A 143,387-nucleotide genomic window follows, 5' to 3' on the forward strand; every position below is an offset into this window, starting at 1 on the left:
ACGTTCTTTTTTGTTTAAAGCTATTTAGACATGGGTAAATATGAAGGACAAAGCAGTTTTAACTTGGTTTGAGTGAAGGAATTCATCTTATATCAAAATCCGAAATTGTGTAGAATTGGTGACAAGAAGCTTATTCTCGGATTCCTAAAGGTTTAGTGTTGTTCTTTGGTATACTGCAAAGTAATACTTTCTTTTTTGTTGAAACCTATTCAGACATGGATAAATATGAAGGACAAAGCAGTTTTAACTTGGTTTGAGTGAAGGAATTCAATTGTATATCAAAATCCGAAATTGTGTAGAACTCGTCAATCGACGCTTATTCTCGGATTCCTGAAAAGGTTTAGAGTTGTTCTTTCCTATCCTGCAAAGTACAACGTTCTTTTTTTGTTTAAAGCTATTTAGACATGGGTAAATATGAAGGACAAAGCAGTTTTAACTTGGTTTGAGTGAAGGAATTCATCTTATATCAAAATCCGAAATTGTGTAGAATTGGTGACAAGAAGCTTATTCTCGGATTCCTAAAGGTTTAGTGTTGTTCTTTGGTATACTGCAAAGTAATACTTTCTTTTTTGTTGAAACCTATTCATACATGGATAAATATTAAGGACAAAGCAGTTTTAACTTGGTTTGAGTGAAGGAATTCATTTTATATCAAAATCCGAAATTGTGTAGAACTCGTGAAAAGAAGCTTATTCTCGGATTCCTGAAAAAAACTAGTGTTGTTCTTTCCTATCCTGCAAAGTACTACGTTCTTTTTTGTTTAAAGCTATTTAGACATGGGTAAATATGAAGGACAAAGCAGTTTTAACTTGGTTTGAGTGAAGGAATTCATTTTATATCAAAATCCGGAATTGTGTAGAACTCGTCAATCGACGCTTATTCTCGGATTTCTGCAAAGGTTTATAGTTGTTCTTTCCTATCCTGCAAAGTACAACGTTCATTTTTTGTTTAAAGCTATTTAGAAATGGATAAATATGAAGGACAAAGCAGTTCCTTCTGTGGGTACAGTAGCTCCCTGAATATGGTGACTGCAGGCCCTGAGCCTGGTGGACATAAGGCCCTCCTGCCCTGTGTTGGGTCCCAGGTTGCGGGGATGCCTATTGCTCCCGCATTTGATGGTGTAGAGTCGGGCATTCTCACCATTTCTCATCAGGTTTTTGCAAATTATGATCTCACATTCACACCTGCTTTTGATGTTGTATGGTTGGGCATTCGCACCTTTTTTTATCCATTTTTCAGGAATTATATTATTATATATATTACACCTTCTTGCAGCTGAACAGCTCCTCTCCCGCAAATGATCATGTGCGGTTTGATATTCGAAAATTTTCTTTCATGTTTTCTAGCAATTATTGATGGACATTGAGACCTTCTTGCAGCTGAACACCTCTGCTCCCGCTTTTGATGGTGTATAGTCGGGCTTTCGAGCCTTTTCTTCCCCGGTTTTTACAAATTATGGTTGGAAATTCAGACCTTCTTGCAGCCGAAAACCTCCGCTCCCTCTTTTGATCATACATTGTCGGGCATTCGCACCTTTTCTTAACCGCGTTTTACAAACCATGGTCGGACTTTCACACCTTCTTGTAGCCGAACAACTCCGCTCCCACTATTGATTGTGTACAGTCGGGTATTTTAACCTTTTCTTACCCGCTTTTTACCAATTATGGTCGGACATTCACACCGTCTTACAGCGGAACACCTCCGCTCCCTCTTTTGATGGTGTATGTTCGGGCATTCGAACCTTTTCTTACCCGCTTTTTACCAACTATGGTCGGACATTCACACCTTCTTACAGCGGAACACCTCCGCTCCCTCTTTTGATGGTGTATGTTCTGGCATTCAAACCTTTTCTTACCCACTTTTTACCAACTATGGTCGGACATTCACACCGTCTTACAGCGGAACACCTCCGCTCCCTCTTTTGATGGTGTATGTTCGGGCATTCGAACTTTTTCTTACCCACTTTTTACAAAGTATGGTCGGACATTCAAACCTTCTTGTAGCAGAACACATCCACTTCTTCTTTTGATGATGTATGGTTGGGCATTCGCACCTTTTCTTACCCATTTTTCAGGAATTATGGGTGGACATTCACACCTACTTGCAGTCGAACAGCTCTGCTCCCACTTTTGATTATGTTTGGTTGGATATTCGAACCTTTTCTTAACTGCTTTTTAGAAACTTTGGTCGGACGTTCACACCTTCTTGCAGCCGAACACCTCCGCTTCCGCTTTTGATGGTATATATTCGGGCATTCGAACCTTTTCTTACCCGCTTTTTACCAACTATGGTCGGACATTCGCACCATCTTACAGCGGAACACTTCCGCTCCCTCTTTTGATGGTGTATGTTCGGGCATTCGCACCTTTCCTTACCCACTTTTTACAAACTATGCTCGGACATTCAAACCTTCTTGTAGCCAAACACATCCACTCTTGCTTTTGTTGATGTATGGTTGGGCATTCGAACCTACTTGTTGCCCGCTTTTCATTGATTATGGGTGGACATTCACACCTTGTCGCAGCCAAACACCTCCACTCCCTGTTTTGATCATGTATGGTTGGACATTCGCACCTTTTCTCACCCGCTTTTTGCAAACTATGGTCGGCCATTCACAGCTTCCTCTCCACCATACTTGTATGGTGGGATATTCACACCCACTTGCATCCGAAGACACTTTTGTTGATATTTAGTCGGTCATTCGCACTTATCCTTTTTCAACTCCTATTGATAAAAATCCATTTAATATGTAGTCCTCGCATAGAGGACATATCAGACATTAAACTGATAAGAACAGACTATGCTCGGACATTCAAACCTTCTTGTAGCCGAACACATCCACTTCTTCTTTTGATGATGTATGGTTGGGCATTCGCACCTTTTCTTACCCATTTTTCAGGAATTATGGGTGGACATTCACACCTACTTGCAGTCGAACAGCTCTGCTCCCACTTTTGATTATGTTTGGTTGGATATTCGAACCTTTTCTTAACTGCTTTTTAGAAACTTTGGTCGGACGTTCACACCTTCTTGCAGCCGAACACCTCCGCTTCCGCTTTTGATGGTATATATTCGGGCATTCGAACCTTTTCTTACCCGCTTTTTACCAACTATGGTCGGACATTCGCACCATCTTACAGCGGAACACTTCCGCTCCCTCTTTTGATGGTGTATGTTCGGGCATTCGCACCTTTCCTTACCCACTTTTTACAAACTATGCTCGGACATTCAAACCTTCTTGTAGCCAAACACATCCACTCTTGCTTTTGTTGATGTATGGTTGGGCATTCGAACCTACTTGTTGCCCGCTTTTAATTGATTATGGGTGGACATTCACACCTTGTCGCAGCCAAACACCTCCACTCCCTGTTTTGATCATGTATGGTTGGACATTCGCACCTTTTCTCACCCGCTTTTTGCAAACTATGGTCGGCCATTCACAGCTTCCTCTCCACCATACTTGTATGGTGGGATATTCACACCCACTTGCATCCAAAGACACTTTTGTTGATATTTAGTCGGTCATTCGCACTTATCCTTTTTCAACTCCTATTGATAAAAATCCATTTAATATGTAGTCCTCGCATAGAGGACATATCAGACATCAAACTGATAAGAACAGACTATGCTCGGACATTCAAACCTTCTTGTAGCCGAACACATCGAGTCCTGCTTTTGATGATGTATGGTTGGGCATTTGCACCTTTTTTTTTACCCATTTTTGAGGAATTTAGGGTGGACATTCACACCTTCTTGCAGCTGAACACCTCCGCTCCCACTTATGATCATGTGCGGTTTGATATTCGAAAATTTTCTTTCATGTTTTCTAGCAATTATTGATGGACATTCAGACCTTCTTGCAGCTGAACCCCTCTGCTCCCGCTTTTGATGGTGTATAGTCGGACTTTCGAGCCTTTTCTTCCCCGGTTTTTACAAATTATGGTTGGACATTCAGACCTTCTTTTAGCCGAAAACCTCCGCTCCCTCTTTTGATCATACATTGTCGGGCATTCGCACCTTTTCTTACCCGCTATTTACAAAACATGGTCGGACTTTCACACCTTCTTGTAGCCGAACACATTCGCTCCCGCTATTGATTGTGCACAGTCGGGTATTTTAACCTTTTCTTACCCACTTTTTACCAACTACGGTCGGACATTCACACCTTCTTATGGCGGAACACCTCCGCTCCCTCTTTTGATGGTGTATGTTCGGGCATTCGAACCTTTTCTTACCCGCTTTTTACAAACTATGCTCGGACATTCAAAACTTCTTGTAGCCGAACACATCCAGTCCTGCTTTTGATGATGTATGGTTGGGCATTCGCACCTTTTTTTTTACCCATTTTTGAGGAATTTTGGTCGGACTTTCACACCTTTTAGTAGCCAAACAACTCCGCTCCCGCTATTGATTGTGTACAGTCGCATATTTTAACCTTTTCTTACCCGCTTTTTACCAATTATGGTCGGACATTCACACCTTCTTACACCATCTTTTGATGGTGTATGTTCGGGCATTCGCACTTTTTCTTACCCGCTTTTTACAAACTATGGTCGGACATTCAAACCTTCTTGTAGCCGAAAACCTCCACTCCCTCTTTTGATCATACATTGTCGGGCATTCGCACCTTTTCTTACCCGCTTTTTACAAACTATGGTCGGACATTCAAACCTTCTTGTGGCCGAACACATCCACTTCTGCTTTTGATGATGTATAGTTGGGCATTCACACCTTTTCTTACCCATTTTTGAGTAATTATTGGTGGACATTCAGACATTCTTGCAGCTGAACACCTCCGCTCCCGCTTTTGATTGTGTATAGTCGGGCTTTCGAGGCTTTTCTTCCCTGGTTTTTACAAATTATGGTTGGAAATTCAGACCTTGCAGCCGAACAACTCCGCTCCCTCTTTTGATCATACATTGTCGGGCATTCGCAACTTGACTTACCCGCGTTTTACAAACCACGGTCGGACTTTCACACCTTCTTGTAGCCGAACAACTCCGCTCCCGCTATTGATTGTGTACAGTCGGGTATTTTAACCTTTTCTTACCCGCTTTTTACCAACTATGGTCGGACATTCACACCGTCTTACAGCGGATCACCTCCGCTCCCTCTTTTGATGGTGTATGTTCGGGCATTCAAACTTTTTCTTACCCACTTTTTACAAACTATGGTCAGCTATTCAAACCTTGTAGCAGAACACATCCACTTCTTCTTTTGATGATGTATGGTTGGGCATTCGCACCTTTTCTTACCCATTTTTCAGGAATTATGGGTGGACATTCACACCTACTTGCAGTCGAACAGCTCTGCTCCCACTTTTGATTATGTTTGGTTGGATATTCTAACCTTTTCTTAACTGCTTTTTACAGACTTTGGTCGGACGTTCACACCTTCTTGCAGCCGAACACCTCCGCTTCCGCTTTTGATGGTATATATTCGGGCATTCGAACCTTTTCTTACCCGCTTTTTACAAACTATGGTCGGACATTCACACCGTCTTTCAGCGGAACACCTCCGCTCCCTCTTTTGATGGTGTATGTTCGGGCATTCGCACCTTTTCTTACCCACTTTTTACAAACTATGGTCGGACATTCAAACCTTCTTGTAGCCGAAAACCTCCACTCCCTCTTTTGATCATACATTGTCGGGCATTCGCACCTTTTCTTACCCGCTTTTTACAAACTATGCTCGGACATTCAAACCTTCTTGTAGCCAAACACATCCACTCCTGCTTTTGTTGATGTATGGTTGGGCTTTCGAACCTACTTGTTGCCCGCTTTTCATTAATTATGGGTGGACATTCACACCTTGTCGCAGCCAAACACCTCCGCTCCCTGTTTTGATCATGTATGTTTGGACATTCGCACCTTTTCTCACCCGCTTTTTGCAAACTATGGTCGGCCATTCAAAGCTTCCTCTCCACCATACTTGTATGGTGGGATATTCAGACCCACTTGCATCCGAAGACCTCCGCCCCCACTTTTGTTTATATTTAGTCGGTCATTCACACCTTACCCGTTTTCTTGCAGCCAAACACCTCTGATCTCGCTTTTGATGATGTAAGATTGGGCATTCAGACCTTGCTTTTCCTGCTTTTCACCAACTATAGACGGACATTCACACCTTCTTGCAGCCGAACACTTCCGCTCCACCTTTTAGGTTTCTATCACACCTTTTTTTTCACCGCATTTTATAGATTATGGTTGGAAATTCTCAACCACTCATCCGAAGACCTCTCCTCCCGCTTTTGTTAATATATTTGAACTTTAGTCAGACATTCACACCTACTTGCAGCCGAACACCACCTCTCTAGCTTTTGATGATGTATGGTCCGGCATTCTTACCGTTTCTAACACATTTTCCAGCAATTATGGTAGGACATTCACACCTTCTTGCAACTGAACACCTCCTCTCCCACTTATGATCATGTGCGGATTGATTTTCGAAAATTTTCTTTCATGTTTTCTAGCAATTAATGATGGACATTTAGACCTTCTTGCAGCTGACCACCTCCGCTCCCGCTTTTGATCATACATTGTCAGGCATTCGCACCTTGTCTTACCCGCTTTTTACAAACTTTAGTCAAACATTCACACCTTTTTGCAGCCGAACACAGTTTTTTGCAGCCGAATTTGGGCATTCGAACCTTTTCATACCCACTTTTTACCAACTATGGTCGGACATTCACACCGTCTTACAGCGGAACACCTCCGCTCCCTCTCTTGATGGTGTATGTTCGGGCATTCGAACCTTTTCTTACCCGCTTTTTACAAACTATGCTCGGACATTCAAAACTTCTTGTAGCCGAACACATCCATTCCTGCTTTTGATGATGTATGGTTGGGCATTCGCACCTTTTTTTTTACCCATTTTTGAGGAATTTTGGTCGGACTTTCACACCTTTTAGTAGCCAAACAACTCCGCTCCCGCTATTGATTGTGTACAGTCGCATATTTTAACCTTTTCTTACCCGCTTTTTACCAATTATGGTCGGACATTCACACCTTCTTACAGCGGAACCCCTCCGCTCCCTGTTTTGATCATTTATGGTCTGGCAATACTACCTTTTCTTACCCGTTTTTGAGTAATTATGGCTGGACATTCACAGCTTCTTACAGCCGAACACCTCTTCTCCCGCTTTTGATGATGAATGGTCCGGCATTCTTACCTTTTCTAACACATTTTTCAGCAATTATTGTCGGTCATTCACACCTTTCTCATCAGCTTTTTGCAAATTATGATCTGACATTCACACTTACTTGCAGCCGAACACCTCGGCTTCCGCTTTTGATGGTGTATATTTTGGCATTCGAACCTTTTCTTACCCGTTTTTTACAAACCATGGTCGGACTTTCACACCTTCTTTTAGCCGAACAACTCCGCTCCCGCTATTGATTGTGTAGAGTTGGGTATTTTAACCTTTTCTTACCCGCTTTTTACCAACTATGGTCGGACATTCACACCTTCTTACAGCGGAACACCTCCGCTCCCTCTTTTGATGGTGTATGTTCTGGCATTCGAACCTTTTCTTACTCACTTTTTACAAACTATGCTCGGACATTCACACCTTCTTGCAGCGAAACACCTCCGCTCCCTCTTTTGATTGTGTATGTTCGGGCATTCAAACCTTTTCTTACCCGCCTTTTACAAACTATGGTCGGACATTCAAACCTTCTTGTGGCAGAACACATCCACTTCTGCTTTTGATGATGTATAGTTGGGCATTCACACCTTTTCTTACCCATTTTTCAGTAATTATTGGTGGACCTTCAGACCTTCTTGCAGCTGAACACCTCCGCTCCCGCTTTTGATGGTGTATTTTCGGGCATTCGAATTTTTTCTTACCCACTTTTTACAAATTATGGTCAGACATTCAAACCTTCTTGTAGCAGAACACATCTACTTCTTCTTTTGATGATGTATGGTTGGGCATTCGAACCTTTTCTTACCCATTTTTCAGGAATTATGGGTGGACATTCACACCTACTTGCAGTCGAACAGCTCTGCTCCCACTTTTGATTATGTTTGGTTGGATATTCGAACCTTTTCTTAACTGCTTTTTACAAACTTTGGTTGGACGTTTACACCTTCTTGCAGCCGAACACCTCCACTTCCGCTTTTGATGGTATATATTCGGGCATTCGAACCTTTTCTTACCCGCTTTTTACCAACTATGGTCGGACATTCACACCGTCTTTCAGCGGAACACCTCCGCTCCCTCTTTTGATGGTGTATGTTCGGGCATTCGCACTTTTTCTTACCCGCTTTTTACAAACTATGGTCGGACATTCAAACCTTCTTGTAGCCGAAAACCTCCACTCCCTCTTTTGATCATACATTGTCGGGCATTCGCACCTTTTCTTACCCGCTTTTTACAAACTATGGTCGGACATTCAAACCTTCTTGTGGCCGAACACATCCACTTCTGCTTTTGATGATGTATAGTTGGGCATTCACACCTTTTCTTACCCATTTTTGAGTAATTATTGGTGGACATTCAGACATTCTTGCAGCTGAACACCTCCGCTCCCGCTTTTGATTGTGTATAGTCGGGCTTTCGAGGCTTTTCTTCCCTGGTTTTTACAAATTATGGTTGGAAATTCAGACCTTGCAGCCGAACAACTCCGCTCCCTCTTTTGATCATACATTGTCAGGCATTCGCAACTTGACTTACCCGCGTTTTACAAACCACGGTCGGACTTTCACACCTTCTTGTAGCCGAACAACTCCGCTCCCGCTATTGATTGTGTACAGTCGGGTATTTTAACCTTTTCTTACCCGCTTTTTACCAACTATGGTCGGACATTCACACCGTCTTACAGCGGATCACCTCCGCTCCCTCTTTTGATGGTGTATGTTCGGGCATTCAAACTTTTTCTTACCCACTTTTTACAAACTATGGTCGGCTATTCAAACCTTGTAGCAGAACACATCCACTTCTTCTTTTGATGATGTATGGTTGGGCATTCGCACCTTTTCTTACCCATTTTTCAGGAATTATGGGTGGACATTCACACCTATTTGCAGTCGAACAGCTCTGCTCCCACTTTTGATTATGTTTGGTTGGATATTCTAACCTTTTCTTAACTGCTTTTTACAGACTTTGGTCGGACGTTCACACCTTCTTGCAGCCGAACACCTCCGCTTCCGCTTTTGATGGTATATATTCGGGCATTCGAACCTTTTCTTACCCGCTTTTTACAAACTATGGTCGGACATTCACACCGTCTTTCAGCGGAACACCTCCGCTCCCTCTTTTGATGGTGTATGTTCGGGCATTCGCACCTTTTCTTACCCACTTTCTACAAACTATGGTCGGACATTCAAACCTTCTTGTAGCCGAAAACCTCCACTCCCTCTTTTGATCATACATTGTCGGGCATTCGCACCTTTTCTTACCCGCTTTTTACAAACTATGCTCGGACATTCAAACCTTCTTGTAGCCAAACACATCCACTCCTGCTTTTGTTGATGTATGGTTGGGCTTTCGAACCTACTTGTTGCCCGCTTTTCATTAATTATGGGTGGACATTCACACCTTGTCGCAGCCAAACACCTCCGCTCCCTGTTTTGATCATGTATGTTTGGACATTCGCACCTTTTCTCACCCGCTTTTTGCAAACTATGGTCGGCCATTCACAACTTCCTCTCCACCATACTTGTATGGTGGGATATTCAGACCCACTTGCATCCGAAGACCTCCGCCCCCACTTTTGTTTATATTTAGTCGGTCATTCACACCTTACCCGTTTTCTTGCAGCCAAACACCTCTGATCTCGCTTTTGATGATGTAAGATTGGGCATTCAGACCTTGCTTTTCCTGCTTTTCACCAACTATAGACGGACATTCACACCTTCTTGCAGCCGAACACTTCCGCTCCACCTTTTAGGTTTCTATCACACCTTTTTTTTCACCGCATTTTATAGATTATGGTTGGAAATTCTCAACCACTCATCCGAAGACCTCTCCTCCCGCTTTTGTTAATATATTTGAACTTTAGTCAGACATTCACACCTACTTGCAGCCGAACACCACCTCTCTAGCTTTTGATGATGTATGGTCCGGCATTCTTACCGTTTCTAACACATTTTCCAGCAATTATGGTAGGACATTCACACCTTCTTGCAACTGAACACCTCCTCTCCCACTTATGATCATGTGCGGATTGATTTTCGAAAATTTTCTTTCATGTTTTCTAGCAATTAATGATGGACATTTAGACCTTCTTGCAGCTGACCACCTCCGCTCCCGCTTTTGATCATACATTGTCAGGCATTCGCACCTTGTCTTACCCGCTTTTTACAAACTTTAGTCAAACATTCACACCTTTTTGCAGCCGAACACAGTTTTTTGCAGCCGAATTTGGGCATTCGAACCTTTTCATACCCACTTTTTACCAACTATGGTCGGACATTCACACCGTCTTACAGCGGAACACCTCCGCTCCCTCTCTTGATGGTGTATGTTCGGGCATTCGAACCTTTTCTTACCCGCTTTTTACAAACTATGCTCGGACATTCAAAACTTCTTGTAGCCGAACACATCCAGTCCTGCTTTTGATGATGTATGGTTGGGCATTCGCACCTTTTTTTTTACCCATTTTTGAGGAATTTTGGTCGGACTTTCACACCTTTTAGTAGCCAAACAACTCCGCTCCCGCTATTGATTGTGTACAGTCGCATATTTTAACCTTTTCTTACCCGCTTTTTACCAATTATGGTCGGACATTCACACCTTCTTACAGCGGAACCCCTCCGCTCCCTGTTTTGATCATTTATGGTCTGGCAATACTACCTTTTCTTACCCGTTTTTGAGTAATTATGGCTGGACATTCACAGCTTCTTACAGCCGAACACCTCTTCTCCCGCTTTTGATGATGAATGGTCCGGCATTCTTACCTTTTCTAACACATTTTTCAGCAATTATTGTCGGTCATTCACACCTTTCTCATCAGCTTTTTGCAAATTATGATCTGACATTCACACTTACTTGCAGCCGAACACCTCGGCTTCCGCTTTTGATGGTGTATATTTTGGCATTCGAACCTTTTCTTACCCGTTTTTTACAAACCATGGTCGGACTTTCACACCTTCTTTTAGCCGAACAACTCCGCTCCCGCTATTGATTGTGTAGAGTTGGGTATTTTAACCTTTTCTTACCCGCTTTTTACCAACTATGGTCGGACATTCACACCTTCTTACAGCGGAACACCTCCGCTCCCTCTTTTGATGGTGTATGTTCTGGCATTCGAACCTTTTCTTACTCACTTTTTACAAACTATGCTCGGACATTCACACCTTCTTGCAGCGAAACACCTCCGCTCCCTCTTTTGATTGTGTATGTTCGGGCATTCAAACCTTTTCTTACCCGCCTTTTACAAACTATGGTCGGACATTCAAACCTTCTTGTGGCAGAACACATCCACTTCTGCTTTTGATGATGTATAGTTGGGCATTCACACCTTTTCTTACCCATTTTTCAGTAATTATTGGTGGACCTTCAGACCTTCTTGCAGCTGAACACCTCCGCTCCCGCTTTTGATGGTGTATTTTCGGGCATTCGAATTTTTTCTTACCCACTTTTTACAAATTATGGTCAGACATTCAAACCTTCTTGTAGCAGAACACATCTACTTCTTCTTTTGATGATGTATGGTTGGGCATTCGCACCTTTTCTTACCCATTTTTCAGGAATTATGGGTGGACATTCACACCTACTTGCAGTCGAACAGCTCTGCTCCCACTTTTGATTATGTTTGGTTGGATATTCGAACCTTTTCTTAACTGCTTTTTACAAACTTTGGTTGGACGTTTACACCTTCTTGCAGCCGAACACCTCCACTTCCGCTTTTGATGGTATATATTCGGGCATTCGAACCTTTTCTTACCCGCTTTTTACCAACTATGGTCGGACATTCACACCGTCTTTCAGCGGAACACCTCCGCTCCCTCTTTTGATGGTGTATGTTCGGGCATTCGCACTTTTTCTTACCCGCTTTTTACAAACTATGGTCGGACATTCAAACCTTCTTGTAGCCGAAAACCTCCACTCCCTCTTTTGATCATACATTGTCGGGCATTCGCACCTTTTCTTACCCGCTTTTTACAAACTATGGTCGGACATTCAAACCTTCTTGTGGCCGAACACATCCACTTCTGCTTTTGATGATGTATAGTTGGGCATTCACACCTTTTCTTACCCATTTTTGAGTAATTATTGGTGGACATTCAGACATTCTTGCAGCTGAACACCTCCGCTCCCGCTTTTGATTGTGTATAGTCGGGCTTTCGAGGCTTTTCTTCCCTGGTTTTTACAAATTATGGTTGGAAATTCAGACCTTGCAGCCGAACAACTCCGCTCCCTCTTTTGATCATACATTGTCAGGCATTCGCAACTTGACTTACCCGCGTTTTACAAACCACGGTCGGACTTTCACACCTTCTTGTAGCCGAACAACTCCGCTCCCGCTATTGATTGTGTACAGTCGGGTATTTTAACCTTTTCTTACCCGCTTTTTACCAACTATGGTCGGACATTCACACCGTCTTACAGCGGATCACCTCCGCTCCCTCTTTTGATGGTGTATGTTCGGGCATTCAAACTTTTTCTTACCCACTTTTTACAAACTATGGTCGGCTATTCAAACCTTGTAGCAGAACACATCCACTTCTTCTTTTGATGATGTATGGTTGGGCATTCGCACCTTTTCTTACCCATTTTTCAGGAATTATGGGTGGACATTCACACCTATTTGCAGTCGAACAGCTCTGCTCCCACTTTTGATTATGTTTGGTTGGATATTCTAACCTTTTCTTAACTGCTTTTTACAGACTTTGGTCGGACGTTCACACCTTCTTGCAGCCGAACACCTCCGCTTCCGCTTTTGATGGTATATATTCGGGCATTCGAACCTTTTCTTACCCGCTTTTTACAAACTATGGTCGGACATTCACACCGTCTTTCAGCGGAACACCTCCGCTCCCTCTTTTGATGGTGTATGTTCGGGCATTCGCACCTTTTCTTACCCACTTTCTACAAACTATGGTCGGACATTCAAACCTTCTTGTAGCCGAAAACCTCCACTCCCTCTTTTGATCATACATTGTCGGGCATTCGCACCTTTTCTTACCCGCTTTTTACAAACTATGCTCGGACATTCAAACCTTCTTGTAGCCAAACACATCCACTCCTGCTTTTGTTGATGTATGGTTGGGCTTTCGAACCTACTTGTTGCCCGCTTTTCATTAATTATGGGTGGACATTCACACCTTGTCGCAGCCAAACACCTCCGCTCCCTGTTTTGATCATGTATGTTTGGACATTCGCACCTTTTCTCACCCGCTTTTTGCAAACTATGGTCGGCCATTCACAACTTCCTCTCCACCATACTTGTATGGTGGGATATTCAGACCCACTTGCATCCGAAGACCTCCGCCCCCACTTTTGTTTATATTTAGTCGGTCATTCACACCTTACCCGTTTTCTTGCAGCCAAACACCTCTGATCTCGCTTTTGATGATGTAAGATTGGGCATTCAGACCTTGCTTTTCCTGCTTTTCACCAACTATAGACGGACATTCACACCTTCTTGCAGCCGAACACTTCCGCTCCACCTTTTAGGTTTCTATCACACCTTTTTTTTCACCGCATTTTATAGATTATGGTTGGAAATTCTCAACCACTCATCCGAAGACCTCTCCTCCCGCTTTTGTTAATATATTTGAACTTTAGTCAGACATTCACACCTACTTGCAGCCGAACACCACCTCTCTAGCTTTTGATGATGTATGGTCCGGCATTCTTACCGTTTCTAACACATTTTCCAGCAATTATGGTAGGACATTCACACCTTCTTGCAACTGAACACCTCCTCTCCCACTTATGATCATGTGCGGATTGATTTTCGAAAATTTTCTTTCATGTTTTCTAGCAATTAATGATGGACATTTAGACCTTCTTGCAGCTGACCACCTCCGCTCCCGCTTTTGATCATACATTGTCAGGCATTCGCACCTTGTCTTACCCGCTTTTTACAAACTTTAGTCAAACATTCACACCTTTTTGCAGCCGAACACAGTTTTTTGCAGCCGAATTTGGGCATTCGAACCTTTTCATACCCACTTTTTACCAACTATGGTCGGACATTCACACCGTCTTACAGCGGAACACCTCCGCTCCCTCTCTTGATGGTGTATGTTCGGGCATTCGAACCTTTTCTTACCCGCTTTTTACAAACTATGCTCGGACATTCAAACCTTCTTGTAGCCGAACACATCCACTCCTGCTTTTGATGATGTATGGTTGGGCATTCGAACCTACTTGTTGCCCGCTTTTCATTAATTATGGGTGGACATTCACACCTTGTCGCAGCCAAACACCTCCGCTCCCTGTTTTGATCATGTATGGTTGGACATTCGCACCTTTTCTCACCCGCTTTTTGCAAACTATGGTCGGCCATTCACAGCTTCCTCTCCACCATACTTGTATGGTGGGATATTCACACCTACTTGCATCCGAAGACCTCCGCCCCCACTTTTGTTGATATTTAGTCGGTCATTCGTACCTTACCCGCTTTTGGCAAACTATGGTCTTCTTGCAGCCAAAAACCTCTGATCTCGCTTTTGATGATGTAAGGTTGGGCATTCAGACCTTGCTTCACCTGCTTTTCACCAAATATAGTCGGACATTCACACCTTCTTGCAGCCGAACACTTCCGCTCCACCTTTAAGTTTTCTATGGGGCATTCGCACCTTTTTTTTCACCGCATTTTATAAAAACACCACAGGAACACCGAGGCTTTGTTCTGAGCGCTCATTCGGTGTCGCGTTTCTTTCAAGCAATTCTCCCGGTTAGCCCGCACTCGGCTCGCTCCCAGAGCCGTGTTAAAGTCTACTTCGCATTCACTCTCTTTTCTCAGCAGACTAAAAGAAAGTTTCATCTTGGGCTTCCTGAAACTTCCATCCTGCACCACTGTTTGCTTTTTCACAAGAGCAGAGGAGAGCGCACCGTTCCCAGCGGCACTACAGTACCGGGTCGATGCTTGGAGTGAACGGAGCAAGCTCCTTTTTCAACTCCTACACTTGATCTTAGCCAAAAGGCAGAGAAGCGATAACTGTCCACTGGTTCACGTCCGAGGGCCCTTCCTGGCACAATGTGCATCTGCTTATGCACGTGGAAATATTTCAGACCGTTTGGTAAAAACCTCTGTTGTCACTGAGCAGAATCGTTTCCCTTAACATTAATTTAGTTCAATGAAATCTACACAATAATGAAATAATGAAATTCAAACAAATATGTTGAAAAAGATACACTGGCTTAGGGAATTATCTTCGTTTTGGTCTTAGATTGCCCTGTGGAATGTATTTTGTACATATTTGACCTGCTAGACAAAACTTTATTCATTTATTTATTCTAAAAAAAAATTTCAATAATTAGTAAAACCATATGCTGTAAAAACCTTGTTCATTATTGCTTCCATCACTCCTGTTGAGACATGACATGGTCCGTGGCTCAATACTGCAGCATATTTATACAAATTCTTTGGCAGTATGGTTTTCCTTCCGGTCATTCATACGAGTCTATTGTAGATGGCAATTGAATAACATCTCATAATGCTAAAATATTTGTAGTTTATACATTTAGCTGTGGATGTCAACATACCTGTTTTTCCAATGCTGTGTTAACACATGTACAGTTGAGAAGGCATACTGACTGTCAGTGTAAACGTTAACAACCTTTTTGTTATTTAATTTACAAGCTTCAGTTAAAGCTACCAATTCGACTGCTTGAATAGAGTAATTTTTTGGTAGTGGTTGTTTTAAGAAAACTTCAGTTTCTGTTACTACTGCAAATCCTGTAGCATTTGTGCCATCAGGGTTTTTTTCCTTGATCTGTTGAATAAATATAGTTATTTCTGCATTTTCATAACGTATATCAGTTAAGTCTGGCCTGGGTAAAACACTGATGGTTATTTCTGACATGCAATCATGAGGCTTTCCATCTGTGGGGTAGGTAGCAGTGTGGATGGATTAAGTGTAGCACATCTCTCGACAACAAGGTGTGGCTGTGAAAGAAGAACTGTTATGTAGGAGAGATGTCTGGTAAAGATATTTTGTTAAGTAACCATATCACAGCCACTGCATGAGGTACCTTAAGTGTTAATGGGTGAAATAACACCATTATTGTTGATGCCTGCACTGCCAATGGCTTCTGGCCATTGATTCAAAAGTACGATCTCGTCCCTTTTTCCCCCTTTCAGTGGACACTGGCCCCTAATTACCGCAATTCAGCAGGGGGTCTTTCATTAGGAGTACTGGACTCCCCCGTGCACGGTTTCAGCTCCGACCCTGGACAGCGGAAAAAACGTTGAGATCTGGTTTGAGGACCCAATTGTTGAGAAAAGTCTCTCAATGAGACTCAGAGTTGCTGGAGTCAGTTAATGCAAAGGTTTAATCTTGCAGCAAGTTCAAGAATGTGTGTGTGTATGGGTGTATGTGTGCGAACGTGTGTGAGTTTGTGTGAGTTTAAAGAACCTGTTATCCACTGGCAGGTCTTAACTAGTATGGCACGAGTCCAGCCTGTCTCATCTTTTTTGGAAGGTCCAGCGCTCGGCCGTAACCCTTCTGTCTCTTTGGACTCTCACATACATTCGGTTAATCATAGAAAAACGAGAACAAAACTTTTTAGCCCCTTAAATTCATAAAACAGACATGGTGCAGTTATTTCCATTCTAGAAAATAAGAGTAATCACCACCATTCCTATAAATTCTGGATATTCTAACAATCTGAATCTTTTTTAAATGTTCGATGAAGCCCTTTGCTGTTCTGTTTAGAGACTCAGCTGATCATAAACCAAGTTTTGCTCTTGAACCAAGCTTCTAAACTCTTCACCTTTTTCATTTCTCAGTTAGTATTCACTTTAAAACTGATTAAAAGAAAAATTAAATGAATACCTATCAACAAATGTGGGATCTAAACTCTAGTGCTTCCTCTAAAATAATTTCCTTTCTCAATTCAGAAATGTGTGTGTGTAAGTCAAAACACCCGTGACACCAAAACGGCTTTCTTTTCTCTCTTTTCTCTACACTCTGCACTGTGAGCACACACACCAAATCAGAAAGGCTTTTTTCTCTCTTTTCTACATTATGGACTGTGGGGACACAAAACCGCTCTCTCTTTTTTTTTTTGATTGTGTGCCAGGGCGTTGTTAGATTATGCTTAAGATACGAATGGGTTTATCAGTCACATCAGAATCCATACATACTGATCCTCCTGTAATAAAATGGTCGGATCTTATCAAACACACTTTGTTTCTTGTGACAAGTCAGCGAAACAGCGTATACACGTCAAGACACTGAATCAAGTTTGCCACAAGAACTCATAAGTTTGGCAGTATTGCTCTGCCGTCAGCAATCATACACCCATTTTATTTTCATGAGACATGTGCAGGCACCTGTTCATCTACTGTTCTATCACTATGAATTAGTTTATCTATTATCAATAAGGATACTTCTACAACTACTATCAAAGTATGTCCGGACTTCTTATGTTGTCAGTTGCTATATATGAATAAGTGGGTTGCTACTGAAAAGCATTAAGCATGTCACACAGCCCAAACATATAACATTTCAGGACACACCACACAGTTAACAACCACAGTGAAGCGTGTCAAAGCCCAAACATGTAACATTCAACAGGACACTTACACAACACATTCAAATCAAACAGTCAGACAACATACAAGAACCTATACCCCAGCCGGCATTGCTCCCTGCCTATTTTCCTACAACTCACTATGTGTGCGCACACCTTTATTCACAAACTCTTCAACTTATACTCTTTTACCAAAGCTGCTACAGCTCGATTGGCCAAATACCCTTAGATCCTATTTCGGTGAATTTGACATCTGCCTTGCATGTAACAGATTCGCGGTTTAGCAGTTTTAATTTAGTTTGAGTGAAGGAATTCATTTTATAGCAAAATCCGAAATCGTGAAGAACTCATGGAAGTAAGCTTATTCTCGGATTCCTGAATCTTTAGATTTGCTCTTTCTTTTACTGCAAAGTACAATGTTGAGCAGCACTAATGAGTTGTTTCTATTTTTGGCAGGCTTTACCTTTGCGGATGAAGCCCTTTCTGTCAGTGCAAAAGAAATCTTGTTACTGTGCAGAGTGACTTCTCTGAGTAGAGTCGCCTTACTTGTTGCGACTGTGCCGATGTTCGAAGCTGGGAGTGCAAAGTTGTTGCTTGAATGGTGCTCGCTGGAGCGTGCGGTAGTGTAAAGTTATACCATTTAAAAGGGCTGAAGAGTGCTCAGTGCAGCGGGTGGGCGGAGGTGCAAAGTGACACTATGGCCATAAAAAGAACACCGCTACAAGTGCGCATGGTGCCAGGAAGGGCCCTCGGACGTGAACCAGTGGACAGTTATCGCTTCTCGGCCTTTTGGCTAAGATCAAGTGTAGTATCTGTTCTTATCAGTTTAATGTCTGATGTGTCCTCTATGCGAGGACTACATATTAAATGGATTTTTATCAATAGGAGTTAAAAAAGGAGCTTGCTCCGTTCACTCCAAGCATCGACCCGGTACTGCAGTGCCGCTGGGAATGGTGCGCTCTCCTCTGCTCTTGTGAAAAAGCAAACAGCGGTGCAGGATGGAAGTTTCAGGGAGCCCAAGATGAAACTTTCTTTTTGTCTGCTGAGAAAAGAGAGTGAATGCGAAGTAGACTTTAACACGGCTCTGGGAGCGAGCCGAGTGCGGGCTAACCAGGAGAATTGCTTGAAAGAAACGCGACACCGAATGAGCGGTCAGAACAAAGCCTCAATACGGTGTTCCCGTGTTGTTTGTGGCTGCCTTGTCTTTTGCACAGAGTAAAAGACAAGGCAGCCATCGAACAGGGCCCGATTGTTCCTACTTGGTCAGCTGAGGAGCAAGGGGGGGGATCAAGCGTCTCAACCAAGCAAAGCTCACCATGGGGAAGGTGGCTATGCCAACTAGCCTGATGCCCTGCTCCCGCAGTGATGGATAATCGTACTCTGGTTTCTCTTCATAATGTACAAGTCTTTCGCCTTTTACTAAAGACTTCCGTGGAGAGCAGCACTAATGAATTGTTTCTATTTTTGGCAGGCTTTACCTTTGCGGGTGAAGCCCTTTCTGTCTGTGCAAAAGAAATCTTGTTACTGTGCAGAGTGACTTCTCTGAGTAGAGTCGCCTTACTTGTTGCGACTGTGCCGATGTTCGAAGCTGGAGTGCAAAGTTGTTGCTTGAATGGTGCTCGCTGGAGCGTGCGGTAGTGCAAAGTTATACCATTTAAAAGGGCTGAAGAGTGCTCAGTGCAGCGGGTGGGCGGAGGTGCGGAATGCGAAGTAGACTTTAACACGGCTCTGGAAGCGAGCCGAGTGCGGGCTAACCAGGAGAATTGCTTGAAAGAAACGCGACACCGAATGAGCGGTCAGAACAAAGCCTCAATACGGTGTTCCTGTGGTGTTTTTATAAAATGCGATGCAAAAAAAGGTGTGAATGCCCCATAGAAAACTAAAAGGTGGAGCGGAAGTGTTCGGCTGCAAGAAGGTGTGAATGTCCGACTATATTTGGTGAAAAGCAGGTGAAGCAAGGTCTGAATATCAAACCTTACATCATCAAATGCGAGATCAGAGGTTTTTGGCTGCAAGAAGGCCATAGTTTGCCAAAAGTGGGTAAGGTGCGAATGACCGACTAAATATCAACAAAAGTGGGGGCGAAGGTCTTCGGATGCAAGTGGGTGTGAATATCCCACCATACAAGTATGGTGGAGAGGAAGCTGTGAATGGCCGACCATAGTTTGCAAAAAGCGGGTGAGAAAAGGTGCGAATGTCCAACCATACTTGATCAAAACAGGGAGCGGAGGTGTTTGGCTGCGACAAGGTGTGAATGTCCACCCATAATTAATGAAAAGCGGGCAACAAGTAGGTTCGAATGCCCAACCATACATCATCAAAAGCAGGAGTGGATGTGTTCGGCTACAAGAAGGTTTGTATGTCCGAGCATAGTTTGTAAAAAGCGGGTAAGAAAAGGTTCGAATGCCCGAACATACACCATCAAAAGAGGGAGCGGAGGTGTTCCGCTGTAAGACGGTGTGAATGTCCGACCATAGTTGGTAAAAAGTGGGTATGAAAAGGTTCGAATGCCCAAATTCGGCTGCAAAAAACTGTGTTCGGCTGCAAAAAGGTTTGAATGTTTGACTAAAGTTTGTAAAAAGCGGGTAAGACAAGGTTCGAATGCCTGACAATGTATGATCAAAAGCGGGAGCGGAGGTGTTCAGCTGCAAGGTCTAAATGTCCATCATTAATTGCTAGAAAACATGAAAGAAAATTTTCGAAAATCAATCCGCACATGATCATAAGTGGGAGAGGAGGTGTTCAGCTGCAAGAAGGTGTGAATGTCCTACCATAATTGCTGAAAAATGTGTTATAAACGGTAAGAATGCCGGACCATACATCATCAAAAGCTAGAGAGGTGGTGTTCGGCTGCAAGTAGGTGTGAATGTCTGACTAAAGTTCAAATATATTAACAAAAGCGGGAGGAGAGGTCTTCGGATGAGTGGTTGAGAATTTCCAACCATAATCTATAAAATGCGGTGAAAAAAAAGGTGTGATAGAAACCTAAAAGGTGGAGCGGAAGTGTTCGGCTGCAAGAAGGTGTGAATGTCCGTCTATAGTTGGTGAAAAGCAGGAAAAGCAAGGTCTGAATGCCCAATCTTACATCATCAAAAGCGAGATCAGAGGTGTTTGGCTGCAAGAAAACGGGTAAGGTGTGAATGACCGACTAAATATCAACAAAAGTGGGGGCGGAGGTCTTCGGATGCAAGTGGGTGTGAATATCCCACCATACAAGTATGGTGGAGAGGAAGCTGTGAATGTCCGACCATGGTTTGTAAAACGCGGGTAAGACAAGGTGCGAATGCCCGACAATGTATGATCAAAAGAGGGAGCGGAGGTGTTTGGCTGCAAGGTCTGAATTTCCAACCATAATTTGTAAACACCGTTGAAGAAAAGCCTCGAAAGCCCGACTATACACCATCAAAAGCGGGAGCAGAGGTGTTCAGCTTCAAGAAGGTCTGAATGTCCACCAATAATTACTGAAAAATGGGTAAGAAAAGGTGTGAATGCCCAACTATACATCATCAAAAGCAGAAGTGGATGTGTTCGGCCACAAGAAGGTTTGAATGTCCGACCATAGTTTGTAAAAGGCGGGTAAGAAAAGGTTCGAATGCCCGAACATACACAATCAAAAGAGGGAGCGGAGGTGTTTCGCTGCAAGAAGGTGTGAATGTCCGAGCATAGTTTGTAAAAAGTGGGTAAGAAAAGGTTCGAATGCCAGAACATACACCATCAAAAGAGGGAGCGGAGGTGTTCCGCTGTAAGAAGGTGTGAATGTCCGACCATAGTTGGTAAAAAGCGGGTAAGAAAAGGTTAAAATACCCGACTCTACACAATCAATAGCGGGAGCGGAGTTGTTCGGCTAAAAGAAGGTGTGAAAGTCCGATCATGGTTTGTAAAAAGCGGGTAAGAAAAGGTTCGAATGCAAAAATATACACCATCAAAAGTGGAAGCCGAGGTGTTCGGCTGCAAGTAGGTGTGAATGTCCACCCATAATTAATGAAAAGCGGGCAACAAGTAGGTTCGAATGCCCAACCATACATCAACAAAAGCAGGAGTGGATATGTTTGGCTACAAGAAGGTTTGAATGTCCGACCATAGTTTGTAAAAAGCGGGTAAGAAAAGGTGCGAATGCCAGAACATACACCATCAAAAGAGGGAGCGGAGGTGTTCCGCTGTAAGATGGTGCGAATGTCCGACCATAGTTGGTAAAAAGCGGGTAAGACAAGGTTCGAATGCCCGAATATATACCATCAAAAGCGGAAGCGGAGGTGTTCGGCTGCAAGAAGGTGTGAACGTCCGACCAAAGTTTGTAAAAAGCAGTTAAGAAAAGGTTCGAATATCCAACCAAACATAATCAAAAGTGGGAGCAGAGCTGTTCGACTGCAAGTAGGTGTGAATGTCCACCCATAATACCTGAAAAATGGGTAAAAAAAAGGTGCGAATGCCCAACCATACATCATGAAAAGCAGGAGTGCATGTGTTCGGCTACAAGAAGGTGTGAACGTCCAACCAAAGTTTGTAAAAAGCAGTTAAGAAAAGGTTCGAATATCCAACCATACATAATCAAAAGCGGGAGCAGAGCTGTTCGACTGCAAGTAGGTGTGAATGTCAGATCATAATTTGCAAAAAGCTGATGAGAAAGGGTGAGAATGCCCGACTATACACCATCAAATGCGGTAGCGGAGTTGTTCGGCTGTGAGTAGGTGTGAATCTCCAACCATAATTGCTGAAAAATGTGTTAGAAAAGGTAAAAATGCCGGTCCATACATAATCAAAATCGGGAGAGGTGGTGTTCAGCTGCAAGAAGGTCTAAATGTCCATCAATAATTGCTAGAAAACATGAAAGAAAATTTTCGAAAATCAAACCACACATGATCATAAGTGGGAGAGGAGGTGTTCAGCTGCAAGAAGGTGTGAATGTCCACCCATAATACCTGAAAAATGGGTAAAAAAAAGGTGCGAATGCCCAACCATACATCATCAAAAGCAGGAGTGCATGTGTTCGGCTACAAGAAGGTGTGAACGTCCAACCAAAGTTTGTAAAAAGCAGTTAAGAAAAGGTTCGAATATCCAACCATACATAATCAAAAGCGGGAGCAGAGCTGTTCGACTGCAAGTAGGTGTGAATGTCAGATCATAATTTGCAAAAAGCTGATGAGAAAGGGTGAGAATGGCCGACTATACACCATCAAATGCGGGAGCGGAGTTGTTCGGCTGTGAGTAGGTGTGAATCTCCAACCATAAGTGCTGAAAAATGTGTTAGAAAAGGTAAGAATGCCGGTCCATACATCATCAAAAGCGAGAGAGGTTGTGTTCGGCTGCAAGTAGGTGTGAATGTCCAGCCATAATTACTCACAAACGGGTAAGAAAAGGTACTATTGCCAGACCATATATGATCAAAGCAGGGAGCGGAGGTGGTTCAGCTGCAAGAAGGTTTGAATGTCCGACTAAAGTTCAAATATATTAACAAAAGCGGGAGGAGAGGTCTTCGGATGAGAGTGGTTGAAAATTTCCAACCATAATGTATAAAATGCGGTGAAAAAAAGGTGTGATAGAACACTAAAAGGTGGAGCGGAAGTGTTCGGCTGCAAGAAGGTGTGAATGTCCGACTATATTTGGTGAAAAGCAGGTGAAGCAAGGTCTGAATGCCCAACCTTACATCATCAAAAGCGAGATCAGAGGTGTTTGGCTGCAAGAAGGCCATAGTTTGCCAAAAGCGGGTAAGGTGCGAATGTCCGACTAAATATCAACAAAATTTGGGGCGGAGGTCTTCGGATGCAAGTGGGTGTGAATGTCCGACTATATTTGGTGAAAAGCAGGTGAAGCAAGGTCTGAATGCCCAACCTTACATCATCAAAAGCGAGATCAGAGGTGTTTGGCTGCAAGAAGGCCATAGTTTGCCAAAAGCGGGTAAGGTGCGAATGACCGACTAAATATCAACAAAAGTGGGGGCGGAGGTCTTCGGATGCAAGTTGGTGTGAATATCCCACCATACAAGTATGGTGGAGAGGAAGCTGTGAATGGCCGACCATAGTAAAAGGCGGGTGAGAGAAGGTGCGAATGTCAAACCATACATAATCAAAACAGGGAGCGGAGGTGTTCTGCTGTAAGAAGGTGTGAATGTCCAACCATAGTTGGTAAAAAGCGGATAAGAAAAGGTTAAAATACCCGACTGTACACAATCAATAGCGGGAGCGGAGTTGTTCGGCTACTAAAAGGTGTGAAAGTCCAACCCTGGTTTGTAAAAAGCGGGTAAGAAAAGGTTCGAATGCCCGAACATACACCATCAAAAGAGGGAGCGGAGGTGTTCCGCTGTAAGACGGTGTGAATGTCCGATCATAGTTTGTAAAAAGCGGGTAAGAAAAGGTTAAAATACCCGACTGTACACAATCAAAAGAGGGAGCGGAGTTGTTCAGCTAAGAGAAGGTGTGAAAGTCCGACCATGGTTTGTAAAAAGCGGGTAAGAAAAGGTTCGTATGCCCGAATATACACTATCAAAACCGGAAGCGTAGGTGTTCGGCTGCAAGAAGGTGTGAACGTCGGACCAAAGTTTGTAAAAAAGCAGTTAAGAAAAGGTTCGAATATCTAACCAAACATAATCAAAAGCGGGAGCAGAGCTGTTCGACTGCAAGTAGGTGTGAATGTCAGAGAATAATTTGCAAAAAGCTGATGAGAAAGGGTGAGAAATCCCGACTATACACCATCAAATGCGGTAGCGGAGTTGTTCGGCTGTGAGTAGGTGTGATTCTCCAACCATAATTGCTGAAAAATGTGTTAGAAAAGGTAAGAATTCCGGTCCATACATCATCAAAAGCGGGAGAGGTGGTGTTCGGCTGCAAGTAGGTGTGAATGTCCATTAATAATTGCTTTAAAACATGAAAGAAAATTTTCGAATATCAAACCTTACATGATCATTAGCGGGAGAGGAGGTGTTCAGCTGCAAGAAGATGTGAATATCCACCCATAATTACTGAAAAATGGGTAGGAAAAGATGCGAATGTCCAACCATAAATCATCAAAAGCAGGAGTAGAGTTGTTCAGCTACAAGAAGGTATGAAAGTCCAACCATGGTTTGTAAAAAGCGGGTAAGAGAAGGTTCGAATACCCGAATATATACCATCAAAAGCGGAAGCGGGGGTGTTCGGCTGCAAGAAGGTGTGAACGTCCGACCAAAGTTTGTAAAAAGCAGTTAAGAAAAGGTTTGAATATCCAACCGAACATAATCAAAAGCGGGAGCAGAGCTGTTTGACTGCAAGTAGGTGTGAATGTCAGATCATAATTGCTGAAAAATGTGATAGAAAAGACTAGAATGCCGGACAATACATCATCAAAAGCGGGAGAGGTGGTTTTTCGGCTGCAAGTAGGTGTGAATGTCCAGCCATAATTACTCACAAACGGGGGAAGAAAAGGTAGTATTTCCAGACCACACATGATCAAAACAGGGAATGGAGGTGGTTCAGCTGCAAGGTGTGAATGTCTGACTAAAGTTTGTAAAAACCGTTTAAGACAAGGGGCGAATGCCCGACAATGTATGATCAAAAGAGGGAGCGGAGGTTTTCGGCTGCAAGGTCTGAATGTCCAACCATAATTTGTAAAAATCGGGGAAGAAAAGGCTCGAAAGCCCGACTATACACCATCAAAAGTGGGAGCAGAGGTGTTCAGGTGCAAGAAGGTGTGAATGTCCGACCAAAAATTACTGAAAAATGGGTAAGAAAAGGTGCGAATGCCAAATCATACATCATCAAAAGCAGGAGCGGATGTGTTCGGCTACAAGAAGGTTTGAATGTCCGACTAAAGTTTGTAAAAAGCGGGTAAGACAAGGTGTGAATGCCCGACAATGTATGATCAAAAGAGGAGCGGAGGTTTTCGGCTGCAAGAAGGTCTGAATGTCCACCCATAATTACTGAAAAATGGGTAAGAAAAGGTGCGAAAGCCCAACCGCACATGATCATAAGTGGATGAGAAGGTGTTCGACTGCAAGTAGGTGTGAATGTAAGATCATAATTTGTAAAAAGCGGGTAAGAAAAGGTAAGAATGCCCAACCATAAATTATCAAAAGCGGCAGCAGAGTTTCGGCTGGTATTTATCAATGTCTAGATAGATTTCAACAGAAAACAACGTTGTACTTTGCAGTAGAAGAAAGTGCAAATCAAAAGTTTTAGGAATCCGAGAATAAGCTTATTTTCATGAGTTCTGCACGATTTCGGATTTTATGTATAAAATGAATTTCTTCACGCAAACTAAGTTAACACTGCTTTGTCCTTTATATGTACCCATTTCTACATATATTTCAAGCATAAACTTCCTCATACTACCCTGAATGAGAAAGAGCCACACTTGTGATTAAGCCATACGCCCCCTGAGGAGTTCTGCATGGTTTGGGATTTTATCTATAAAATTAATTCCTTCACTCAAACTATGTTAAAACAGCTTTTACCTTCATATTTATCAATGTCTCGATAGATTTAAACAAAAAAACAACGTTGTACTTTGCAATAAAAGAAAGAGCAAATCAAAAGTTTTAGGAATCCGAGAATAAGCTTATTTTCATGAGTTCTGCACGATTTCGGATTTTATGTATAAAATGAATTCATTCACTCAAACCAAGTTAAAACTGCTTTTTCCTTCATATTTATCAATGTCTAGATCGACTTCAACAAAAAACAACATTGTATTTTGCAGTAGAAGAAAGAGCAAAACTGAAGGATCAGGAATCCGAGAATAAGCTTCTTTTCATACGTTCTGCATGATTTGGGATTTTATGTATAAAATGAATTCCTTCACTCAAACTAAGTTAACACTGCTTTGTCCTTCATATGTACCCATTTCTACATATATTTTAAGCATAAACTTCCTCATACTACCCTGAATGAGAAAGAACCACACTTGTGATTAAGCCATACGCCCCTTTTGAGGAGTTCTGCATGATTTGGGATTTTATCTATAAAATCAATTCCTTCACTCAAACTATGTTAAAACGTCTTTTACCTTCATATTTATCAATGTCTCGATAGATTTAAACAAAAAAACAACGTTGTACTTTGCAGTAAAAGAAAGAGCAAATCAAAAGTTTTAGGAATCCGAGAATAAGCTTATTTTCATGAGTTCTGCACGATTTCGGATTTTATGTATAAAATGAATTCATTCACTCAAACCAAGTTAAAACTGCTTTTTCCTTCATATTTATCAATGTCTAGATCGACTTCAACAAAAAACAACATTGTATTTTGCAGTAGAAGAAAGAGCAAAACTGAAGGATCAGGAATCCGAGAATAAGCTTCTTTTCATACGTTCTGCATGATTTGGGATTTTATGTATAAAATGAATTCCTTCACTCAAACTAAGTTAACACTGCTTTGTCCTTCATATGTACCCATTTCTACATATATTTTAAGCATAAACTTCCTCATACTACCCTGAATGAGAAAGAACCACACTTGTGATTAAGCCATACGCCCCTTTTGAGGAGTTCTGCATGATTTGGGATTTTATCTATAAAATCAATTCCTTCACTCAAACTATGTTAAAACGTCTTTTACCTTCATATTTATCAATGTCTCGATAGATTTAAACAAAAAAACAACGTTGTACTTTGCAGTAAAAGAAAGAGCCAATCAAAAGTTTTAGGAATCCGAGAATAAGCTTATTTTCATGAGTTCTGCACGATTTCGGATTTTATGTATAAAATGAATTCATTCACTCAAACCAAGTTAAAACTGCTTTTTCCTTCATATTTATCAATGTCTAGATCGACTTCAACAAAGAACAACATTGTATTTTGCAGTAGAAGAAAGAGCAACACTGAAGGATCAGGAATCCGAAAATAAGCTTATTTTCTTATGGGCAAGTGGGAACTGCTTTGTCCTTCATATTTATCAATGTGTAGATGGATTTCAACTTCTTCTACTGCAAAGTCCAATGTTTTTCTTTGTTGAAGTCGATCTAGACATTGATGAATATGGAAGGACAAATCAGTTTTAACTTGGTTTGAGCAAAGCAATTCATTTTATAGCAAAATCCGAAATCGTGCAGAACTCATGAAAGCAGGCTTATACTCGGATTCCTGAAACTTTAGATTTGCGCTTTCTTTTACTGCAAAGTACAACGTTGTTTTTTTGTTTAAATATTTCTAGACGTAATGCATTTTATAAGCAAAATCCCAAATCATGCAGAACTCACGAAATGCTTTTTCTCGCTTTTCACTGCTTTTTACAAACTTTGGTCGGACGTTCACACCTTCTTGCATCCGAACACCTCCGCTTCCGCTTTTGATGATGTAATTTCGGGCATTCGAACCTTTTTTTACCCGCTTTTTACAAACCATTGTCAGACTTTCACACCTTCTTGCAGCCGAACACCACCTCTCCCGCTTTTGATGATGTATGGTCCAGTATTCTTACCTTTTCTAACACATTTTTCAGCAATTATGGTCGGACATTCATACCTACTCACAGCTGGACACCTCCGCTCCCGCTTTTGATCATACAATGTCGGGACATCGCTCCTTGTCTAACCAGCTTTTTACAAACTTTAGTCGAACATTCACACCTTCTTGCAGCTGAACACCTCCGCTCCCGCTTTTGATGATGTATAGTCGGGCTTTCGAGCCTTTTCTTACCCGCTTTTTACAAACTATAGTCAGACATTCACACCTTGCAGCTGAACCTCCGCTCCCTGTTTTGATCATGTATGGTCTGGCAATACGACCTTTTCTTCCCCCGTTTGTGAGTAATTATGGCTGGACATTCACACCTACTTGCAGTCGAACAGCTCTGCTCCCGCTTTTGATTATGTTTGGTTGGATATTCGAACCTTTTCTTAACTGCTTTTTACAAACCATGGTCGGACTTTCACACCTTCTTGTAGCCGAACAACTCCGCTCCCGCTATTGATTGTGTACAGTCGGGTATTTTAACCTTTTCTTACCCGCTTTTTACCAACTATGGTCGGACATTCACACCGTCTTACAGCGGAACACCTCCGCTCCCGCTTTTTATGGTGTATAGTCGGGCATTCGAACCTTTTCTTACCCGCTATTTACAAACTATGGTAGGACATTCAAACCTTCGTGTATCCGAAAACCTCCGCTCTCTCTTTTGATCATACATTGTCGGACATTCGCACCTTTTCTTACCCGCTTTTTACAAACCATGGTCGGACTGTCACACTTTCTTGTAGCCGAACACATCCGCTCCCGCTATTGATTGTGTACAGTCGGGTATTTTAACCTTTTCTTACCCGCTTTTTACCAAGTATGGTCGGACATTCACACCTTCGTACAGCGGAACACCTCCGCTCCCTCTTTTGATGGTGTATGTTCGGGCATTCAAACCTTTTCTTACCCGCTTTTTCCAAACTATGGTCGGCTATTCACAGCTTCCTCTCCACCATACTTGTATGGTGGGATATTCACACCCACTTGCATCCGAAGACCTCCGCCCCAAATTTTGTTGATATTTAGTCGGACATTCGCACCTTACCCGCTTACTATGGCCTTCTTGCAGCCAAACACCTCTGATCTCGCTTTTGATGATGTAAGGTTGGGCATTCAGACCTTGCTTCACCTGCTTTTCACCAAATATAGTCGGACATTCACACCTTCTTGCAGCCGAACACTTCCGCTCCACCTTTTAGTGTTCTATCACACCTTTTTTTTCACCGCATTTTATACATTATGGTTGGAAATTTTCAACCACTTTCATCCGAAGACCTCTCCTCCCGCTTTTGTTAATATATTTGAACTTTAGTTTGACATTCAAACCTTCTTGCAGCTGAACCACCTCCGCTCCCTGTTTTGATCATATATGGTCTGGCAATACTACCTTTTCTTACCCGTTTGTGAGTAATTATGGCTGGACATTCACACCTACTTGCAGCCGAACACAACCTCTCTCGCTTTTGATGATGTATGGACCGGCATTTTTACCTTTTCTAACACATTTTTCAGCAATTATGGTCGGAGATTCACACCTACTCACAGCCGAACAACTGCGCTCCCGCATTTGATGATGTATAGTCGGGCATTCTCACCCTTTCTCATCAGCTTTTTGCAAATTATGATCTGACATTCACACCTACTTGCAGTCGAACAGCTCTGCTCCAGCTTTTGATTATGTTTGGTTGGATATTCGAACCTTTTCTTAACTTCTTTTTACATATTTTGGTTGGACGTTCACACCTTCTTGTAGCCGAACACTTCCACTCCTGCTTTTGATGATGTATGGTTGGGCATTCACACCTTTTTCTTGCCCATTTTTCAGGAATTATGGGTGGACATTCACACCTTGCAGCTGAACACCTCCTATCCCACTTATGATCATGTGCGGTTTGATTTTCGAAAATTTTCTTTCATGTTTTCTAGCAATTATTGATGGACATGTAGACCTTCTTGCAGCTGAACACCTCCGCTCCCGCTTTTGATCATACATTGTCAGGCATTCGCACCTTGTCTTACCCACTTTTTACAAACTTTAGTCGAACAGTCACACCTTTTTGCAGCCGAACACCACCTCTCCCGCTTTTGATGATGTATGGTCCAGAGTTCTTACCTTTTCTAACACATTCTTCAGCAATTATGGTCGGACATTCACACCTACTCAGAGCCGAACACCTCCGCTCCCGCATTTGATGGTGTATAGTCGGGCATTCTCACCCTTTCTCATCAGCTTTTTACAAATTATGATCTGACATTCACACCTGCTTTTGATAATGTATTGTTAGGCATTCGCACCTTTTTTTTTACCCATTTTTCATGAATTATGGGTGGACATTCAAACCTTCTTGCAGCCGAACACCTACGCTTCCGGTTTTGATAGTGTATATTCGGGCATACAAACCTTTTCTTACCCGCTTTTTACAAACCATGGTCGGACTTTCACACCTTCTCTTAGCTGAACAACTCCGCTCCCTCTTTTGATTGTGTACAGTCGGGTATTTTAACCTTTTCTTACCCGCTTTTTACCAACTATGGTCGGACATTCACACCTTCTTACAGCGGAACACCTCCGCTCCCTTTTTTGATGGTGTATGTTTGGGCATTAGAACCTTTTCTTACCCGCTTTTTACAAACTATGGTCGGACATTCAAACCTTCTTGTAGCCGAACACATCCACTCATGCATTTGATGATGTATGGTTAGGAATTCGCACCTTTTCTTACCCATTTTTCAGTAATTATGGGTGGACATTCACACCTTGCAGCTGAACACCTCCTCTCCCGCTTATTATCATGTGCGGTTTGATATTCGAAAATTCTCTTTCATGTTTTCTAGCAATTATTGATGGACATTCAGACCTTCTTGCAGCTGAACACCTCCGCTCCAGCTTTTGATGGTGTATAGTCGGGCTTTCGAGCCTTTTCTTCCCCGGTTTTTACAAATTATGGTTGGACATTCAGACCTTCTTTCAGCCGAAAACCTCCGCTCCCTCTTTTGATCATACATTGTCGGGCATTCGCACCTTTTCTTACCCGCTTTTTACAAACTTTAGTCGGACATTAACACCTTCTTGCAGCTTAACCACCTCCGCTCCCTGTTTTGATCATGTATGGTCTGGCAATACTACCTTTTCTTACCCATTTGTGAGTAATTATGGCTGGACATTCACACCTACTTGCAGCCGAACACCACCTCTCCTTCTTTTGATGATGTATGGACCGGCATTCTTACCTTTTCTAACACATTTTTCAGCAATTATGGTTGGAGATTCACACCTACTCACAGCCGAACACCTCCGCTCCCGCATTTGATGGTGTATATTCGGGCATACGAACCTGTTCTTACCCGCTTTTTACAAACCATGGTCGGACTTTCACACCTTCTTGTAGCTGAACAACTCCGCTCCCTCTTTTGATTGTGTACAGTCGGGCATACAAACCTGTTCTTACCCGCTTTTTACAAACTATGGTCGGACATTCAAACCTTCTTGTAGCCGAACACATCCACTCCTGCTTTTTATGATGTATGGTTGGGCATTCGCACCTTTTCTTACCCATTTTTCAGTAATTATGGGTGGATATTCACACCTACTTGCAGCGGAACACCTCCTCTCCCGCTTATGATTATGTGCGGTTTGATATTCGAAAATTTTCTTTCATGTTTTATAGCAATTATTGATGGACATTCATACCTTCTTGAAGCCGAACACATCCACTCCTGCTTTTGATGATGTATGGTTGGGCATTCGAACCTACTTGTTGCCCGTTTTTCATTAATTATGGGTGGACATTCACACCTTGTCGCAGCCAAACACCTCCGCTCCCTGTTTTGATCATGTATGTTTTGACATTCGCACCTTTTTTCACCTGCTTTTTACTATTGTCGGCCAATCACAGCTTCCTCTCCACCATACTTGTATGGTAGGAAATTCTCACCCACTCTCATCCGAAGACCTCTCCTCCCGCTTTTGTTAATATTTAGTCGGGCATTCGAACCTTTTCTTACCCACTTTTTACAAATTATGGTCGAACATTCACACCTACTTGCAGCTGAATACTTCCGCTCCACCTTTTAGTGATGTATGGTTGGCATTTGCACCTTTTGTTACCCTCTTTTTATACTGATTGCTGAAGATTAAGTTGTTCTTTCTCAAACTACAATTTTTTTTTAATTGTTGAAACTTGATTTGAAGTGGATAAATAAGGAGGACAAACAGTTTTAAGTCACGCTGATAGAAGAAATTAATTTTATAGCAAAATCTGTATTTCGTCATATGTCGAGAGATGCTTATTGCTGAAGAAGTTCTTTCTCATTCTACAATTCTACTATCACTATGAATTAGTTTATCTATATCAATAAGGATACTTCTACAACTACTATCAAAGTATGTCCAGACTTCTTATGTTGTCAGTTGCTATATATGAATAAGTGGGTAGCTACTGACAAGCATTAAGCATGTCACACAGCCCAAACATATAACATTTCAGGACACACCACACAGTTAACAACCACAGTGAAGTGTCAAAGCCCAAACATTCAACAGGACACTTACACAACACATTCAAATCAAACAGTCAGACAACATACAAGAACATATACCCCAGCCGGCATTGCTCCCTGCCTATTTTCCTACAGCTCACTATGTGTGCGCACACCTTTATTCACAAACTCTTCAACTTATACTCTTTTACCGAAGCTGCTACAGCTCGATTGGCCGAATACCCTTAGATCCTATTTCGGTGAATTTGACATCTGCCTTACATGTAACAGATTAGCGGTTTAGCAGTTTTAATTTAGTTTGAGTGAAGGAATTCATTTTATAGCAAAATCCGAAATCGTGAAGCACTCATGAAAGTAAGCTTATTCTCGGATTCCTGAAACTTTAGATTTGCTCTTTCTTTTACTGCAAAGTACAACGTTGTTTTTTTTGTTTAAATCTTTCTAGACATGGTAAATATGAACGACAAAGCAGTTTTAACATAGTTTGAGTGAAGGAATTAATTTTATAGATAAAATCCCCAGAGTCTGCAGAGAAAAGAGAGTGAATGCGAAGTAGACTTTAACACGGCTATGGGAGCGAGCCGAGTGTCGGCTAACCGGGAGAATTGCTTGAAAGAAACGCGACACCGAATGAGCGGTCAGAACAAAGCCTCAATACGGGATTCTCGTGGTGTTTTTGTTGCTGCCTTGTCTTTTGCATAGAGTAAAAGACAAGGCAGCCATCGAATAGGGCCCGATTGTTCCTACTTGGTCAGCCGAGGAGCAAGGGGGGGGGGGGGGGCAAGCGTCTCAACCAAGCAAAGCTCACCATGGGGAAGGTGGCTATACCGACTAGCCTGATGCCCTGCTCCCGCAGTGACGGATAATCGTACTCTGGTTTCTCGGTTTCTCTTCATAACATACAAGTCTTTCGCCTTTTACTAAAGACTTCCGTGGAGAGCAGCACTAATGAGTTGTTTCTATTATTGGCAGGCTTTACCTTTGCGGGTGAAGCCCTTTCTGTCTGTGCAAAAGAAATCTTGCTACTTTGCAGAGTGACTTGTCTGAGTAGAGTCGCCTTACTTGTTGGCGATGTTCGATGCCGATGTTCGAAGCTGGAGTGCAAAGTTGTTGCTTGAATGGTGCTTGCTGGAGCATGCGGGAGTGCAAAGTTATACCATTTAAAAGGGCTGAAGAGTGCTCAGTGCAGCGGGTGGGCGGAGGTGCAACGTGACACTCTGGCCACCTATGGCCATAAAAAGAACACTGCTACAAGTACGCATTGTGCCAGCAAGGGCCCTCGGACCTGAAACAGTGGACAGTTATCGCTTCTCGGCCTTTTGGCTAAGATCAAGTGTAGTATCTGCTCTTATCAGTTTAATATGTCCTCTATACGAGGACAACATATTAAATGGATTTTTAAGAATAGGAGTTGAAAAAGAAGCTTTCTCCGTTCACTCCAAGCCTCGACCCGGTACTGCAGTGCCGCTGGGAACGGTGCGCTCTCCTCTGCTCTTGTGAAAAAGCAAACAGCGGTGCAGGATGGAAGTTTCAGGGAGCCCAAGATGAAACTTTCTTTTAATCTGCTGAGAAAAGAGAGTGAATGCGAAGCAGACTTTAACACGGCTCTGGGAGCGAGCCGAGTGCGGGCTAACCGGGAGAATTGCTTGAAAGAAACGCGACACCGAATGAGTGGTCAGAACAAAGCCTCAATACGGTGTTCCCGTGGTGTTTGTGGCTGCCTTGTCTTTTGCACAGAGTAAAAGACAAGGCAGCCATCGAATAGATTGTTTCTACTTGGTCAGCCGAGGAGCAGGGGGGGGGGGGGGGGGGGGGGGGGGGGGGGGGGGGGCAAGCGTCTCAACCAAGCAAAGCTCACCAAGTAGGAACAATCGGGCCCTTTTCGATGGCTGCAACACCTGAAAGAGATATTGATGCGAGACCCGATCAAATGCTTTTTCAAAGTCTAAATTTAAGATGACAAGCCGGGTGTTTCTGTCTCTAGCGTAATCAATGATGTCTCGAATCAGTACGAGGCTGTCGGTGAGTTGTCTCCCTGAGATGGCACAAGCTTGGTCTGGGTGAATTACCTCCTCTAAAACAGAGGACATCCGCGTCGCTAAAACCTTGCTAAAAAGTTTACAGTCAAAGTTTAAAAGTGTGATGGGCCTCCAATTCTTTAGGTCAGTCTTATCATTTTTTTTATAAAGTAGAGTCACTATTTCCACTCTAAAACTGTCAGGCAGTCGGTCGAGTTTTTCAAAATCTTTAAAAACATCTAAAATGTCTGATGATAAAAGGTCCCAATAGGTCAGATAGAATTCTGCAGGAAGCCCGTCTAAACCCGGAGCTCGACTTCTCTTAAAACCTGTTAGGCATTTTTTAACTCTAAAGCAGTAAAATTCTGTGTCAAGTGTGCATTCTCTTTTACGGTTTTGTCAACGAATTTTAAGATTTCTGCCGATGTTTCCAAGTGCACTGGTTTCTCTTTGTACATGTTACTATAAAAGGTATGTACAGTTTCAATCATCTCTTGTGTGGATTTTGTTAAAAACCCATCTTCTCTTTTTAGATTTTGAATACACTCCTTTTTATTTATAACTTTCTTTCTTTTTCACCTTCCTCAATTTCCTGCTCCCTGCTTCTTACAAAAATTCCTTTACTCTTTATTTCTGCTAAAACTGACATTTCCTTTTTGACATCTTTGATTTCTTCTTTAAAGTCTATGCCACACTGATTTAGTTTAAAGTAGCGCTGTAAGCGTTTATGTAGTCCCATCATACATCTATTCTCTTTCCTTTTTTTACGTTTACCTTGCTGTTTAAAAAAAGTCTGGGTCGTTTCCTTCACCATTTCCCACCATTGTGCATGTGTTTCGTAGAGGTCTTGAAGGGTCTGCCACTCTTTATAACATTCCCTGTACTGACTGACTATGATTTCATCCTCCAACAGGGAACAGTTGAGTTTCCACAGACCACTTCCTACCGTCACACCAGAAGGGGGTGAAAGGGTGCAGGAGAGCATAAGGTGGTCTGAAAAGAAAACAGGGGTTAATCTAACATCAGTGGGTGGGCAATCTCTAGTAAAGAAATAATCAATGCGAGAGGCTCTGGTGCCATCATGACTAAACCAGGTGAAGCCCTCCTCTCTGGGATGCATGGTTTTAAAACAGTCAGTAAGCTTAAAATCCCTGCATATGCCCTGAAGTAAAATCGAAGTCTTATCCACTTTAAAATCTACCCCTGCTCTTTTTCTATCTTTCCTGCTCAAGATACAGTTAAAATCCCCTCCTACAACTAAAGGTACTTGCCCTAGCATGTAAAGCTGTATATCTTCTAAAAGGTCATACCTTTCATTTTTTCCATTGAAACCATAAATATTTAAGAGGTTAAAGTCTTGCCCCATAAAATTCAAGTGTGCTAAAAGTGCACGTCCGTCTCTCACCACTGTGCTACCTTTCACCAGAACATGCGGATTTTTAATTAGAATGGCCACACCATCATTTTTATTTTGATTTGAGCCACTCCATATCGATAAATGGGGCCACATTTCCTCCCATTGTCTATGGTTTTTTAAAAAAGGTAGTCCACATTCTTGTATTAAAAACACATCTGATTTTATGGAGTCTAAGAAGGATAAAATACTCTGGGCTCTTGTCTTTGATTTCACACTTCTCACATTTAGTGTTGAGAAGGTGAGAACCATTAAAAGCATAAAGGAAAGTAGGTATGTCATTTTCGTTTTTCTAAGTTATCAAAACAAATTACACACAGGTTATTTCTTGGGAAACTAGCTCTTCCTTCATTTCTTTAGGTGAAAAGTGAGTAGGGTGATCTATATTTCCTTTTCGGACTCTCTGTGTTGGCCTCTGACGCAATGTTGCATTTAACTTTGAGTCCCTGGGGGTTGATTGCAGAGCTGAAGTTAAAAAGGAGACCTCATTTGGTGAGTCGGAGGGGAAGACTCTAGGTTCTTCCACTGAAGAACTTCTTTGTCAGGCATTCGCACCTTGTCTTACCCACTTTTTACAAACTTTAGTGCAAAGTCTGCAAGGTTGCTAAAAGACTAGAATGCCGGACAATACATCATCAAAAGCGGGAGAAGTGGTTTTTCAGCTGCAAGTAGGTGTGAATGTCCAGCCATAATTACTCACAAACGGGTAAGAAAAGGTACTATCGCCAGACCATATATGATCAAAACAGGGAGCGGAGGTGGTTCAGCTGCAAGAAGGTTTGAATGTCCGACTAAAGTTCAAATATATTAACAAAAGCGGGAGGAGAGGTCTTCGGATGAGAGTGGTTGAAAATTTCCAACCATAATGTATAAAATGCGGTGAAAAAAAGGTGTGATAGAACACTAAAAGGTGGAGCGGAAGTGTTCGGCTGCAAGAAGGTGTGAATGTCCGACTATATTTGGTGAAAAGCAGGTGAAGCAAGGTCTGAATGCCCAACCTTACATCATCAAAAGCGAGATCAGAGGTGTTTGGCTGCAAGAAGGCCATAGTTTGCCAAAAGCGGGTAAGGTGCGAATGTCCGACTAAATATCAACAAAAGTGGGGGCGGAGGTCTTCGGATGCAAGTGGGTGTGAATATCCCACCATACAAGTATGGTGGAGAGGAAGCTGTGAATGGCCGACCATAGTAAAAGGCGGGTGAGAGAAGGTGCGAATGTCAAACCATACATAATCAAAACAGGGAGCGGAGGTGTTCTGCTGTAAGAAGGTGTGAATGTCCAACCATAGTTGGTAAAAAGCGGGTAAGAAAAGGTTAAAATACCCGACTGTACACAATCAATAGCGGGAGCGGAGTTGTTCGGCTACTAAAAGGTGTGAAAGTCCGACCATGGTTTGTAAAAAGCGGGTAAGAAAAGGTGCGAATGCCCGACAATGTTTGATCAAAAGAGGGAGTGGAGGTTTTCGGCTGCAAGAACGTCTGAATGTCCAACCATAATTTGTAAAAACCGGGGAAGAAAAGGCTCGAAAGCCCGACTATACACCATCAAAAGTGGGAGCGGAGGTGTTCAGCTGCAAGACGGTCTGAATGTCCATCAATAATTGCTAGAAAACATGAAAGAAAATTTTCGAATATCAAACTGCACATGATCATAAGCGGGAGAGGAGGTGTTCAGCTGCAAGAAGGTGTGAATGTCTACCCATAATTACTGAAAAATGGGTAAGAAAAGGTGCGAATGCCTAACCATACATCATCAAAAGAGGGAGCGGAGGTGTTCCGCTGTAACACGGTGTGAATGTCCGACCATAGATGGTAAAAAGCGGGTAAGAAAAGGTTAAATTACCCGACTGTACACAATCAAAAGAGGGAGCGGAGTTGTTCAGCTAAGAGAAGGTGTGAAAGTCCGACCTTGGTTTGTAAAAAGCGGGTAAGAAAAGGTTCGTATGCCCGAATATACACCATCAAAAGCGGAAGCGGAGGTGTTCGGCTGCAAGATATTGTGAACGTCCGACCAAAGTTTGTAAAAAGCAGTTAAGAAAAGGTTCGAATATCTAACCAAACATAATCAAAAGCGGGAGCAGAGCTGTTCGACTGGAAGTAGGTGTGAATGTCAGATCATAATTTGCAAAAAGCTGATGAGAAAGGGTGAGATTGCCCGACTATACACCATCAAATGCGGTAGCGGATTTTTTCGGCTGTGAGTAGGTCTGAATCTCCAACCATAATTGCTGAAAAATGTGTTAGAAAAGGTAAAAGTGCCGGGCCATACATCATCAAAATCGGGAGAGGTGGTGTTCAGCTGCAAGAAGGTTTAAATGTCCATCAATAATTGCTAGAAAACATGAAAGAAAATTTTCGAAAATCAAACCACACATGATCATAAGTGGGAGAGGAGGTGTTCAGCTGCAAGAAGGTGTGAATGTCCACCCATAATACCTGAAAAATGGGTAAAAAAAAGGTGCGAATGCCCAACCATACATCATCAAAAGCAGGAGTGCATGTGTTCGGCTACAAGAAGGTGTGAACGTCCAACCAAAGTTTGTAAAAAGCAGTTAAGAAAAGGTTCGAATATCCAACCATACATAATCAAAAGCGGGAGCAGAGCTGTTCGACTGCAAGTAGGTGTGAATGTCAGATCATAATTTGCAAAAAGCTGATGAAAAAGGGTGAGAATGCCCGACTATACACCATCAAATGCGGTAGCGGAGTTGTTCGGCTGTGAGTAGGTGTGAATCTCCAACCATAATTGCTGAAAAATGTGTTAGAAAAGGTAAAAATGCCGGTCCATACATCATCAAAAGCGGGAGAGGTGGTGTTCGGCTGCAAGAAGGTGTGAAAGTCCGACAATGGTTTGTAAAAAGCGGGTAATAAAAGGTTTGAATTCCCGAAATTACATCATCAAAAACGGAAGCGGAGGTGTTCGGATGCAAGAAGGGTTGAACGTCCGACCAAAGTTTGTAAAAAGCAGTGAAAAGCGAGAAAAAGCTTTTCGTGAGTTCTGCATGATTTGGGATTTTGCTTATAAAATGCATTACTTCACTCAAACTATGTTAAAACTGATTTGTCCTTCATATTTACCATGTCTAGAAAGATTTAAACAAAAAAACAACGTTGTACTTTGCAGTAAAAGAAAGAGCAAATCTAAAGTTTCAGGAATCCGAGTATAAGCCTGCTTTCATGAGTTCTGCACGATTTCGGATTTTGCTATAAAATGAATTGCTTTGCTCAAACCAAGTTAAAACTGCTTTGTCCTTCCATATTCATCAATGTCTAGATCGACTTCAACAAAGAAAAACATTGGACTTTGCAGTAGAAGAAGTTGAAATCCATCTACACATTGATAAATATGAAGGACAAAGCAGTTCCCACTTGCCCATAAGAAAATAAGCTTATTTTCGGATTCCTGATCCTTCAGTGTTGCTCTTTCTTCTACTGCAAAATACAATGTTGTTCTTTGTTGAAGTCGATCTAGACATTGATAAATATGAAGGAAAAAGCAGTTTTAACTTGGTTTGAGTGAATGAATTCATTTTATACATAAAATCCGAAATCGTGCAGAACTCATGAAAATAAGCTTATTCTCGGATTCCTAAAACTTTTGATTGGCTCTTTCTTTTACTGCAAAGTACAACGTTGTTTTTTTGTTTAAATCTATCGAGACATTGATAAATATGAAGGTAAAAGACGTTTTAACATAGTTTGAGTGAAGGAATTGATTTTATAGATAAAATCCCAAATCATGCAGAACTCCTCAAAAGGGGCGTATGGCTTAATCACAAGTGTGGTTCTTTCTCATTCAGGGTAGTATGAGGAAGTTTATGCTTAAAATATATGTAGAAATGGGTACATATGAAGGACAAAGCAGTGCTAACTTAGTTTGAGTGAAGGAATTCATTTTATACATAAAATCCCAAATCATGCAGAACGTATGAAAAGAAGCTTATTCTCGGATTCCTGATCCTTCAGTTTTGCTCTTTCTTCTACTGCAAAATACAATGTTGTTTTTTGTTGAAGTCGATCTAGACATTGATAAATATGAAGGAAAAAGCAGTTTTAACTTGGTTTGAGTGAATGAATTCATTTTATACATAAAATCCGAAATCGTGCAGAACTCATGAAAATAAGCTTATTCTCGGATTCCTAAAACTTTTGATTTGCTCTTTCTTTTATTGCAAAGTACAACGTTGTTTTTTTGTTTAAATCTATCGAGACATTGATAAATATGAAGGTAAAAGCTGTTTTAACATAGTTTGAGTGAAGGAATTAATTTTATAGATAAAATCCCAAACCATGCAGAACTCCTCAGGGGGCGTATGGCTTAATCACAAGTGTGGCTCTTTCTCATTCAGGGTAGTATGAGGAAGTTTATGCTTGAAATATATGTAGAAATGGGTACATATAAAGGACAAAGCAGTGTTAACTTAGTTTGCGTGAAGAAATTCATTTTATACATAAAATCCGAAATCGTGCAGAACTCATGAAAATAAGCTTATTCTCGGATTCCTAAAACTTTTGATTTGCACTTTCTTCTACTGCAAAGTACAACGTTGTTTTCTGTTGAAATCTATCTAGACATTGATATATACCAGCCGAAACTCTGCTGCCGCTTTTGATAATTTATGGTTGGGCATTCTTACCTTTTCTTACCCGCTTTTTACAAATTATGATCTTACATTCACACCTACTTGCAGTCGAACACCTTCTCATCCACTTATGATCATGTGCGGTTGGGCTTTCGCACCTTTTCTTACCCATTTTTCAGTAATTATGGGTGGACATTCAGACCTTCTTGCAGCCGAAAACCTCCGCTCCTCTTTTGATCATACATTGTCGGGCATTCACACCTTGTCTTACCCGCTTTTTACAAACTTTAGTCGGACATTCAAACCTTCTTGCAGCTGAACCACCTCCGCTCCCTGTTTTGATCATATATGGTCTGGCAATAGTACCTTTTCTTACCCGTTTGTGAGTAATTATGGCTGAACATTCACACCTTCTTGCAGCCGAACACAACCTCTCCCGCTTTTGATGATATATGGTCCGGCATTCTTACCTTTTCTAACACATTTTTCAGCAATTATGGTCGGACATTCACACCTACTCACAGACGAACACCTCCGCTCCCACATTTGATAGTGTATAGTCGGGCATTCTCACCCTTTCTCAACAGCTTTTTGCAAATTATGATCTGATATTCACACCTACTTGCAGTCGAACAGCTCTGCTCCCGCTTTTGATTATGTTTGGTTGGATATTCGAACATTTTCTTAACTGCTTTTTACAAACTTTGGTCGGACGTTCACACGTCTTGCAGCCGAACACCTCCGCTTCCGCTTTTGATGGTATATAGTCGGGCATTCGAGCCTTTCCTTACCCACCTATTACTTACTATGGTTGGACATTCAAACCTTCTTGTAGCCGAACACAGCCGCTCCTGCTTTTGATGATGTATGATTTGGCATTCGCACCTTTTCTTACCCATTTTTCAGTAATTTTTGGTCGGACATTCACACCTTCTTGCACCTGAACACCTCTGCTCCCACTTTTGATGGTGTATAGTCGGGCTTTCGAGCCTTTTCTTCCCCGATTTTTACAAATTATGGTTGGACATTCAGACCTTGCAGCCGAAAACCTCCGCTCCCTCTTTTGATCATACATTGTCGGGCATTCGCCCCTTGTCTTAAACGGTTTTTACAAACTTTAGTCAGACATTCACACCTTGCAGCTGAACCACCTCCATTCCCTGTTTTGATCATGTGTGGTCTGGAAATACTACCTTTTCTTCCCCCGTTTGTGAGTAATTATGGCTGGACATTCACACCTACTTGCAGCCGAAAAACCACCTCTCCCGCTTTTGATGATGTATTGTCCGGCATTCTAGTCTTTTCTATCACATTTTTCAGCAATTATGGTTGGACATTCACACCTACTTGCAGTCGAACAGCTCTGCTCCCGCTTTTGATTATGTTCGGTTGGATATTCAAACCTTTTCTTAACTGCTTTTTACAAACTTTGGTCGGACGTTCACACCTTCTTGCAGCCGAACACCCCCGCTTCCGCTTTTGATGGTATATATTCGGGTATTCGAACCTTCTCTTACCCGCTTTTTACAAACCATGGTTGGACTTTCATACCTTCTTGTAGCTGAACAACTCCACTCCTGCTTTTGATGATTTATGGTTGGACATTCGCATCTTTTCCTACCCATTTTTCAGTAATTATGGGTGGATATTCACATCTTCTTGCAGCTGAACACCTCCTCTCCCGCTAATGATCATGTAAGGTTTGATATTTGAAAATTTTCTTTCATGTTTTAAAGCAATTATTAATGGACATTCACACCTACTTGCAGCCGAACACCACCTCTCCCGCTTTTGATGATGTATGGACCGGCATTCTTACCTTTTCTAACACATTTTTCAGCAATTATGGTTGGAGAATCACACCTACTCACAGCCGAACAACTCCGCTACCGCATTTGATGGTGTATAGTCGGGATTTCTCACCCTTTCTCATCAGCTTTTTGCAAATTATTCTCTGACATTCACACCTACTTGCAGTCGAACAGCTCTGCTCCCGCTTTTGATTATGTTTGGTTAGATATTCGAACCTTTTCTTAACTGCTTTTTTTACAAACTTTGGTCCGACGTTCACACCTTCTTGCAGCCGAACACCTACGCTTCCGGTTTTGATAGTGTATATTCGGGCATACGAACCTTTTCTTACCCGCTTTTTACAAACCATGGTCGGACTTTCACACCTTCTCTTAGCTGAACAACTCCGCTCCCTCTTTTGATTGTGTACAGTCGGGTATTTTAACCTTTTCTTACCCGCTTTTTACAAACTATGATCGGACATTCACACCGTCTTACAGCGGAACACCTCCGCTCCCTCTTTTGATGGTGTATGTTCGGGCATTCGAACCTTTTCTTACCCGCTTTTTACAAACCAGGGTCGGACTTTCACACCTTTTAGTAGCCGAACAACTCCGCTCCCGCTATTGATTGTGTACAGTCGGGTATTTTAACCTTTTCTTATCCGCTTTTTACCAACTATGGTTGGACATTCACACCTTCTTACAGCAGAACACCTCCGCTCCCTGTTTTGATTATGTATGGTTTGACATTCGCACCTTCTCTCACTCGCCTTTTACTATGGTCGGCCATTCACAGCTTCCTCTCCACCATACTTGTATGGTGGGATATTCACACCAACTTGCATCCGAAGACCTCCGCCCCCACTTTTGTTGATATTTAGTCGGTCATTCGCACCTTACCCGCTTTTGGCAAACTATGGCCTTCTTGCAGCCAAACACCTCTGATCTCGCTTTTGATGATGTAAGGTTGGGCATTCAGACCTTGCTGCACCTGCTTTTCACCAAATATAGTCGGACATTCACACCCACTTGCATCCGAAGACCTCCGCCCCAAATTTTGTTGATATTTAGTCGGACATTCACACCCACTTGCATCCGAAGACCTCCGCCCCAAATTTTGTTGATATTTAGTCGGACATTCGCACCTTACCCGCTTTTGGCAAACTATGGCCTTCTTGCAGCCAAACACCTCTGATCTCGCTTTTGATGATGTAAGGTTGGGCATTCAGACCTTGCTTCACCTGCTTTTCACCAAATATAGTCGGACATTCACACCTTCTTGCAGCCGAACACTTCCGCTCCACCTTTTAGTGTTCTATCACACCTTTTTTTCACCGCATTTTATACATTATGGTTGGAAATTTTCAACCACTCTCATCCGAAGACCTCTCCTCCCGCTTTTGTTAATATATTTGAACTTTAGTCGGACATTCAAACCTTCTTGCAGCTGAACCACCTCCGCTCCCTGTTTTGATCATATATGGTCTGGCAATAGTACCTTTTCTTACCCGTTTGTGAGTAATTATGGCTGGACATTCACACCTACTTGCAGCCGAACACAACCTCTCTCGCTTTTGATGATGTATGGACCGGCATTCTTACCTTTTCTAACACATTTTTCAGCACTTATGGTTGGAGATTCACACCTACTCACAGCCGAACAACTCCGCTCCCGCATTTGATGGTGTATAGTCGGGCATTCTCACCCTTTCTCATCAGCTTTTTGCAAATTATGATCTGACATTCACACCTACTTGCAGTCGAACAGCTCTGCTCCCGCTTTTGATTATGTATGGTTGGATATTCGAACCTTTTCTTAACTGCTTTTTACAAACTTTGGTTGGACGTTCACACCTTCTTGTAGCCGAACACATGCACTCCTGCTTTTGATGATGTATGGTTGGGCATTCGCACCTTTTTTTTACCCATTTTTCAGGTATTATGGGTGGACATTCACACCTTCTTGCAGCTGAACACCTCCTCTCCCACTTATGATCATGTGTGGTTTGATTTTCGAAAATTTTCTTTCATGTTTTCTAGCAATTATTGATGGACATTTAGACCTTCTTGCAGCTGAACACCACCTCTCCCGATTTTGATTATGTATGGACCGGCATTTTTACCTTTTCTAACACATTTTTCAGCAATTATGGTTGGAGATTCACACCTACTCACAGCCGAACAACTCCGCTACCGCATTTGATGGTGTATAGTCGGGCATTCTCACCCTTTCTCATCAGCTTTTTGCAAATTATGATCTGACATTCACACCTACTTGCAGTCGAACAGCTCTGCTCCCGCTTTTGATTATGTATGGTTGGATATTCGAACCTTTTCTTAACTGCTTTTTACAAACTTTGGTTGGACGTTCACACCTTCTTGTAGCCGAACACATGCACTCCTGCTTTTCATGATGTATGGTTGGGCATTCGCACCTTTTTTTTACCCATTTTTCAGGTATTATGGGTGGACATTCACACCTACTTGCAGTCGAACAGCTCTGCTCCCACTTTTGATTATGTTTGGTTGGATATTCGAACCTTTTCTTAACTGCTTTTTACAAACTTTGGTCGGACGTTCACACCTTCTTGCAGCCGAACACCTCCGCTTCCGCTTTTGATGGTATATATTCGGGCATTCGAACCTTGTCTTACCCGCTTTTTACCAACTATGGTCGGACATTCGCACCATCTTACAGCGGAACACCTCCGCTCCCTCTTTTGATGGTGTATGTTCTGGCATTCGCACCTTTTCTTACCCGCTTTTTACAAACTATGGTCGGACATTCAAACCTTCTTGTAGCCAAACATATCCACTCCTGCTTTTGTTGATGTATGGTTGGGCATTCGAACCTACTTGTTGCCCGCTTTTCATTAATTATGGGTGGACATTCACACCTACTTGCAGCCGAACACCTCGGCTTCCACTTTTGATGGTGTATATTTTTGCATTCGAACCTTTTCTTACCCGCTTTTTACAAACCATGATCGGACTTTCACACCTTCTTTTAGCCGAACAACTCCGCTCCCGCTATTGATTGTGTAGAGTCGGGTATTTTAACCTTTTCTTACCCGCTTTTTACCAACTATGGTCGGACATTCACACCTTCTTACAGCGGAACACCTCCGCTCCCTCTTTTGATGGTGTATGTTCTGGCATTCGAACCTTTTCTTACCCACTTTTTACAAACTATGCTCGGACATTCACACCTTCTTGCAGCGAAACACCTCCGCTCCCTCTTTTGATTGTGTATGTTCGGGCATTCGAACCTTTTCTTACCCGCCTTTTACAAACTATGGTCGGACATTCAAACCTTCTTGTGGCCGAACACATCCACTTCTGCTTTTGATGATGTATAGTTGGGCATTCACACCTTTTCTTACCCATTTTTCAGTAATTATTGGTGGACATTCAGACCTTCTTGCAGCTGAACACCTCTGCTCCCGCTTTTGATGGTGTATAGTCGGGCTTTCGAGGCTTTTCTTCAACGGTGTTTACAAATTATGGTTGGAAATTCAGACCTTGCAGCCAAACACCTCCGCTCCCTCTTTTGATCATACATTGTCGGGCATTCGCACCTTGTCTTACCCGCGTTTTACAAACCATGGTCGGACATTCACAGCTTCCTCTCCACCATACTTGTATGGTGGGATATTCACACCCACTTGCATCCGAAGACCTCCGCCCCCACTTTTGTTGATATTTAGTCGGTCATTCACACCTTACCCGTTTTCTTGCAGCCAAACACCTCTGATCTCGCTTTTGATGATGTAAGATTGGGCATTCAGACCTTGCTTTTCCTGCTTTTCACCAACCATAGACGGACATTCACACCTTCTTGCAGCCGAACACTTCCGCTCCACCTTTTAGGTTTCTATCACACCTTTTTTTTCACCGCATTTTATAGATTATGGTTGGAAATTCTCAACCACTCATCCGAAGACCTCTCCTCCCGCTTTTGTTAATATATTTGAACTTTAGTCAGACATTCACACCTACTTGCAGCCGAACACCACCTCTCTAGCTTTTGATGATGTATGGTCCGGCATTCTTACCGTTTATAACACATTTTTCAGCAATTATGGTAGGACATTCACACCTTCTTGCAGCTGAACACCTCCTCTCCCACTTATGATCATGTGCGGATTGATTTTCGAAAATTTTCTTTCATGTTTTCTAGCAATTAATGATGGACATTTAGACCTTGCAGCTGAACACCTCCGCTCCCGCTTTTGATCATACATTGTCAGGCATTCGAACCTTGTCTTACCCGCTTTTTACAAACTTTAGTCAAACATTCACACCTTTTTGCAGCCGAACACAGTTTTTTGCAGCCGAATTTGGGCATTCGAACCTTTTCATACCCACTTTTTACCAACTATGGTCGGACATTCACACCGTCTTACAGCGGAACACCTCCGCTCCCTCTTTTGATGGTGTATGTTCGGGCATTCGAACCTTTTCTTACCCGCTTTTTACAAACTATGCTCGGACATACAAACCTTCTTGTAGCCGAACACATCCACTCCTGCTTTTGATGATGTATGGTTGGGCATTCGAACCTACTTGTTGCCCGCTTTTCATTAATTATGGGTGGACATTCACACCTTGTCGCAGCCAAACACCTCCGCTCCCTGTTTTGATCAAGTATGGTTGGACATTCGCACCTTTTCTCACCCGCTTTTTGCAAACTATGGTCGGCCATTCACAGCTTCCTCTCCACCATACTTGTATGGTGGGATATTCACACCCACTTGCATCCGAAGACCTCCGCCCCCACTTTTGTTGATATTTAGTCGGTCATTCGCACCTTACCCACTTTTGGCAAACTATGGCCTTCTTGCAGCCAAAAACCTCTGATCTCGCATTTGATGATGTAAGGTTGGATATTCAGACCTTGCTTCACCTGCTTTTCACCAAATATAGTCGGACATTCACACCTTCTTGCAGCCGAACACTTCCGCTCCACCTTTTAGTTTTCTATGGGGCATTCACACCTTTTTTTGCATCGCATTTTATAAAAACACCACAGGAACACCGTATTGAGGCTTTGTTCTGACCGCTCATTCGGTGTCGCGTTTCTTTCAAGCAATTCTCCTGGTTAGCCCGCACTCGGCTCGCTTCCAGAGCCGTGTTAAAGTCTACTTCGCATTCCGCACCTCCGCCCACCCGCTGCACTGAGCACTCTTCAGCCCTTTTAAATGGTATAACTTTACACTACCGCACGCTCCAGCGAGCACCATTCAAGCAACAACTTTGCACTCCAGCTTCGAACATCGGCACAGTCGCAACAAGTAAGGCGACTCTACTCAGAGAAGTCACTCTGCACAGTAACAAGATTTCTTTTGCACAGACAGAAAGGGCTTCACCCGCAAAGGTAAAGCCTGCCAAAAATAGAAACAATTCATTAGTGCTGCTCTCCACGGAAGTCTTTAGTAAAAGGCGAAAGACTTGTACATTATGAAGAGAAACCAGAGTACGATTATCCATCACTGCGGGAGCAGGGCATCAGGCTAGTTGGCATAGCCACCTTCCCCATGGTGAGCTTTGCTTGGTTGAGACGCTTGATCCCCCCCCTTGCTCCTCAGCTGACCAAGTAGGAACAATCGGGCCCTGTTCGATGGCTGCCTTGTCTTTTACTCTGTGCAAAAGACAAGGCAGCCACAAACAACACGGGAACACCGTATTGAGGCTTTGTTCTGACCGCTCATTCGGTGTCGCGTTTCTTTCAAGCAATTCTCCTGGTTAGCCCGCACTCGGCTCGCTCCCAGAGCCGTGTTAAAGTCTACTTCGCATTCACTCTCTTTTCTCAGCAGACAAAAAGAAAGTTTCATCTTGGGCTCCCTGAAACTTCCATCCTGCACCGCTGTTTGCTTTTTCACAAGAGCAGAGGAGAGCGCACCATTCCCAGCGGCACTGCAGTACCGGGTCGATGCTTGGAGTGAATGGAGCAAGCTCCTTTTTTAACTCCTATTGATAAAAATCCATTTAATATGTAGTCCTCGCATAGAGGACACATCAGACATTAAACTGATAAGAACAGATACTACACTTGATCTTAGCCAAAAGGCCGAGAAGCGATAACTGTCCACTGGTTCACGTCCGAGGGCCCTTCCTGGCACCATGCGCACTTGTAGCGGTGTTCTTTTTATGGCCATAGTGTCACTTTGCACCTCCGCCCACCCGCTGCACTGAGCACTCTTCAGCCCTTTTAAATGGTATAACTTTACACTACCGCACGCTCCAGCGAGCACCATTCAAGCAACAACTTTGCACTCCCAGCTTCGAACATCGGCACAGTCGCAACAAGTAAGGCGACTCTACTCAGAGAAGTCACTCTGCACAGTAACAAGATTTCTTTTGCACTGACAGAAAGGGCTTCATCCGCAAAGGTAAAGCCTGCCAAAAATAGAAACAACTCATTAGTGCTGCTCAACATTGTACTTTGCAGTAAAAGAAAGAGCAAATCTAAAGATTCAGGAATCCAAGAATAAGCTTACTTCCATGAGTTCTTCACGATTTCGGATTTTGCTATAAAATGAATTCCTTCACTCAAACTAAATTAAAACTGCTAAACCGCGAATCTGTTACATGCAAGGCAGATGTCAAATTCACCGAAATAGGATCTAAGGGTATTTGGCCAATCGAGCTGTAGCAGCTTTGGTAAAAGAGTATAAGTTGAAGAGTTTGTGAATAAAGGTGTGCGCACACATAGTGAGTTGTAGGAAAATAGGCAGGGAGCAATGCCGGCTGGGGTATAGGTTCTTGTATGTTGTCTGACTGTTTGATTTGAATGTGTTGTGTAAATGTCCTGTTGAATGTTACATGTTTGGGCTTTGACACGCTTCACTGTGGTTGTTAACTGTGTGGTGTGTCCTGAAATGTTATATGTTTGGGCTGTGTGAGATGCTTAATGCTTTTCAGTAGCAACCCACTTATTCATATATAGCAACTGACAACATAAGAAGTCCGGACATACTTTGATAGTAGTTGTAGAAGTATCCTTATTGATAATAGATAAACTAATTCATAGTGATAGAACAGTAGATGAACAGGTGCCTGCACATGTCTCATGAAAATAAAATGGGTGTATGATTGCTGACGGCAGAGCAATACTGCCAAACTTATGAGTTCTTGTGGCAAACTTGATTCAGTGTCTTGACGTGTATACGCTGTTTCGCTGACTTGTCACAAGAAACAAAGTGTGTTTGATAAGATCCGACCATTTTATTACAGGAGGATCAGTATGTATGGATTCTGATGTGACTGATAAACCCATTCGTATCTTAAGCATAATCTAACAACGCCCTGGCACACAATCAAAAAAAAAAAGAGAGAGCGGTTTTGTGTCCCCACAGTCCATAATGTAGAAAAGAGAGAAAAAAGCCTTTCTGATTTGGTGTGTGTGCTCACAGTGCAGAGTGTAGAGAAAAGAGAGAAAAGAAAGCCGTTTTGGTGTCACGGGTGTTGTGACTTACACACACACATTTCTGAATTGAGAAAGGAAATTATTTTAGAGGAAGCACTAGAGTTTAGATCCCACATTTGTTGATAGGTATTCATTTAATTTTTCTTTTAATCAGTTTTAAAGTGAATACTAACTGAGAAATGAAAAAGGTGAAGAGTTTAGAAGCTTGGTTCAAGAGCAAAACTTGGTTTATGATCAGCTGAGTCTCTAAACAGAACAGCAAAGGGCTTCATCGAACATTTAAAAAAGATTCAGATTGTTAGAATATCCAGAATTTATAGGAATGGTGGTGATTACTCTTATTTTCTAGAATGGAAATAACTGCACCATGTCTGTTTTATGAATTTAAGGGGCTAAAAAGTTTTGTTCTCGTTTTTCTATGATTAACCGAATGTATGTGAGAGTCCAAAGAGACAGAAGGGTTACGGCCGAGCGCTGGACCTTCCAAAAAAGATGAGACAGGCTGGACCCGTGCCATACTAGTTAAGACCTGCCAGTGGATAACAGGTTCTTTAAACTCACACAAACTCACACACGTTCGCACACATACACCCATACACACACACATTCTTGAACTTGCTGCAAGATTAAACCTTTGCATTAACTGACTCCAGCAACTCTGAGTCTCATTGAGAGACTTTTCTCAACAATTGGGTCCTCAAACCAGATCTCAACGTTTTTTCCGCTGTCCAGGGTCGGAGCTGAAACCGTGCACGGGGGAGTCCAGTACTCCTAATGAAAGACCCCCTGCTGAATTGCGGTAATTAGGGGCCAGTGTCCACTGAAAGGGGGAAAAAGGGACGAGATCGTACTTTTGAATCAATGGCCAGAAGCCATTGGCAGTGCAGGCATCAACAATAATGGTGTTATTTTACCCATTAACACTTAAGGTACCTCATGCAGTGGCTGTGATATGGTTACTTAACAAAATATCTTTACCAGACATCTCTCCTACATAACAGTTCTTCTTTCACAGCCACACCTTGTTGTCGAGAGATGTGCTACACTTAATCCATCCACACTGCTACCTACCCCACAGATGGAAAGCCTCATGATTGCATGTCAGAAATAACCATCAGTGTTTTACCCAGGCCAGACTTAACTGATATACGTTATGAAAATGCAGAAATAACTATATTTATTCAACAGATCAAGGAAAAAAACCCTGATGGCACAAATGCTACAGGATTTGCAATAGTAACAGAAACTGAAGTTTTCTTAAAACAACCACTACCAAAAAATTACTCTGTTCAAGCAGTCGAATTGGTAGCTTTAACTGAAGCTTGTAAATTAAATAACAAAAAGGTTGTTAACGTTTACACTGACAGTCAGTATGCCTTCTCAACTGTACATGTGTTAACACAGCATTGGAAAAACAGGTATGTTGACATCCACAGCTAAATGTATAAACTACAAATATTTTAGCATTATGAGATGTTATTCAATTGCCATCTACAATAGACTCGTATGAATGACCGGAAGGAAAACCATACTGCCAAAGAATTTGTATAAATATGCTGCAGTATTGAGCCACAGACCATGTCATGTCTCAACAGGAGTGATGGAAGCAATAATGAACAAGGTTTTTACAGCATATGGTTTTACTAATTATTGAAATTTTTTTTTAGAATAAATAAATGAATAAAGTTTTGTCTAGCAGGTCAAATATGTGCAAAATACATTCCACAGGGCAATCTAAGACCAAAACGAAGATAATTCCCTAAGCCAGTGTATCTTTTTCAACATATTTGTTTGAATTTCATTATTTCATTATTGTGTAGATTTCATTGAACTAAATTAATGTTAAGGGAAACGATTCTGCTCAGTGACAACAGAGGTTTTTACCAAACGGTCTGAAATATTTCCACGTGCATAAGCAGATGCACATTGTGCCAGGAAGGGCCCTCGGACGTGAACCAGTGGACAGTTATCGCTTCTCTGCCTTTTGGCTAAGATCAAGTGTAGTATCTGTTCTTATCAGTTTAATGTCTGATATGTCCTCTATGCGAGGACTACATATTAAATGGATTTTTATCAATAGGAGTTGAAAAAGGAGCTTGCTCCGTTCACTCCAAGCATCGACCCGGTACTGCAGTGCCGCTGGGAACGGTGCGCTCTCCTCTGCTCTTGTGAAAAAGCAAACAGCGGTGCAGGATGGAAGTTTCAGGGAGCCCAAGATGAAACTTTCTTTTAATCTGCTGAGAAAAGAGAGTGAATGCGAAGCAGACTTTAACACGGCTCTGGGAGCGAGCCGTGTGCGGGCTAACCGGGAGAATTGCTTGAAAGAAATGCGACACCGAATGAGCGGTCAGAACAAAGCCTCAATACGGTGTTCCCGTGTTGTTTGTGGCTGCCTTGTCTTTTGCACAGAGTAAAAGACAAGGCAGCCATCGAATAGGGCCAGATTGTTCCTACTTGGTCAGCCGAGGAGCAAGGGGGGGTAGCAAGCGTCTCAACCAAGAAAAGCTCACCATGGGGAAGGTGGCTATGCCAACTAGCCTGATGCCCTGCTCCCGCAGTGATGGATAATCGTACTCTGGTTTCTCTTCATAACGTACAAGTCTTTCGCCTTTTACTAAAGACTTCTGTGGAGAGCAGCACTAATGAATTGTTTCTGTTTTTGGCAGGCTTTACCTTTGGGGGTGAAGCCCTTTCTGTCTGAGCAAAAGAAATCTTGTTAATGTGCAGAGTGACTTCTCTGAGTAGAGTCGCCTTACTTGTTGCGACTGTGCCGATGTTCGAAGCTGGAGTGCAAAGTTGTTGCTTGAATGGTGCTCGCTGGAGCGTGCGGTAGTGTAAAGTTATACCATTTAAAAGGGCTGAAGAGTGCTCAGTGCAGCGGGTGGGCGGAGGTGCAAAGAGACACTATGGCCATAAAAAGAACACCGCTACAAGTGCGCATTGTGCCAGGAAGGGCCCTCGGACGTGAACCAGTGGACAGATATCGCTTCTCGGCCTTTTGGCTAAGATCAAGTGTAGTATCTGTACTTATCAGTTTAATATGTGATATGTCTATGGAAGGACTACATATTAAATGGATTTGTATCAATAGGAGTTGAAAAAGGAGCTTGCTCCGTTCACTCCAAGCATCGACCCGGTACTGTAGTGCCGCTGGGAACGGTGCGCTCTCCTCTGCTCTTGTGAAAAAGCAAACAGTGGTGCAGGATGGAAGTTTCAGGAAGCCCAAGATGAAACTTTCTTTTTGTCTGCTGAGAAAAGAGAGTGAATGCGAAGTAGACTTTAACACGGCTCTGGGAGCGAGCCGAGTGCGGGCTAACCGGGAGAATTGCTTGAAAGAAACGCGACACCGAATGAGCGCTCAGAACAAAGCCTCGGTGTTCCTGTGGTGTTTTTATAAAATGCAGTGAAAAAAAAGGTGCGAATGCCCCATAGAAAACTTAAAGGTGGAGCGGAAGTGTTCGGCTGCAAGAAGGTGTGAATGTCCGACTATATTTGGTGAAAAGCAGGTGAAGCAAGGTCTGAATGCCCAACCTTACATCATCAAAAGCGAGATCAGAGGTTTTTGGCTGCAAGAAGGCCATAGTTTGCCAAAAGCGGGTAAGGTACGAATGACCGACTAAATATCAACAAAAGTGGGGGCGGAGGTCTTCGGATGCAAGTAGGTGTGAATATCCCACCATACAAGTATGGTGGAGAGGAAGCTGTGAATGGCCGACCATAGTTTGCAAAAAGCGGGTGAGAAAAGGTGCCAATGTCCAACCATACATGATCAAAACAGGGAGCGGAGGTGTTTGGCTGCGACAAGGTGTGAATGTCCACCCATAATTAATGAAAAGCGGGCAACAAGTAGGTTCGAATGCCCAACCATACATCATCAAAAGCAGGAGTGGATGTGTTCGGCTACAAGAAGGTTTGAATGTCCGAGCATAGTTTGTAAAAAGCGGGTAAGAAAAGGTTCGAATGCCCGAACATACACCATCAAGAGAGGGAGCGGAGGTTTTCCGCTGTAAGACGGTGTGAATGTCCGACCATAGTTGGTAAAAAGTGGGTATGAAAAGGTTCGAATGCCCAAATTCGGCTGCAAAAAACTGTGTTCGGCTGCAAAAAGGTGTGAATGTTTGACTAAAGTTTGTAAAAAGCGGGTAAGACAAGGCGCGAATGCCTGACAATGTATGATCAAAAGCGGGAGCGGAGGTGGTCAGCTGCAAGAAGGTCTAAATGTCCATCATTAATTGCTAGAAAACATGAAAGAAAATTTTCGAAAATCAATCCGCACATGATCATAAGTGGGAGAGGAGGTGTTCAGCTGCAAGAAGGTGTGAATGTCCTACCATAATTGCTGGAAAATGTGTTAGAAACGGTAAGAATGCCGGACCATACATCATCAAAAGCTAGAGAGGTGGTGTTCGGCTGCAAGTAGGTGTGAATGTCTGACTAAAGTTCAAATATATTAACAAAAGCGGGAGGAGAGGTCTTCGGATGAGTGGTTGAGAATTTCCAACCATAATCTATAAAATGCGGTGAAAAAAAAGGTGTGATAGAAACCTAAAAGGTGGAGCGGAAGTGTTCGGCTGCAAGAAGGTGTGAATGTCCGTCTATAGTTGGTGAAAAGCAGGAAAAGCAAGGTCTGAATGCCCAATCTTACATCATCAAAAGCGAGATCAGAGGTGTTTGGCTGCAAGAAAACGGGTAAGGTGTGAATGACCGACTAAATATCAACAAAAGTGGGGGCGGAGGTCTTCGGATGCAAGTGGGTCTGAATATCCCACCATACAAGTATGGTGGAGAGGAAGCTGTGAATGGCCGACCATAGTTTGCAAAAAGCGGGTGAGAAAAGGTGCGAATGTCCAAACATACATGATCAAAACAGGGAGCGGAGGTGTTTGGCTGCGACAAGGTGTGAATGTCCACCCATAATTAATGAAAAGCGGGCAACAAGTAGGTTCGAAAGCCCAACCATACATCAACAAAAGCAGGAGTGGATGTGTTTGGCTACAAGAAGGTTTGAATGTCCGAGCATAGTTTGTAAAAAGCGGGTAAGACAAGGAGCGAATGCCCGACAATGTATGATCAAAAGAGGGAGCGGAGTTGTTCGGCTGCAAGGTCTGAATTTCCAACCATAATTTGTAAAAACCGTTGAAGAAATGCCTCGAAAGCCCGAACATACACCATCAAAAGAGGGAGCGGAGGTGTTCCGCTGTAAGACGGTGTGAATGTCCGACCATAGTTGGTAAAAAGCGGGTAAGAAAAGGTTAAAATACCCGACTATACACCATCAAAAGCGGGAGCGGAGGTGTTCAGCTGCAAGAAGGTCTGAATGTCCACCAATAATTACTGAAAAATGGGTAAGAAAAGGTGTGAATGCCCAACTATACATCATCAAAAGCAGAAGTGGATGTGTTCGGCCACAAGAAGGTTTGAATGTCTGACCATAGTTTGTAAAAAGCGGGTAAGAAAAGGTGCGAATGCCCGACAATGTATGATCAAAAGAGGGAGTGGAGGTTTTCGGCTACAAGAAGGTTTGAATGTCCGACCATAGTTTGTAAAAAGTGGGTAAGAAAAGGTGCGAATGCCCGAACATACACCATCAAAAGAGGGAGCGGAGGTGTTCCGCTGAAAGACGGTGTGAATGTCCGACCATAGTTTGTAAAAAGCGGGTAAGAAAAGGTTTCGAATGCCCAAATATATACCATCAAAAGCGGAAGCGGAGGTGTTCGGCTGCAAGAAGGTGTGAACGTCCGACCAAAGTCTGTAAAAAGCAGTTAAGAAAAGGTTCGAATATCCAACCAAACATAATCAAAAGTGGGAGCAGAGCTGTTCGACTGCAAGTAGGTGTGAATGTCCACCCATAATTCCTGAAAAATGGGTAAGAAAAGGTGCGAATGCCCAACCATACATCATCAAAAGAAGAAGTGGATGTGTTCTGCTACAAGGTTTGAATAGCCGACCATAGTTTGTAAAAAGTGGGTAAGAAAAAGTTTGAATGCCTGAACATACACCATCAAAAGAGGGAGTGGAGGTGTTCCGCTGTAAGACGGTGTGAATGTCCGACCATAGTTGGTAAAAAGCGGGTAAGAAAAGGTTAAAATACCCGACTGTACACAATCAATAGCGGGAGCGGAGTTGTTCGGCTACAAGAAGGTGTGAAAGTCCGACCGTGGTTTGTAAAACGCGGGTAAGTCAAGTTGCGAATGCCCGACAATGTATGATCAAAAGAGGGAGCGGAGTTGTTCGGCTGCAAGGTCTGAATTTCCAACCATAATTTGTAAAAACAAGGGAAGAAAAGCCTCGAAAGCCCGACTATACACAATCAAAAGCGGGAGCGGAGGTGTTCAGCTGCAAGAATGTCTGAATGTCCACCAATAATTACTCAAAAATGGGTAAGAAAAGGTGTGAATGCCCAACTATACATCATCAAAAGCAGAAGTGGATGTGTTCGGCCACAAGAAGGTTTGAATGTCCGACCATAGTTTGTAAAAAGCGGGTAAGAAAAGGTGCGAATGCCCGACAATGTATGATCAAAAGAGGGAGTGGAGGTTTTCGGCTACAAGAAGGTTTGAATGTCCGACCATAGTTTGTAAAAAGCGGGTAAGAAAAAGTGCGAATGCCCGAACATACACCATCAAAAGAGGGAGCGGAGGTGTTCCGCTGAAAGACGGTGTGAATGTCCGACCATAGTTGGTAAAAAGCGGGTAAGAAAAGGTTCGAATGCCCGAATATATACCATCAAAAGCGGAAGTGGAGGTGTTCGGCTACAAGAAGGTGTAAACGTCCAACCAAAGTTTGTAAAAAGCAGTTAAGAAAAGGTTCGAATATCCAACCAAACATAATCAAAAGTGGGAGCAGAGCTGTTTGACTGCAAGTAGGTGTGAATGTCCACCCATAATTCCTGAAAAATGGGTAAGAAAAGGTGCGAATGCCCAACCATACATCATCAAAAGAAGAAGTAGATGTGTTCTGCTACAAGAAGGTTTGAATGTCTGACCATAATTTGTAAAAAGTGGGTAAGAAAAAATTCGAATGCCCGAAAATACACCATCAAAAGCGGGAGCGGAGGTGTTCAGCTGCAAGAAGGTCTGAAGGTCCACCAATAATTACTGAAAAATGGGTAAGAAAAGGTGTGAATGCCCAACTATACATCATCAAAAGCAGAAGTGGATGTGTTCTGCCACAAGAAGGTTTGAATGTCCGACCATAGTTTGTAAAAGGCGGGTAAGAAAAGGTTTGAATGCCCGAACATACACAATCAAAAGAGGGAGCGGAGGTGTTTCGCTGCAAGAAGGTGTGAATGTCCGAGCATAGTTTGTAAAAAGTGAGTAAGAAAAGGTTCGAATGCCAGAACATACACCATCAAAAGAGGGAGCGGAGGTGTTCCGCTGTAAGAAGGTGTGAATGTCCGACCATAGTTGGTAAAAAGCGGGTAAGAAAAGGTTAAAATACCCAACTCTACACAATCAATAGCGGGAGCGGAGTTGTTCGGCTAAAAGAAGGTGTGAAAGTCCGACCATGGTTTGTAAAAAACGGGTAAGAAAAGGTTCGAATGCCAAAATATACACCATCAAAAGCGGAAGCCGAGGTGTTCGGCTGCAAGTAAGTGTGAATGTCAGATCATAATTTGCAAAAAGCTGATGAGAAAGGTGTGAATGACCGACAATAATTGCTGAAAAATGTGTTAGAAAAGGTAAGAATGCCGGACCATTCATCATCAAAAGCGGGAGAACAGGTGTTCGGCTGTAAGAAGCTGTGAATGTCCAGCCATAATTACTCAAAAACGGGTAAGAAAAGGTAGTATTGCCAGACCATAAATGATCAAAACAGGGAGCGGAGGGGTTCCGCTGTAAGAAGGTGTGAATGTCCGACCATAATTGGTAAAAAGCGGGTAAGAAAAGGTTAAAATACGCGACTGTACACAATAAATAGCGGGAGCGGAGTTGTTTGGCTACTAAAAGGTGTGAAAGTCCGACCAAAATTCCTCAAAAATGGGTAAAAAAAAAGGTGCGAATGCCCACCCATACATCATCAAAAGCAGGACTGGATGTGTTCGGCTACAAGAAGTTTTGAATGTCCGAGCATAGTTTGTAAAAAGCGGGTAAGAAAAGGTTCGAATGCCCGAACATACACCATCAAAAGAGGGAGCGGAGGTGTTCCGCCATAAGAAGGTGTGAATGTCCGACCGTAGTTGGTAAAAAGTGGGTAAGAAAAGGTTAAAATACCCGACTGTGCACAATCAATAGCGGGAGCGAATGTGTTCGGCTACAAGAAGGTGTGAAAGTCCGACCATGTTTTGTAAATAGCGGGTAAGAAAAGGTGCGAATGCCCGACAATGTATGATCAAAAGAAGGAGCGGAGGTTTTCGGCTAAAAGAAGGTCTGAATGTCCAACCATAATTTGTAAAAACCGGGGAAGAAAAGGCTCGAAAGTCCGACTATACACCATCAAAAGCGGGAGCAGAGGGGTTCAGCTGCAAGAAGGTCTGAATGTCCATCAATAATTGCTAGAAAACATGAAAGAAAATTTTCGAATATCAAACCGCACATGATCATAAGTGGGAGCGGAGGTGTTCAGCTGCAAGAAGGTGTGAATGTCCATCCTAAATTCCTCAAAAATGGGTAAAAAAAAAGGTGCAAATGCCCAACCATACATCATCAAAAGCAGGACTCGATGTGTTCGGCTACAAGAAGGTTTGAATGTCCGAGCATAGTCTGTTCTTATCAGTTTAATGTCTGATATGTCCTCTATGCGAGGACTACATATTAAATGGATTTTTATCAATAGGAGTTGAAAAAGGATAAGTGCGAATGACCGACTAAATATCAACAAAAGTGTCTTCGGATGCAAGTGGGTGTGAATATCCCACCATACAAGTATGGTGGAGAGGAAGCTGTGAATGGCCGACCATAGTTTGCAAAAAGCGGGTGAGAAAAGGTGCGAATGTCCAACCATACATGATCAAAACAGGGAGTGGAGGTGTTTGGCTGCGACAAGGTGTGAATGTCCACCCATAATCAATTAAAAGCGGGCAACAAGTAGGTTCGAATGCCCAACCATACATCAACAAAAGCAAGAGTGGATGTGTTTGGCTACAAGAAGGTTTGAATGTCCGAGCATAGTTTGTAAAAAGTGGGTAAGGAAAGGTGCGAATGCCCGAACATACACCATCAAAAGAGGGAGCGGAAGTGTTCCGCTGTAAGATGGTGCGAATGTCCGACCATAGTTGGTAAAAAGCGGGTAAGAAAAGGTTCGAATGCCCGAATATATACCATCAAAAGCGGAAGCGGAGGTGTTCGGCTGCAAGAAGGTGTGAACGTCCGACCAAAGTTTCTAAAAAGCAGTTAAGAAAAGGTTCGAATATCCAACCAAACATAATCAAAAGTGGGAGCAGAGCTGTTCGACTGTAAGTAGGTGTGAATGTCCACCCATAATTCCTGAAAAATGGGTAAGAAAAGGTGCGAATGCCCAACCATACATCATCAAAAGAAGAAGTGGATGTGTTCGGCTACAAGAAGGTTTGAATGTCCGAGCATAGTCTGTTCTTATCAGTTTAATGTCTGATATGTCCTCTATGCGAGGACTACATATTAAATGGATTTTTATCAATAGGAGTTGAAAAAGGATAAGTGCGAATGACCAACTAAATATCAACAAAAGTGTCTTCGGATGCAAGTGGGTGTGAATATCCCACCATACAAGTATGGTGGAGAGGAAGCTGTGAATGGCCGACCATAGTTTGCAAAAAGCGGGTGAGAAAAGGTGCGAATGTCCAACCATACATGATCAAAACAGGGAGTGGAGGTGTTTGGCTGCGACAAGGTGTGAATGTCCACCCATAATCAATGAAAAGCGGGCAACAAGTAGGTTCGAATGCCCAACCATACATCAACAAAAGCAAGAGTGGATGTGTTTGGCTACAAGAAGGTTTGAATGTCCGAGCATAGTTTGTAAAAAGTGGGTAAGGAAAGGTGCGAATGCCCGAACATACACCATCAAAAGAGGGAGCGGAAGTGTTCCGCTGTAAGATGGTGCGAATGTCCGACCATAGTTGGTAAAAAGCGGGTAAGAAAAGGTTCGAATGCCCGAATATATACCATCAAAAGCGGAAGCGGAGGTGTTCGGCTGCAAGAAGGTGTGAACGTCCGACCAAAGTTTCTAAAAAGCAGTTAAGAAAAGGTTCGAATATCCAACCAAACATAATCAAAAGTGGGAGCAGGGCTGTTCGACTGCAAGTAGGTGTGAATGTCCACCCATAATTCCTGAAAAATGGGTAAGAAAAGGTGCGAATGCCCAACCATACATCATCAAAAGAAGAAGTGGATGTGTTCTGCTACAAGAAGGTTTGAATGTCCGACCATACTTTGTAAAAAGTGGGTAAGAAAAAGTTCGAATGCCCGAACATACACCATCAAAAGAGGGAGCGGAGGTGTTCCGCTGTAAGACGGTGTGAATGTCCGACCATAGTTGGTAAAAAGTGGGTAAGAAAAGGTTCGAATGCCAGAACATACACCATCAAAAGAGGGAGCGGAGGTGTTCCGCTGTAAGACGGTGTGAATGTCCGACCATAATTGGTAAAAAGCGGGTAAGAAAAGGTTAAAATACCCGACTGTACACAATCAATAGTGGGAGCGGAGTTGTTCGGCTACAAGAAGGTGTGAAAGTCCGACCATGGTTTGTAAAACGCGGTTAAGAAAAGGTGCGAATGCCCGACAATGTATGATCAAAAGAGGGAGCGGAGGTTTTCGGCTGCAAGAAGGTCTGAATTTCCAACCATAATTTGTAAAAACCGGGGAAGAAAAGGCTCGAAAGCCCGACTATACACCATCAAAAGCGGGAGCAGAGGTGTTCAGCTGTAAGAAGGTCTCAATGTCCATCAATAATTGCTAGAAAACATGAAAGAAAATTTTCGAATATCAAACCGCACATGATCATTTGCGGGAGAGGAGCTGTTCAGCTGCAAGAAGGTGTAATATATATAATAATATAATTCCTGAAAAATGGATAAAAAAGGTGCGAATGCCCAACCATACAACATCAAAAGCAGGTGTGAATGTGAGATCATAATTTGCAAAAACCTGATGAGAAATGGTGAGAATGCCCGACTATACACCATCAAATGCGGGAGCGGAGGTGTTCGGCTGTGAGTAGGTGTGAATGTCCGACCATACTTGCTGAAAAATATGACAAAGCAGTTTTCACTTGGTTTGAGTGAAGGAATTCATTTTATATCAAAATCCGAAATTGTGTAGAACTCGTGGAAATAAGTTTATTCTCGGATTCCTAAAGGTTTAGTGTTATTCTTTGGTATACTGCAAAGTAATACTTTCTATTTTGTTGAAACCGATTCAGACATGGATAAATATGAAGGACAAAGCAGTTTTAACTTGGTTTGAGTTAAGGAATTCATTTTATATCAAAATCCGAAATTGTGTAGAACTGGAGAAAATAAGCTTATTCTCGGATTACTAAAGGTTTAGTGTTGTTCTTTGGTATACTGCAAAGTAATACTTTCTTTTTTGTTTAAACCTATTCAGACTTGGATAAATATGAAGGACAAAGCAGTTTTAACTTGGTTTGAGTGAAGGAATTCATCTTATATCAAAATCCGAAATTGTGTAGAATTGGTGACAAGAAGCTTATTCTCGGATTCCTAAAGGTTTAGTGTTGTTCTTTGGTATACTGCAAAGTAATACTTTCTTTTTTGTTGAAACCTATTCAGACATGGATAAATATGAAGGACAAAGCAGTTTTAACTTGGTTTGAGTGAAGGAATTCAATTGTATATCAAAATCCGAAATTGTGTAGAACTCGTCAATCGACGCTTATTCTCGGATTCCTGAAAAGGTTTAGAGTTGTTCTTTCCTATCCTGCAAAGTACAACGTTCTTTTTTTGTTTAAAGCTATTTAGACATGGGTAAATATGAAGGACAAAGCAGTTTTAACTTGGTTTGAGTGAAGGAATTCATCTTATATCAAAATCCGAAATTGTGTAGAATTGGTGACAAGAAGCTTATTCTCGGATTCCTAAAGGTTTAGTGTTGTTCTTTGGTATACTGCAAAGTAATACTTTCTTTTTTGTTGAAACCTATTCATACATGGATAAATATTAAGGACAAAGCAGTTTTAACTTGGTTTGAGTGAAGGAATTCATTTTATATCAAAATCCGAAATTGTGTAGAACTCGTGAAAAGAAGCTTATTCTCGGATTCCTGAAAAAAACTAGTGTTGTTCTTTCCTATCCTGCAAAGTACTACGTTCTTTTTTGTTTAAAGCTATTTAGACATGGGTAAATATGAAGGACAAAGCAGTTTTAACTTGGTTTGAGTGAAGGAATTCATTTTATATCAAAATCCGAAATTGTGTAGAACTCGTGAAAATAAGATTATTCTCGGATTCCTAAAGGTTTAGTGTTGTTCTTTCCTATCCTGCAAAGTACAACGTTCTTTTTTGTTTAAAGCTATTATGACATGGATAAATATGCAGGACAAAGCAGTTTTAACTTGGTTTGAGTGAAGGAATTCATTTTATATCAAAATCCAGAGTTGTGCATTATGGCAGCAGAATTGTAGTCTGAATACCTTTTATGCCAAATAGATTTGCCTTGCCAAGGGAAGTTTTATAAATGTTTATTGTTTATGTTTAAAATATATAAACTAGCAGAATAATTAATTCATCCGCCTGGTCCCTCCCACCCCGGAGAGGGCAGCCAGAGACTGGCTGCAATAGGCATCCCCGCAACCTGGGACCCAACACAGGGCAGGAGGGCCTTATGTCCACCAGGCTCAGGGCCTGCAGTCACCATATTCAGGGAGCTACTGTACCCACAGAAGGAACTGCTTTGTCCTTCATATTTATCCATTTCTAAATAGCTTTAAACAAAAAATGAACGTTGTACTTTGCAGGATAGGAAAGAACAACTATAAACCTTTGCAGAAATCCGAGAATAAGCGTCGATTGACGAGTTCTACACAATTCCGGATTTTGATATAAAATGAATTCCTTCACTCAAACCAAGTTAAAACTGCTTTGTCCTTGATATTTATCCATGTCTGAATCGGTTTCAACAAAATAGAAAGTATTACTTTGCAGTATACCAAAGAACAACACTAAACCTTTAGGAATCCGAGAATAAACTTATTTCCACGAGTTCTACACAATTTCGGATTTTGATATAAAATGAATTCCTTCACTCAAACCAAGTGAAAACTGCTTTGTCATATTTTTCAGCAAGTATGGTCGGACATTCACACCTACTCACAGCCGAACACCTCCGCTCCCGTATTTGATGGTGTATAGTCGGGCATTCTCACCATTTCTCATCAGGTTTTTGCAAATTATGATCTGACATTCACACCTGCTTTTTTTTACCCATTTTTCAGGAATTATGGGTGGACATTCACACCTTCTTGCAGCTGAACACCTCCTCTCCCGCTTTTGATGGTGTATAGTCGGGCTTTCGAGCCTTTTCTTCCCCGGTTTTTACAAATTATGGTTGAACATTCAGACCTTCTTGCAGCCGAAAACCTCCACTCCCTCTTTTGATCATACATTGTCGGGCATTCGCACCTTTTCTTAACTGCTTTTTACAAAACATGGTCGGACTTTCACACCTTCTTGTAGCCGAACACATCCCTTCCCGCTATTGATTGTGTACAGTCGGCCATTTTAACCTTTTCTTACCCGCTTTTTACCAACTACGGTCGGACATTCACACCTTATGGCGGAACACCTCCGCTCCCTCTTTTGATGGTGTATGTTCAGGCATTCGAACCTTTTCTTACCGGCTTTTTACAAACTATGCTCGGACATTCAAACCTTCTTGTAGCCGAACACATCCAGTCCTGCTTTTGATGATGTATGGTTGGGCATTCGCACCTTTTTTTTTACCCATTTTTGAGGAATTATGGTTGGACATTCACACCTTCTTGCAGCTGAACACCTCCGCTCCCACTTATGATCATGTGCGGTTTGATATTCGAACATTTTCTTTCATGTTTTCTAGCAATTATTGATGGACATTCAGACCTTCTTGCAGCTGAACCCCTCTGCTCCCGCTTTTGATGGTGTAATTTCGGGCTTTCGAGCCTTTTCTTCCCCGGTTTTTACAAATTATGGTTGGACATTCAGACCTTCTTTTAGTCGAAAACCTCCTTTCCCTCTTTTGATCATACATTGTCGGGCATTCGCACCTTTTCTTACCCGCTTTTTACAAACCATGGTCGGACTTTCACACCTTCTTGTAGCCGAACACATCCCTTCCCGCTATTGATTGTGTACAGTCGGCCATTTTAACCTTTTCTTACCCGCTTTTTACCAACTACGGTCGGACATTCACACCTTCTTATGGCGGAACACCTCCGCTCCCTCTTTTGATGGTGTATGTTCGGGCATTCAAACCTTTTCTTACCCGCTTTTTACAAACTATGCTCGGACATTCAAACCTTCTTGTAGCCGAACACATCCAGTCCTGCTTTTGATGATGTATGGTTGGGCATTTGCACCTTTTTTTTTACCCATTTTTGAGGAATTTTGGTCGGACTTTCACACCTTTTAGTAGCCAAACAACTCCTCTCCCGCTATTGATTGTGTACAGTCGTGTATTTTAACCTTTTCTTACCCGCTTTTTACCAATTATGGTCGGACATTCACACCTTCTTACAGCGGAACACCTCCGCTTCCGCTTTTGATGGTATATATTCGGGCATTCGAACCTTTTCTTACCCGCTTTTTACCAACTATGGTCTGACATTCACACCGTCTTTCAGCGGAACACCTCCGCTCCCTCTTTTGATCATACATTGTCGGGCATTCGCACCTTTTCTTACCCGCTTTTTACAAACTATGGTCGGACATTCAAACCTTCTTGTGGCCGAACACATCCACTTCTGCTTTTGATGATGTATAGTTGGGCATTCACACCTTTTCTTACCCATTTTTCAGTAATTATTGGTGGACATTCAGACCTTCTTGCAGCTGAACACCTCCGCTCCCGCTTTTGATGGTGTATAGTCGGGTATTTTAACCTTTTCTTACCCGCTTTTTATCAACTATGGTCGGACATTCACACCGTCTTACAGCGGAACACCTCCGCTCCCTCTTTTGATGGTGTATGTTCGGGCTTTCGAGGCATTTCTTCAACGGTTTTTACAAATTATGGTTGGAAATTCAGACCTTGCAGCCGAACAACTCCGCTCCCTCTTTTGATCATACATTGTCGGGCATTCGCTCCTTGTCTTACCCGCTTTTTACAAACTATGGTCGGACATTCAAACCTTCTTGTGGCCGAACACATCCACTTCTGCTTTTGATGATGTATAGTTGGGCATTCACACCTTTTCTTACCCATTTTTCAGTAATTATTGGTGGACATTCAGACCTTCTTGCAGCTGAACACCTCCGCTCCCGCTTTTGATTGTGTATAGTCGGGTATTTTAACCTTTTCTTACCCGCTTTTTACCAACTATGGTCGGATATTCACACCGTCTTACAGCGGAACACCTCCGCTCCCTCTTTTGATGGTGTATGTTCGGGCATTCGAGGCTTTTCTTCAACGGTTTTTACAAATTATGGTTGGAAATTCAGACCTTGCAGCCGAACAACTCCGCTCCCTCTTTTGATAATACTTTGTCGGGCATTCGCACCTTGTCTTACCCGCGTTTTACAAACCATGGTCGGACTTTCACACCTTCTTGTAGCCGAACAACTCCGCTCCCGCTATTGATTGTGTACAGTCGGGTATTTTAACCTTTTCTTACCCGCTTTTTACCAACTATGGTCGGACATTCACACCGTCTTACAGCGGAACACCTCCGCTCCCTCTTTTGATGGTGTATGTTCGGGCATTCGAACTTTTTCTTACCCACTTTTTACAAACTATGGTCGGACATTCAAACCTTCTTGTAGCAGAACACATCCACTTCTTCTTTTGATGATGTATGGTTGGGCATTCGCACCTTTTCTTACCCATTTTTCAGGAATTATGGGTGGACATTCACACCTACTTGCAGTCGAACAGCTCTGCTCCCACTTTTGATTATGTTTGGTTGGATATTCGAACCTTTTCTTAACTGCTTTTTACAAACTTTGGTCGGACGTTCACACCTTCTTGCAGCCGAACACCTCCGCTTCCGCTTTTGATGGTATATATTTGGGCATTCGAACCTTTTCTTACCCGCTTTTTACCAACTATGGTCGCACATTCACACCGTCTTTCAGCGTAACACCTCCGCTCCCTCTTTTGATGGTGTATGTTCGGGCATTCGCACCTTTTCTTACCCGCTTTTTACAAACTATGGTCGGACATTCAAACCTTCTTGTAGCCGAAAACCTCCACTCCCTCTTTTGATCATACTTTGTCGGGCATTCACACCTTTTCTTACCCGCTTTTTACAAACTATGCTCGGACATTCAAACCTTCTTGTAGCCAAACACATCCACTCCTGCTTTTGTTGATGTATGGTTGGGCATTCGAACCTACTTGTTGCCCGCTTTTCATTAATTATGGGTGGACATTCACACCTTGTCGCAGCCAAACACCTCCGCTCCCTGTTTTGATCATGTATGGTTGGACATTCGCACCTTTTCTCACCCGCTTTTTGCAAACTATGGTCGGCCATTCACAGCTTCCTCTCCACCATACTTGTATGGTGGGATATTCACACCCACTTGCATCCAAAGACCTCCGCCCCCACTTTTGTTGATATTTAGTCGGTCATTCGCACCTTACCAGCTTTTGGCAAACTATGGCCTTCTTGCAGCCAAAAACCTCTAATCTCGCTTTTGATGATGTAAGGTTGGGCATTCAGACCTTGCTTCACCTGCTTTTCACCAAATATAGTCCGACATTCACACCTTCTCTCAGCCGAACACTTCCGCTCCACCTTTTAGTTTTCTATGGGGCATTCACTCCTTTTTTTTCACCGCATTTTATAAAAACACCACAGGAACACCGTATTGAGGCTTTGTTCTGACCGCTCATTCGGTGTCGCGTTTCTTTCAAGCAATTCTCCTGGTTAGCCCGCACTCGGCTCGCTCCCAGAGCCGTGTTAAAGTCTACTTCGCATTCACTCTCTTTTCTCAGCAGACTAAAAGAAACTTCCATCCTACACCGCTGTTTGCTTTTTCACAAGAGCAGAGGAGAGCGCACCGTTCCCAGCGGCACTGCAGTACCGGGTCGATGCTTGGAGTGAACGGAGCAAGCTCCTTTTTCAACTCCTATTGAACTCCTATTGCATAGACATATCACATATTAAACTGATAAGTACAGATACTACACTTGATCTTAGCCAAAAGGCCGAGAAGCGATATCTGTCCACTGGTTCACGTCCGAGGGCCCTTCCTGGCACAATGCGCACTTGTAGCGGTGTTCTTTTTATGGCCATAGTGTCACTTTGCACCTCCACCCATCCGCTGCACTGAGCACTCTTCAACCCTTTTAAATGGTATAACTTTACACTACCGCACGCTCCAGCGAGCACCATTCAAGCAACATCGGCACAGTCGCAACAAGTAAGGCGACTCTACTCAGAGAAGTCACTCTGCACAGTAACAAGATTTCTTTTGCACAGACAGAAAGGGCTTCACCCGCAAAGGTAAAGCCTGCCAAAAATAGAAACAATTCATTAGTGCTGCTCTCCACGGAAGTCTTTAGTAAAAGGCGAAAGACTTGTATATTATGAAGAGAAACCAGTGTACGATTATCCATCACTGCGGGAGCAGGGCATCAGGCTAGTTGGCATAGCCACCTTCCCCATGGTGAGCTTTGCTTGGTTGAGACGCTTGATCCCCCCCCTTGCTCCTCGGCTGACCAAGTAGGAACAATCGGGCCCTATTCGATGGCTGCCTTGTCTTTTACTCTGTGCAAAAGACAAGGCAGCCACAAACAACACGGGAACACCGTATTGAGGCTTTGTTCTGACCGCTCATTCGGTGTCGCGTTTCTTTCAAGCAATTCTCCCGGTTAGCCCGCACTCGGCTCGCTCCCAGAGCCGTTTTAAAGTCTGCTTCGCATTCACTCTCTTTTCTCAGCAGATTAAAAGAAAGTTTCATCTTGGGCTCCCTGAAACTTCCATCCTGCACCGCTGTTTGCTTTTTCACAAGAGCAGAGGAGAGCGCACCGTTCCCAGCGGCACTACAGTACCGGGTCGATGCTTGGAGTGAACGGAGCAAGCTCCTTTTTCAACTCCTATTGATAAAAATCCATTTAACATGTAGTCCTCGCATAGAGGACATATCAGACATTAAACTGATAAGAACAGATACTACACTTGATCTTAGCCAAAAGGCCGAGAAGCGATAACTGTCCACTGGTTCACGTCCGAGGGCCCTTCCTGGCACAATGCGCACTTGTAGCGGTGTTCTTTTTATGGCCATAGTGTCACTTTGCACCTCCGCCCACCCGCTGCACTGAGCACTCTTCAGCCCTTTTAAATGGTATAACTTTACACTACCGCACGCTCCAGCGAGCACCATTCAAGCAACAACTTTGCACTCCCAGCTTCGAACATCGGCACAGTGAACAAGTAAGGCGACTCTACTCAGAGAAGTCACTCTGCACAGTAACAAGATTTCTTTTGCACAGACAGAAAGGGCTTCATCTGCAAAGGTAAAGCCTGCCAAAAATAGAAACAACTCATTAGTGCTGCTCAACATTGTACTTTTTAGTAAAAGAAAGAGCAAATCTAAAGATTCAGGAATCCGAGAATAAGCTTACTTCCATGAGTTCTTCACGATTTCGGATTTTGCTATAAAATGAATTCCTTCACTCAAACTAAATTAAAACTGCTAAACCGCTAATCTGTTACATGCAAGGCAGATGTCAAATTCACCGAAATAGGATCTAAGGGTATTTGGCCAATCGAGCTGTAGCAGCTTCGGTAAAAGAGTATAAGTTGAAGAGTTTGTGAATAAAGGTGTGCGCACACATAGTGAGTTGTCGGAAAATAGGCAGGGAGCAATGCCGGCTGGGGTATAGGTTCTTGTATGTTGTCTGACTGTTTGATTTGAATGTGTTGTGTAAGTGTCCTGTTGAATGTTACATGTTTGGGCTTTGACACGCTTCACTGTGGTTGTTAACTGTGTGGTGTGTCCTGAAATGTTATATGTTTGGGCTGTGTGACATGCTTAATGCTTTTCAGTAGCAACCCACTTATTCATATATAGCAACTGACAACATAAGAAGTCCGGAAATACTTTGATAGTAGTTGTAGAAGTATCCTTATTGATAATAGATAAACTAATTCATAGTGATAGAACAGTAGATGAACAGGTGCCTGCACATGTCTCATGAAAATAAAATGGGTGTATGATTGCTGACGGCAGAGCAATACTGCCAAACTTATGAGTTCTTGTGGCAAACTTGATTCAGTGTCTTGACGTGTATACGCTGTTTCGCTGACTTGTCACAAGAAACAAAGTGTGTTTGATAAGATCCGACCATTTTATTACGGGAGGATCAGTATGTATGGATTCTGATGTGACTGATAAACCCATTCGTATCTTAAGCATAATCTAATACGTGAGACAACACCCTGGCACACAATCAAAAAAAAAAAAGAGAGAGCGGTTTTGTGTCCCCACAGTCCATAATGTAGAAAAGAGAGAAAAAAGCCTTTCTGATTTGGTGTGTGTCTCACAGTGCAGAGTGTAGAGAAAAGAGAGAAAAGAAAGCCGTTTTGGTGTCACGGGTGTTGTGACTTACACACACACATTTCTGAATTGAGAAAGGAAATTATTTTAGAGGAAGCACTAGAGTTTAGATCCCACATTTGTTGATAGGCATTCATTTAATTTTTCTTTTAATCAGTTTTAAAGTGAATACTAACTGAGAAATGAAAAAGGTGAAGAGTTTAGAAGCTTGGTTCAAGAGCAAAACTTGGTTTATGATCAGCTGAGTCTCTAAACAGAACAGCAAAGGGCTTCATCGAACATTTAAAAAAGATTCAGATTGTTAGAATATCCAGAATTTATAGGAATGGTGGTGATTACTCTTATTTTCTAGAATGGAAATAACTGCACCATGTCTCTTTTATGAATTTAAGGGGCTAAAAGGTTTTGTTCTCGTTTTTCTATGATTAACCGAATGTATGTGAGAGTCCAAACAGACAGAAGGGTTACGGCCGAGCGCTGGACCTTACAAAAAAGATGAGACAGGCTGGACTCGTGCCATACTAGTTAAGACCTGCCTGTGGATAACAGGTTCTTTAAACTCTCACACACACAAACTCACACACGTTCGCACACATACACCCATACACACACACATTCTTGAACTTGCTGCAAGATTAAACCTTTGCATTAACTGACTCCAGCAACTCTGAGTCTCATTGAGAGACTTTTCTCAACAATTGGGTCCTCAAACCAGATCTCAACGTTTTTTTCCGCTGTCCAGGGTCGGAGCTGAAACCGTGCACGGGGGAGTCCAGTACTCCTAATGAAAGACCCCGTGCTGAATTGCGGTAATTAGGGGCCAGTGTCCACTGAAAGGGGGAAAAAGGGACGAGATCGTACTTTTGAATCAATGGCCAGAAGCCATTGGCAGTGCAGGCATCAACAATAATGGTGTTATTTCACCCATTAACACTTAAGGTACCTCATGCAGGGGCTGTGATATGGTTACTTAACAAAATATCTTTACCAGACATCTCTCCTACATAACAGTTCTTCTTTCACAGCCTAACCTTGTTGTCGAGAGATGTGCTACACTTAATCCATCCACACTGCTACCTACCCCACAGATGGAAAGCCTCACGATTGCATGTCAGAAATAACCATCAGTGTTTTACCCAGGCCAGACTTAACTGATATACGTTATGAAAATGCAGAAATAACTATATTTATTCAACAGATCAAGGAAAAAAACCCTGATGGCACAAATGCTACAGGATTTGCAGTAGTAACAGAAACTGAAGTTTTCTTAAAACAACCACTGCAAAAAAATTACTCTGTTCAAGCAGTCGAATTGGTAGCTTTAACTGAAGCTTGTAAATTAAATAACAAAAAGGTTGTTAACGTTTACACTGACACTGATTCTTGAACTTGCTGCACTAGAATTGTAGTCTGAATACCTTTATGCCAAACAGATTTGCTTTGCCAAGGGAAGTTTTATAAATGTTTATTGTTTATGTTTACAATATATAAACTAGCAGAATAATTAATTCATCCTCCTGGTCCCTCCCACCCCGGAGAGGGCAGCCAGAGACTGGCTGCAATAGGCATCCCCGCTACCTGGGACCCAACACAGGGCAGGAGGGCCTGATGTCCACCAGGCTGGGGGCCTGCAGTGACCATATTCCGGGAGCTACTGTACCCCCAGAAGGAACCCATCCCGCTCCACCCCACTCAACACAACCCCACCCCGGAGGACCTCTACAAAAACAAACAAACAACAACAAAAATCAAACAAACAAACAAACAAATCACCCGGTTACACCAGTCGCAGCAGCCCGGGCCTGAGACCCACCATCACCCAGGCCCCCCCAGGCCCCCCCCCCCCCCCCCAACAGGGGAAAAGCACACCCCCATACAGACCCCCTCCTCCTCACCGCACGCCCCAACACCCTAAAAAAAAACACCACCTGCGGACACCTTGGAGTTCCCAGAGCAACAAGGCCGGCACCAGGACCTGCACCAACCCACGCATACTGTGGCATGTCCAGGGCAACCCAGACCCCCCAGGCACAGGCAGGGCCCCACCCCGGGCGCAAGGCAGCGGCAAGCCACCAGGTCCAGGCCCAGCTCCACCACCCACGCCAGAGCGGCCCCGTCACCCGGTACAGAGCCAGCAGCCACCACCCCAAGGCCCCTAAGGGACCCCGCCCCACACCGCAAGACAGCCCCACCCGCAAGCCCCAAAAACTGCCCTCCAAGCCCGACACACAGTCCCCCCCAGCAATGACCAACCCGGTCCCCACGACCCGAGAGACCACCAGACGCCCGAAGCCACACAGCCCCCCCCTCACTACAGAAAACTATTTACCTGGGTGTACGTTCAAACAGAGATGAGAAAATTGCGATAAGTTATTGTTTGTTTGTTTGTTAGTATGTATATGAATGTTATGTGTATAAACTGTGTTGAGTTGTAGTTACTCAGTAGTGTCTCAGTGAAACAACCGACGGGGGAAGCCTTGAGGTGACACAAAAGCAGTGTTTTACTGATCAGTCAAGTTGCTCCAGTGTACTCCATACAAACTGGTTGGCTACTGAAGGGATAGAAAATGGGGAATACTTGTTTTAAAGCAAACAAGGAATTAGATGGGAAAAATACATGTTTTAATGGGACCCAGACAATATTAAATACTCAGACAGATGGGAGAAGAAGTGTAGTTTTGTAGGAAATCACAAAATTATAACATAAAATTAGTGAAATCAATTGAAGAATGCCTTTCTGAATTCGTTCCTGTAGTCTTCTCATACCGACTATGGACCCATTCATTGTTTAACTTCACTGTTTTGCAAATCCTAATTGCATATTACACATTGACATTGAACTTTACTGGATAAGCAGGTCTTCATTGCATTCAGCAGCCTATATGTGAGCATTTATGTGTAAGCTGTTCTTCTTTGCATTTATCAGCAGCAAGCAATTCTTCACTGCACATGAATATGTAAATAGTAAAACAATTCCAATGTGTTAGCGAAACCTTCTATATCACAGTGGTTTCTAAGGTCTATTTTAAGTTCTTTGCCATCAGTGAGATGACATTGTTTACAAAGTGTGTCAAATTATCACTGAAGATCTTTTCAGGAATTTCAAATCTAGAAATGAGTTATTTTACGCGTGATTTTGCTACTGAGAGTGCATCTGCTTGTGCACATGGAAATATTTAAGACCATTTGGTAAAAACCTCTGTTGTCACTGAGCAGAATCGTTTCCCTTAACATTAATTTAGTTCAATGAAATCTACAAAATAATGAAATAATGAAATCCAAACAAATATGTTGAAAAAGATACACTGGCTTAGGGAATTATCTTCGTTTTGGTCTTAGATTGCCCTGTGGAATGTATTTTGCACATATTTGACCTGCTAGACAAAACTTTATTCATTTATTTATTCTGTTGAGACATGACATGGTCCGTGGCTCAATACTGCAGCATATTTAAACAAATTCTTTGGCAGTATGGTTTTCCTTCCGGTCATTAATATGAGTCTATTGTAGATGGCAATTGAATAACATCTAATAATGCTAAAATATTTGTAGTTTATACATTTAGCTGTGGATGTCAACATACCTGTTTTTCCAATGCTGTGTTAACACATGTACAGTTGAGAAGGCATACTGACTGTCAGTGTAAACGTTAACAACCTTTTTGTTATTTAATTTACAAGCTTCAGTTAAAGCTACCAATTCGACTGTTTGAACAGAGTAATTTTTTGGTAGTAGTTGTTTTAAGAAAACTTCAGTTTCTGTTACTACTGCAAATCCTGTAGCATTTGTGCCATCAGGTTTTTTTTCCTTGATCTGTTGAATAAATATAGTTATTTCTGCATTTTCATAACGTATATCAGTTAAGTCTGGCCTGGGTAAAACACTGATGGTTATTTCTGACATGCAATCATGAGGCTTTCCATCTGTGGGGTAGGTAGCAGTGTGGATGGATTAAGTGTAGCACATCTCTCGACAACAAGGTGTGGCTGTGAAAGAAGAACTGTTATGTAGGAGAGATGTCTGGTAAAGATATTTTGTTAAGTAACCATATCACAGCCACTGCATGAGGTACCTTAAGTGTTAATGGGTGAAATAACACCATTATTGTTGATGCCTGCACTGCCAATGGCTTCTGGCCAGGAGTACTGGACTGCACGGTTTCAGCTCCGACCCTGGAAAGTGGAAAAAACGTTGAGATCTGGTTTGAGGACCCAATTGTTGAGAAAAGTCTCTCAATGAGACTCAGAGTTGCTGGAGTCAGTTAATGCAAAGGTTTAATCTTGCAGCAAGTTCAAGAATGTGTGTGTGTATGGGTGTATGTGTGCGAACGTGTGTGAGTTTGTGAGAGTTTAAAGAACCTGTTATCCACAGGCAGGTCTTAACTAGTATGGCACGGGTCCAGCCTGTCTCATCTTTTTTGTAAGGTCCAGCGCTCGGCCGTAACCCTTCTGTCTGTTTGGACTCTCACATACATTCGGTTAATCATAGAAAAACGAGAACAAAACTTTTTAGCCCCTTAAATTCATAAAACAGACATGGTGCAGTTATTTCCAATCTAGAAAATAAGAGTAATCACCACCATTTCTATAAATTCTGGATATTCTAACAATCTGAATATTTTTTAAATGTTCGATGAAGCCCTTTGCTGTTCTGTTTAGAGACTCAGCTGATCATAAACCAAGTTTTGCTCTTGAACCAAGCTTCTAAACTCTTGACCTTTTTCATTTCTCAGTTAGTATTCACTTTAAAACTAATATTTGTTTGGATTTCATTATTTCATTATTGTGTAGATTTCATTGAACTAAATTAATGTTAAGGGAAATGATTCTGCTCAGTGACAACAGAGGTTTTTACCAAATGGTGTGAAATATTTCCACGTGCACAAGCAGATGCACATTGTGCCAGGAAGGGCCCTCGGACGTGAACCAGTGGACAGTTATCGCTTCTCGGCCTTTTGGCTAAGATCAAGTGTAGTATCTGTTCTTATCAGTTTAATGTCTGATATGTCCTCTATGCGAGGACTACATATTAAATGGATTTTTATCAATAGGAGTTGAAAAAGGAGCTTGCTCCGTTCACTCCAAGCATCGACCCGGTACTGTAGTGCCGCTGGGAACGGTGCGCTCTCCTCTGCTCTTGTGAAAAAGCAAACAGCGGTGCAGGATGGAAGTTTCAGGGAGCCCAAGATGAAACTTTCTTTTAATCTGCTGAGAAAAGAGAGTGAATGCGAAGCAGACTTTAACACGGCTCTGGGAGCGAGCCGAGTGCGGGCTAACCGGGAGAATTGCTTGAAAGAAACGCGACACCGAATGAGCGGTCAGAACAAAGCCTCAATACGGTGTTCCCGTGTTGTTTGTGGCTGCCTTGTCTTTTGCACAGAGTAAAAGACAAGGCAGCCATCGAATAGGGCCCGATTGTTCCTACTTGGTCAGCCGAGGAGCAAGGGGGGGGATCAAGCGTCTCAACCAAGCAAAGCTCACCATGGGGAAGGTGGCTATGCCAACTAGCCTGATGCCCTGCTCCCGCAGTGATGGATAATCGTACTCTGGTTTCTCTTCATAATGTACAAGTCTTTCGCCTTTTACTAAAGACTTCCGTGGAGAGCAGCACTAATGAATTGTTTCTATTTTTGGCAGGCTTTACCTTTGCGGGTGAAGCCCTTTCTGTCTGTGCAAAAGAAATCTTGTTACTGTGTAGAGTGACTTCTCTGAGTAGAGTCGCCTTACTTGTTGCGACTGTGCCGATGTTGCTTGAATGGTGCTCGCTGGAGCGTGCGGTAGTGTAAAGTTATACCATTTAAAAGGGTTGAAGAGTGGTCAGTGCAGCGGGTGGGTGGAGGTGCAAAGTGACACTATGGCCATAAAAAGAACACCGCTACAAGTGCGCATTGTGCCAGGAAGGGCCCTCGGACGTGAACCAGTGGACAGATATCGCTTCTCGGCCTTTTGGCTAAGATCAAGTGCAGTAAGTGGTTTAAGTTACCAGAGCCAAGCGATGTAAGGAGCCTGGATGATTTAGGTGTATCGTTTTTTTTTTTGTGGAGGAAAAAATGGTCATTAAACATCCATCCCAGACAGCATTTTATGCTGGTCTGCGAAATTCTTTGAGGTTTGTTTTAAAAGACAAGAAAAGTCATTTTGGAGATCGGGAGTGGTTCGTCAGAACTGTCATCGTCGCAGGTTTGAAAGTTGATCCAGCACAGATTTTCTGTTTGCAATGGAACGCAGCCGATGGGGGATATGATCTCACTTTGAACAGCCAGCAGCAGTACGATCAGATCCAAGCAACATTTCAGGAAAAGGCAGAGATGGAGCCCTTTTCCAGGTTCAGAGTGGTGCCTCTTTGCCAGAGGAATTTGAGGATTGTGACTATCCACGTTTACAACCCATACGTCGGGGACGAGGCAGTGGCTGGGTTCCTCAGGAGGTACGGGAAAGTGGACATGCAGCCGAAATATCTGCGGGACAGTTTTGGGATCTGGACAGGTCGGAGGCAGTTCAGGGTGCTGTTGGGGGAGGATCCAGACAGCATGGACGGATTAAAGCACCCCCCTGCATACTTTTCAATTGGGGCGGACAGGGGATTTCTTTTTTACTCCGGGCAGCCACTGTTTTGCAGACAATGTCGCAGGTTTGGACACCTGGCGACGGGCTGCGTCCAAGTTTGCTGCCGGAACTGTGGGGGAAGTGGGCACGGTGCTGCCACCTGTGATGCACCCCGGCACTGTCATGGGTGCGGGGATGCGGGGCACCTGCTTCGGGACTGCCCCAAACGTACCCGCACATACGCCACAGTGGCTGGAGGTTTGGAGATCCGGAGGCAGAGGCCGCAGGTGGAGTTGCGTCAGGAGGTCCACGAGGCAAAGATGAGCCTTGGGACGGGGGCTGCTGTCCGGATTGCGGAGGCGGCCGCAGCCTTGCCGGCTGGGGAAAGGCTCATGGCAGATGGAGATGTCCCAGGGAAGAGCAACGTAGAAGGAGCGGCAGACCCATCGGACTTGGGAGGTGATCGTGAAGGTGTGAGTGTTATGGTGAGCTTTGGAGACTGTCTGCCACTGATAGGATCCTGGGCAGATTGTGCGGCGAGTTCGGAGGAGGAGACGGTGGAGATGGTGATGGCAGCGATCGGTGGAGTGAGGAGGCAGAGGGTCTCTTCAGGTGAGGACTACACAGAGTCCTCAGCTGAAGCGGTCCGTGCTGAAACACAGGTGAAGGGAAGAAGGAGGAGGAAGAAACAGCGAGAGGGTGCCGTTCAGTCGATGGACAGTGCGTGTGAAGGAGAGGTGCCTTCGACTTCACCGGGACATTCGGGGTCATTGGGTGTGGACTTGGGGCCGAAGGGTTCCTGCAGGGGGTCTGATGTAATGGAGGGGGTACCTGCGGCCTCCGAGAGGCATCAAGGAGTAAGCAGGGGTGCGGAAGGGGAGGGCGGAGCCTCCGTGGGCACCCAAGATGGTGCAAGGGCTGATAACATAGATGGGGGGACTGGGCCAGGGGAGGGGGGGGCTGTTTCACCCCTGAGCTTGTCACGCTCTGTTTTTGAGGCCAGGTCGCCCAGCAGTGTGGCCTACCTTGAGGAGTGCGAGGTCTACGGATCGGGGGGGTCTGTGGGGAGTGGTTCCGAGGGCCTACTGGGAGAGAAAGAGAAGGCCTGAAAGGGACCTTTACAGTTTTAACAGTCAATGTGAGGGGGATGAGAGATAAGGGGAAGAGGGGGGGGATTTTTCATTATTTGGCCCAGGTCCCTTTCCAGGTTTGTTTTTTACAGGAGGTTCATTTAAGGGATGGGGGAGATGTAAGGGTCTTCTCTGATGGATGGAAGAGGGGGATTTCAAGGTGGGGGGTGGGAGGGGTTCACTCTTGTGGGGTGGGTATTTTATTTGGGGATAGGGATTTTCATGTGTCGGGGAGTTTTTCTGTGGTACAGGGGAGGGTACTAGTGGTTGATGCGGACTGGAGGGGGGTCTATTTTCGGTTTATCACTGTTTATGCCCCAGCAGAACCACAGGGACGGAGGGATCTTTTTTTGGCGTTGCCTGATGTTTGTGTTACCAACAGGGTTTTGGTTGTGGGGGGGGATTTTAATGTCTCTTTTGAAGGCATTGGGGATTTTAGTTTGCCTTATTTGAGGGATGTAGTGATGGACTTTAATTTACAGGATAGTTTCAGGGTGGTGGATAAGTCAGGGGAAGGATTCACATGGTCAAATTCTAGGGGTTCACGCAGTAGGATAGATTTTGTTTTTTTGCCAAATGTGGTGGAGGTGAAAGATGCTGCAGTGTCGCCCCTCTGGTTCACAGATCACGGCCAACTCCGGGTGACCTTTGAGGTGGAGGCACCCCTTTTTGGGAGGGGGTTTTGGAGGCTAAATTGTGAAATCTTGAAGGAAAAGGCTTTCCGGAAAAGTTTTTCTTTCCATTATGGGGTGTGGGAACAACTTAAGCCTTGTTTCGAATCAGTGGTGGACTGGTGGGAGGGGGTAAAACACAATACTCGCCTATTGGCGATCTCATATAGCACAGTGAGAGCACGGGAGAGGAGAAGGGAGTTTGTGCACTTACAGAGGAGACTACAATTTTTGGTGACAGCAGGGAATAAGGGGGAGACGTTGGATAGGGAGGCAGTTGAAGCGGTAAAGGGTAAGTTAGGGATTTATTTTAGGGAGAGGGCTAGGGTGTTTTTATTTCGGTGTAGAAAGGAGAAGTTTGAGTTGGGGGAACGCTGCAGTGCTTACTTTTTCAAGCAGGTTAAGACAGCCCAGGCAAGGGCATGTATCCCGCAGCTGCGTGGGAAAGGTGGGGGTTCTGTGACAGACCCACTGGAGATGGTGGAGGTAGCTTCTCTGTTTTTTGGGGAAGTTTTTGGGGAGGGGGCTGTGGGTGAGGATGGCCTGGGAAGGTTTTTAGGGTCTCTGCAGAGAAGGGTTCCTGGAGATATAGTTGAGGGGATGGAGGGCCCGGTGACCATGGCAGAGGTGGAGGAGGCCATGAAGGGGTTGCCATCAGGCAAGGTGCCTGGGATTGATGGGCTGCACAAGGAATTTTTTTTGTTTTTTTGGGGGATTTTGGGGAGGGATGTGTGGGAGGTGGTTAAATCTGTTTTGGAAGGGAGGGGCTTAGGGAAAACAATGAGGGAGGGGGTCATATCTCTCTTGTATAAGAAAGGGGACAGGGAGCGAATGGAAAGCTATAGGCCGATCACGTTGCTCTGTGTGGACTACAAAATTGTGGCTCGAGTCCTAGTTGGTCGTCTTCGGAAGGCTCTACCTCATGTAATCCATGAGGATCAGATGTGTGGGGTGGAGGGAAGGCTAATACAGTGGAATCTGGGATTGGTGAGGGACTGTATTCATTGGGTGGAGGAGCGGGGGATCAATATGAGTTTGGTGGGGTTAGATATGGAGAAAGCGTTTGACAGGGTGAACCACAGGTTTCTTTTTGCAGTTTTGGAGAGGATGGGATTTGGGCCCCGTTTTATAGAGTGGTTGGAGATCATGTACAAGGGGGTGGGGAGCAGAGTTATGGTGAACGGGCACTTGGGTACAGTGGTGGCACAGAGAACTGGGGTGAGGCAGGGATGCCCACTCTCCCCGCTGCTCTTTGTGGCTTACATGGAGCCGCTGGGTTCGGTGGTGCGGGGGGACCCGGGTGTGGTGGGTCTGCACCTTCCTGGAGCAGGTCCAGACAAGTTGACAGTGATGCAGTATGCGGATGACATGACCTTTTTTTTGACAACAGAGAGGTCGGTCACACGGCTGTTGGAAGTGGTGGAGAGTTTTTCAATAGTGTCGGGGGCCAAGGTGAACTTAGGGAAGTCCACCATTAAGTTTTTTGGACCATGGGCTGGTAGGGTGGGAGGCCTAGCTGGTCTGCCCCAGTGCCAGGGCCCAGTGAGAGTCCTGGGGGTAGAGTTTCAGGGAGAAGGGAGTGCAGAATTAAATTGGGGAAGGCGTCTGGCTGCAGCCCGTTCGCGGATGGGGCTGTGGAAATCCCGGCAACTTTCCTTAAGTGGTAGAGTGCTGGTTTTGAAGGCTGATATTTTGCCATTTTTGGTATACCTAGCGTATGTTTTTCCTTTACCTCCTCAATATAGGAGAAGTTTCATGAGAGATGTTTTTTCCTTTGTATGGGGGGGGTATGAATATGTGAGAAGGGAGTGGATGTACCAGGAAGTTCGGATGGGAGGCAGGGGTGTGCCGGACATCCCACTTAAGTTGGATGTGGTTGAATGGTTGAATGGTGCTCGCTGGAGCGTGCGGTATTGTAAAGTTATACCATTTAAAAGGGCTGAAGAGTGCTCAGTGCAGCGGGTGGGCGGAGGTGCAAAGTGACACTATGGCCATAAAAAGAACACCGCTACAAGTGCGCATTGTGCCAGGAAGGGCCCTCGGACGTGAACCAGTGGACAGTTATCGCTTCTCGGCCTTTTGGCTAAGATCAAGTGTAGTATCTGTTCTTATCAGTTTAATGTTTAATAGAGTGGTTGGAGATCATGTACAAGGGGGTGGGGAGCAGAGTTATGGTGAACGGGCACTTGGGTACAGTGGTGGCACAGAGAACTGGGGTGAGGCAGGGATGCCCACTCTCCCCGCTGCTCTTTGTGGCTTACATGGAGCCGCTGGGTTCGGTGGTGCGGGGGGACCCGGGTGTGGTGGGTCTGCTTCATGAGAGATGTTTTTTCCTTTGTATGGGGGGGGTATGAATATGTGAGAAGGGAGTGGATGTACCAGGAAGTTCGGATGGGAGGGAGGGGTGTGCCGGACATCCCACTTAAGTTGGATGTGGTTTTCTTTTCCTTTTTGTGCAGGTCTGTGCAACAGACAAGTGGCCATCATTTTCAGGCACTTTTGCTGTTTTGGTTGTCATTCCCCTTCAGGAGATTGGTGTCATGGGACAATAGAAGGCCAAAGGGGGATGTCTTACCCCCGTATTATAGGCAGGTGGTATGCTGGGGGAAAAAGCACCCAGAGTGTCAGGAGGGGGACCTGTGCTTCAGTCACCGGCGCCTGTACAGGGCTCTGGTGGAAAAAAGGGGGCCGGTGGGGTTGTATGGGGTGGGGCAACAAGGGTGGGTTTTCACACAGCAGAAAGGTCTCACAAACAGGGCGAGGGATATAAATTGGCTCGCCTTACACAGGAGGTTGCCAGTCAGGGAAGTTTTAAATAGACACGGGTTGACACGGGGGAGTTTGTGCCCAAGGGAGGGGTGTGGGGCTGATGAGACAATTGAGCATGTGTTTTGGGAATGTGGGTTTGCAACAAAAGTGTGGGTTGAGTTGGTTCTTTTTTTTCCAAGATTGGGGTCTTTAAAGTATGACATGATAATGCTGGGCTTGGGTTTAAGGGGGAAAGGTAGGGAGGGTTTTCTGTTATGGTTGGTTCTGTCTATGGGAAAGGTGGCGCTGTGGGATGCAAGGACGGCGTTGATTAAAAACAATGTGGACTGGCAGGTGGGAAGGGTGGTGGCAAAGGTGAGGGCAGAGATTGGATGCATGAGAAGAATGGAGGAGGAAAAGTACGGGTATCACGCTGCAAGAGAGCGATGGAAGACTTTATTTTCATGAGCGGGTAGTGTTTCTTTGTGGATGTTTCTTATGTTTGTATAGTTTTTGTGTCGGACATGTAAAGCATTGATTTGACTGTTTTGTAATGTTGTTCTAAATGTTTCTTGGAAGTTTTGTAATAAAAAAAAAAAAAAAAAAAAAATCTGTACTTATCAGTTTAATATGTGATATGTCTATGCAAGGACTACATATTAAATGGATTTGTATCAATAGGAGTTGAAAAAAGAGCTTGCTCCGTTCACTCGAAGCATTGACCCGGTACTGCAGTGCCGCTGGGAACGGTGCGCTCTCCTCTGCTCTTGTGAAAAAGCAAACAGTGGTGCAGGATGGAAGTTTCAGGGAGCCCAAGATGAAACTTTCTTTTAATCTGCTGAGAAAAGAGAGTGAATGCGAAGCAGACTTTAACACGGCTCTGGGAGCGAGCCGAGTGCGGGCTAACCGGGAGAATTGCTTGAAAGAAACGCGACACCGAATGAGCAGTCAGAACAAAGCCTCAATACGGTCTTCCCGTGTTGTTTGTGGCTGCCTTGTCTTTTGCACAGAGTAAAAGACAAGGCAGCCATCGAATAGGGCCCGATTGTTCCTACTTGGTCAGCCGAGGAGCAAGGGGGGGGAGCAAGCATCTCAACCAAGCAAAGCTCACCATGGGGAAGGTGGCTATGCCAACTAGCCTGATGACCTGCTCCCGCAGTGATGGATAATCGTACACTGGTTTCTCTTCATAATGTACAAGTCCTTCGCCTTTCACTAAAGACTTCCGTGGAGAGCAGCACTAATGAATTGTTTCTATTTTTGGCAGTCTTTACCTTTGCGGGTGAAGCCCTTTCTGTCTGTGCAAAATAAATCTTGTTACTGTGCAGAGTGACTTCTCTGAGTAGAGTCGCCTTACTTGTTGCGACTGTGCCGATGTTGCTTGAATGGTGCTCGCTGGAGCGTGCGGTAGTGTAAAGTTATACCATTTAAAAGGGCTGAAGAGTGCTCAGTGCAGCGGGTGGGCGGAGGTGCAAAGTGACACTATGGCCATAAAAAGAACACCGCTACAAGTGCGCATTGTGCCAGGAAGGGCCCTCGGACGTGAACCAGTGGACAGTTATCGCTTCTCGGCCTTTTGGCTAAGATCAAGTGTAGATGGTTTTATGGGGATCATTGAGAAAAAATAGTTAACTTTTGGTAGTATCATCATTTTAATGGTTGTAACTCTCCCCATAAGTGATATAGGTAAGGACTTCCAACGAGAGAGATCGTCCTCTACTCTCTTTAATAATTGCACATAATCCATCTGTTCTTATCAGTTTAATGTCTGATATGTCCTCTATGCGAGGACTACATATTAAATGGATTTTTATCAATAGGAGTTGAAAAAGGAGCTTGCTCCGTTCACTCCAAGCATCGACCCGGTACTGCAGTGCCGCTGGGAACGGTGCGCTCTCCTCTGCTCTTGTGAAAAAGCAAACAGCGGTGCAGGATGGAAGTTTCTTTTAGTCTGCTGAGAAAAGAGAGTGAATGCGAAGTAGACTTTAACACGGCTCTGGGAGCGAGCCGAGTGCGGGCTAACCAGGAGAATTGTTTGAAAGAAACGCGACACCGAATGAGTGGTCAGAACAAAGCCTCAATACGGTGTTCCTGTGGTGTTTTTATAAAATGCGGTGAAAAAAAAGGTGTGAATTCCCCATAGAAAACTAAAAGGTGGAGCGGAAGTGTTCGGCTGAGAGAAGGTGTGAATGTCGGACTATATTTGGTGAAAAGCAGGTGAAGCAAGGTCTGAATGCCCAACCTTACATCATCAAAAGCGAGATCAGAGGTTTTTGGCTGCAAGAAGGCCATAGTTTGCCAAAAGCGGGTAAGGTGCGAATGACCGACTAAATATCAACAAAAGTGGGGGCGGAGGTCTTCGGATGCAAGTGGGTGTGAATATCCCACCATACAAGTATGGTGGAGAGGAAGCTGTGAATGGCCGACCATAGTTTGCAAAAAGTGGGTGAGAAAAGGTGCGAATGTCCAACCATACATGATCAAAACAGGGAGCGGAGGTGTTTGGCTGTGACAAGGTGTGAATGTCCACCCATAATTAATGAAAAGCGGGCAACAAGTAGGTTCGAATGCCCAACCATACATCAACAAAAGCAGGAGTGGATGTGTTTGGCTACAAGAAGGTTTGAATGTCCGAGCATAGTTTGTAAAAAGCGGGTAAGAAAAGGTGCGAATGCCCGACAAAGTATGATCAAAAGAGGGAGTGGAGGTTTTCGGCTACAAGAAGGTTTGAATGTCCGACCATAGTTTGTAAAAAGCGGGTAAGAAAAGGTGCGAATGCCCGAACATACATCATCAAAAGAAGGAGCGGAGGTGTTACGCTGAAAGACGGTGTGAATGTCCGACCATAGTTGGTAAAAAGCGGGCAAGAAAAGGTTCGAATATCTAACCAAACATAATCAAAAGTGGGAGCAGAGCTGTTCGACTGCAAGTAGGTGTGAATGTCCACCCATAATTCCTGAAAAATGGGTAAGAAAAGGTGCGAATGCCCAACCATACATCATCAAAAGAAGAAATGGATGTGTTCTGCTACAAGAAGGTTTGAATGTCCGACCATAGTTTGTAAAAAGCGGGTAAGAAAAAGTTCGAATGCCCGAACATACACCATCAAAAGAGGGAGCGGAGGTGTTCCGCTGTAAGATGCTGCGAATGTCCAACCATAGTTGGTAAAAAGCGGGTAAGAAAAGGTTAAAAAAACCCGACTGTACACAATCAATAGTGGGAGCGGAGTTGTTCGGCTACAAGAAGGTGTGAAAGTCCGACCATGGTTTGTAAAACGCGGGTAAGACAAGGTGCGAATGCCCGACAATGTATGAACAAAAGAGGGAGCGGAGTTGTTCGGCTGCAAGGTCTGAATTTCCAACCATAATTTGTAAACACCATTGAAGAAAAGGCTCGAAAGCCTGACTATACACCATCAAAAGCTGGAGCGGCGGTGTTCAGCTGCAAGAAGGTCTGAATGTCCACCAATAATTACTGAAAAATGGGTAAGAAAAGGTGTGAATGCCCAACTATACATCATCACAAGCATAAGTGGATGTGTTCGGACACAAGAAGGTTTGAATGTCCGACCATAGTTTGTAAAAGGCGGGTAAGAAAAGGTTCGAATGCCCGAACATACACAATCAAAAGAGGGAGCGGAGGTGTTTCGCTGCAAGAAGGTGTGAATGTCCGAGCATAGTTTGTAAAAAGTGGGTAAGAAAAGGTTCGAATGCCAGAACATACACCATCAAAAGAGGGAGCGGAGGGGTTCCGCTGTAAGAAGGTGTGAATGTCCGACCATAGTTGGTAAAAAGCGGGTAAGAAAAGGTTGAAATACCCGAACATACACAATCAATAGCGGGAGCGGAGTTGTTCGGCTAAATGAAGGTGTGAAAGTCCGACCATGGTTTGTAAAAAGCGGGCAAGAAAAGGTTCGAATGCCAAAATATACACCATCAAAAGCGGAAGCCGAGGTGTTCGGCTGCAAGTAGGTGTGAATGTCAGATCATAATTTGCAAAAAGCTGATGAGAAAGGTGTGAATGACCGACAATAATTGCTGAAAAATGTGTTAGAAAAGGTAAGAATGCCCGACCATTCATCATCAAAAGCGAGAGAAGAGGTGTTCGGCTGCAAGAAGCTGTGAATGTCCAGCCATAATAACTCAAAAACGGGTAAGAAAAGGTAGTATTGCCAGACCATGAATGATCAAAACAGGGAGCGGAGGTTTTCCGCTGTAAGAAGGTGTTAATGTCCGACCATAATTGGTTAAAAGCGGGTAAGAAAAGGTTAAAATACCCGACTGTACACAATCAATAGCGGGAGCGGAGTTGTTTGGCTACTAAAAGGTGTGAAAGTCCGACCATGGTTTGTAAAAAGCGGGTAAGAAAAGGTGCAATTGTCGGACAATGTATGATCAAAAGAGGGAACGGAGGTTTTCGGCTGCAAGAAGGTCTAAATGTCCAACCATAATTTGTAAACACCGGGGAAGAAAAGGCTCGGAAGCCCGACTATACACCATCAAAAGCGGGAGCGGAGGTGTTCAGCTGCAAGAAGGTCTGAATGTCCATCAATAATTGCTAGAAAACATGAAAAAAAATGTTCGAATATCCAACCGCACATGATCATAAGTGGGAGAGGAGGTGTGAATGTCCACCCATAATTCCTCAAAAATGGGTAAAAAAAAGGTGCGAATGCCCAAACATACATCATCAAAAGCAGGACTGGATGTGTTCGGCTAAAAGAAGGTTTGAATGTCCGAGCATAGTTTGTAAAAAGCGGGTAAGAAAAGGTTCGAATGCCCGAACATACACCATCAAAAGAGGGAGCGGAGGTGTTCCGCCATAAGAAGGTGTGAATGTCCGACCGTAGTTGGTAAAAAGTGGGTAAGAAAAGGTTAAAATACCCGTCTGTGCACAATCAATAGCGGGAGCGAATGTGTTCGGCTACAAGAAGGTGTGAAAGTCCGACCATGTTTTGTAAATAGCGGGTAAGAAAAGGTGCGAATGCCTGACAAAGTATGATCAAAAGAGGGAGCGGAGGTTTCCGACCAAAAGAAGGTCTGAATGTCCAACCATAATTTGTAAAAACCGGGGAAGAAAAGGCTCGAAAGCCCGACTATACACCATCAAAAGCGGGAGCAGAGGTGTTCAGCTGCAAGAAGGTCTGAATGTCCATCAATAATTGCTAGAAAACATGAAAGAAAATTTTCGAATATCAAACCGCACATGATCATAAGTGGGAGCAGAGGTGTTCAGCTGCAAGAAGGTGTGAATGTCCACCCATAATTCCTCAAAAATGGGTAAAAAAAAAAGGTGCAAATGCCCAACCATACATCATCAAAAGCAGGACTGGATGTGTTCGGCTACAAGATGGTGTGAATGTCCACCCATAATTCCTCAAAAATGGGTAAAAAAAAGGTGCGAATGCCCAACCATACATCATCAAAAGCAGGTTTGAATGTCAGATCATAATTTGCAAAAACCTGATGAGAAATGGTGAGAATGCCCGACTATACACCATCAAATGCGGGAGCGGAGGTGTTCGGCTGTGTGAGTAGGTGTGAATGTCCAACCATACTTGCTGAAAAATATGACAAAGCAGTTTTCACTTGGTTTGAGTGAAGGAATTCATTTTATATCAAAATCCGAAATTGTGTAGAACTCGTGGAAATAAGTTTATTCTCGGATTCCTAAAGGTTTAGTGTTGTTCTTTGGTATACTGCAAAGTAATACTTTCTATTTTGTTGAAACCGACTCAGACATGGATAAATATGAAGGAAAAAGCAGTTTTAACTTGGTTTGAGTGAAGGAATTCATTTTATATCAAAATCCGAAATTGTGTAGAACTCGTGAAAAGAAGCTTATTCTCGGATTCCTAAAGGTTTAGTGTTGTTCTTTGGTATACTGCAAAGTAATACTTTCTATTTTGTTGAAACCCATTAAGACATGGATAAATATGAAGGACAAAGCAGTTTTAACTTGGTTTGAGTAAAGGAATTCATTTTATATCAAAATCCGAAATTGTGTAGAACTGGTGAAAAGAAGCTTATTCCCCGATTACTAAAGGTTTAGTGTTGTTCTTTGGTACACTGCAAAGTAATACTTTCTTTTTTTGTTGAAACCTATTCAGACATGGATAAATATTAAGGACAAAGCAGTTTTAACTTGGTTTGAGTGAAGGAATTCATTTTATATCAAAATCCGGAATTGTGTAGAACTCGTGAAAAGAAGCTTATTCTCGGATTCCTGAAAAAAATTAGTGTTGTTCTTTCCTATCCTGCAAAGTACTACGTTCTTTTTTGTTTAAAGCTATTTAGACATGGGTAAATATGAAGGACAAAGCAGTTTTAACTTGGTTTGAGTGAAGAAATTAATTTTATATCAAAATCCGAAATTGTGTAGAACTGGTGACAAGAAGCTTATTCTCGGATTCCTAAAGGTTTAGTGTTGTTCTTTGGTATACTGCAAAGTAATACTTTCTTTTTTGTTGAAAGCTATTCAGACATGGATAAATATGAAGGACAAAGCAGTTTTAACTTGGTTTGAGTGAAGGAATTCATTTTATATCAAAATCCGAAATTGTGTAGAACTCGTGAAAAGAAGCTTATTCTCGGATTCCTGAAAAAAACTAGTGTTGTTCTTTCCTATCCTGCAAAGTACTACGTTCTTTTTTGTTTAAAGCTATTTAGACATGGGTAAATATGAAGGACAAAGCAGTTTTAACTTGGTTTGAGTGAAGGAATTCATTTTATATCAAAATCCGAAATTGTGTAGAACTCGTCAATCGACGCTTATTCTCGGATTCCTGAAAAGGTTTAGAGTTGTTCTTTCCTATCCTGCAAAGTACAACGTTCTTTTTTGTTTATAGCTATTATGACATGGATAAATATGAAGGACAAAGCAGTTTTAACTTGGTTTGAGTGAAGGAATTCATTTTATATCAAAATCCAGAGTTGTGCATTATGGCAGCAGAATTGTAGTCTGAATACCTTTTATGCCAAATAGATTTGCCTTGCCAAGGGAAGTTTTATAAATGTTTATTGTTTATGTTTAAAATATATAAACTAGCAGAATAATTAATTCATCCGCCTGGTCCCTCCCACCCCGGAGAGGGCAGCCAGAGACTGGCTGCAATAGGCATCCCCGCAACCTGGGACCCAACACAGGGCAGGAGGGCCTTATGTCCACCAGGCTCAGGGCCTGCAGTCACCATATTCCGGGAGCTACTGTACCCACAGAAGGAACTGCTTTGTCCTTCATATTTATCCATGTCTAAATAGCTTTAAACAAAAAAAGAACGTTGTACTTTGCAGGATAGGAAAGAACAACTCTAAACCTTTTCAGGAATCCGAGAATAAGCGTCGATTGACGAGTTCTACACAATTTCGGATTTTGATATAAAATGAATTCCTTCACTCAAACCAAGTTAAAACTGCTTTGTCCTTCATATTTATCCATGTCTGAATCGGTTTCAACAAAATAGAAAGTATTACTTTGCAGTATACCAAAGAACAAACACTAAACCTTTAGGAATCCGAGAATAAACTTATTTCCACGAGTTCTACACAATTTCGGATTTTGATATAAAATGAATTCCTTCACTAGAACCAAGTGAAAACTGCTTTGTCATATTTTTCAGCAAGTATGGTTGGACATTCACACCTACTCACAACCGAACACCTCCGCTCCCGCATTTGATGGTGTATAGTCGGGCATTCTCACCATTTCTCATCAGGTTTTTGCAAATTATGATCTGACATTCACACCTGCTTTTGATGATGTATGGTTGGGCATTCGCACCTTTTTTTACCCATTTTTCAGGAAATATGGGTGGACATTCACACCGTCTTGCAGCTGAACACCTCCTCTCCCGCATATGATCATGTGCGGTTTGATATTCGAAAATTTTCTTTCATGTTTTTTAGCAATTATTGATGGACATTGAGACCATCTTGCAGCTGAACACCTCTGCTCCCGCTTTTGATGGTGTATAGTCGGGCTTCCGAGCCTTTTCTTCCCCGGTTTTTACAAATTATGGTTGGACATTCACACCTTCTTGCAGCCGAAAACCTCCGCTCCCTCTTTTGATTATACATTGTCGGGCATTCGCACCTTTTCTTAAACGCTTTTTACAAAACATGGTCGGACTTTCACACCTTCTTGTAGCCGAACACATCCCTTCCCGCTATTGATTGTGTACAGTCGGCCATTTGAACCTTTTCTTACCCGCTTTTTACCAACTACGGTCGGACATTCACACCTTCTTATGGCGGAACACCTCCGCTCCCTCTTTTGAAGGTGTATGTTCGGGCATTCGAACCTTTTCTTACCCGCTTTTTACAAACTATGCTCGCACATTCAAACCTTCTTGTAGCCGAACACATCCAGTCCTGCTTTTGATGATGTATGGTTGGGCATTCGCACCTTTTTTTTTACCCATTTTTGAGGAATTATGGGTGGACATTCACACCTTCTTGCAGCTAAACACCTCCGCTCCCACTTATGATCATGTGCGGTTTGATATTCGAAAATTTTCTTTCATGTGTTCTAGCAATCATTGATGAACATTCAGACCTTCTTGCAGCTGAACCCCTCTGCTCCCGCTTTTGATGGTGTATAGTCGGGCTTTCGAGCCTTTTCTTCCCCGTTTTTTACAAATAATGTTTGGACATTCAGACCTTCTTGCAGCCGAAAACCTCCGCTCCCTCTTTTGATCATACATTGTCGGGCATTCGCACCTTTTCTTACCCGCTTTTTACAAAACATGGACTGACTTTCACACCTTCTTGTAGCCGAACACATTCGCTCCCGCTATTGATTGTGTACAGTCGGGTATTTTAACCTTTTCTTACCCACTTTTTACCAACTACGGTCGGATATTGACACCTTATGGCGGAAAACCTCCGCTCCCTCTTTTGATGGTGTATGTTTGGGCATTCGAACCTTTTCTTACCCGCTTTTTACAAACTATGGTCGGACATTCAAACCTTCTTGTAGCCGAACACATCCAGTCCTGCTTTTGATGATGTATGGTCGGACTTTCACACCTTTTAGTAGCCAAACAACTCCGCTCCCGCTATTGATTGTGTACAGTCGGGTATTTTAACCTTTTCTTACCCGCTTTTTACCAATTATGGTCGGACATTCACACCTTCTTACAGCGGAACACCTCCGCTCCCTGTTTTGATCATTTATGGTCTGGCAATACTACCTTTTCTTACCCATTTTTGAGTAATTATGGCCTGACATTCACAGCTTCTTGCAGCCAAACACCTCTTCTCCGCTTTTGATGATGAATAGTCCGGCATTCTTACCTTTTCTAACACATTTTTCAGCAATCATTGTTGGTCATTCAAACCTTTCTCATCAGCTTTTTGCAGTTATGATCTGACATTCACACCTACTTGCAGCCGAACACCTCGGCTTCCGTTTTTGATGGTGTATATTTTGGTTTTCGAACCTTTTCTTACCCACTTTTTACAAACTATGCTCGGACATTCACACCTTCTTGCAGCGAAACACCTCCGCTCCCTCTTTTGATTGTGTATGTTCGGGCATTCGAACCTTTTCTTACCCGCCTTTTACAAACTATGGTCGGACATTCAAACTTTCTTGTGGCCGAACAAATCCACTTCTGCTTTTGATGATGTATAGTTGGGCATTCACACCTTTTCTTACCCATTTTTCAGTAATTATTGGTGGACATTCAGACCTTCTTGCAGCTGAACACCTCTGCTCCCGCTTTTGATGGTGTATAGTCGGGCTTTCGAGGCTTTTCTTCAACGGTGTTTACAAATTATGGTTGGAAATTCAGACCTTGCAGCTGAACACCTCCGCTCCCTCTTTTGATCATACATTGTCGGGCATTCGCACCTTGTCTTACCCGCCTTTTACAAACCATGGTCGGACTTTCACACCTTCTTGTAGCCGAACAACTCCGCTCCCGCTATTGATTGTGTACAGTCGGGTATTTTAACCTTTTCTTACCCGCTTTTTACCAATTATGGTCGGACATTCACACCGTCTTACAGCGGAACACCTCCGCTCCCTCTTTTGATGGTGTATGTTCGGGCATTCAAACTTTTTCTTACCCACTTTTTACAAACTATGGTCGGACATTCAAACCTTCTTGTAGCAGAACACATCCACTTCATCTTTTGATGATGTATGGTTGGGCATTCGCACCTTTTTTACCCATTTTTCAGGAATTATGGGTGGACATTCACACCTACTTGCAGTCGAACAGCTCTGCTCCCACTTTTGATTATGTTTGGTTTGATATTCGAACCTTTTCTTAACTGCTTTTTATAAACTTTGGTCGGACATTCACACCTTCTTGCAGCCGAACACCTCCGCTTCCGCTTTTGATGGTATATATTCGGGCATTCGAACCTTTTCTTACCCGCTTTTTACCAACTATGGTCGGACATTCGCACCATCTTACAGCGGAACACCTCAGCTCCCTCTTTTGATGGTGTATGTTCGGGCATTCGCACCTTTTCTTACCTGCTTTTTACAAACTTTGGTCGGACGTTCACAGCTTCTTGCAGCCGAACACCTCCGCTTCCGCTTTTGATGGTATATATTCGGGCATTCGAACCTTTTCTTACCCGCTTTTTACCAACTATGGTCGGACATTCGCACCATCTTACAGCGGAACACCTCTTCTCCCGCTTTTGATGATGAATGGTCCGGCATTCTTACCTTTTCTAACACATTTTTCAGCAATTATTGTCGGTCATTCACACCTTTCTCATCAGCTTTTTGCAATTTATGATCTGACATTCACACCTACTTGCAGCCGAACACCTCGGCTTCCGCTTTTGATGGTGTATATTTTGGCATTCGAACCTTTTCTTACCCGCTTTTTACAAACCATGGTCGGACTTTCACACCTTCTTTTAGCCGAACAACTCCGCTCCCGCTATTGATTGTGTAGAGTCGGGTATTTTAACCTTTTCTTACTCGCTTTTTACCAACTATGGTCGGACATTCACACCTTCAACAAGCCCTTCAATGTCCACAATTTTGGCGTCACGAACAGGATCCCTCGACTGGTGTCTCTGGACCGGACCGCAGTGCATGGCCAGCCTGGACTGAAGTAGCTGTTCCAGCCTCATACCTCCAAGGCCTTTTCTGAGAGAGAGGACTGGCAGGTCCTTTTCCTGAATACCAGCGCTGGGATCATTTTTTAAATATGATAGTCTGAGACGATAGGACTGCTTTTTAGTTTTTATTTGAATAAAAGAGGGTTTCCCGGTTGTGTCATTAGTGAGACAGAGATTTCATGGGTAAGTGAAACTTTTGAAGCAGTCCGAAGAAGTGTGAAGTACTCCGAAGAAGTATGAGTACAGATTAAGGTCCTCATTGGAGACGTCCTTTGAGTGAAGGAATGTATTTCCCCATTCCAAGTCTGAGAATGGGAAACAGTAGGTCTCAGACTTTTGACCCTACCGGGGGACCTAAGCATGTTGAAATGAAAAAGAAATATAGTCCAGAGGTTTTCCACCTGAAGGTTCTTTTAGTATGTTAGAAATAAGAAAATTAGAAGAAAAGTTTTGCAAATATGAGAAAGAGATGAAGCAAAAAAAAGAAAGTTAAGTTTAAATAAGAAGTAAGAAAGGTATAGAATGTTGGAAAAAATAAAGTGTATTAAGAGAAAGAAAGGAAAATGTTAAACAAATGCCATGACGGAATGATGATAATAATTTAGTATGTGGACGAAAAGATAATTCAGCTCTGATTAAGACTGAATCTTCTTTTAAACCAACACCATATTCCACTGATAACACCTTTTCTCCTTCTGCACCTCTTTACCCCACCCTGAGCGCTCTCGCTGTGCCGGATCCAGACCTGGACTCCTGCCCTCCACGACGCCTGCAACAACAACAGCCAGCCCTGCCACAAGCCTCTGGCTCTCGGGAAGAAGGGACTTCTTCCATCCTCCCTCGGGAAGAAATTCCATCATCCTCACAACATCAGTTACATAGGTCTGATGATGAGGAAAAGGAAGACGTTTGGTTCTCCAGCGTACCTGCCCAAGAACTTTTAACGCAAGTGACAAAAATCCTTTACCCACAATCTGGACTTCAGAGATCTAAACGTGAGAAAAAACAAAACCAGATTCAAACCATGCCTATGGTTAAAGTTGCAGTTCCCACTGGACCATTACTGGTATATTGACCCTGGACTGAGACTGACATCATGGAAGCATAACAATGCTTACCAGATCCAGAGATTTCTGGACCCCATTTTGCTGACGAGTTGCGAGATTTCTGCGCACAATTCTGCCCGACCGGGGTTGAATTGCGTCGCATATTGGCAAAAAAGTTCAAACTGACCGACCTCTGCAAAATAGAGGCCAGTATGCTACAACTGGATTTGCGACCTACCAACAGTGAACGAGGACATAATGATAACGCTCAATATGAAGCAGCCATCCAAAGACTGTGTCAAGCCATCACCACTCAATTTCCAACCAAAATCAATATGTCCCACATTTACACCTGCAAACAGTAACCCGGTGAAGGGACTGATGATTTTGTACACCGCATCCTTGAGGAAGTCAGCAAGCACAGCGGTCATCAGAGACCAAGGGATTTGGGTAATGAATCAGGACCATGGGAGAGTATTGCATGCAATGCAATAATTAAAGGCCTCATGCCAGATGTCGCCACTGAAGTAAAGAACATTTACGTGGGATGGTGTGAGGGTCCTCGTTTGGCTGACGTTCGCCGATATGTTTGCCATGCTCATAACCAAGTTGAGATGCGTAAGATATAGGACAAGTGTGAAAAGGAGCTGCATTTGGCAGCCATGACCATGTATTACGCAGTTGGTGTAAACAGAGGACGAGGCCGAAGTCGAAGACGTGGACGTGTGGGAGAATAGGTCGAAATGGGCCACGCCAGAGCTATGATCCGAATATTTGTTTTTACTGTGGCTGTGTCCACAGCTGAAAAGTGATGAAATTGGGCAAAAGGCTGACTGAGGGTGGGAGGCAGGTTCTGGACGTCACGCGGCAGCGGAGCCTCCACTAATGGGTGATAGCACAAACACACTCACACATTTTTCCTGCTCTGTGTAGTGAAGAAACGCTTGCCGACTGTGATTCACGTAGTAAAGTTTTGCATGCTATTTCCGTCCTAGAGCAAAGATATTTCTCTCAGAATATAGGAACTTATGTTCATCAGTAGTGACGTCAGGGGAGTTTGATTGTCCTCCAAAGTTAAGTGGAAACCACGTTTACTCTATGTCTGCATCAGGCCAGGTTGTGAAGGAGAAAATGACATCGCCCATTGCGTGTGTCACTCCCGATGGGCTCTCCTTCAAACACTCATTTTTGTTATCAGAGTTGTGTCCCATTAACCTGATGGGCTGTGATCTCATGTGTAAATTAGGCATTATTTTAACTTCTACACCAGAGGGTGTTAACGTTATGTTACAGCCTGACAAAGTTTTCACAGCAGTGCAGTTTGATTCATCTGCACTTACATATGCTTATGAGTGGAAACTTCCCAGCTCTCCTTTTTCACAACAACTAGTGGAAGAAGCAAAAGCGTTAGTTTCACCCCTTTCTGATTTCATGCAACCTGCTGATTTGCACTGCACATCACACATTTCTTTGGGGCCTGACAATGACTATGAGAAGAAGTGAAAAAATATGTGCGCCTACTTTATTGGCTGTGTCGCTCACTCCAGAGCACTTCGATTTTTTTAATGTTTGTGGTACTCGCCCTCACATTTCCTTGGCCAAACCTACACACTGGCATTGACAAGGTGTGGGAGAGTTTGTTGCTACATGTCAGAAAGAAACAGATTGGACCGTTTCACCTGCTGATCCAAATTTGATGTTTTCTGAACGATTGTCAGCATACAAAAAAACATTTTTGAGTACAATGCATTGTCAAAGAACTGTGGAATTAATTCCTACCACAGAATCACATTTTGAAGCATGTTTTTTATCTGAAAAAGATTTGTCTTCGATACCCATGTTGGCTGAAGTGCCCAATGATCTTTGGGCGAAGAGCAAATATGATGTGGGGTTGTTTATTGTTGAAACTAGATTAGAAGTAGATAAATATGAAGGACAAAGCAGTTTGAACTTGGTTTGAGAGAAGGAATTAATTTTATTGCAAAATCCGAATTCATGCATAACTCGTCAAATAGATAGTGATGTGTCGTTCGTGAGCGATTCGTTCGATATGAACAAATTTTTTATATGACTCGGGAGTAACGAGTTGTCTCAGTGAGTGATTCGTTCATTTTCATGCAGTACCCTTCCTCACCACATGGCAGGCGGCAGCTTCATAAGCTCAGTCAGCAGGACAGGAAACAGTATTGATTCGTTCATGACTCAACTCCTCGACTGACGGGTCCTCGCACAGGAAACAGTATTGATTAGTTTACGACTCAACTCCTTGGGTCTTCGTTCATTTGTCACGTTTTAAATTCTACATTTCATTTGACAGGCTGAAGAGCAGTAGGCACAACAGTTCGTTCACAAACCGGATCATTAATCTCATAGACTATTCTACCATCAACAACTTGGAAACCACAATCGACTCTCTAGATGCAGAAATAGCATTTAATGGAGTGAACTGGAAATTTTTATTCGCAGCATAAAACAAATTCGGGTTTGGGTCACACTTCATCAACTGGATAAGGATATTATATAGCTCCCCAAATGCAAGTGTCAGGACAAATTTCTCCAAGCTTCAGTCTGCAGAGAGGTACAAGACAGGGTTGCTCACTTTCTCCCTCACTTTTTGCTATTTTCATCAAACCTTTAGCAGCTGCTATCAGACAAGATAGAAATATTAAAGGCATCCAACCCCAAAATATTGAGCATAAAATAAGTCTTTATGCTGATGATGTGTTATTTTTCCTTCAGAACTCAGAGACGTCTCTCACTCACACGATCACACTCATAAATAAATTCTCGGCACTTTCTGACTACTCTATCAACTGGTCTAAGACCACAGTTCTGCCCATTAACTGTAGGGTCCAGAATATACCTGCGATCACTTTACAGTCAGGAAATATTAGATATTTAGGCATAAACATTTCCTCCAGGCTCTCAGAGCTAACAAAGCTAAATTATGTGCAATTATTAAAGAGAGTAGAGGACGATCTCTCTCGTTGGAAGTCCTTACCTATATCACTTATGGGGAGAGTTACAACCATTAAAATGATGATACGACCAAAAGTTAACTATTTGTTCTCAATGATCCCCATAAAACCATCTGCTACTTGGTTTAAGTCACTAGATTCATGCATCTCCAAATTTCTGTGGAAAAACAAACCACCACGTATCAGTTTAAAAACCCTACAGAAGACCAAGGACAGTGGTGGATTAGATTTACTTCATTTTCAGCACTATTCCTTAGCCAATAGGTTACAATATATATCAAAATGGTTTAAACCTTGTTGTTGTCACAGTTCCCAGAGACGTTGTAATCGTTGAGGATTCTATATTCACCCCCTCATTAGAGGCACGTGTTGCAGATTGATGACACTGAATCTTCTTCTCTGTTCATTGCTGGCATCATTCCCAGCATCGTAAGTGTTCGTGGCATTGTTAGCCTCTTCTTCTGGATCTTGATATCGAGCATCCTTTTGTATTTCTGGTTTGTAAGTCCTCTCTCTTCGTTCACCGGAGTCTTCGTCTCTTTGTCCTTGAGTTTGGTGATTTTTTCTTCTTTTGATGCCTTGACACAGTGTGACAGGTGATACCACGTGGGAGATCCTTTAACTTGGACTGCTGTCCCTGTGCTGCGAAATGGCTGTGCTGCTCAAATGGTCTCTCCTTCATCATATACACAGTTATTTATACATCACCTTCCACCATGAAGCGTTGTCCCTTTTTGTTTCTCTCTTTGTTCTTAAAATGCTGTTATGCATGTCTAAACCAATCCATTAAACTAGATCATTTTGGCAGTAAAGCGATCTACAATGTGCTTGGTCGCAAAGCTGCTCATCTGTGGTAAACAGCTCTTCAGAAAGGCATTCTTCAATTGATTTCACTAATTTTATGTAATAATTTTGTGATTTCCTACAAAACTACACTTCTTCTCCCATCTGTCTGAGTATTTAATATTGTCTGGGTCCCGTTAAAACATGTATTTTTCCCATCTAATTCCTTGTTTGCTTTAAAACAAGTATTCCCCATTTTCTATCCCTTCAGTAGCCAACCAGTTTGTATGGAGTACACTGGAGCAACTTGACTGATCAGTAAAACACTGCTTTTGTTGTCACCGCAAGGCTTCCCCCGTCGGTTGTTTCACTGAGACACTACTGAGTAACTACAACTCAACACAGTTTATACACATAACATTCATATACATACTAACAAACAAACAAACAATAATTTATCGCAATTTTCTCATCTCTGTTTGAACGTACACCCAGGTAAATTTTCCTGTAGTCTTCTCATACCGACTATGGACCCATTCATTGTTTAACTTCACTGTTTTGCAAATCCTAATTGAATATTACACATTGACATTGAACTTTACTGTATAAGCAGGTCTTCATTGCATTCAGCAGCCTATATGTGAGCATTTATGTGTAAGCTGTTCTTCTTTGCATTTATCAGCAGCAAGCAATTCTTCACTGCACATGCATATGTAAATAGTAAAACAATTCCAATGTGTTAGCGAAACCTTCTATATCACAGTGGTTTCTAAGGTCTATTTTAAGTTCTTTGCCATCAGTGAGATGACATTGTTTACAAAGTGTGTCAAATTATCACTGAAGATCTTTTCAGGAATTTCAAATCTAGAAATGAGTTATTTTACGCGTGATTTTGCTACTGAGAGTGCATCTGCTTGTGCACATGGAAATATTTCAGACCATTTGGTAAAAACCTCTGTTGTCACTGAGCAGAATCATTTCCCTTAACATTTATTTAGTTCAATGAAATCTACACAATAATGAAATAATGAAATCCAAACAAATATGTTGAAAAAGATACACTGGCTTAGGGAATTATCTTCGTTTTGGTCTTAGATTGCCCTGTGGAATGTATTTTGCACATATTTGACCTGCTAGACAAAACTTTATTAATTTATTTATTCTAAAAAAAAAAATTCAATAATTAGTAAAACCATATGCTGTAAAAACCTTGTTCATTATTGCTTCCATCCCTCCTGTTGAGACATGACATGGTCCGTGGCTCAATACTGCAGCATATTTAAACAAATTCTTTGGCAGTATGGTTTTCCTTCCGGTCATTCATACGAGTCTATTGTAGATGGCAATTGAATAACATCTAATAATGCTAAAATATTTGTAGTTTATACATTTAGCTGTGGATGTCAACATACCTGTTTTTCCAATGCTGTGTTAACACATGTACAGTTGAGAAGGCATACTGACTGTCAGTGTAAACGTTAACAACCTTTTTGTTATTTAATTTACAAGCTTCAGTTAAAGCTACCAATTCGACTGCTTGAACAGAGTAATTTTTTGGTAGTGGTTGTTTTAAGAAAACTTCAGTTTCTGTTACTACTGCAAATCCTGTAGCATTTGTGCCATCAGGGTTTTTTTCCTTGATCTGTTGAATAAATATAGTTATTTCTGCATTTTCATAACGTATATCAGTTAAGTCTGGCCTGGGTAAAACACTGATGGTTATTTCTGACATGCAATCATGAGGCTTTCCATCTGTGGGGTAGGTAGCAGTGTGGATGGATTAAGTGTAGCACATCTCTCGACAACAAGGTGTGGCTGTGAAAGAAGAACTGTTATGTAGGAGAGATGTCTGGTAAAGATATTTTGTTAAGTAACCATATCACAGCCACTGCATGAGGTACCTTAAGTGTTAATGGGTGAAATAACACCATTATTGTTGATGCCTGCACTGCCAATGGCTTCTGGCCATTGATTCAAAAGTACGATCTCGTCCCTTTTTCCCCCTTTCAGTGGACACTGGCCCCTAATTACCGCAATTCAGCAGGGGGTCTTTCATTAGGAGTACTGGACTCCCCCGTGCACGGTTTCAGCTCCGACCCTGGACAGCGGAAAAAACGTTGAGATCTGGTTTGAGGACCCAATTGTTGAGAAAAGTCTCTCAATGAGACTCAGAGTTGCTGGAGTCAGTTAATGCAAGTTCAAGAATGTGTGTGTGTATGGGTGTATGTGTGCGAACGTGTGTGAGTTTGTGTGTGTGAGAGTTTAAAGAACCTGTTATCCACAGGCAGGTCTTAACTAGTATGGCACGGGTCCAGCCTGTCTCATCTTTTTTGGAAGGTCCAGCGCTCGGCCGTAACCCTTCTGTCTGTTTGGACTCTCACATACATTCGGTTAATCATAGAAAAACGAGAACAAAACTTTTTAGCCCCTTAAATTCATAAAACAGACATGGTGCAGTTATTTCCATTCTAGAAAATAAGAGTAATCACCACCATTCTTATAAATTCTGGATATTCTAACAATCTGAATCTTTTTTAAATGTTCGATGAAGCCCTTTGCTGTTCTGTTTAGAGACTCAGCTGATCATAAACCAAGTTTTGCTCTTGAACCAAGCTTCTAAACTCTTCACCTTTTTCATTTCTCAGTTAGTATTCACTTTAAAACCGATTAAAAGAAAAATTAAATGAATGCCTATCAACAAATGTGGGATCTAAACTCTAGTGCTTCCTCTAAAATAATTTCCTTTCTCAATTCAGAAATGTGTGTGTGTAAGTCACAACACCCGTGACACCAAAACGGCTTTCTTTTCTCTCTTTTCTCTACACTCTGCACTGTGAGCACACACAACAAATCAGAAAGGCTTTTTTCTCTCTTTTCTACATTATGGACTGTGGGGACACAAAACCGCTCTCTCTTTTTTTTTTTTTTGATTGTGTGCCAGGGCGTTGTCTCACGTATTAGATTATGCTTAAGATACGAATGGGTTTATCAGTCACATCAGAATCCATACATACTGATCCTCCCGTAATAAAATGGTCGGATCTTATCAAACACACTTTGTTTCTTGTGACAAGTCAGCGAAACAGCGTATACACGTCAAGACACTGAATCAAGTTTGCCACAAGAACTCATAAGTTTGGCAGTATTGCTCTGCCGTCAGCAATCATACACCCATTTTATTTTCATGAGACATGTGCAGGCACCTGTTCATCTACTGTTCTATCACTATGAATTAGTTTATCTATTATCAATAAGGATACTTCTACAACTACTATCAAAGTATGTCCGGACTTCTTATGTTGTCAGTTGCTATATATGAATAAGTGGGTTGCTACTGAAAAGCATTAAGCATGTCACACAGCCCAAACATATAACATTTCAGGACACACCACACAGTTAACAACCACAGTGAAGCATGTCAAAGCCCAAACATGTAACATTCAACAGGACACTTACACAACACATTCAAATCAAACAGTCAGACAACATACAAGAACCTATACCCCAGCCGGCATTGCTCCCTGCCTATTTTCCTACAACTCACTATGTGTGCGCACACCTTTATTGACAAACTCTTCAACTTATACTCTTTTACCGAAGCTGCTACAGCTCGATTGGCCAAATACCCTTAGATCCTATTTCGGTGAATTTGACATCTGCCTTGCATGTAACAGATTAGCGGTTTAGCAGTTTTAATTTAGTTTGAGTGAAGGAATTCATTTTATAGCAAAATCCGAAATCGTGAAGAACTCATGGAAGTAAGCTTATTCTCGGATTCCTGAATCTTTAGATTTGCTCTTTCTTTTACTGCAAAGTACAACATTGAGCAGCACTAATGAGTTGTTTCTATTTTTGGCAGGCTTTACCTTTGCGGATGAAGCCCTTTCTGTCTGTGCAAAAGAAATCTTGTTACTGTGCAGAGTGACTTCTCTGAGTAGAGTCGCCTTACTTGTTGCGACTGTGCCGATGTTCGAAGCTGGAGTGCAAAGTTGTTGCTTGAATGGTGCTCGCTGGAGCGTGCGGTAGTGTAAAGTTATACCATTTAAAAGGGCTGAAGAGTGCTCAGTGCAGCGGGTGGGCGGATGTGCAAAGTGACACTATGGCCATAAAAAGAACACCGCTACAAGTGCGCATTGTGCCAGGAAGGGCCCTCGGACGTGAACCAGTGGACAGTTATCGCTTCTCGGCGTTTTGGCTAAGATCAAGTGTAGTATCTGTTCTTATCAGTTTAATGTCTGAGCTTGCTCCGTTCACTCCAAGCATCGACCCGGTACTGCAGTGCCGCTGGGAACGGTGCGCTCTCCTCTGCTCTTGTAAAAAAGCAAACAGCGGTGCAGGATGGAAGTTTCAGGGAGCCCAAGATGAAACTTTCTTTTAATCTGCTGAGAAAAGAGAGTGAATGCGAAGCAGACTTTAACACGGCTCTGGGAGCGAGCCGAGTGCGGGCTAACCGTGAGAATTGCTTGAAAGAAACGCGACACCGAATGAGCGGTCAGAACAAAGCCTCAATACGGTGTTCCCGTGTTGTTTGTGGCTGCCTTGTCTTTTGCACAGAGTAAAAGACAAGGCAGCCATCGAATAGGGCCCGATTGTTCCTACTTGGTCAGCCGAGGAGCAAGGGGGGGGAGCAAGCGTCTCAACCAAGCAAAGCTCACCATGGGGAAGGTGGCTATGCCAACGAGCCTGATGCCCTGCTCCCGCAGTGATGGATAATCGTACTCTGGTTTATCTTCATAATGTACAAGTCTTTCGCCTTTTACTAAAGACTTCCGTGGAGAGCAGCACTAATGAATTGTTTCTATTTTTGGCAGTCTTTACCTTTGCGGGTGAAGCCCTTTCTGTCCGTGCAAAAGAAATCTTGTTACTGTGCAGAGTGACTTCTCTGAGTAGAGTCGCCTTACTTGTTGCGACTGTGCCGATGTTGCTTGAATGGTGCTCGCTGGAGCGTGCGGTAGTGTAAAGTTATACCATTTAAAAGGGTTGAAGAGTGCTCAGTGCAGCGGGTGGGTGGAGGTGCAAAGTGACACTATGGCCATAAAAAGAACACCGCTACAAGTGCGCATTGTGCCAGGAAGGGCCCTCGGACGTGAACCAGTGGACAGTTATCGCTTCTCGGCCTTTTGGCTAAGATCAAGTGTAGTATCTGTTCTTATCAGTTTAATGTCTGATATGTCCTCTATGCGAGGACTACATATTAAATGGATTTTTATCAATAGGAGTTGAAAAAGGAGCTTGCTCCGTTCACTCCAAGCATCGACCCGGTACTGCAGTGCCGCTGGGAACGGTGCGCTCTCCTCTGCTCTTGTGAAAAAGCAAACAGAGGTGCAGGATGGAAGTTTCAGGGAGCCCAAGATGAAACTTTCTTTTAGTCTGCTGAGAAAAGAGAGTGAATAAGAAGTAGACTTTAACACGGTTCTGGGAGCGAGCCGAATGCGGGCTAACCAGGAGAATTGCTTGAAAGAAACGCGACACCGAATGAGCGGTCAGAACAAAGCCTCAATACGGTGTTCCTGTGGTGTTTTTATAAAATGCGGTGAAAATAAAGGTGTGAATGCCCCATAGAAAACTAAAAGGTGGAGAGGAAGTGTTCGACTGCAAGAAGGTGTGAATGTCCGACTATATTTGGTGAAAAGCAGGTGAAGCAAGGTCTGAATGCCCAACCTTACATCATCAAAAGCGAGATCAGAGGTTTTTGGCTGCAAGAAGGCCATAGTTTGCCAAAAGCGGGTAAGGTGCGAATGACCGAATAAATATCAACAAAAGTGGGGGCGGAGGTCTTCGGATGCAAGTGGGTGTGAATATCCCACCATACAAGTATGGTGGAGAGGAAGCTGTGAATGGCCGACCATAGTTTGCAAAAAGCGGGTGAGAAAAGGTGCGAATGTCCAACCATACATGATCAAACCTGGGAGTGGAGGTGTTTGGCTGCGACAAGGTGTGAATGTCCACCCATAATTAATGAAAAGCGGGCAACAAGTAGGTTCGATTGCCCAACCATACATCATCAAAAGCAGGAGTGGATGTGTTCAGCTGCAAGAAGGTGTGAATGTCCTACCATAATTGCTGAAAAATGTGTTAGAAACGGTAAGAATGCCGGACCATACATCATCAAAAGCTAGAGAGGTGGTGTTCGGCTGCAAGTAGGTGTGAATGTCTGAGTAAAGTTCAAATTTATTAACAAAAGTGGGAGGAGAGGTCTTTGGATGAGTGGTTTAGAATTTCCAACCATAATCTATAAAATGCGGTGAAAAAAAAGGTGTGATAGAAACCTAAAAGGTGGAGCGGAAGTGTTCGGCTGCAAGAAGGTGTGAATGTCCCTCTATAGTTGGTGAAAAGCAGGAAAAGCAAGGTCTTAATGCCCAATCTTACATCATCAAAAGCGAGATCAGAGGTGTTTGGCTGCAAGAAAACGGGTAAGGTGTGAATGACCAACTATATATCAACAAAAGTGGGGGCGGAGGTCTTCGGATGCAAGTGGGTGTGAATATCCCACCATACAAGTATGGTGGAGAGGAAGCTGTGAATGGCCGACCATAGTTTGCAAAAAGCGGGTGAGAAAAGGTGCGAATGTCCAACCATACATGATCAAAACAGGGAGCAGAGGTGTTTGGCTGCGACAAGGTGTGAATGTCCACCCATAATTAATGAAAAGCGGGCAACAAGTAGGTTCGAATGCCCAACCATACATCAACAAAAGCAGGAGTGGATGTGTTTGGCTACAAGAAGGTTTGAATGTCCGAGCATAGTTTGTAAAAAGCGGGTAAGAAAAGGTGCGAATGCCCGACAATGTATGATCAAAAGAGGGAGTGGAGGTTTTCGGCTACAAGAAGGTTTGAATGTCCGACCATAGTTTGTAAAAAGCGGGTAAGAAAAGGTGCGAATGCCCGAACATACACCATCAAAAGAGGGAGCGGAGGTGTTCCGCTGTAAGATGGTGCGAATGTCCGACCATAGTTGGTAAAAAGCGGGTAAGAAAAGGTTCGAATGCCCGAATATATACCATCAAAAGCGGAAGCAGAGGTGTTCGGCTGCAAGAAGGTGTGAACGTCCGACCAAAGTTTGTAAAAAGCAGTTAAGAAAAGTTTCGAATATCCAACCAAACATAATCAAAAGTGGGAGCAGAGCTGTTTGACTGCAAGTAGGTGTGAATGTCCACCCATAATTCCTGAAAAATGGGTAAGAAAAGGTGCGAATGCCCAACCATACATCATCAAAAGAAGAAGTGGATGTGTTCTCCTACAAGAAGGTTTGAATGTCCGACTATAGTTTGTAAAAAGTGGGTAAGAAAAAGTTCGAATGCCCGAACATACACTATCAAAAGAGGGAGCGGAGGTGTTCCGCTGTAAGACGGTGTGAATGTCCGACCATAATTGGTAAAAAGCGAGTGAGATAAGGTTAAAATACCCGACTGTACACAATCAATAGCGGGAAGGGACGTGTTCGGCTACAAGAAGGTGTGAAAGTCCGACTATGTTTTGTAAAAAGCGGTTAAGAAAAGGTGCGAATGCCCGACAATGTATGATCAAAAGAGGGAGCGGAGGTTTTCGGCTGCAAGAAAATCTGAACGTCGAACCATAATTTGTAAAAACCAGGGAAGAAAAGGCTCGAAAGCCCGACTATACACCATCAAAAGCGGGAGCAGAGGTGTTCAGCTGCAAGAAGGTCTGAATGTCCATCAATAATTGCTAGAAAACATGAAAAAAAATGTTCGAATATCCAACCGCACATGATCATAAGTGGGAGAGGAGGTGTTCAGCTGCAAGAAGGTGTGAATGTCCACCCATAATTCCTGAAAAATGGGTAAAAAAGGTGCGAATGCCCAACCATACATCATCAAAAGCCGGTGTGAATGTCAGATCATAATTTGCAAAAACCTGATGAGAAATGATGAGAATGCCCGACTATACACCATCAAATGCGGGAGCGGAGGTGTTCGGCTGTGAGTAGGTGTGAATGTCCGACCATACTTGCTGAAAAATATGACAAAGCAGTTTTCACTTGGTTTGAGTGAAGGAATTCATTTTATATCAAAATCCGAAATAAGTTTATTCTCGGATTCCTAAAAGTTTAGTGTTGTTCTTTGGTATACTGCAAAGTAATACTTTCTATTTTTCAACATGGATCAGACATGGATAAATATCAAGGACAAAGCAGTTTTAACTTGGTTTGAGTGAAGGAATTCAATTGTATATCAAAATCCGAAATTGTGTAGAACTCGTCAATCGACGCTTATTCTCGGATTCCTGAAAAGGTTTAGAGTTGTTCTTTCCTATCCTGCAAAGTACAACGTTCTTTTTTTTGTTTAAAGCTATTCAGACATGGATAAATATGAAGGACAAAGCAGTTCCTTCTGTGGGTACAGTAGCTCCCGGAATATGGTGACTGCAGGCCCTGAGCCTGGTGGACATAAGGCCCTCCTGCCCTGTGTTGGGTCCCAGGTTGCGGGGATGCCTATTGCAGCCAGTCTCTGGCTGCCCTCTCCGGGGTGGGAGGGACCAGGCGGATGAATTAATTATTCTGCTAGTTTATATATTTTAAACATAAACAATAAACATTTATAAAACTTCCCTTGGCAAGGCAAATCTGTTTGGCATAAAAGGTATTCAGACTACAATTCTGCTGCCATAATGCACAACTCTGGATTTTGATATAAAATGAATTCCTTCACTCAAACCAAGTTAAAACTGCTTTGTCCTTCATATTTATCCATGTCATAATAGCTTTAAAGAAAAAAAGAACGTTGTACTTTGCAGGATAGGAAAGAACAACACTAAACCTTTAGGAATCCGAGAATAATCTTATTTTCACGAGTTCTACACAATTTCGGATTTTGATATAAAATGAATTCCTTCACTCAAACCAAGTTAAAACTGCTTTGTCCGTCATATTTATCCATGTCTAAATAGCTTTAAACAAAAAAAGAACGTAGTACTTTGCAGGATAGGAAAGAACAACTCTAAATCTTTTCAGGATTCCGAGAATAAGCGTCGATTGACGAGTTCTACACAATTCCGGATTTTGATATAAAATGAATTCCTTCACTCAAATCAAGTTAAAACTGCTTTGTCCTTAATATTTATCCATGTCTGAATAGGTTTCAACAAAAAAGAAAGTATTACTTTGCAGTATACCAAAGAACAACACTAAACCTTTAGTAATCCGAGAATAAGCTTCTTTTCACCAGTTCTACACAATTTCGGATTTTGATATAAAATGAATTCCTTCACTCAAACCAAGTGAAAACTGCTTTGTCATATTTTTCAGCAAGTATGGTCGGACATTCACACCTACTCACAGCCGAACACCTCCGCGCCCGCATTTGATGGTGTATAGTCGGGCATTCTCACCATTTCTCATCAGGTTTTTGCAAATTATGATCTGACATTCACACCTGCTTTTGATGTTGTATGGTTGGGCATTCGCACCTTTTTTTTACCCATTTTTGAGGAATTATGGGTAGACATTCACACCTTCTTGCAGCTGAACACCTCCTCTCCCGCTTATGATCATGTGCAGTTTGATATTCGAAAATTTTCTTTCATGTTTTCTAGCAATTATTGATGGACATTTAGACCTTCTTGCAGCTGAACACCTCTGCTCCCGCTTTTGATGGTGTATAGTCGGGCTTTCGAGCCTTTTCTTCCCCGGTTTTTACAAATTATGGTTGGACATTTAGACCTTCTTGCAGCCAAACAACTCCGCTCCCGCTATTGATTGTGTACAGTCGGGTATTTTAACCTTATCTTACCCGCTTTTTACCAATTATGGTCGGACATTCACACCTTCTTACAGCGGAACACCTCCGCTCCCTGTTTTGATCATTTATGGTCTGGCAATACTACCTTTTCTTACCTGTTTTGAGTAATTATGGCTGGACATTCACAGCTTCTTGCAGCCGAACACCTCTTCTCCCGCTTTTGATGATGAATGGTCCGGCATTCTTACCTTTTCTAACACATTTTTCAGCAATTATTGTTGGTCATTCACACCTTTCTCATCAGCTTTTTGCAAATTATGATCTGACATTCACACCTACTTGCAGCCGAACACCTCGGCTTCCGCTTTTGATGGTGTATATTTTGGCATTCGAACCTTTTCTTACCCGCTTTTTACAAGCCATGGTCGGACTTTCACAACTTCTTTTAGCCGAACAACTCCGCTCCCGCTATTGGTTGTGTAGAGTCGGGTTTTTTAACCTTTTCTTACCCGCTTTTTACCAACTATGGTCGGACATTCACACCTTCTTACAGCGGAACACCTCCGCTCCCTCTTTTGATGGTGTATGTTCTGGCATTCGAACATTTTCTTACCCACTTTTTACAAACTATGCTCGGACATTCACACCTTCTTGCAGCGAAACACCTCCGCTCCCTCTTTTGATTGTGTATGTTCGGGCATTCGAACCTTTTCTTACCCGCCTTTTACAAACTATGGTCGGATATTCAAACCTTCTTGTGGCCGAACACATCCACTTCTGCTTTTGATGATGTATAGTTGGGCATTCACACCTTTTCTTACCCATTTTTCAGTAATTATTGGTGGACATTCAGACCTTCTTGCAGCTGAACACCTCCGCTCCCGCTTTTGATGGTGTATAGTCGGGCTTTCAAGGCTTTTCTTCAACGGTGTTTACAAATTATGGTTGGAAATTTAGACCTTGCAGCCGAACAACTCCGCTCCCTCTTTTGATCATACATTGTCGGGGATTCGCACCTTGTCTTACCCGCGTTTTACAAACCATGGTCGGACTTTCACACCTTCTTGTAGCCGAACAACTCCGCTCCCGCTATTGATTGTGTACAGTCGGGTTTTTTAACGTTTTCTTACCCGCTTTTTACCAACTATGGTCGGACATTCGCAGCATCTTAGAGCGGAACACCTCCGCTCCCTCTTTTGATGGTGTATGTTCGGGCATTCGAACTTTTTCTTACCCACTTTTTAAAAACTATGGTCGGACATTCAAACCTTCTTGTAGCAGAACACATCCACTTCTTCTTTTGATGATGTATGGTTGGGCATTCGCACCTTTTCTTACCCATTTTTCAGGAATTATGGGTGGACATTCACACCTACTTGCAGTCAAAAAGCTCTGCTCCCACTTTTGATTATGTTTGGTTGGATATTCGAACCTTTTCTTAACTGCTTTTTACAAACTTTGGTCGGACGTTCACACCTTCTTGCAGCCGAACACCTCCGCTTCCGCTTTTGATGGTATATATTCGGGCATTCGAACCTTTTGTTACCCGCTTTTTACCAACTATGGTCTGACATTCACACCGTCTTTCAGCGTAACACCTCCGCTCCCTCTTTTGATGGTGTATGTTCGGGCATTCGCACCTTTTCTTACCCGCTTTTTACAAACTATGCTCGGACATTCAAACCTTCTTGTAGCCAAACACATCCACTCCTGCTTTTGTTGATGTATGGTTGGGCATTCGAACCTACTTGTTGCCCGCTTTTCATTAATTATGGGTGGACATTCACACCTTGTCGCAGCCAAACACCTCCGCTCCCTGTTTTGATCATGTATGGTTGGACATTCGCACCTTTTCTCACCCGCTTTTTGCAAACTATGGTCGGCCATTCACAGCTTCCTCTCCACCATACTTTTATGATATTTAGTCGGTCATTCGCACCTTACCCGCTTTTGGCAAACTATGGCCTTCTTGCATTCAAAAACCTCTGATCTCGCTTTTGATGATGTAAGGTTGGGCATTCAGACCTTGCTTCACCTGCTTTTCACCAAATATAGCCGGACATTCACACCTTCTTGCAGTCGAACACTTCCTCTCCACCTTTTAGTTTTCTATGGGGCATTCACACCTTTATTTTCACCGCATTCTATAAAAACACCACAGGAACACCGTATTGAGGCTTTGTTCTGACCGCTCATTCGGTGTCGCGTTTCTTTCAAGCAATTCTCCTGGTTAGCCCGCATTCGGCTCGCTCCCAGAACCGTGTTAAAGTCTACTTCTTATTCACTCTCTTTTCTCAGCAGACTAAAAGAAAGTTTCATCTTGGGCTCCCTGAAACTTCCATCCTGCACCTCTGTTTGCTTTTTCACAAGAGCAGAGGAGAGCGCACCGTTCCCAGCGGCACTGCAGTTCCGGGGCGATGCTTGGAGTGAACGGAGCAAGCTCCTTTTTCAACTCCTATTGATAAAAATCCATTTAATATGTAGTCCTCGCATAGAGGACATATCAGACATTAAACTGATAAGAACAGATACTACACTTGATCTTAGCCAAAAGGCCGAGAAGCGATAACTGTCCACTGGTTCACGTCCGAGGGCCCTTCCTGGCACAATGCGCACTTGTAGCGGTGTTCTTTTTATGGCCATAGTGTCACTTTGCACCTCCACCCACCCGCTGCACTGAGCACTCTTCAACCCTTTTAAATGGTATAACTTTACACTACCGCACGCTCCAGCGAGCACCATTCAAGCAACATCGGCACAGTCGCAACAAGTAAGGCGACTCTACTCAGAGAAGTCACTCTGCACAGTAACAAGATTTCTTTTGCACGGACAGAAAGGGCTTCACCCGCAAAGGTAAAGACTGCCAAAAATAGAAACAATTCATTAGTGCTGCTCTCCACGGAAGTCTTTAGTAAAAGGCGAAAGACTTGTACATTATGAAGATAAACCAGAGTACGATTATCCATCACTGCGGGAGCAGGGCATCAGGCTAGTTGGCATAGCCACCTTCCCCATGGTGAGCTTTGCTTGGTTGAGACGCTTGCTCCCCCCCCTTGCTCCTCGGCTGACCAAGTAGGAACAATCGGGCCCTATTCGATGGCTGCCTTGTCTTTTACTCTGTGCAAAAGACAAGGCAGCCACAAACAACACGGGAACACCGTATTGAGGCTTTGTTCTGACCGCTCATTCGGTGTCGCGTTTCTTTCAAGCAATTCTCACGGTTAGCCCGCACTCGGCTCGCTCCCAGAGCCGTGTTAAAGTCTGCTTCGCATTCACTCTCTTTTCTCAGCAGATTAAAAGAAAGTTTCATCTTGGGCTCCCTGAAACTTCCATCCTGCACCGCTGTTTGCTTTTTCACAAGAGCAGAGGAGAGCGCACCGTTCCCAGCGGCACTCCAGTACCGGGTCGATGCTTGGAGTGAACGGAGCAAGCTCAGACATTAAACTGATAAGAACAGATACTACACTTGATCTTAGCCAAAAGGCCGAGAAGCGATAACTGTCCACTGGTTCATGTCCGAGGGCCCTTCCTGGCACAATGCGCACTTGTAGCGGTGTTCTTTTTATGGCCATAGTGTCACTTTGCACCTCCGCCCACCCGCTGCACTGAGCACTCTTCAGCCCTTTTAAATGGTATAACTTTACACTACCGCACGCTCCAGCGAGCACCATTCAAGCAACAACTTTGCACTCCAGCTTCGAACATCGGCACAGTCGCAACAAGTAAGGCGACTCTACTCAGAGAAGTCACTCTGCACAGTAACAAGATTTCTTTTGCACAGACAGAAAGGGCTTCATCCGCAAAGGTAAAGCCTGCCAAAAATAGAAACAACTCATTAGTGCTGCTCAATGTTGTACTTTGCAGTAAAAGAAAGAGCAAATCTAAAGATTCAGGAATCCGAGAATAAGCTTACTTCCATGAGTTCTTCACGATTTCGGATTTTGCTATAAAATGAATTCCTTCACTCAAACTAAATTAAAACTGCTAAACCGCTAATCTGTTACATGCAAGGCAGATGTCAAATTCACCGAAATAGGATCTAAGGGTATTTGGCCAATCGAGCTGTAGCAGCTTCGGTAAAAGAGTATAAGTTGAAGAGTTTGTGAATAAAGGTGTGCGCACACATAGTGAGTTGTAGGAAAATAGGCAGGGAGCAATGCCGGCTGGGGTATAGGTTCTTGTATGTTGTCTGACTGTTTGATTTGAATGTGTTGTGTAAGTGTCCTGTTGAATGTTACATGTTTGGGCTTTGACACGCTTCACTGTGGTTGTTAACTGTGTGGTGTGTCCTGAAATGTTATATGTTTGGGCTGTGTGACATGCTTAATGCTTTTCAGTAGCAACCCACTTATTCATATATAGCAACTGACAACATAAGAAGTCCGGACATACTTTGATAGTAGTTGTAGAAGTATCCTTATTGATAATAGATAAACTAATTCATAGTGATAGAACAGTAGATGAACAGGTGCCTGCACATGTCTCATGAAAATAAAATGGGTGTATGATTGCTGACGGCAGAGCAATACTGCCAAACTTATGAGTTCTTGTGGCAAACTTGATTCAGTGTCTTGACGTGTATACGCTGTTTCGCTGACTTGTCACAAGAAACAAAGTGTGTTTGATAAGATCCGACCATTTTATTACGGGAGGATCAGTATGTATGGATTCTGATGTGACTGATAAACCCATTCGTATCTTAAGCATAATCTAATACGTGAGACAACGCCCTGGCACACAATAAAAAAAAAAAAAAGAGAGAGCGGTTTTGTGTCCCCACAGTCCATAATGTAGAAAAGAGAGAAAAAAGCCTTTCTGATTTGTTGTGTGTGCTCACAGTGCAGAGTGTAGAGAAAAGAGAGAAAAGAAAGCCGTTTTGGTGTCACGGGTGTTGTGACTTACACACACACATTTCTGAATTGAGAAAGGAAATTATTTTAGAGGAAGCACTAGAGTTTAGATCCCACATTTGTTGATAGGCATTCATTTAATTTTTCTTTTAATCAGTTTTAAAGTGAATACTAACTGAGAAATGAAAAAGGTGAAGAGTTTAGAAGCTTGGTTCAAGAGCAAAACTTGGTTTATGATCAGCTGAGTCTCTAAACAGAACAGCAAAGGGCTTCATCGAACATTTAAAAAAGATTCAGATTGTTAGAATATCCAGAATTTATAGGAATGGTGGTGATTACTCTTATTTTCTAGAATGGAAATAACTGCACCATGTCTGTTTTATGAATTTAAGGGGCTAAAAAGTTTTGTTCTCGTTTTTCTATGATTAACCGAACGTATGTGAGAGTCCAAACAGACAGAAGGGTTACGGCCGAGCGCTGGACCTTCCAAAAAAGATGAGACAGGCTGGACCCGTGCCATACTAGTTAAGGCCTGCCTGTAGATAACAGGTTCTTTAAACTCTCACACACACAAACTCACACACGTTCGCACACATACACCCATACACACACACATTCTTGAACTTGCATTAACTGACTCCAGCAACTCTGAGTCTCATTGAGAGACTTTTCTCAACAATTGGGTCCTCAAACCAGATCTCAACGTTTTTTTCCGCTGTCCAGGGTCGGAGCTGAAACCGTGCAAGGGGGAGTCCAGTACTCCTAATGAAAGACCCCCTGCTGAATTGCGGTAATTAGGGGCCAGTGTCCACTGAAAGGGGGAAAAAGGGACGAGATCGTACTTTTGAATCAATGGCCAGAAGCCATTGGCAGTGCAGGCATCAACAATAATGGTGTTATTTCACCCATTAACACTTAAGGTACCTCATGCAGTGGCTGTGATATGGTTACTTAACAAAATATCTTTACCAGACATCTCTCCTACATAACAGTTCTTCTTTCACAGCCACACCTTGTTGTCGAGAGATCTGCTACACTTAATCCATCCACACTGCTACCTACCCCACAGATGGAAAGCCTCATGATTGCATGTCAGAAATAACCATCAGTGTTTTACCCAGGCCAGACTTAACTGATATACGTTATGAAAATGCAGAAATAACTATATTTATTCAACAGATCAAGGAAAAAAATCCTGATGGCACAAATGCTACAGGATTTGCAGTAGTAACAGAAACTGAAGTTTTCTTAAAACAACCACTACCAAAAAATTACTCTGTTCAAGCAGTCGAATTGGTAGCTTTAACTGAAGCTTGTAAATTAAATAACAAAAAGGTTGTTAACGTTTACACTGACAGTCAGTATGCCTTCTCAACTGTACATGTGTTAACACAGCATTGGAAAAACAGGTATGTTGACATCCACAGCTAAATGTATAAACTACAAATATTTTAGCATTATTAGATGTTATTCAATTGCCATCTACAATAGACTCGTATGAATGACCGGAAGGAAAACCATACTGCCAAAGAATTTGTTTAAATATGCTGCAGTATTGAGCCACGGACCATGTCATGTCTCAACAGGAGGGATGGAAGCAATAATGAACCAGGTTTTTACAGCATATGGTTTTACTAATTATTAAAAAAAAATTTTTAGAATAAATAAATGAATAAAGTTTTGTCTAGCAGGTCAAATATGTGCAAAATACATTCCACAGGGCAATCTAAGACCAAAACGAAGATAATTCCCTAAGCCAGTGTATCTTTTTCAACATATTTGTTTGGATTTCATTATTTCATTATTTTGTAGATTTCATTGAACTAAATTAATGTTAAGGGAAACGATTCTGCTCAGTGACAACAGAGGTTTTTACCAAATGGTCTGAAATATTTCCATGTGCACAAGCAGATGCACTCTCAGTAGCAAAATCACGCGTAAAATAACTCATTTCTAGATTTGAAATTCCTGAAAAGATCTTCAGTGATAATTTGACACACTTTGTAAACAATGTCATCTCACTGATGGCAAAGAACTTAAAATAGACCTTAGAAACCACTGTGATATAGAAGGTTTCGCTAACACATTGGAATTGTTTTACTATTTACATATGCATGTGCAGTGAAGAATTGCTTGCTGCTGATAATTGCAAAGAAGAACAGCTTACACATAAATGCTCACATATAGGCTGCTGAATGCAATGAAGACCTGCTTATCCAGTAAAGTTCAATGTCAATGTGTAATATTCAATTAGGATTTGCAAAACAGTGAAGTTAAACAATGAATGGGTCCATAGTCGGTATGAGAAGACTACAGGAATATTTACCTGGGTGTACGTTCAAACAGAGATGAGAAAATTGCGATAAATTATTGTTTGTTTGTTTGTTAGTATGTATATGAATGTTATGTGTATAAACTGTGTTGAGTTGTAGTTACTCAGTAGTGTCTCAGTGAAACAACCGACGGGGGAAGCCTTGCGGTGACAACAAAAGCAGTGTTTTACTGATCAGTCAAGTTGCTCCAGTGTACTCCATACAAACTGGTTGGCTACTGAAGGGATAGAAAATGGGGAATACTTGTTTTAAAGCAAACAAGGAATTAGATGGGAAAAATACATGTTTTAACGGGACCCAGACAATATTAAATACTCAGACAGATGGGAGAAGAAGTGTAGTTTTGTAGGAAATCACAAAATTATTACATAAAATTAGTGAAATCAATTGAAGAATGCCTTTCTGAAGAGCTGTTTACCACAGATGAGCAGCTTTGCGACCAAGCACATTGTAGATCGCTTTACTGCCAAAATGATCTAGTTTAATGGATTGGTTTAGACATGCATAACAGCATTTTAAGAACAAAGAGAGAAACAAAAAGGGACAACGCTTCATGGTGGAAGGTGATGTATAAATAACTGTGTATATGATGAAGGAGAGACCATTTGAGCAGCACAGCCATTTCGCAGCACAGGGACAGCAGTCCAAGTTAAAGGATCTCCCACGTGGTATCACCTGTCATACTGTGTCAAGGCATCAAAAGAAGAAAAAATCACCAAACTCAAGGACAAAGAGACGAAGACTCCGGTGAACGAAGAGAGAGGACTTACAAACCAGAAATACAAAAGGATGCTCGATATCAAGATCCAGAAGAAGAGGCTAACAATGCCACGAACACTTACGATGCTGGGAATGATGCCAGCAATGAACAGAGAAGAAGATTCAGTGTCATCAATCTGCAACACGTGCCTCTAATGAGGGGGTGAATATAGAATCCTCAACGATTACAACGTCTCTGGGAACTGTGACAACAACAAGGTTTAAACCATTTTGATATATATTGTAATCTATTGGCTAAGGAATAGTGCTGAAAATGAAGTAAATCTAATCCACCACTGTCCTTGGTCTTCTGTAGGGTTTTTAAACTAATATGTGGTGGTTTGTTTTTCCACAGAAATTTGGAGATGCATGAATCTAGTGACTTAAACCAAGTAGCAGATGGTTTTATGGGGATCATTGAGAACAAATAGTTAACTTTTGGTAGTATCATCATTTTAATGGTTGTAACTCTCCCCATAAGTGATATAGGTAAGGACTTCCAACGAGAGAGATCGTCCTCTACTCTCTTTAATAATTGCACATAATTTAGCTTTGTTAGCTCTGAGAGCCTGGAGGAAATGTTTATGCCTAAATATCTAATATTTCCTGACTGTAAAGTGATCGCAGGTATATTCTGGACCCTACAGTTAATGGGCAGAACTGTGGTCTTAGACCAGTTGATAGAGTAGTCAGAAAGTGCCGAGAATTTATTTATGAGTGTGATCGTGTGAGTGAGAGACGTCTCTGAGTTCTGAAGGAAAAATAATACATCATCAGCATAAAGACTTATTCTATGCTCAATATTTTGGGGTTGGATGCCTTTAATATTTCTATCTTGTCTGATAGCAGCTGCTAAAGGTTTGATGAAAATAGCAAAAAGTGAGGGAGAAAGTGAGCAACCCTGTCTTGTACCTCTCTGCAGACTGAAGCTTGGAGAAGTTTGATCATTTGTCCTGACACTTGCATTTGGGGAGCTATATAATATCCTTATCCAGTTGATGAAGTGTGACCCAAACCCGAATTTGTTTTATGCTGCGAATAAAAATTTCCAGTTCACTCCATTAAATGCTATTTCTGCATCTAGAGAGTCGATTGTGGTTTCCAAGTTGTTGATGGTAGAATAGTCTATGAGATTAATGATCCGGTTTGTGAACGAACTGTTGTGCCTACTGCTCTTCAGCCTGTCAAATGAAATGTAGAATTTAAAACGTGACAAATGAACGAAGACCCAAGGAGTTGAGTCGTAAACTAATCAATACTGTTTCCTGTGCGAGGACCCGTCAGTCGAGGAGTTGAGTCATGAACGAATCAATACTGTTTCCTGTCCTGCTGACTGAGCTTATGAAGCTGCCGCCTGCCATGTGGTGAGGAAGGGTACTGCATGAAAATGAACGAATCACTCACTGAGACAACTCGTTACTCCCGAGTCATATAAAAAATTTGTTCATATCGAACGAATCGCTCACGAACGACACATCACTATCTATTTGACGAGTTATGCATGAATTCGGATTTTGCAATAAAATTAATTCCTTCTCTCAAACCAAGTTCAAACTGCTTTGTCCTTCATATTTATCTACTTCTAATCTAGTTTCAACAATAAACAACCCCACATCATATTTGCTCTTCGCCCAAAGATCATTGGGCACTTCAGCCAACATGGGTATCGAAGACAAATCTTTTTCAGATAAAAAACATGCTTCAAAATGTGATTCTGTGGTAGGAATTAATTCCACAGTTCTTTGACAATGCATTGTACTCAAAAATGTTTTTTTGTATGCTGACAATCGTTCAGAAAACATCAAATTTGGATCAGCAGGTGAAACGGTCCAATCTGTTTCTTTCTGACATGTAGCAACAAACTCTCCCACACCTTGTCAATGCCAGTGTGTACGTTTGGCCAAGGAAATGTGAGGGCGAGTACCACAAACATTAAAAAAATCGAAGTGCTCTGGAGTGAGCGACACAGCCAATAAAGTAGGCGCACATATTTTTTCACTTCTTCTCATAGTCATTGTCAGGCCCCAAAGAAATGTGTGATGTGCAGTGCAAATCAGTAGGTTGCATGAAATCAGAAAGGGGTGAAACTAACACTTTTGCTTCTTCCACTAGTTGTTGTGAAAAAGGAGAGCTGGGAAGTTTCCACTCATAAGCATATGTAAGTGCCGATGAATCAAACTGCACTGCTGTGAAAACTTTGTCAGGCTGTAACATAACCTTAACACCCTCTGGTGTAGAAGTTAAAATAATGCCTAATTTACACATGAGATCACAGCCCATCAGGTTAATGGGACACAACTCTGATAACAAAAATGAGTGTTTTGAAGGAGAGCTCATCGGGAGTGACAACACGCAATGGGCATTGTCATTTTCTCCTTCACAACCTGGCCTGAGGCAGACATACAGTAAACGTGGTTTCCACTTAACTTTGGAGGACAATAAAACTCCCCTGACGTCACTACTGATGAACATAAGTTCCCATATTCTGAGAGAAATATCTTTGCTCTAGGACGGAAATAGCATGCAAAACTTTACTACGTGAATCACAGTCGGCAAGCGTTTCTTCACTACACAGAGCAGGAAAAATGTGTGAGTGTGTTTGTGCTATCACCCATTAGTGGAGGCTCCGCTGCCGCGTGACGTCCAGAACCTGCCTCCCACCCTCAGTCAGCCTTTTGCCCAATTTCATCACTTTTCAGCTGTGGACAGTCCTTCTTCCAGTGTCCAGTCTGGCCACAGTAAAAACAAATATTCGGATCATAGCTCTGATCCCACACGTCCACGTCTTCGATTTCGGCCTCGTCCTCTGTTTACACCAACTGCGTAATACATGGTCATGGCTGCCAAATGCAGCTCCTTTTCACACTTGTCCCTTTTGGTTGTCTTACGCGTCTCAACTTGGTTATGAGCATGGCGAGCATATCGGCGAACGTCAGCCAAACGAGGACCCTCACACCATCCCACGTAAATGTTCTTTACTTCAGTGGCGACATCTGGCATGAGGCCTTTAATTATTGCATTGCATGCAATACTCTCCCATGGTCCTGATTCATTACCCAAATCCCTTGGTCTCTGATGACCGCTGTGCTTGCTGACTTCCTCAAGGATGCGGTGTACAAAATCATCAGTCCCTTCACCGGGTTTCTGTTTGCAGGTGTAAATGTGGGACATATTGATTTTGGTTGGAAATTGAGTGGTGATGGCTTGACACAGTCTTTGGTTGGCTGCTTCATATTGAGCGTTATCATTATGTCCTCGTTCACTGTTGGTAGGTCGCAAATCCAGTTGTAGCATACTGGCCTCTATTTTGCAGAGGTCGGACGGTTTGAACTTTTTTGCCAATATGCGACGCAATTCAACCCCAGTCGGGCAGAATTGTGCGCAGAAATCTCGCAACTCGTCAGCAAAATGGGGTCCAGAAATCTCTGGATCTGGTAAGCATTTTTATGCTTCCATGATGTCAGTCTCAGTCCAGGGTCGATAAACCAGTAATGGTCCAGTGGGAACTGCAACTTTAACCATAGGCATGGTTTGAATCTGGTTTTGTTTTTTCTCACGTTTAGATCTCTGAAGTCCAGATTGTGGGTAAAGGATTTTTGTCACTTGCGTTAAAAGTTCTTGGGCAGGTACGCTGGAGAACCAAACGTCTTCCTTTTCCTCATCATCAGACCTATGTAGCTGATGTTGTGAGAATGATGGAATTTCTTCCCGAGGGAGGATGGAAGAAGTCCCTTCTTCCCGAGAGCCAGAGGCTTGTGGCAGGGCTGGCTGTTGTTGTTGCAGGCGTTGTGGAGGGCAGGAGTCCAGGTCTGGATCCGGCACAGCTAATATTAAATTATTATCATCATTCTGTCATGGCATTTGTTTAACATTTTCCTTTCTTTCTCTTAATACACTTTATTTTTTCCAAAATTCTATACCTTTCTTACTTCTTATTTAAACTTAATTTTCTTTTTTTTGCTTCATCTCTTTCTCATATTTGCAAAATTTTTCTTCTAATTTTCTTATTTCTAACATACTAAAAGAACCTTCTGGTGGAAAACCTCTGGACCATATGTCTTTTTCATTTCATCATGCTTAGGTCCCCCGGTAGGGTCAAAAGTCTGAGACCTACTGTTTCCAATTCTCAGACTTGGAATGGGGAAATATATTCCTTCACTCAAAGGACGTCTCCAATGAGGACCTTAATCTGTACTCACACTTCTTCGGAGTACTTCACACTTCTTCGGACTGCTTCAAAAGTTTCACTTACCCATGAAATCTCTGTCTCACTAATGACACAACCGGGAAACCCTCTTTTATTCAAATAAAAACTAAAAAGCAGTCCTATCGTCTCAAAAATCATATTTCAAAAATGATCCCAGCGCTGGTATTCAAGAAAAGGACCTGCCAGTCCTCTCCCTCAGAAAAGGCCTTGGAGGTATGAGGCTGGAACAGCTACTTCAGTCCAGGCTGGCCATGCACTGCGATCCGGTCCAGAGACACCAGTCGAGGGATCCTGTTCGTGACGCCAAAATTGTGGTGGAAATTTAGTAACGCACAGAGTCAGTTATTTTCTTCTGAGGAGATAAGAGGCTTTAATAATAATATCTTGAAAGAGAGAACAACACAGTACAGAATACAGAGTTGCTCTGACCACTGAAGCAAAAACACACAGTTATATTGCCCGCTCATCACGTCATCTGTCTTTGGTTGATAGTTGATTGTTCTTCTAACTTTCCTCCCCAACCATCAGTTTAGGTTACCCAAAAGGAGTGTATTGCTCCATCACAAGTATGCTTCTTTCACATACAGGGTAATATGAAGAATTTTATGCCTGAAACCTATTTAGACATGCAAAAATATGAAGGACAAAGCAGTTTTAACTTGGTTTGAGTGAAGGAATTCATTTTATAACAAAATCTGAAATTGTGTAGAACTCGTGAAAATAAGCTTATTCTCGGATTCCTAAAGGTTCAGTGTTGTTCTTTCCTATCCTGCAAAGTACAACGTTCTTTTTTGTTTAAAGCTATTTAGACATGGATAAATATGAAGGACAAAGCAGTTTTAACTTGGTTTGAGTGAAGGAATTAATTTTATATCAAAATCCGATATTGTGTAGAACTCGTCAAACGACGCTTATTCTCGGATTCCTGAAAAGGTTTAGTGTTGTTCTTTCCTATCCTGCAAAGTACAACGTTCTTTTTTGTTTAAAGCTATTTGGACATGGATAAATATGAAGGACAAAGCAGTTTTAACTTAGTTTGAGTGAAGGAATTCATTTTATATCAAAATCCGAAATTGTGTAGAACTCGTGAAAATAAGCTTATTCTCGGATTCCTAAAGGTTTAGTGTTGTTGTTTCCTATCCTGCAAAGTACAACGTTCTTTTTTGTTTAAAGCTATTTAGACATGGATAAATATGAAGGAAAAGCAGTTTTAACTTGGTTTGAGTGAAGGAATTCATTTTATATCAAAATCCAGAATTGTGCATTATGGCAGCAGAATTGTAGTCTGAATACCTTTATGCCAAACAGATTTGCTTTGCCAAGGGAAGTTTTATAATTGTTTATTGTTTATGTTTACAATATATAAACTAGCAGAATAATTAATTCATCCTCCTGGTCCCTCCCACCCCGGAGAGGGCAGCCAGAGACTGGCTGCAATAGGCATCCCCGCTACCTGGGACCCAACACAGGGCAGGAGGGCCTGATGTCCACCAGGCTCGGGGCCTGCAGTCACCATATTCCGGGAGCTACTGTACCCCCAGAAGGAACCCATCCCGCCCCACCCCACTCAACCCAACCCCACCCCGGAGGACCTCTACAAAAACAAACAAACAACAACAAAAATCAAACAAACAAACAAACAAATCACCCGGTTACACCAGTCGCAGCAGCCCGGGCCTGAGACCCACCATCACCCAGGCCCCCCCAGGCCCCCCCCAACAGGGGAAAAGCACACCCCCATACAGACCCCCTCCTCCTCACCGCACGCCCCAACACCCTAAAAAAAATAACCACCTGCGGACACCTTGGAGTTCCCAGAGCAACAAGGCCGGCACCAGGACCTGCACCAACCCACGCATGCTGTGGCATGTCCAGGGCAACCCAGACCCCCCAGGCACAGGCAGGGACCCGCCCCGGGCACAAGGCAGCGGCAAGCCACCAGGTCCAGGCCCAGCTCCACCACCCACGCCAGAGCGGCCCCGTCACCCGGTACAGAGCCAGCAGCCACCACCCCAAGGCCCCTATGGGACCCCGCCCCACACCGCAAGACAGCCCCACCCGCAAGCCCCCAAAACTGCCCTCCAAGCCCGACACACAGTCCCAGACCAGAGAGAATTAAATTCAGCCAATTGATGTTTTGAGGAGGCAGACATTGTTTCCATGCTAATATAATCTAAAAGAAAATTTCTAAACTGGTTAATACACAGATTGTTCTTCGCTTTCCAGTTCATGAGAATAGTTTTCTTTGCTATACATAACACTGTGAGGATCATGTGTGCTAAGCTAAATTCCACGTTGATGTTGTCTAAGTCACCCAGTATGCACAGTGTGGGGCATGCAGGAATGCTACACTTTAGCCATGTTGATAGGTCCGCACAGACTTCAAGCCAGAACTTCTGGACAGGCGCACAAAACCACAAAGCGTGTGCATAATCATCAGGTGTGTTATCTGTGCAATGTGAGCAGATGTTTGAGTGTGTTAGACCCATCCTGAACATCCTTTGTCCTGTATAGTGTGTTCTATGAATAATTTTGTATTGTATGAGCTGTAAATTAGGATTTCGAGTCATTCTGAAGGTGTTCAAACATATTTGTGGCCAGAAGCTATGACTAGAACTGATGGATAAATCTGCCTCCCATTTTGAGGACGGTAGAGACATTGTGTCATCTATCTTAGACAATAATTTATATATTTTTGATAGTAGTTTTGGGGTGCAGATGCTTAGAAATTCTGCTTCCCTAATCGGGAGTTGTAAGTCTGGTTGGTGGAGGATATATTTCTTTGTTATTATAGACTTAAGTTGTTGATATTCTAGGAATTTATTGCTGCCTATCTCATGTTGTGATATGAGCTCATCAAATGAAATAAAATGTCCATTTTGGATTATATGTTCCAGATGTTTGATTCCTTTGATCTTCCACAGAGTAAAGTTTAGCATTTTTTTGTTTTGCAGGATGTCAGGATTGTTCCAGATGGGTGTAAGCTTACACGGGACAAGTGAAGACTTTGTTATTTCAAGAAATTCCCACCAGGCTGTCAGAGAGGTGCTGATGTTAATGCTTTTGAAACATTTGTGATTTTTCACGTTTTGACTAATAAGTGGCAGGTCAGAGATTTCCAGATTATCACACAATGCTTGTTCTATACTTATCCATGTTCATGTATTGGGCTAGGTTTAAACCATTTTGATATATACTGTAACCTATTGGCTAAGGAATAGTGCTGAAAATTAGGTAAATCTAATCCACCCTGTCCTTGGTCTTCTGTAGGGTTTTTAAACTAATACGTGGTGGTTTGTTTTTCCACAGAAATTTAGAGATGCATGAATCTAGTGACTTAAACCAAGTAGCAGGTGGTTTTATGGGGATCATTGAGAACAGATAGTTAACTTTTGGTAGTATCATCATTTTAATGGTTGTAACTCTCCCCATAAGTGATATAGGTAAGGACTTCCAACGAGAGAGATCGTCCTTTACTGTCTTTAATAATTGCACATTGAGGCGGCCTGTTGCCACTGCGGGTTCTTTCAGAGAGACTCAGAGACAGAGGACGGTTCAACGTATAGTTTATTTAACCCTTTTTCATGAATGTGGAGTCGTTCGCAGGCCTTCCCTCCCGGTTCGTGCTGCCGACTCCACTTCAATCCTCCTTACAGCTCTGAGTTTTTTAAAGAGGAGAGTGATTAGACAAGTGACTGCCGGTGTACTAATCACTCACCTAGTCCTGCTCCCCAGAGCTCTCTCCACAGCTCTCTCCTGCAGCTGATGCACCACGCCCCCTCCACATACCTCCACCGCCTGACCTTGGCCGGGGAGCGGTCCGGCCTAACCTACCCCCCCCCCACACACCTCGCCATGCGAGCTGTAAAGGAAGTCGGCCACCGCCATCTGTGCCCCCGGCCTATGGACCACTTTGAATTTAAAAGGCTGTAGTGCCAGATACCAGCGGGTGATCCGTGCATTGACATTTTTCATTCGGTGGAGCCACTGGAGGGGAGCAAGGTCCGAGCAAAGGGTGAATGGGCGCCCCAGCAAGTAATACCGCAGAGCGCCGACCACCCACCGGATGGCCAGGCACTCCCTCTCCACCGTGTTGTATCTGGTCTCCCTCTCGGATAGTTTCTGGCTGATGTAAAGCACTGGGCGGTCAACGCCCCGCACCTGCTGGGACAGAACAGCCCCCGACCCCCTTCCCGATGCGTCAGTCTGCAGGACAAATGGGAGAAAGGAGTTAGGTGTGTGGAGAAGAGGCTCCCCACAGAGGGTCTGCTTTACCCTCTCAAGTGACACCTGGCACTGCTTCGTCCACCGGACCGGATCAGAGGCACCTTTTCGCAAAGTTGGGAATAAATCGCCAGTAATATCCGGCCAGCCCCAAAAACCGCCTCACCTCTTTCTTGATCTTAGGTTTTGGGCAGGCTGCGATCGCTGCTGTCTTGTCTACCTGTGGACGCACCTGTCCGCCGCCCAAGTGGTACCCCAGATACCGTACCTCCCTCCATCCAACTGCACACTTCTTTGGGTTGGCCGTGAGCCCCGCCTGCCGCAGTGACTCCAGCACTGCCGCCATCTGCTGAACATGCTCCGCCCAGCTGTTGCTATGGATGATGACGTCATCCAGGTAAGCGGCAGCATACGCAGGAACTTACATCATGAAAAGCGAGATCAGAGGTGTTTGGCTGAGAGAAGGCCACAGTTTGCGATGCAATAATTAAAGGCCTCATGCCAGATGTCGCCACTGAAGTAAAGAACATTTACGTGGGATGGTGTGAGGGTCCTCGTTTGGCTGACGTTCGCCGATATGCTCGCCATGCTCATAACCAAGTTGAGACGCGTAAGACAACCAAAAGGGACAAGTGTGAAAAGGAGCTGCATTTGGCAGCCATGACCATGTATTACGCAGTTGGTGTAAACAGAGGACGAGGCCGAAATCGAAGACGTGGACGTGTGGGATCAGAGCTATGATCCGAATATTTGTTTTTACTGTGGCCAGACTGGACACTGGAAGAAGGACTGTCCACAGCTGAAAAGTGATGAAATTGGGCAAAAGGCTGACTGAGGGTGGGAGGCAGGTTCTGGACGTCACGCGGCAGCGGAGCCTCCACTAATGGGTGATAACACAAACACACTCACACATTTTTCCTGCTCTGTGTAGTGAAGAAACGCTTGCCGACTGTGATTCATGTAGTAAAGTTTTGCATGCTATTTCCGTCCTAGAGCAAAGATATTTCTCTCAGAATATAGGAAATTATGTTCATCAGTAGTGACGTCAGGGGAGTTTGATTGTCCTCCAAAGTTAAGTGGAAACCACGTTTACTGTATGTCTGCATCAGGCCAGGTTGTGAAGGAGAAAATGACAATGCCCATTGCGTGTTGTCACTCCCGATGAGCTCTCTTTCAAACACTCATTTTTGTTATCAGAGTTGTGTCCCATTAACCTGATGGGCTGTGATCTCATGTGTAAATTAGGCATTATTTTAACTTCTACACCAGAGGGTGTTAAGGTTATGTTACAGCCTGACAAAGTTTTCACAGCAGTGCAGTTTGATTCATCGGCACTTACATATGCTTATGAGTGGAAACTTCCCAGCTCTCCTTTTTCACAACAACTAGTGGAAGAAGCAAAAGCGTTAGTTTCACCCCTTTCTGATTTCATGCAACCTACTGATTTGCACTGCACATCACACATTTCTTTGGGGCTATGAGAAGAAGTGAAAAAATATGTGCGCCTACTTTATTGGCTGTGTCGCTCACTCCAGAGCACTTCGATTTTTTAATGTTTGTGGTACTCGCCCTCACATTTCCTTGGCCAAACGTACACACTGGCAGTGACAAGGTGTGGGAGAGTTTGTTGCTACATGTCAGAAAGAAATGGAGTGGACCGTTTCACCTGCTGATCCAAATTTGATGTTTTCTGAACGATTGTCAGCATACAAAAAAAACATTTTTGAGTACAATGCATTGTCAAAGAACTGTGGACTTAATTCCTACCACAGAATCACATTTTGAAGCATGTTTTTTTATCTGAAACAGATTTGTCTTCGATACCCATGTTGGCTGAAGTGCCCAATGATCTTTGGGCTAAGAGCAAATATGATGTGGGGTTGATAAAAGGCTGTGAACCTGTAATTGTCACCCCATTAATCAGACATTTGTCCATGTAAAAAACAATACCCTTTTAAGCCTGAAGCAATTAAAGGGATTAAACCTGTTTTTCAATCTTTTCAGAAAACAGGCGTTATTGTTCCTTTTGAAAATTCACCTGTGCTTACTCCATTGTTTCCTGTTAAAAAGATTAAAGATGCTGGCCAGCCAGATGAATGGCGTTTTGTACAGGACCTCCAAGCAGTGAATGCTGCAGTTCAGCCACATGCTCCTACTGTGCCCAACCCACACACTATTTTGTCTCAAATTACATCAGATGCACAGTTTTTCTCAGTGGTAGACTTGTCGCCAGTGCACCCTGATAGCCCATTTTGGTTTGCTTTTTAGTTTGAAGGGAGATCTTGGACTTTTACCCGGTTATGCCAGGGGTACTGTGAAAGTCCCACTATTTACAATGCTGCCCTCAAAGCTAGTCTGGATTAACTTCAATCAACCACAGGCTCTGCTCTTTTGCAGTATGTGGATGACATCCTTTTATGTAGTCCATCTAAACAACAGTGTGAAAAAGACAGTGAATCTGTTGAAACATCTTCCTTCTTATGGCCATAAAGCCAGCCTTTCTAAGTTACAGTTTGTACAGGACGAATGTGTACAATGTGCACATGCTGGTTACAAATAAGAAAATACAAACAACAAACAGTTTCTGCCATGGTTCACAGCATGTGTATGATCACCTTCATCGCAGATCTCAGTAAGGATGTTTCAATCTTCGGTGTCAGAGGTTACTAGCACTTAACACACCGGTGGAGTACAGCTTTTACTGCTGACTCTTATCTTTGTCCTTCCGGGCGTGTTGGTTAGGCTGATGTATGTCAGGGTGGAAGTCATCTACTGGTTCTGGTACCTTCTTACAGTGACTGGCATGAATCCAGGTTGCTCTCTCTGCAACTTTAACAGCTGTATGAGTGACCAGTAGCACCTGGAACGGGCCTTGCCAACGTTTGGACTTCCAATGTTTCCTGCGAAGTTCCTTCACCACCTGTCATCTGGTTGGAGTGGTGTGTTTTCTGTGGCTGGAAGGGCTGCTTTTACTGTCTGTGAAACTTGAGATAGAACAGTGGAAAGGTTTCGACAGTAAGACAACATAGCATCATCACAAACAGTTGTGGAAGGGAGGGGTCTGGTTACAGGTCCCAATCCCAGGTTAGGAGGTCTGCCAAATAAAATTTCAAATGGGCTGAGATTCACTTGAGCTCTGATTCTCATTCTCATGTAGGTAAGCACAATAGGTAATACTTTTGTCCATGGCAGACCTGTTTCTTCACAACATTTGGCTAACTTGGACTTTAATGTACCATTTTCTCTTTCCACAGCACCTCCACTCTGTGGATGATAAGCACAATGTGTGCGCAAGGTTATTCCCAGGAATTTACCAACCTCAGTCAATGCAGTGTTTACAAAATGTGTGCCATTATCACTGCTGATCTTCTCTGGAATGCCCCATCTAGGAATGATTTCTGTTTAGCAGTGCTTTAGTCACTGCATTACTGTTTGCATGTTTTGCAGGGAAAACTTCAACCCATTTACTAAACACGTCCACTATTACTAGTGCATATTTCTTTCCTTCAGCTGGTGTGAGTTCAACAAAATCCATCATCAAATGTTCAAAAGGTTTCTCTGGTGGAGGGTGTGCAACTTGCGATGTGTGTAATGCCTTTCCTACATTATGTGTGGCACAAACCATACATGACTGACAGTATTTTTGCGCATATGAACTGAACCCTTTTGTGAACCACTGAGCAGTGAGTGCATTCAGCATCCCCCCTTTTGACACATGGTCCAACCCATGTGTCAATTTTGAAAAATGAGGAAAAAAATGTTTAGGTAGACAGGGTTTACCATCAGGTCCCATCCAAACACCATCCATATGAGTTGCACCCACAGAGGACCAAATGCGTCTAGAGGACCAAATTTCATCTGCAGAGGCAAAAGTTTGCAAAGCATGGAGATCTGTGAGGGAGTCTTCTGCCTGCAAAGAGAGGGAAGCGAAAAAAGGAAAAGATTTAGCTGCTTGCTTAGCTGCAGCATCAGCTCTGGCATTGCCACAAGCAACAGGATCGTCTGAGTTTGTGTGAGCCGCACACTTACAGACCGAGATTGCTGTAGGCAAAAGGATCACATCAAGAAGATCAGAAACCTGCTTGGAGTTCAGAATAGTTTTACCATCTGATTTAAGGAATTGCTTGTGTTTCCACAGCGCACCAAAGTCATGAACAACACCAAAAGCATATCTGGAATCTGTGTAAATAGTGACAGACTTACCAGCTGCCAACTTACAAGCTTCAGTAAGTGCAATAAGCTCAGTAGTTTGAGCAGAGAAATGTTTAGGAAGAGAACCAGACAACAAAGTGTCATGTGATGAACATACTGCAAACCAAACACAGTTAGTACCTGTGGCTGGATCACGCAAAGCTGATCCATCTACAAAAAGAATCATGTCAGAGTTTGGAAGAGGAGTCTCTAAAAGATCAGGTCGGGGTGTACAAACTTGTTCCAAAACAGCTTCACAGTCATGAGGCTCCCCATCCTCAGGAGTCGGAAGCAAAGTAGCAGGATTCAGAACAGTACAACGTTTAACAGTGACATTTGGCATATCACAGAGGTGTATCTGAGCCAACGAGCAGTTGAAAGATGTGAAGTTTTCTGCTCGAGAAGAATAATGGCAACAGCATGAGGAACCAAAACAGTCAAATTAGCGTAGCCCACAATATCTTGGGAGGCCAGGACAGCTTTCTCTGCAGCTGCAACAACACGAAGACAACCAGGCAGGCCTGCAGCCACAGAGTCCAGTTTTGCTGAGAAATGAGCCACTGGCCTTTGCCTGCCCCATGTTCCTGCATAAGAACAGATGTCATGCTTCTCATCAACTGCCTGTATGAAAGGTTTATGAGGATCTGGAATGCCAAGTGTTGGTGCTGTTTGAAGAGCCAGCTTAAGCTGACTAAAGGCTGATTCAGCCTCAGGAGTCCATGGAACACGATCAGCTGACTGGAGGCCTTTATCATGGATAAGAGCACCTAAGAGAGCTTCGAGAAAAGAGTAGTTAGGAATAAAGTTCCTGCAGTAAGATGTTATACCTAAGAATGACATAAGCTGTTTTTTAGTAACCGGTTTAGGAATGATCTGAACTGCAGCAACACGTTTAGGAGAAAGTGAGCGCCCATCCTTAGAAATCACATGACCCAAAAAGGTGACTTCGTCCTGTACAAACTGTAAATTAGACAGGCTGGCTTTATGGCCATAAGAATGAAGATGTTTCAACAGATTCACTGTCTTTTTCACACTGTTGTTTAGATGGACTACATAAAAGGATGTCATCCACATACTGCAAAAGAGCAGAGCCTGTGGTTGATTGAAGTTAATCCAGACTAGCTTTGAGGGCAGCATTGTAAATAGTGGGACTTTCACAGTATCCCTGGCATAACCGGGTAAAAGTCCAAGATCTCCCTTCAAACTAAAAAGCAAACCAAAATGGGCTATCAGGGTGCACTGGCGACAAGTCAACCACTGAGAAAAACTGTGCATCTGATGTAATTTGAGACAAAATAGTGTGTGGGTTGGGCACAGTAGGAGCATGTGGCTGAACTGCAGCATTCACCGCTTGGAGGTCATTCATCTGGCTGGCCAGCATCTTTAATCTTTTTAACAGGAATCAATGGAGTAAGCACAGGTGAATTTTCAAAAGGAACAATAACGCCTGTTTTCTGAAAAGATTGAAAAACAGGTTTAATCCCTTTAATTGCTTCAGGCTTAAAAGGGTATTGTTTTTACATGGACAAAAGTCTGATTTAGGGGTGACAATTACTGGTTCACAGCCTTTTATCAACCCCACATCATATTTGCTCTTAGCCCAAAGATCATTGGGCACTTCAGCCAACATGGGTATCGAAGACAAATCTGTTTCAGATAAAAAACATGCTTCAAAATGTGATTCTGTGGTAGGAATTAAGTCCACAGTTCTTTGACAATGCATTGTACTCAAATGCATTGCGAGTGACAACACGCAATGGGCATTGTCATTTTCTCCTTCACAACCTGGCCTGATGCAGACATACAGTAAACGTGGTTTCCACTTAAGTTTGGAGGACAATCAAACTCCCCTGACGTCACTACTGATGAACATAAGTTCCTATATTCTGAGAGAAATATCTTTGCTCTAGGACGGAAATAGCATGCAAAACTTTACTACGTGAATCACAGTCGGCAAGCGTTTCTTCACTACACAGAGCAGGAAAAATGTGTGAGTGTGTTTGTGCTATCACCCATTAGTGGAGGCTCCGCTGCCGCGTGACGTCCAGAACCTGCCTCCCACCCTCAGTCAGTCTTTTGCCCAATTTCATCACTTTTCAGCTGTGGACAGTCCTTCTTCCAGTGTCCAGTCTGGCCACAGTAAAAACAAATATTTGGATCATAGCTCTGGCGTGGCCCATTTCGACCTCCTCTCCCACACGTCCACGTCTTCGACTTCGGCCTTGTCCTCTGTTTACACCAACTGCGTAATACATGGTCATGGCTGCCAAATGCAGCTCCTTTTCACACTTGTCCCTTTTGGTTGTCTTACGCGTCTCAACTAGGTTCTGAGCATGGCGAGCATATCGGCGAACGTCAGCCAAACGAGGACCCTCACACCATCCCACGTAAATGTTCTTTACTTCAGTGGCGACATCTGGCATGAGGCCTTTAATTATTGCATCGCAAACTGTGGCCTTCTCTCAGCCAAACACCTCTGATCTTGCTTTTCATGATGTAAGGTTGGGCATTCAGACCTTGCTTCACCTGCTTTTCACCAAATATAGTCGGACATTCACACCTTCTTGCAGCCGAACACTTCCACTCCACCTTTTAGTGTTCTATCACACCTTTTTTTTCACCGCATTTTATAGATTATGGTTGGAAATTCTCAACCACTCTCATCCGAAGACCTCTCCTCCCGCTTTTGTTAATATATTTGAACTTTAGTCGGACATTCACACCTTCTTGCAGCCGAACCACCTCCGCTCCCTGTTTTGATCATGTATGGTCTGGCAATACTACCTTTTCTTACCCGTTTGTGAGTAATTATGGCTGGACATTCACACCTACTTGCAGCCGAACACCACCTCTCCCGCTTTTGATGATGTATGGTCCGGCATTCTTACCTTTTCTAACACATTTTTCAGCAATTATGGTCGGAGATTCACACCTCCTTACAGCCGAACACCTCCGCTCCCGCATTTGATGGTGTATAGTCGGGCATTCTCACCCTTTCTCATCAGCTTTTTGCAAATTATGATCTAACATTCACACCTGCTTTTGATGATGTATGGTTGGGCATTCTTACCTTTTTTTTTACCCATTTTTCAGGAATTATGGGTGGACATTCAAACCTTCCTGCAGCTGAACACCTCCTCTCCCGCTTATGATCATGTGCGGTTTGATATTCGAAAATTTTCTTTCATGTTTTCTAGCAATTATTGATGGACATTCAGACCTTCTTGCAGCTGAACACCTCCGCTCCCGCTTTTGTTAATATATTTGAACTTTAGTCAGACATTCACACCTACTTGCAGCCGAACACCACCTCTCTAGCTTTTGATGAGGTATGGTCCGGCATTCTTACCGTTTCTAACACATTTTTCAGCAATTATGGTAGGACATTCACACCTTCTTGCAGCTGAACACCTCCTCTCCCACTTATGATCATGTGCGGATTGATTTTCGAAAATTTTCTTTCATGTTTTCTAGCAATTAATAATGGACATTTAGACCTTCTTGCAGCTGAACACCTCCGCTCCCACTTTTGATCATACATTGTCAGGCATTCGCACCTTGTCTTACCCGCTTTTTACAAACTTTAGTCGAACATTCACACCTTTTTGCAGCCGAACACAGTTTTTTGCAGCCGAATTTGGGCATTCGAACCTTTTCATACCCACTTTTTACCAACTATGGTCGGACATTCACACCGTCTTACAACGGAACACCTCCGCTCCCTCTTTTGATGGTGTATGTTCGGGCATTCGAACCTTTTCTTACCCGCTTTTTACAAACTATGCTCGGACATTCAAACCTTCTTGTAGCCGAACACATCCACTCGTGCTTTTGATGATGTATGGTATGGCATTCGAACCTACTTGTTGCCCGCTTTTCATTAATTATGGGTGGACATTCACACCTTGTCGCAGCCAAACACCTCCGCTCCCTGGTTTGATCATGTATGGTTGGACATTCGCACCTTTTCTCACCCGCTTTTTGCAAACTATGGTCGGCCATTCACAGCTTCCTCTCCACCATACTTGTATGGTGGGATATTCACACCCACTTGCATCCGAAGACCTCCGCCCCCACTTTTGTTGATATTTAGTCGGTCATTCGCACCTTACCCGCTTTTGGCAAACTATGGCCTTCTTGCAGCCAAAAACCTCTGATCTCGCTTTTGATGATGTAAGGTTGGGCATTCAGACCTTGCTTCACCTGCTTTTCACCAAATATAGTCGGACATTCACACCTTCTTGCAGCCGAACACTTCCGCTCCACCTTTTAGTTTTCTATGGGGCATTCACACCTTTATTTTCACCGCATTTTATAAAAACACCACAGGAACACCGTATTGAGGCTTTGTTCTGACCGCTCATTCGGTGTCGCGTTTCTTTCAAGCATTTCTCCTGGTTAGCCCGCACTCGGCTCGCTCCCAGAGCCGTGTTAAAGTCTACTTCGCATTCACTCTCTTTTCTCAGCAGACTAAAAGAAACTTCCATCCTGCACCGCTGTTTGCTTTTTCACAAGAGCAGAGGAGAGCGCACCGTTCCCAGCGGCACTGCAATACCGGGTCGATGCTTGGAGTGAACGGAGCAAGCTCCTTTTTCAACTCCTATTGATAAAAATCCATTTAATATGTAGTCCTTGCATAGACATATCACATATTAAACTGATAAGTACAGATGGATTATGTGCAATTATTAAAGAGAGTAGAGGACGATCTCTCTCGTTGGAAGTCCTTACCTATATCACTTATGGGGAGAGTTACAACCATTAAAATGATGATACTACCAAAAGTTAACTATTTTTTCTCAATGATCCCCATAAAACCATCTGCTACTTGGTTTAAGTCACTAGATTCATGCATCTCCAAATTTCTGTGGAAAAACAAACCACCACGTATTAGTTTAAAAACCCTACAGAAGACCAAGGACAGTGGTGGATTAGATTTACCTCATTTTCAGCACTATTCCTTAGCCAATAGGTTACAATATATATCAAAATGGTTTAAACCTTGTTGTTGTCACAGTTCCCAGAGACGTTGTAATCGTTGAGGATTCTATATTCACCCCCTCATTAGAGGCACGTGTTGCAGATTGATGACACTGAATCTTCTTCTCTGTTCATTGCTGGCATCATTCCCAGCATCGTAAGTGTTCGTGGCATTGTTAGCCTCTTCTTCTGAATCTTGATATCGAGCATCCTTTTGTATTTCTGGTTTGTAAGTCCTCTCTCTTTGTTCACCGGAGTCTTCGTCTCTTTGTCCTTGAGTTTGGTGATTTTTTCTTTTTTTGATGCCTTGACACAGTGTGACAGGTGATACCACGTGGGAGATCCTTTAACTTGGACTGCTGTCCCTGTGCTGCGAAATGGCTGTGCTGCTCAAATGGTCTCTCCTTCATCATATACACAGTTATTTATACATCACCTTCCACCATGAAGCGTTGTCCCTTTTTGTTTCTCTCTTTGTTCTTAAAATGCTGTTATGCATGTCTAAACCAATCCATTAAACTAGATCATTTTGGCAGTAAAGCGATCTACAATGTGCTTGGTCGCAAAGCTGCTCATCTGTGGTAAACAGCTCTTCAGAAAGGCATTCTTCAATTGATTTCACTAATTTTATGTAATAATTTTGTGATTTCCTACAAAACTACACTTCTTCTCCCATCTGTCTGAGTATTTAATATTGTCTGGGTCCCGTTAAAACATGTATTTTTCCCATCTAATTCCTTGTTTGCTTTAAAACAAGTATTCCCCATTTTCTATCCCTTCAGTAGCCAACCAGTTTGTATGGAGTACACTGGAGCAACTTGACTGATCAGTAAAACACTGCTTTTGTTGTCACCGCAAGGCTTCCCCCGTCGGTTGTTTCACTGAGACACTACTGAGTAACTACAACTCAACACAGTTTATACACATAACATTCATATACATACTAACAAACAAACAAACAACAATTTATCGCAATTTTCTCATCTCTGTTTGAACGTACACCCAGGTAAATATTCCTGTAGTCTTCTCATACCGACTATGGACCCATTCATTGTTTAACTTCACTGTTTTGCAAATCCTAATTGAATATTACACATTGACATTGAACTTTACTGGATAAGCAGGTCTTCATTGCATTCAGCAGCCTATATGTGAGCATTTATGTGTAAGCTGTTCTTCTTTGCATTTATCAGCAGCAAGCAATTCTTCACTGCACATGCATATGTAAATAGTAAAACAATTCCAATGTGTTAGCGAAACCTTCTATATCACAGTGGTTTCTAAGGTCTATTTTAAGTTCTTTGCCATCAGTGAGATGACATTGTTTACAAAGTGTGTCAAATTATCACTGAAGATCTTTTCAGGAATTTCAAATCTAGAAATGAGTTATTTTACGCGTGATTTTGCTACTGAGAGTGCATCTGCTTGTGCACATGGAAATATTTCAGACCATTTGGTAAAAACCTCTGTTGTCACTGAACAGAATCGTTTCCCTTAACATTAATTTAGTTCAATGATATCTACAAAATAATGAAATAATGAAATCCAAACAAATATGTTGAAAAAGATACACTGGCTTAGGGAATTATCTTCGTTTTGGTCTTAGATTGCCCTGTGGAATGTATTTTGCACATATTTGACCTGCTAGACAAAACTTTATTCATTTATTTATTCTAAAAAATTTTTTTTAATAATTAGTAAAACCATATGCTGTAAAAACCTGGTTCATTATTGCTTCCATCCCTCCTGTTGAGACATGACATGGTCCGTGGCTCAATACTGCAGCATATTTAAACAAATTCTTTGGCAGTATGGTTTTCCTTCCGGTCATTCATACGAGTCTATTGTAGATGGCAATTGAATAACATCTAATAATGCTAAAATATTTGTAGTTTATACATTTAGCTGTGGATGTCAACATACCTGTTTTTCCAATGCTGTGTTAACACATGTACAGTTGAGAAGGCATACTGACTGTCAGTGTAAACGTTAACAACCTTTTTGTTATTTAATTTACAAGCTTCAGTTAAAGCTACCAATTCGACTGCTTGAACAGAGTAATTTTTTGGTAGTGGTTGTTTTAAGAAAACTTCAGTTTCTGTTACTACTGCAAATCCTGTAGCATTTGTGCCATCAGGGTTTTTTTCCTTGATCTGTTGAATAAATATAGTTATTTCTGCATTTTCATAACGTATATCAGTTAAGTCTGGCCTGGGTAAAACACTGATGGTTATTTCTGACATGCAATCATGAGGCTTTCCATCTGTGGGGTAGGTAGCAGTGTGGATGGATTAAGTGTAGCACATCTCTCGACAACAAGGTGTGGCTGTGAAAGAAGAACTGTTATGTAGGAGAGATGTCTGGTAAAGATATTTTGTTAAGTAACCATATCACAGCCACTGCATGAGGTACCTTAAGTGTTAATGGGTGAAATAACACCATTATTGTTGATGCCTGCACTGCCAATGGCTTCTGGCCATTGATTCAAAAGTACGATCTCGTCCCTTTTTCCCCCTTTCAGTGGACACTGGCCCCTAATTACCGCAATTCAGCAGGGGGTCTTTCATTAGGAGTACTGGACTCCCCCGTGCACGGTTTCAGCTCCGACCCTGGAAAGCGGAAAAAACGTTGAGATCTGGTTTGAGGACCCAATTGTTGAGAAAAGTCTCTCAATGAGACTCAGAGTTGCTGGAGTCAGTTAATGCAAATGTTTAATCTTGCAGCAAGTTCAAGAATGTGTGTGTATGGGTGTATGTGTTGTGCGAACGTGTGTGAGTTTGTGTGTGTGAGAGTTTAAAGAACCTGTTATCCACAGGCAGGTCTTAACTAGTATGGCACAGGTCCAGCCTGTCTCATCTTTTTTGGAAGGTCCAGCGCTCGGCCGTAACCCTTCTGTCTGTTTGGACTCTCACATACATTCGGTTAATCATAGAAAAACGAGAACAAAACTTTTTAGCCCCTTAAATTCATAAAACAGACATGGTGCAGTTATTTCCATTCTAGAAAATAAGAGTAATCACCACCATTCCTATAAATTCTGGATATTCTAACAATCTGAATCTTTTTTAAATGTTCGATGAAGCCGTTTGCTGTTCTGTTTAGAGACTCAGCTGATCATAAACCAAGTTTTGCTCTTGAACCAAGCTTCTAAACTCTTCACCTTTTTCATTTCTCAGTTAGTATTCACTTTAAAACTGATTAAAAGAAAAATTAAATGAATGCCTATCAACAAATGTGGGATCTAAACTCTAGTGCTTTCTCTAAAATAATTTCCTTTCTCAATTCAGAAATGTGTGTGTGTAAGTCACAACACCCGTGACACCAAAACGGCTTTCTTTTCTCTCTTTTCTCTACACTCTGCACTGTGAGCACACACACCAAATCAGAAAGGCTTTTTTCTCTCTTTTCTACATTATGGACTGTGGGGACACAAAACCGCTCTCTCTCTTTTTTTTTTTGATTGTGTGCCAGGGCGTTGTCTCACGTATTAGATTATGCTTAAGATACGAATGGGTTTATCAGTCACATCAGAATCCATACATACTGATCCTCCCGTAATAAAATGGTCGGATGTTATCAAACACACTTTGTTTCTTGTGACAAGTCAGCGAAACAGCGTATACACGTCAAGACACTGAATCAAGTTTGCCACAAGAACTCATAAGTTTGGCAGTATTGCTCTGCCGTCAGCAATCATACACCCATTTTATTTTCATGAGACATGTGCAGGCACCTGTTCATCCACTGTTCTATCACTATGAATTAGTTTATCTATTATCAATAAGGATACTTCTACAACTACTATCAAAGTATGTCCGGACTTCTTATGTTGTCAGTTGCTATATATGAATAAGTGGGTTTCTACTGAAAAGCATTAAGCATGTCACACAGCCCAAACATATAACATTTCAGGACACACCACACAGTTAACAACCACAGTGAAGCGTGTCAAAGCCCAAACATGTAACATTCAACAGGACACTTACACAACACATTCAAATAAAACAGTCAGACAACATACAAGAACATATACCCCAGCCGGCATTGCTCCCTGCCTATTTTCCTACAACTCACTATGTGTGCGCACACCTTTATTGACAAACTCTTCAACTTATACTCTTTTACCGAAGCTGCTACAGCTCGATTGGCCAAATACCCTTAGATCCTATTTCGGTGAATTTGACATCTGCCTTGTATGTAACAGATTAGCGGTTTAGCAGTTTTAATTTAGTTTGAGTGAAGGAATTCATTTTATAGCAAAATCCGAAATCGTGAAGAACTCATGAAAGTAAGCTTATTCTCGGATTCCTGAAACTTTAGATTTGCTCTTTCTTTTACTGCAAAGTACAACGTTGAGCAGCACTAATGAGTTGTTTCTATTTTTGGCAGGCTTTACCTTTGCGGATGAAGCCCTTTCTGTCTGTGCAAAAGAAATCTTGTTACTGTGCAGAGTGACTTCTCTGAGTAGAGTCGCCTTACTTGTTGCGACTGTGCCGATGTTCGAAGCTGGAGTGCAAAGTTGTTGCTTGAATGGTGCTCGCTGGAGCGTGTGGTAGTGTAAAGTTATACCATTTAAAAGGGCTGAAGAGTGCTCAGTGCAGCGGGTGGGCGGAGGTGCAAAGTGACACTATGGCCATAAAAAGAACACCGCTACAAGTGCGCATTGTGCCAGGAAGGGCCCTCGGACGTGAACCAGTGGACAGTTATCGCTTCTCGGCCTTTTGGCTAAGATCAAGTGTAGTATCTGTTCTTATCAGTTTAATGTCTGATATGTCCTCTTTGCGAGGACTACATATTAAATGGATTTTTATCAATAGGAGTTGAAAAAGGAGCTTGCTCCGTTCACTCCAAGCATCGACCCGGTACTGCAGTGCCGCTAGGAATGATGCGCTCTCCTCTGCTCTTGTGAAAAAGCAAACAGCGGTGCAGGATGGAAGTTTCACGGAGCCTAAGATGAAACTTTCTTTTAATCTGCTGAGAAAAGAGAGTGAATGCGAAGCAGACTTTAACACGGCTCTGGGAGCGAGCCGAGTGCGGGCTAACCGGGAGAATTGCTTGAAAGAAACGCGACACCGAATGAGCAGTCAGAACAAAGCCTCAATACGGTGTTCCTGTGTTGTTTGTGGCTGCCTTGTCTTTTGCACAGAGTAAAAGACAAGGCAGCCATCGAATAGGGCCCGATTGTTCCTACTTGGTCAGCCGAGGAGCAAGGGGGGGGAGCAAGCGTCTCAACCAAGCAAAGCTCACCATGGGGAAGGTGGCTATGCCAACTAGCCTGATGCCCTGCTCCCGCAGTGATGGATAATCGTACACTGGTTTCTCTTCATAATGTACAAGTCTTTCGCCTTTTACTAAAGACTTCCGTGGAGAGCAGCACTAATGAATTGTTTCTATTTTTGGCAGGCTTTACCTTTGCGGGTGAAGCCCTTTCTGTCTGTGCAAAAGAAATCTTGTTACTGTGCAGAGTGACTTCTCTGAGTAGAGTCGCCTTACTTGTTGCGACTGTGCCGATGTTGCTTGAATGGTGCTCGCTGGAGCGGGTGGGTGGAGGTGCAAAGTGACACTATGGCCATAAAAAGAACACCGCTACAAGTGCGCATTGTCCCAGGAAGGGCCCTCGGACGTGAACCAGTGGACAGATATCGCTTCTCGGCCTTTTGGCTAAGATCAAGTGTAGTATCTGTACTTATCAGTTTAATATGTGATATGTCTATGCGAGGACTACATATTAAATGGATTTTTATCAATAGGAGTTGAAAAAGGAGCTTGCTCCGTTCACTCCAAGCATCGACCCGGTACTGCAGTGCCGCTGGGAACGGTGCGCTCTCCTCTGCTCTTGTGAAAAAGCAAACAGCGGTGCAGGATGGAAGTTTCTTTTAATCTGCTGAGAAAAGAGAGTGACTGCGAAACAGACTTTAACACGGCTCTGGGAGCGATCCGAGTGCGGGCTAACCAGGAGAATTGCTTGAAAGAAACGCGACACCGAATGAGCGGTCAGAACAAAGCCTCAATACGGTGTTCCTGTGGTGTTTTTATAAAATGCGGTGTAAAAAAAGGTGTGAATGCCCCATAGAAAACTAAAAGGTGGAGCGGAAGTGTTCGGCTGCAAGAAGGTGTGAATGTCCGACTATATTTGGTGAAAAGCAGGTGAAGCAAGGTCTGAATGCCCAACCTTACATCATCAAAAGCGAGATCAGAGGTTTTTGGCTGCAAGAAGGCCATAGTTTGCCAAAAGCGGGTAAGGTGCGAATGATCGGCTAAATATCAACAAAAGTGGGGGCGGAGGTCTTCGGATGCAAGTGGGTGTGAATATCCCACCATACAAGTATGGTGGAGAGGAAGCTGTGAATGGCCGACCATAGTTTGCAAAAAGCGGGTGAGAAAAGGTGCGAATGTCCAACCATACATGATCAAAACAGGGAGCGGAGGTGTTTGGCTGCGACAAGGTGTGAATGTCCACCCATAATTAATGAAAAGCGGGCAACAAGTAGGTTCGAATGCCCAACCATACATCATCAAAAGCAGGAGTGGATGTGTTCGGCTACAAGAAGGTTTGAATGTCCGAGCATAGTTTGTAAAAAGCGGGTAAGAAAAGGTTCGAATGCCCGAACATACACCATCAAAAGAGGGAGCGGAGGTGTTCCGCTGTAAGACGGTGTGAATGTCCGACCATAGTTGGTAAAAAGTGGGTATGAAAAGGTTCGAATGCCCAAATTCGGCTGCAAAAAACTGTGTTCGGCTGCAAAAAGGTGTGAATGTTCGACTAAATTTTGTAAAAAGCGGGTAAGACAAGGTGTGAATGCAAAAGCGGGAGCGGAGGTGTTCAGCTGCAAGAAGGTCTAAATGTCCATTTTTAATTGCTAGAAAACATGAAAGAAAATTTTCGAAAATCAATCCGCACATGATCATAAGTGGGAGAGGAGGTGTTCAGCTGCAAGAAGGTGTGAATGTCCTACCATAATTGCTGAAAAATGTGTTAGAAACGGTAAGAATGCCGGACCATACATCATCAAAAGCTAGAGAGGTGGTGTTCGGCTGCAAGTAGGTGTGAATGTCTGACTAAAGTTCAAATATATTAACAAAAGCGGGAGGAGAGGTCTTTGGATGAGTGGTTGAGAATTTCCAACCATAATCTATAAAATGCGGTGAAAAAAAAGGTGTGATAGATACCTAAAAGGTGGAGCGGAAGTGTTCGGCTGCAAGAGGGTGTGAATGTTATATATATAGTTGGTGAAAAGCAGGAAAAGAAAGGTCTGAATGCCCAATCTTACATCATCAAAAGCGAGATCAGAGGTGTTTGGCGGCAAGAAAACAGGTAAGGTGTGAATGACCGACTAAATATCAACAAAAGTGGGGGCGGAGGTCTTCGGATGCAAGTGGGTGTGAATATCCCACCATACAAGTATGGTGGAGAGGAAGCTGTGAATGGCCGACCATAGTTTGCAAAAAGCGGGTGAGAAAAGGTGCGAATGTCCAACCATACATGATCAAAACAGCGGAGCGGAGGTGTTTGGCTGCGACAAGGTGTGAATGTCCACCCATAATTAATGAAAAGCGGGCAACAAGTAGGTTCGAATGCCCAACCATACATCAACAAAAGCAGGAGTGGATGTGTTTGGCTACAAGAAGGTTTAAATGTCCGAGCATAGTTTGTAAAAAGCGGGTAAGAAAAGGTGCGAATGCCCGACAAAGTATGATCAAAAGAGGGAGTGGAGGTTTTCGGCTACAAGAAGGTTTGAATGTACGACCATAGTTTGTAAAAAGCAGGTAAGAAAAGGTGCGAATGCCCGAACATACACCATCAAAAGAGGGAGCGGAGGTGTTCCGCTGAAAGACGGTGTGAATGTCCGACCATAGTTGGTAAAAAGCGGGTAAGAAAAGGTTCGAATGCCCGAATATATACCATCAAAAGCGGAAGCGGAGGTGTTCGGCTGCAAGAAGGTGTGAACGTCCGACCAAAGTTTGTAAAAAGCAGTTAAGAAAAGTTTCGAATATCCAACCAAACATAATCAAAAGTGGGAGCAGAGCTGTTCGACTGCAAGTAGGTGTGAATGTCCACCCATAATTCCTGAAAAATGGGTAAGAAAAGGTGCGAATGCCCAACCATACATCATCAAAAGAAGAAGTGGATGTGTTCTGCTACAAGAAGGTTTGAATGTCCGACCATAGTTTGTAAAAAGTGGGTAAGAAAAAGTTGGAATGCCCGAACATACACCATCAAAAGAGGGAGCGGAGGTGTTCCGCTGTAAGACGGTGTGAATGTCCGACCATAATTGGTAAAAAGCGGGTAAGAAAAGGTTAAAATACCCGACTGTACACAATCAATAGCGGGAGCGGAGTTGTTCGGCTACAAGAAGGTGTGAAAGTCCGACCATGGTTTGTAAAACGCGGGTAAGACAAGGTGCGAATGCCCGACAATGTATGATCAAAAGAGGGAGCGGAGGTGTTCGGCTGCAAGGTCTGAATTTCCAACCATAATTTGTAAACACCGTTGAAGAAAAGCCTCGAAAGCCCGACTATACACCATCAAAAGCGGGAGCAGAGGTGTTCAGCTGCAAGAAGGTCTGAATGTCCACCAATAATTACTGAAAAATGGGTAAGAAAAGGTGTGAATGCCCAACTATACATCATAAAAAGCAGAAGTGGATGTGTTCGGCCACAAGAAGGTTTGAATGTCCGACCATAGTTTGTGAAAGGCGGGTAAGAAAAGGTTCGAATGCCCGAACATACACAATCAAAAGAGGGAGCGGAGGTGTTTCGCTGCAAGGTGTGAATGTCCGAGCATAGTTTGTAAAAAGTGGGTAAGAAAAGGTTCGAATGCCCGAACATACACCATCAAAAGAGGGAGCGGAGGTGTTCCGCTGTAAGACGGTGTGAATGTCCGACCATAGTTGGTAAAAAGTGGGTATGAAAAGGTTCGAATGCCCAAATTCGGCTGCAAAAAACTGTGTTCGGCTGCAAAAAGGTGTGAATGTTCGACTAAATTTTGTAAAAAGCGGGTAAGACAAGGTGTGAATGCCTGACAATGTATGATCAAAAGCGGGAGCGGAGGTGTTCAGCTGCAAGAAGGTCTAAATGTCCATTTTTAATTGCTAGAAAACATGAAAGAAAATTCTCGAAAATCAATCCGCACATGATCATAAGTGGGAGAGGAGGTGTTCAGCTGCAAGAAGGTGTGAATGTCCTACCATAATTGCTGAAAAATGTGTTAGAAACGGTAAGAATGCCGGACCATACATCATCAAAAGCTAGAGAGGTGGTGTTCGGCTGCAAGTAGGTGTGAATGTCTGACTAAAGTTCAAATATATTAACAAAAGCGGGAGGAGAGGTCTTTGGATGATTGGTTGAGAATTTCCAACCATAATCTATAAAATGCGGTGAAAAAAAAGGTGTGATAGATACCTAAAAGGTGGAGCGGAAGTGTTCGGCTGCAAGAGGGTGTGAATGTTATATATATAGTTGGTGAAAAGCAGGAAAAGAAAGGTCTGAATGCCCAATCTTACATCATCAAAAGCGAGATCAGAGGTGTTTGGCGGCAAGAAAACGGGTAAGGTGTGAATGACCGACTAAATATCAACAAAAGTGGGGGCGGAGGTCTTCGGATGCAAGTGGGTGTGAATATCCCACCATACAAGTATGGTGGAGAGGAAGCTGTGAATGGCCGACCATAGTTTGCAAAAAGCGGGTGAGAAAAGGTGCGAATGTCCAACCATACATGATCAAAACAGCGGAGCGGAGGTGTTTGGCTGTGACAAGGTGTGAATGTCCACCCATAATTAATGAAAAGTGGGCAACAAGTAGGTTCGAATGCCCAACCATACATCAACAAAAGCAGGAGTGGATGTGTTTGGCTACAAGAAGGTTTAAATGTCCGAGCATAGTTTGTAAAAAGCGGGTAAGAAAAGGTGCGAATGCCCGACAAAGTATGATCAAAAGAGGGAGTGGAGGTTTTCGGCTACAAGAAGGTTTGAATGTACGACCATAGTTTGTAAAAAGCAGGTAAGAAAAGGTGCGAATGCCCGAACATACACCATCAAAAGAGGGAGCGGAGGTGTTCCGCTGAAAGACGGTGTGAATGTCCGACCATAGTTGGTAAAAAGCGGGTAAGAAAAGGTTCGAATGCCCGAATATATACCATCAAAAGCGGAAGCGGAGGTGTTCGGCTGCAAGAAGGTGTGAACGTCCGACCAAAGTTTGTAAAAAGCAGTTAAGAAAAGTTTCGAATATCCAACCAAACATAATCAAAAGTGGGAGCAGAGCTGTTCGACTGCAAGTAGGTGTGAATGTCCACCCATAATTCCTGAAAAATGGGTAAGAAAAGGTGCGAATGCCCAACCATACATCATCAAAAGAAGAAGTGGATGTGTTCTGCTACAAGACGGTGTGAATGTCCGACCATAATTGGTAAAAAGCGGGTAAGAAAAGGTTAAAATAGCCGACTGTACACAATCAATAGCGGGAGCGGAGTTGTTCGGCTACAAGAAGGTGTGAAAGTCCGACCATGGTTTGTAAAACGCGGGTAAGACAAGGTGCGAATGCCCGACAATGTATGATCAAAAGAGGGAGCGGAGGTGTTCGGCTGCAAGGTCTGAATTTCCAACCATAATTTGTAAACACCGTTGAAGAAAAGCCTCGAAAGCCCGACTATACACCATCAAAAGCGGGAGCAGAGGTGTTCAGCTGCAAGAAGGTCTGAATGTCCACCAATAATTACTGAAAAATGGGTAAGAAAAGGTGTGAATGCCCATCTATACATCATAAAAAGCAGAAGTGGATGTGTTCGGCCACAAGAAGGTTTGAATGTCCGACCATAGTTTGTAAAAGGCGGGTAAGAAAAGGTTCGAATGCCCGAACATACACAATCAAAAGAGGGAGCGGAGGTGTTTCGCTGCAAGGTGTGAATGTCCGAGCATAGTTTGTAAAAAGTGGGTAAGAAAAGGTTCGAATGCCAGAACATACACCATCAAAAGAGGGAGCGGAGGTGTTCCGCTGTAAGAAGGTGTGAATGTCCGACCATAGTTGGTAAAACGCGGGTAAGAAAAGGTTAAAATACCCGACTCTACACAATCAATAGCGGGAGCGGAGTTGTTCGGCTAAAAGAAGGTGTGAAAGTCTACTTCGCATTCCGCACCTCCGCCCACCCGCTGCACTGAGCACTCTTCAGCCCTTTTAAATGGTATAACTTTACACTACCGCACGCTCCAGCGAGCACCATTCAAGCAACAACTTTGCACTCCAGCTTCGAACATCGGCACAGTCGCAACAAGTAAGGCGACTCTACTCAGAGAAGTCACTCTGCACAGTAACAAGATTTCTTTTGCACAGACAGAAAGGGCTTCATCCGCAAAGGTAAAGCCTGCCAAAAATAGAAACAACTCATTAGTGCTGCTCAACATTGTACTTTGCAGTAAAAGAAAGAGCAAATCTAAAGATTCAGGAATCCGAGAATAAGCTTACTTCCATGAGTTCTTCACGATTTCGGATTTTGCTATAAAATGAATTCCTTCACTCAAACTAAATTAAAACTGCTTAACCGCTAATCTGTTACATGTAAGGCAGATGTCAAATTCACCGAAATAGGATCTAAGGGTATTCGGCCAATCGAGCTGTAGCAGCTTTGGTAAAAGAGTATAAGTTGAAGAGTTTGTGAATAAAGGTGTGCGCACACATAGTGAGCTGTAGGAAAATAGGCAGGGAGCAATGCCGGC

General features: G+C 43.0%; 22 non-coding genes and 9 pseudogenes across 22 annotated transcripts; 21 read left to right on the plus strand and 10 right to left on the minus strand.

Annotated features, from left to right (window-relative positions):
• Nucleotides 1–14,999: 14,999 nt before the first annotated feature.
• Nucleotides 15,000–15,114, minus strand: LOC140276273 (U2 spliceosomal RNA; annotated as a pseudogene).
• Nucleotides 15,115–18,429: 3,315 nt separating this feature from the next.
• LOC140276409 (U2 spliceosomal RNA) lies at nucleotides 18,430–18,620 on the plus strand. Its single transcript, XR_011909005.1, has one exon. It is a non-coding gene; the product is annotated as a U2 spliceosomal RNA (small nuclear RNA).
• A 411-nt stretch (nucleotides 18,621–19,031) lies between these two features.
• On the plus strand, nucleotides 19,032–19,145 carry LOC140276394 (U5 spliceosomal RNA). Its single transcript, XR_011908992.1, has one exon. It is a non-coding gene; the product is annotated as a U5 spliceosomal RNA (small nuclear RNA).
• Nucleotides 19,146–33,453: 14,308 nt separating this feature from the next.
• On the plus strand, nucleotides 33,454–33,566 carry LOC140275795 (U5 spliceosomal RNA). Its single transcript, XR_011908510.1, has one exon. It is a non-coding gene; the product is annotated as a U5 spliceosomal RNA (small nuclear RNA).
• A 313-nt stretch (nucleotides 33,567–33,879) lies between these two features.
• On the plus strand, nucleotides 33,880–34,063 carry LOC140276185 (U2 spliceosomal RNA). Its single transcript, XR_011908860.1, has one exon. It is a non-coding gene; the product is annotated as a U2 spliceosomal RNA (small nuclear RNA).
• A 13,686-nt stretch (nucleotides 34,064–47,749) lies between these two features.
• Nucleotides 47,750–47,863, minus strand: LOC140276395 (U5 spliceosomal RNA). The gene has a single exon (XR_011908993.1). It is a non-coding gene; the product is annotated as a U5 spliceosomal RNA (small nuclear RNA).
• A 411-nt stretch (nucleotides 47,864–48,274) lies between these two features.
• LOC140276358 (U2 spliceosomal RNA) lies at nucleotides 48,275–48,465 on the minus strand. Its single transcript, XR_011908958.1, has one exon. It is a non-coding gene; the product is annotated as a U2 spliceosomal RNA (small nuclear RNA).
• Nucleotides 48,466–51,780: 3,315 nt separating this feature from the next.
• Nucleotides 51,781–51,971, plus strand: LOC140276137 (U2 spliceosomal RNA). Its single transcript, XR_011908820.1, has one exon. It is a non-coding gene; the product is annotated as a U2 spliceosomal RNA (small nuclear RNA).
• Nucleotides 51,972–52,382: 411 nt separating this feature from the next.
• Nucleotides 52,383–52,496, plus strand: LOC140275772 (U5 spliceosomal RNA). The gene has a single exon (XR_011908489.1). It is a non-coding gene; the product is annotated as a U5 spliceosomal RNA (small nuclear RNA).
• Nucleotides 52,497–52,794: 298 nt separating this feature from the next.
• Nucleotides 52,795–52,982, plus strand: LOC140276068 (U2 spliceosomal RNA). The gene has a single exon (XR_011908756.1). It is a non-coding gene; the product is annotated as a U2 spliceosomal RNA (small nuclear RNA).
• A 13,956-nt stretch (nucleotides 52,983–66,938) lies between these two features.
• On the minus strand, nucleotides 66,939–67,108 carry LOC140276194 (U2 spliceosomal RNA; annotated as a pseudogene).
• Nucleotides 67,109–67,383: 275 nt separating this feature from the next.
• Nucleotides 67,384–67,497, minus strand: LOC140275868 (U5 spliceosomal RNA). Its single transcript, XR_011908576.1, has one exon. It is a non-coding gene; the product is annotated as a U5 spliceosomal RNA (small nuclear RNA).
• Nucleotides 67,498–67,908: 411 nt separating this feature from the next.
• Nucleotides 67,909–68,099, minus strand: LOC140275888 (U2 spliceosomal RNA). Its single transcript, XR_011908592.1, has one exon. It is a non-coding gene; the product is annotated as a U2 spliceosomal RNA (small nuclear RNA).
• A 6,289-nt stretch (nucleotides 68,100–74,388) lies between these two features.
• On the plus strand, nucleotides 74,389–74,579 carry LOC140276309 (U2 spliceosomal RNA). Its single transcript, XR_011908914.1, has one exon. It is a non-coding gene; the product is annotated as a U2 spliceosomal RNA (small nuclear RNA).
• A 411-nt stretch (nucleotides 74,580–74,990) lies between these two features.
• LOC140276398 (U5 spliceosomal RNA) lies at nucleotides 74,991–75,104 on the plus strand. Its single transcript, XR_011908995.1, has one exon. It is a non-coding gene; the product is annotated as a U5 spliceosomal RNA (small nuclear RNA).
• Nucleotides 75,105–75,379: 275 nt separating this feature from the next.
• LOC140276281 (U2 spliceosomal RNA) lies at nucleotides 75,380–75,554 on the plus strand (annotated as a pseudogene).
• Nucleotides 75,555–79,859: 4,305 nt separating this feature from the next.
• LOC140276270 (U2 spliceosomal RNA) lies at nucleotides 79,860–79,968 on the plus strand (annotated as a pseudogene).
• Nucleotides 79,969–81,105: 1,137 nt separating this feature from the next.
• On the plus strand, nucleotides 81,106–81,304 carry LOC140276276 (U2 spliceosomal RNA). Its single transcript, XR_011908892.1, has one exon. It is a non-coding gene; the product is annotated as a U2 spliceosomal RNA (small nuclear RNA).
• Nucleotides 81,305–81,715: 411 nt separating this feature from the next.
• Nucleotides 81,716–81,829, plus strand: LOC140275883 (U5 spliceosomal RNA). The gene has a single exon (XR_011908591.1). It is a non-coding gene; the product is annotated as a U5 spliceosomal RNA (small nuclear RNA).
• A 275-nt stretch (nucleotides 81,830–82,104) lies between these two features.
• On the plus strand, nucleotides 82,105–82,246 carry LOC140276286 (U2 spliceosomal RNA; annotated as a pseudogene).
• A 17-nt stretch (nucleotides 82,247–82,263) lies between these two features.
• Nucleotides 82,264–82,443, plus strand: LOC140276198 (U2 spliceosomal RNA; annotated as a pseudogene).
• An 18,170-nt stretch (nucleotides 82,444–100,613) lies between these two features.
• On the plus strand, nucleotides 100,614–100,742 carry LOC140276267 (U2 spliceosomal RNA; annotated as a pseudogene).
• Nucleotides 100,743–101,153: 411 nt separating this feature from the next.
• LOC140275846 (U5 spliceosomal RNA) lies at nucleotides 101,154–101,267 on the plus strand. The gene has a single exon (XR_011908556.1). It is a non-coding gene; the product is annotated as a U5 spliceosomal RNA (small nuclear RNA).
• A 275-nt stretch (nucleotides 101,268–101,542) lies between these two features.
• On the plus strand, nucleotides 101,543–101,733 carry LOC140275928 (U2 spliceosomal RNA). The gene has a single exon (XR_011908629.1). It is a non-coding gene; the product is annotated as a U2 spliceosomal RNA (small nuclear RNA).
• Nucleotides 101,734–108,511: 6,778 nt separating this feature from the next.
• LOC140276247 (U2 spliceosomal RNA) lies at nucleotides 108,512–108,702 on the minus strand. Its single transcript, XR_011908885.1, has one exon. It is a non-coding gene; the product is annotated as a U2 spliceosomal RNA (small nuclear RNA).
• Nucleotides 108,703–108,977: 275 nt separating this feature from the next.
• Nucleotides 108,978–109,091, minus strand: LOC140275847 (U5 spliceosomal RNA). Its single transcript, XR_011908557.1, has one exon. It is a non-coding gene; the product is annotated as a U5 spliceosomal RNA (small nuclear RNA).
• A 411-nt stretch (nucleotides 109,092–109,502) lies between these two features.
• LOC140276258 (U2 spliceosomal RNA) lies at nucleotides 109,503–109,631 on the minus strand (annotated as a pseudogene).
• A 21,589-nt stretch (nucleotides 109,632–131,220) lies between these two features.
• Nucleotides 131,221–131,397, minus strand: LOC140276222 (U2 spliceosomal RNA; annotated as a pseudogene).
• Nucleotides 131,398–136,384: 4,987 nt separating this feature from the next.
• Nucleotides 136,385–136,575, plus strand: LOC140275922 (U2 spliceosomal RNA). Its single transcript, XR_011908623.1, has one exon. It is a non-coding gene; the product is annotated as a U2 spliceosomal RNA (small nuclear RNA).
• A 411-nt stretch (nucleotides 136,576–136,986) lies between these two features.
• Nucleotides 136,987–137,100, plus strand: LOC140275803 (U5 spliceosomal RNA). Its single transcript, XR_011908517.1, has one exon. It is a non-coding gene; the product is annotated as a U5 spliceosomal RNA (small nuclear RNA).
• Nucleotides 137,101–137,320: 220 nt separating this feature from the next.
• LOC140275976 (U2 spliceosomal RNA) lies at nucleotides 137,321–137,508 on the plus strand. The gene has a single exon (XR_011908672.1). It is a non-coding gene; the product is annotated as a U2 spliceosomal RNA (small nuclear RNA).
• The last annotated feature ends 5,879 nt before the right edge of the window (nucleotides 137,509–143,387 follow it).

The sequence above is a fragment of the Leuresthes tenuis genome, unplaced genomic scaffold, assembly GCF_036924035.1.
Source record: "Leuresthes tenuis unplaced genomic scaffold, fLeuTen1.0.hap1 SCAF_18, whole genome shotgun sequence".
NCBI classification, from domain to species: Eukaryota; Metazoa; Chordata; class Actinopteri; order Atheriniformes; family Atherinopsidae; genus Leuresthes; species Leuresthes tenuis.